At 46.8% G+C, this 144179-nt stretch overlaps 1 long non-coding RNA gene across 1 annotated transcript; it reads left to right on the plus strand.

Moving 5' to 3' along the window:
- Positions 1–11484: 11484 nt before the first annotated feature.
- LOC146866012 (uncharacterized) lies at positions 11485–95506 on the plus strand. Its single transcript, XR_014976749.1, has 4 exons — positions 11485–11702; positions 22951–22981; positions 87938–88066; positions 94394–95506. It is a non-coding gene; the product is annotated as an uncharacterized LOC146866012 (long non-coding RNA).
- The last annotated feature ends 48673 nt before the right edge of the window (positions 95507–144179 follow it).

A 144179-nucleotide genomic window follows, 5' to 3' on the forward strand; every position in this document is an offset into this window, starting at 1 on the left:
TGCTTTACGACTTTTGGTATTCACAAAAAACATTTAGTAGTAGTAAAGTTAGGAGTCCTAACTTTACTACTACTAAATGCCTTCTGTGAATACCAAAATTAGTAAGTTTAGGATTTTATCTCAGATTAGTTCTGTGAATCGGCCCCACAGTTCCCAGTGCTGGTAGCAGATTAACTTGAAGTATTTGCTGTTCCTGAGACTTTTGAACAGGGGGAAATCTCTACCTCAAGCCCTTGGAGAAACTCAGACAAAGAAGTAGCAGAAAGTTCAGTCCAGTCCTTTCTCTGCCCAAGACAGAAGCAGCCACTACTGGCCAACACAGCAAAGCACACAGCAAAGCGGTAGTTCCTCCTTCCCAGCTTCTCCAGCTCTTATTCTTGGCAGGTTCCTTCATACAATAGAGTTCTAATAAGGGCCCCATATTTATACCACATTTCATCTTTGTTCTCTTTGTGGCAAGGGTCTTAGTAGTAGTAAACCAAATAAGCCAAACCTGGAAACACCAATGCATAAACACAATATACAGTAGGAGCACTTGCACTTTAACACTGAACAGCAGTGAGAAAGTGCGCAGAGGCACTAAACCAGCAAAATGAAGTCCAATATACCATTGAAAATAGGAGGCCAGAAAGCAAAAAGACTGGGGAGACACGCCAAAAGATGCCAGGTCTAACACCTCTTTATCTAGGATTTTCCCCATACAAGAAATAATGTTAAGTTTACTATAGACCATTAAAATTGATCATCTGCAATTGATTTGTATACCAGACAAGCATGTATATTGTATGTAGGCGTTCTTACCTGGCGATAGAACCCCCTTTTCCATGAAATAACTGTTTTTTTGTCCATCATTACAGGTTTATCAACCACCTACCAATAAACTGAACCCTCTAAATTTGCATCAATTTACAGTTTCTGCAATAGTTTGGTGATAGTTCAACATGGCTTGTATGTATGGGGGTATTTATTACATAGTTAGGGTAGATACCTGAATAAGTAAATACATTTTGCCTTCTTAACTGCATGATAGCGATGTCTTGATAGAAATTCTCTGTAGCCTATTTCTAGAATAATGATTTAATTCCCCAGTTTAATTTACTTGACGTTGATGTAACAAATAATACATTATCTACCTTATCACTCTTTTGAATCAATTCCTGCTAGAGCTTTTCTTTTGTTTTTTATGCTTTTGGTGTAGCCTGGGCTCTAGAAGGTTATATAGGCTCCTCCCTTCTTTGTATTCTCAGAGGAGAGTCATAGTCAGTCCCCAGATGCCCACTGACTGCATCCTGGTAAATAAATCACCACCAGTGTTAGAAGAGCTATGTGGGGAGGCCACCCAAGGTGCCCTAAAAGCTCAGGTTTCTGAGGTACTACTTCCAAATGGTCAGTAGGGAGGCCGCATGAAGAGCATGGAGTGGGAGGTGGAGGCAGTCCACTATGAGTGGACCAGTGGATCAGGGGTTGCTGGCTCTGACAGAAGAGCACCCCAAGATTGACTCTGCTGAGGCCACTTCTGAGTTGGAGGGACTGCCTGTGTTGTGTCAGAGACAGAAGACAGGAGCCATGCACCAACCTTCCCTGCATGGCATGGACAGGGTGTCATCCTTGAAGGAGGTGATGGTTCCTCCTGGAAGTCCTGGCTTTCCAGGCACCTGTCCTGCATCAGGGTACACTCCCTGGCATGAGCTGCTCAAGTAACTATAACTTGTGCCCTCGCCATGCACTGCTGATACCCTCGCATATTAACTCACTCATGACGTGTTCAGTGACAGCATTAATGACATCACTAATCACATCTGTAATTGCATTATTTATGAAAACACTGTTCATTGCAGTGGCCTAAATTGTAGTTACTTCAGTGTGTGAGCTTTGGTTACTTCGGTTAAGTTGGTGAATTTCATTGGTGTTTTTAGTTTTAAAATCCTAAGTTTTAACTAACATTGTCACTCAACTATAACTTGAAACTTTTTTTTCCAGTGACTTTCTAGGATTTTTTACCAGAAGTAACTATGCCAACCTCCTGAATCCAGGTCCTATGTTTTAACCTTCAGCGGCCAGCCAATGCTCTGCAGCGCACGGCCTTGGCCGTGTGCAGCGGGGGTTGACAGCACGGCCTGGCCTGCACCCAGCCCCTCCAACCTGAACAAACACAAAGCCCCACTTAAAAAAAAAAAAAAGTTTTACCAATCTGCAGGACTCTTGCGAGAGCCGGCATAGCCCTCTAGACTCTGGTGGGATTTCAGGGACCGGCACTGGCTCCTGTGGGACTCCCACAGGATTGCGGTGTCCCCCCAAAATATTTTTACAATACTCAAAGAGGGAGGGGGGGAATGGTCCCTTTGTTCCACTTTTCAGAAGGTCCAGGGTGCCCGAGTATCCCTACTCTGGCCATCTTTATCTTATTTAACTTTCAAGACAGGGGGTACGAGTCCCAGACTTCTTTAATGGCGGCTGTATCGTTTCTCTTCATGTTATGGCTAGCCAATCAGTGCGCGAGCTCCCACAGGATTCACAGGAGCTTTTCGCTCCCATGAAAGGAAGGAGGTGATGGGAAAAAAAGCAGTCTCTGCCAATCAAATCGGTCTATTATTTAAGGTTGCATGCCTGCTGTCAAAACTAATGCACCAACTCAGTAAAGAATCAGGTTAAATGAAAGTGCATGGTGCAAGTACAAAGAAAACAGGCGCTCGGCTCTGCCCTCAGTCAGCGCAGCCCATGATATAGCCCCTGGTGCTTTATAAATGATTAGTGTGTGAACTGTGCAGCCTCAAGTGAAGCACAGGTGCTTTGAGCATGGCCTTTTATGACTGGGCACAAAGTGCAGCCTGGGCTCTGTGTCACTGACAGTCACACTCACCCACATTCACATGGGCTACGGACAGAAGAGAACCAGCACTAAGTCAGATACGTTTTTTTAGTTACTTATGTGCTGAAGACTGAAAACATGAAAAAGACCCCTCCTGGGTCCACACCACGCAAAATATGGGACCATGGCATGGCCCCTGTTGAACCAATACACTCAAGACACACAAAGTGCTTTGTGCTACGTGATATTGTGCTATGTAGTATTAAGTGCAGAACTTCTATACCATGGGCTGTGCATCAATAGCGCTTCAAAAAATGCAATTTGGGGCCACATGATGATCCAATTCTGTAGGCTGTGCTGATGCAGAAGGGGTCTGTTTATTCCTTTAGGCCCATTACTTGTTAAATGACAAGTATAAAATATTTGCAAAGAGCCTGGCATACATGATAGCCCAAAGCACGTCCCTTTCAATTCACCACTATCAATGTAGCTTTATCTGTCGTAGGCAACTTTACATTAACATTTTTTTAATTCAAACTATTGACTTATTTCCTATGAATAGGTATATTTCAGTCACATTATTATTGCTTGACGTGAAGAAAACCTTTGATCTTGTGAATTGGGAAATACTATTCACCACATTGGCAGCATTTAGAGACCCACCCCAATTAACAAAGTCGACTGCAACTTTGTAGAATAAATCTACAGCCGCAATTCTCGTTAACTCTCTGGAGGTAGGCTTTTTGCTTTATTTATTGAACACCTGGCCATAAGGATACACTCTGATTGTAGGATTCAACCCCATCTTCCTAACTTTCCTAATATCAAATTGTATGCAGGCAATATTGTATTGTATCATAGAGTTGACCCAAAGAATATCCAATCCGTATCACACTCAAATGGCTAAATTATTTTAAAATAAGGGTATTAGGTATAGCATTTAAAAATGAAAAGCCTCTTATTTAACTGTCAGTATAGTTTTACCTGATTAATTAATACACAGACATGTGCTCAGACAAAAAGATATGTAGGCATACTCATTTAGAAGATCACTAGTTTCTTAATTATAAGCCACTCCTTGAAAGATTACATTGTTGGTTTTTAGGACATTACACTAGCTATCCATAATAGGATGGATTTAATTATTCTAAATTGCTATCCTTCCACTTTTCAGCTTTTTTAATTCTCTGACCTTCTAATAGGCCTTTATGCCAAATTTTTCATACAGTGGCAGGGTATTTATGGGTTTCCCTAATGTTCTTAATTTTTCAACGCTTAATCGTTTTATTTTTCACAGTATCGACAACTACAGTAAATAGTTATTATATTTAACACCAATTTTCGTAACTTAGTTGAGACAAGCGAAGACAAGAGTGCCTGGTGAATGGTTGCATATGTTCTAACTTGCCCAGTACTGAATAATTACTTGGGTTAGGTTTTTATTTTCACTAGCTGACCACTGAGAATAGTTATTATTCCTGAGCAAATGGCAGCTCTTCCTGGCAGACCCTACTCCGAAGGGCTTGTTACTCTTACCCAGCTTGAGCAAACGTTTTATTGCTAGGATGGTTGCTAGGGTGACCAACTGTCATGGGTGCAAATTCAGGACAGAGAGTGTAAAAATTCAGGACAAAGGGTCAAAATTCAAGACAAAAATTCAGGACAGAAGGTCAGAATTCAGGACAAAAATTCGGGACAAAAGGTACATTTTACAGACACGTCAGAGGAAGTTGCGCAATGTTACATAAGTAAATAGACAACCAACACAAGCACAAGTCAAAATAAGTTTATCTTAGGTTGAGAGAACCTTGCACTCAGCCGCGGTCGGTAGTAGGAGTAACTGCAGGGCGGTGACGTGGGGAGGGGGAGTGGCAGGGTGGGGGGTAGTAAACTATGGATTACGGAGGTTTACAGGTAAGTTAACATATAAATGAAAAAAAAGCAAATTTCGTTGTGTGCACTGCATCCCCAAATGCGATGCTGTGCACGCAACGAAATTCGTTTTATTAATTTATATGTTAACTTACCTGTAAACCTCTGTAATCCATAGTTTACTACCCCCCACCCTGGCCCTCCCCACGTCACCGCCCTGCAGTTACTCCTACTACCGACCGCGACTGCTTGCACTGCATCTGTTTTGTGCCTGAGTGAAACTTAAATACCTGCGTTTGCATATTGGTTGCACCTGGGTAACATGCACCACAATGAAATCTCCACCCACCCAAGAGCTTGTCCCCTGGTGAGGTGACATGAGCCCATAAACAAAAGCAGTTTGCCATGCCCTGGGCTCTGGCAGGAGGAGGCCCAGCAAATGCTGTCACTGGCCCATTATCATTCTGTATGTGATAATTAGGCGAACATACTGAATGATAATGGGCCGATAGCAGCCTGTGCCAGGTCGGGGAGGGGCTGCTGCAGGCCACTGATCATAGCAGGAGCGCAAGCTGACCCCTGCAGTGAGAGTTCCAGGACTCTCAGGCTGCTTGCAGGGGGCAGCTCGCTCTAAAGTCCCAAATTATGGACAAAAGGCGTCTATTAAAGAATTCTCCTTGGACAGCGGACAAGAGGCCCAAATTACAGGCAGTCCATGAAATTTACGGACGGTTGGTCACCCTAATGGTTGCCAGATCTCTGATTATTTAGGAACTTAAATATTTTCACCTATGGTTATATGTTTTCATTATGTCATTCCTCATAAATTCATTTTCTTGTGTTGCATCATGGAATATGTAATTTATTGGTATGCTTCAGCCTAATAAATAAAAAAGAAATTGGATTTAATATGCTAAAGCATGCATAAACATGCATGAACAAAGGCACATGTATCTGTGTTTATATTAAATACAGGGATTGCCAGCGAGCCTGTGTGGGGGCTTGGTAACAAAACACTGCAAATACTAGATTCAGTGACACAAGAAAAAAGTCCAGAGAACTTCCATAAATAGATCAAGAGTGAATGTGATAATAGCACATGATTAGGAACATGTTCTTCAAAATGGATAATAAAGGCCCTGTCCCCTTATTCCACACATGGGTAGCACCTTTGTATCTCAGGTTATGTGCATTTATAACCAAGGCTCTGGTATTTGTAATGTTTTAATGCAGGTCTTTGCTTTTTATCTCTTGGTGAACAGCAGGTAGTTGTGTGCGTGGCACTGCTAGCCCAGATACTAGTTATTAAAGAAAGAGAAAGGTTGACCAGCAAAAGTACCAGTGTGTGAAATAAACATATGAATCGGAACACAGTGACACAAGTCCCACTTTTAAACATATATAGGAACCCCCAAATGTTGTCAAACAACAAAAGAACTTGGATAAGCTACCCCGCAGACAGTGGGGAGTGTAGGTCACTAATCCTTCTGCATCTTATGATCCATATATGGAGATACTATTGTAAGAAAGTATCTCTTTTTGTATGATCAGTCTTCAAATTGCTGTTTTTAGATCGAGCCTGTAGCAGCGCGCATTCGCTGCTCTGGCGAGACTTTTAGTAAGGGGCTTTCAAAACCTCTTGTGCGTGTGTGGCCTATTGCTTGCGGTTACCCACACGGGCGCCATATGTTTTGAATTATCGTGCCCGGACACGGGCGCGATAATTCAAAACATATGGCCTGGTGCTCGCTCTCGCACGCACAGGCTTGTTTTTAAGCCGAACTGAAAAAGTGCTCCTTTTCTCCGTACGAAAAGGTGGACTCCAAAGATGTGCCACCAGATGGCGCTAGAGATCTGTCATTGTAAAAACAGTCTACTTACCTTTTCTTTTTTTTTCTTTCAATTTTTCTTTGTTTTTACAGAGAATACAATCACTACCATTGTTACCGGCTTATCCCAGATTGGATAATAGTTGTTTACGCATTGGTGTATATATAGCTAGCCCCTTTAGAACCAGCTACAAAGGATGGATCAATTGGGTCACGCATCTCAGAGGAGCAGACAATATTGCGCTACAGTTCTCACCCTGGAAAGCGTCCTCGAGAGGGTTGTGGGAAGCTCTTGACACTTACCTTGACTCGTACGAACCCCCATAAACAGCTGTATTCAGAAAACAACAAATCGTCCCCCACCCAATCGTTTGCTCCCTAACATAACTCCGGTGGCCCGGCATTCGGACCTAAAATACCCCGAAAGGGTGTCAGAGTCTCCTTGCTTTTTCAAACAACCCTTACAAAGGGAGGAGAGAGGCTCTGTGATCCTCTGAAATCGATCAGGAAGCTAAGATCATGCGATTGTCAACAAAAACTAGAAAATGGTATACATGAATTGTTTTTATATGAATATGGAAACATGCGATTAATATTGCATATCTTTATTCTTTGAATTAACCACTAATTGCCTGTCATTAATGGATTAAATTGTTTTTGCATCTCTCCTATAATGCAGGTTACAGGGGGCGGTATCGTGGTTCACTGGTTAGATGCAATCTCTGGGAAGTTGCCACCCGGTAACTGGTGTCTGGTGTGTGTTTAGCAGTTAGTGTAAGGTGCTTGTGGGGTGGGGTTAAGGTCGTTGCTTAGGGTCTGGAGGCCTCACTTGCTGGTAGTTTTGAATTCCTAGAGAAGATGTAATATCTACGTCTGGAACCGCAGGTGCCTGTAGGAGCAGCCATTTACAGGATGCTCAGTAACCTTGGGGTTGGTCTTCATTCCCAGTGACTAAAGAGTGATTTGGGCCTGTGTACTCACAGCAGGGTCACACATACTATAATTGTTTGTAATGCGCTGGCAATTCTGAACTAAGCCCTCAGTTTTGAAAGTCGTGCACACTAGTAGGAACATGATTTGGGGAGTCACAGGGAACCACTGAGGTGATGTGATCCGACTTCGAGTAGAAGAAAAGCCTAGTGGCTTGTGCAACAGTCTTTCCTAAGGCACTATGCTGAACACTATAACAAGGCGCTAACGAGCATTGGCATAGCCAATAGGTCTCGCCTTTGGGACCTTATAAGTGTTTAGCCATGCAACACTTGATGTTGTTGCACCAAGGATATTGTGCTGTGGTGAGGGGGCCTAGTAAGTGGTACAAATTGTACCCAGTGCTAGTAATTTTAATGTCACTAATTGACTGCAGCACTTTTTGTGCCACCACTACCGTGACAAAGTGAAAACATGGCTTTAGGTCTGCCACAGCAACCTAGGTGGGCAGCTTTTAAACTGCTAACACAACATGACAAACGAAACCCCTTTTCTGTGTCAAAACCTTCCTTTTTAATATTTATAACTCACCCCTAGGGAAGTCCTTATTAGCCAATAAGACAGGGTTCAACATAGTACAAAAAGCAGGGCATGTTACTTTCATGTTTTACATGTTCTGAAAATTAAAATTCAAAATTGTCATTTTTACAGAAGCCATGCTGGCTGTTCCATTGGCTAACATGGATTCACACCAGCCCCCATGCTAAGAGCTAAATGCCATTTGAGACCACCAAGCTATCAAAGGTATCAAATGAATCATTAGATTAAACCTGAATTAATTCTGAAGCCATATTTAAAATAACTTTTAATGCAAAGGTGACTTTCTTGCCCCAAAGTCCAGAAAGCTGTTTCGGATTAACTTCAACAGTTGTGACCTCAGATAGCCTGCTGTCCTCCTGCCAGGAGGTGTGAAGCGTTCCCAGTAAGCGGAATAAAGGGTCAGCTGGAGGGAGGATGTGTGACCTCCTCGTGACAGGATGGCCCAAGGGTGGTGACCACAGATGGCCCAGCTTCAAAGCGGCTACCACCTCTGAGAAGCAAATGTGAATCATACCTTAGCTTGCCTGCTCCTTCCAAAATGGGAAGAGCCATTACAGAACTGGTTTTCCCAGAGTGGTGGCTAAATATACTGGACGCACCTCTGTGGAGTGCCTGTAGCTCTGAACCAGGAAAAAACGGTTCCAGCATCTTGGATTTGAGCAGAGAGAGACACTGTGGGATTGTTTAGTGTCATCCCCACATGAAATGATGTCAGATGGGCTAGGGTTGCCCGTGTGACTTGTAGCCCCAGCCTAGTAAGTTCTCCTCAACCACAAACTCGAAATTGTCATAAAAATGGCACCCCTGGCTTCCAGCCTCACACCAACTGGACTCTGAAAGGACTGAAGACGGACTGCATCTGCTGAACCTGTGGGGCTGGGATAGGGGGGTACAGAGACTGTAGCAGTCCTCAGAGGGAGGAAAATCGTTCAGTCGGTATCATCTTGGTTTTGTACCAAATAACTCACTGCACTTTTAACATGAGAAACTGGGTTTGGCTTATGTCATGAACCTGATGGGACCGGCTCCCCTTCTTCTTTGTTCCTCCATGTGGAGCAACCCTGAGGCCTCTTTTAACAGAGATGTTATAGACGATTGTCTGGCTTGTGATCACGGTTTAAGCATCCCAAGGCTGAAATATATTCCGAAATCAGTGGAGGCTATGGGAAGACCAGAGTTATTCTTTAACCGCACACTTCAAAAGGGGGAATCTGCTACGATTAAAGATCTGTTTCTGCAAGGGGTAGCCTCCAGAAGGGAAGATTGTGAGGTGATGAGGCCTAACATCAGAGAATTGATGAGCCTACCAATGACCAAAGGGGTTGAGCCATACCTATTGTATGTCACGAACATAAGGGAAAGGGCCTCATTGACGAAGTTTCATTTAGGTACAATCAGATGTCATCTGTGTTTCCCTCTTGGCCAATTTGACCCCAGATCTAATCTGCTTCATCTCTGTGACGAATCATCACCCCAAACACTGGCATGTTTTATTTATTTTTTAAAGTTTTATGAAGTTCCCAGGAAAACTTTTATTTGCTGGTTACTCAAAAGCCAGGGCTTTAATCAATTCAGGCCTGCCCTTTACTACCTGTGGATGCTCCCGAATCATCACGTGTCTCTCTCTGGACAACCATTCTTGAAAAATGCACTTTATTGGTGCAACTCCACAGCCTTTTAAGTATCATGCCCTAAGGATAAGAGCTGACAGTAAATATTTTATGGCCATTTGCAACATGTTTTGAACCCTTTTTAATGTATTTTCCATAAAAAGTTCGCATGAAATTGCTGACGATTGTATTATTGTATTTTAAAAATATTTGTCTGAACTTTTATGTTAATTTAATATCGAAAAAAATGGTCTTGTCAGTTATACAACTCCCAGGCATTTTTACATAGTTGAATGTCTTTAGAAAATTCAGCATATTAGTGCACAATTAATCTATAATGAATCTGTTTCCAATATGATTTTGACAAGACGATGACCTTAAACGCAACTAGTAATATACTTTACAATTTATTTAATTCTATTGCGAGTTTGCACAATTGGTCACTCTGCACAATATGTACTTTATGCACTTTAGATTGCCAAGGAACATACAACTAATTTGACTACAATGAGATGCTGGTTTGATATACAGTGACAAGGATCTGTAACAAATGTACTGTGTTTTAATTTGCTGTTGTTTTTATTCTTTTATGGATTAATCTTAACCCGAATAATGATGTTTTTATTTTTTTATTTGAAACAAAGCTTTTGTTAAACACCAATTTGAAGCATCTTCACATTTTCTCAAATGATTAGATTCGTGCTTGAGCGTGCAGATTCGCTCTATTCAACAGCTTTTGGTGCTTTTCTGCATACCCTTGAAAGAATTACATTATGCCATTTTATGTAAACATGTGAGTGCGCTGTAAGATAAGGAATCCCTTGTAGATGCCTCTGTGTCAGAGGTGATAATGAGCAAAAAGCAGCACCACACAGTCACAGGAAGGCACCCCAAAGGAAACAGGAAGTGCACTAAGTCGCAGGCCAGAACTCATCGGAAGCACCACGCCCACCCAGAGAAGCCACATTTCCAAAAGTACGAGGGTCGACTGAGCAAGCTACCAACATGGTACATAAAGGGTTCGAATTACAGGCCTCCAGAGGCGAGACTCGTAGCTTCATCCTTTCTGTCACCTGAATTAAATGATCACAATTTGAAAATATATATGTGTCTTTCTTTCCTAAGAGTTCGACTCTATTGAAATGTGAGCTTTTTGAAAGCAGTGAGCGCCATTACTGGACTTGAGGAGAGGAGCAGGTCAGGTACGGAGATGTGGATGTGACCAAGTGAGAATGGTTACATTTATACTTCTCTCTGTGTGACAGTTTGTGAGGAGAAGCACTACGCTAAATATGATTTTTTTTTTTAACTGAGAAAAACGTACATTTTAAAATTACTCTGAAAATCTTTTAATATATAAATTGAATGCACTCTGTGCAGACAGTTTGAGAGGAGGAGCGTTATGCTGACCATGTCATTTATTTAAAATCGAGAAAAACGTACATTCTAAAATTAATTTAGTATTATGTCAACTTGTTTTCTTTCTTTATGTATTCGTCATTAAAAAGAAATCAAAACTAAATTACATTTCATTTGAAAGCATCTCTGGCTTCCCGGCACCCATCACCAGAGGCAGAACCGTGAGAATAGAACACATATGACATCACAGGCCCTGCAATGTGATGTCTCGAGCCCAGGACCCGGGTACGCGTTGGCAGGAGGCCTTCACTGCTGCACAGACGGAAACCACAATTATGTCGGTAGCATGAATGCTTCTTTTCAGGTTCACTGCTGGCTCTTTTTTAGCGACAGGAGCTGAATCTCGCCAGGAAATCGAATCGTGAACTTTCCTTGTCCTGGTCCCCCTGTTAACACGAAAAACGTGGTATCGCCCACAGTGTGATGTGTGATGACAGAATAAAAGGTCTCCATTGTGACGTGCGCTCGGTATAAAAGGCTGGTATCCAGGGACATTCAGCACTGCACACAAGGACACCAGAGCGAGAGGACTTCTGCGGTTGACTGGAGCTGGTGACACTGAAAAGCTGGAAGCTACCGGGCCTCAGCTGGCTCCAAAAAGGATGGATGCAGGGGTGGGGCCAAGAGAACAAGGTGAGTAAATGACCCAAATGAAAACGGAACTAAAAACCAAACTGAACTCAAAACTAAACCAAACTCGAAACTAAACCGAAAACTAACTTGAAACTGACTTGAAATTCCCATTTCCCTTAATCCTTAATTTCTTCACCCCATTTCTTTTAACTGGCAGCAATCTCTACCCAATCCTTAATTTCGCTCCAATTAATTTCCTTCTTTTCTCTCCCATCCTCTTTTTTTCCCTTTACATCGCCCGTCTCTGTTTCCCTTCTCTCTCCAGTCCGACCCCATTTCTGGTCTCTTCCACTACACTACACTCCCCTCTCTTCTCTTTCCTCCTAATGCCACACATCCCTTTAATTCCCATCCACAAGTGGCTCCCATTTCTTTCCCTTTCTCTCTCTTTCCTTCATTTCGTGTTCCTTTCCTTCCGTTCACTTTCTACTCCCGTCACTTTCAGTTAGTCATCTCGTTCCTCCCCCTTCATCATTCCCTTCTCATCTTCCCTTTCTTGCTTATTCCCCCTCCCCTTCTTTCACCACATGTACGTTTCCTCTTACTCTCATATTTCTTTCCTTTCACTTCCCTCTTTTCATTCAACATCAATGCCCATTACACGGTACCTCTAAAGCCTTCCCTTTACTCCCTCGCCTTCTATTTCCTTCTTGATCCCTTCAGTACCCAGCATGTCCTCTCCTCTCCTCTCCTCTCCTCTCCTCTCCTCTCCTCTCCTCTCCTCTCCCCTCCTCTCCCCCTTCCCCTTCCCTTCCCCTTCTCCTTTTCCTTCCCTTTCATTACCAAAACCACCAATAGGCCATCACCCCTCTTTGCTTCCACTTCTCTCCTCCCCAATCCCCTTACTTCCACTCCTCTCATCCTCACTCCTCTCCCTTCTCTCCCATCCTCCCACTCCCCTCCTCCCTCCTATATCCCTCCTTTCCTCTCTCTTCTCTCCTGTGCCCACACTCTCCTCTTCCCTTCCACTTCACTTTGCCCTGCCACCCTATTCTGTTCCATCCCCCACTCCCCTGTTACCTTCCACTTCTCTCCTCCCCACTCCCCTCTTCCCTTCCCCCTCTCCACTTTCCTCTCCCCTCTTCTATTGCACATTCCTCCTTCCCCTCTCTTCTCTCCCGTCTCCCACTCCCATCTTCCTTTGAACTTCGCTACTCTCCCATTTCCTCCTCCACTTCTCACCTTCCCTTCTCTCATCACTTGTCTTGGCTCTCCTCTCCTCTCCTCTCCTCTCCTCTCCTCTCCTCTCCTCTCCTCTCCTCTCCTCTCCTCTCCTCTCCTCTCCTCTCCTCTCCTCTCCTCTCCTCTCCTCTCTCCTCTCCTCTCTCCTCGCCTCTCTTCTACTTTCCTCTATCATCTCATTCCCCCTCCCACTTCCATTCCCGCCTCCCCCTTTCCCCTCTTCTCCCCCTCACCCTTTCTTTCCTTTTCCCTTCCCTCCCCTTGTCCCTCCCAGCCCTTCCTGACAACTGCCCTCCCTTTCCATCACCTCTCTTAACTCCCAACTCCTATCCCCTTCTCTCTGCTTTTCTCTTCCACTTTCCTCCCCTTCCCACCACATCCCCGTCTCTCCCCTCCCATTCCCCACATATCCCCTCTTTCCCTTCCAGCTATTCTCCCCTCTTCCATCCCTTCATTCACCCTCTTCCCTACCTCACATCTCTACTTTTCTCCCCTCCTCTTCACTTGCCTACTCCCATCCCACCAGGCTCCATCCATCCTCTCCTCCTCTTCATCCTTCCTCCTTTCACATTCTCCTTTTTTCCTCCTTCCACTTCCTCCCTATCACTTCCATCCTTCACACTCCCCTCTTTCTACTTCCCTCCTCCCCACTCCCCTCTTGCCTTCCACCTCCCTCCTCCCAACCCTCACTTTCTTCTCTCCCATCCCCCACTCCCCTTGTACTTTCTACTTCCCCCTCCTCTCTCCCCTCTCTCTATTCTGTTCTCTCCCACCCCCACTCCACTCTTCCTTCCACTTTTGTCCTCCCCACTCCCTTCCTCCTTTCCACTTCTCTCCTCTACCTTCTATTATATTCCATCCACCCACTTCCCTCATCCCTCTCTCTTTCCTTTTACCCTCCCCACTACTTTTCCCTTCTACTCCCCTCCCCTCCTGTTTTCTCTCCCATCCCCTACCCCCCTGTTCCCCTCCTGTTCCCTTTCCCCATCCCACACATCCCCTCCTCTTACCTTCCATTACCCTTCCCCCATCCCCCTAATCCCTTTCTCCCCGTTTCCTTCCACTTTCTTTCCCTCCTCTCCCTTCCGCTCCCTGCACATCCCACTTTCCATCTGTCTCATCTCCCATCCCCTCCTCTCCACTCCCCTTTTCCTTTCTTCTTCCCCGTCATCTCCTTTACACTCCTGTCTTCCCTTCACTTCAGTCATCTCCACTCCCCTCCCTTCTTCCCTTCCACTCTCCTCCCTTTCCATTCCCTTCCCTTCTCTCCACTCCTTTCTTTTCTTCCACCCCCTCCCTTTTCCAGGTCCCCATTCCCCCTTGCCTACATTCACCTCCCCTTCCTTCTTTCATGTTACCCTCTCCTCCCTCACTTTGCCTTTTCTTCTCCCTTCCTCTGACCCCTTCCCCTCTTCTCTTCTCTTCTCTTCTCTTCTCTTCTCTTCTCTTCTCTTCTCTTCTCTTCTCTTCTCTTCTCTTCTCTTCTCTTCTCTTCTCTTCGCTTCTCTTCGCTTCTCTTCTCCCTTCCCCTCTTCCTATTGCCCCTCCCCTCCCCTCTCTCCTCTGCTCTCGTCCATTCCCCTCCTCCTACTGTCTATCCCCTCCTCTACTCTCCTCTCCTTTCTTATCCTCTGCTTTGCTTTCCTTTCCTTTCTCATCTCATCTCATTGTCCCTCCTCTTCTCTCCTCCCCTCCCATTTTTTCCTCTCCTCTACCCTCCCCTTCTCTCACCTGCCTCCCCTAGTCTCTCCTCTCCTCTTTCCCATCTCTTTCCTTCCCTTCCTCTCCTTTCCCCATATCTCCCTTCTCTCTCCTGCCTCCCCTAGTCTCCCCTCTCCTCTAATTTCTCCCCTCTTCTCCTCTCCCCTCCTCTCCTCTTTTGTCCCCATATCTCCCTTCTTCTCCACTCCACTCCACTCTACTCCTCTCAGCGCATTTCAATTCCCCACCTCTCTACTCATACAATCCCCTCTTCTACACTCCCTTCTGCTCATCTATCCTCTCCTGTCTCCCTACCCCTCGTCTCTCCTCTCTTCTCCCCTCGTCCCAACTCCACACAAATCCCATCCTATCCTGTCCCCTCCCCTCTTCACTTCCCCTCTACTCCTTTCTTCCCCCTTCCATATCCCTCCCCTCATCCATCCCCTCCCTTCTTGTTTTCTCCTGTCTCATTTAGTTTCCACTTATCTTATCTCATTACTCATCTCCCATCCTTCCCTTCCCTCCCCTCCACTCCCCTCCCTTCCCCTCAACTCCCCTCCCTTTTTCTCTTCCCTCCCTTTAATTCTATCTTTTTATCTATCTATCTATCTATCTATCTATCTATCTATCTATCTATCTATCTATCTATCTATCTATCTATCTATCTATCTATCTATCTATCTATCTATCTATCTATCTATCTATCTATCTATCTATCTATCTATCTATCTATCTATCTATCTATCTATTCACTGAAAACAAAGCATACAGGGACACTATAGTTAGGCTGACATTTCACTCTGTACAAAACCAGTTAAATTCAGCAGTTATAGTTAGCTGAGCTAACTATAACTCACGCCCCGGAAATGCATTGCTTATGACCTCACATATTACATCACTCATGACATGGTCAGTGACATCACTGATGATATCTTAAATTACATAATTGATGACATAATCCACAGAATCTGACACACCCACTCACACCCCAATATATCCTTTCATACACCCACTCCAACTTCCACACTAGCATTCTCAAAACCATTGACACAACCATACCCATACTTATACAGCCACTCCCTGAATCATAGGACTACACACACATCCACTCAGTCACCTATACAGCCATACATACACCAACTCACTCACTAATATAACCACTGATATATCCACTCATACACCCATACATCAACTCACAAGGTCAGTCACCCATAGAGCTACTCCCACACTAACTCACTCACCCATAAAGTCAATCACATAGCCACTTACTCACCTACAGAGTTATACACACACCCATTCACTAATTCATACATATACTAACACATACACACCTATACAATCACTGACACAAGCCCACACTCACCAATACAGCCACTCAGAACCAACTTACTAACCAATAAATCCATTAATATATCCACTCATACACCCATACAGCCACTCACACACTGTCACTCACCAATAGAGTCAATTACACAGCCACTTACTCACTTATACAGTTATACTCACACCCATTCACTTATTCATACAGATACTAACACATACTCACCTACACAATCACTGACACAAGCATAGACTCACCCATACGCCACTCTCACAATCACTCAGTCACACATACATTCACTCATATACTCCCAACACTCACCTATACTGTCTTTCGCATATGCAGATACTCTCCCTTATGGCACTGACACACCCATACCACATATCACCAACACAGCCAAACACACACTCAGTCACCCATTCAGCCCCTCACAGTTACACTCACTAACCCATACAGCCACTGAAGCACTCATCAATGCAGTCAGTCACACCTCACCCACCCACACAGACACTCATACAGATACTCAAACACCCAAGCAATCACCCATACACCCACTCATGTACCCACTCACCAACCCATACAGACACTTAGACACCAACTGATAGACTGATGCAGACATTCACATAACCTATCACTCACCCATACATTCACTGAGACACCTAATGACTCACTTATACAGTAAGTCACGCACCCACTGAATCATCCATACAGGCACTCATACACCCACTGATTCATCAATACACCTTGGTATATATATTTAACAGTCATAAACATTTAAAAAACACTCAGTAACTGGATGATGCCATCAGTGATGTCATCAGTGATGTCACTTACCATGTCATGAGTGATGTAATATGTGAAGTCGTAAGCAGTGCATTGTGGGGGCGCGAGTATAGTTAGCTCAGCTAACTATAACTGCTGAATTTCTCTGGTTGTACGGGTGAAATGTCAGCTTAACTATAAGCAGATTAACTATAAGGTCCCTGTAACCTTTGTTTTTTTCACTGAATTTCTAAGGTTTTTAAAAATTGTTTCCTAACTATAACGTCCCTCTAACCCTTGTTATTTTCAGTGAATTTTGAATGTTTTTTAAATGCTAATTCCTAACTATAATGTCCTTGTAACCTTTGTTTTTTTCAGTGAATTTCTATGGTTTTTAAAGTAGTCGTCACATTTGCAGAGTGGTGGAGAAAGGGGACTGGGCTTCTGACCAGCTCTCAGGAATTCCGCTGTGTAGGACTTACAGGAGGTACCCGGAGGGCTTCTTGGCCCCCAAGGTCCCTCAAGAGTAAAGTGGACTTCATCCCCCAACCAGTAGGTTGCCAGGAGCAGTGTTTGAGTGGTGGAGAAAGGGGGCGTGGCCTCTGAAGACCTCTTAGCAATCCCGCTGTATGGGACATATCAGAGATAACAGGAGGGTTAGTTGGCCGCAAGGAAATCCTTGGGTGCCAACTACTACCCTGCCTGTTACCTCCAGTAAGTCTCACAGAGCAGGATTGCTGAGAAGTTGTCAGAGGCCATGCCCCCTTTCTCCACCACTCTGCAAACGCGCCTCTAGACACACTACTAGTTGGGGGAGGAAGGCCCCTTGGCTCCAGAGGGTCCTTGGGGGCCAACAAGTCCTCTTGTTAACTCCAGTAAGTCTCACACAGTGGGTTTGCTGAGAGGTTTTCAGTGGCCACGCCTCCTTTCTCCACCACTCTACAAATGCACTTCCTGGCTCACCTACTAGTTGGGGGATGAAGTCCCCTTGGCTCTTCAGGGTCCTTGGGGCCAACTAGCCCTCCTGTTACCTCCAGTAAGAACCACACAGCTGCATTGCTGAGAGGTCGTCAGAGCCCACGCCCATTTTCTCCACCACTCTGTAGATGCAGCTCCTGGTGCACTGCTGCTTCAGGGATGAAGACCACTTTAGGCCTGAGGCTCTCAGGACGCAAGAGCACCTCATCACAGTGCACCGGGAGGCCCAATTACAGGGTGGTCGAGAAAGGGGACGTGGCCTCCGACCTCCTCTCAGCAATTCCAGTGTGTGGTGCTTACTGGAGGTAACAGAAAGTCTTCTTGGCCCCTAAGGACGCTCAGCAACTAAGGGGACTTCATGCCCCAACCAGGAGCAGGCCAGGAGCTGCGTTTGCAGAGTAGTGAAGAAAGTCGCGGGTCCTATGGCGAGTTGCCGGCTTTTTAAACTTATTTTTTTTATTTTTTCGGAAGGCGGGCCGTGTGGCCCCCTTACCTAGTCCAGTTTGGGCCCCGGGTACCCCGTGATCTGATCTGTATTTAATTTTTTAAATAAAATAAAAAGGGCCATGCGGCCGCTCCTCCCGGGCCATTTTCATCCCGGGGGTCCCCATCCCCGGGGCCTGCCCCTTTTAAAATTTATTTTATCTTTAAAAAAGGGAAGGGGACCACGAGGTCCCTTCCCGAGGCCAATTTTCACACCGGGGACCCCATCCTCCGTGGCTAGGCCTTTAAAAATCTTTTTTTAAAAGGGAGGGGTCCATGCTGATTTTGACTCCAGGGACCCCATTCCCTGGGCCAGGCATTAATATATATATTTTTTTATGGGGAGGGGGTCCCATGAGGGCCACATCCCTGGGCTAGCAATGGCCCCTGGACCCCATCCCATGGGGCATGGCCACCTCGTTGGGGACCGCGTTGGAGCCTCAAGGCTCCCTTGGTCCCGGCCGGCTGTCGCCTCCTGCGGGAGCCGGCGTTGTTTTTTTACACCCAGGGAGCTGCTGACATGCAGCTCCTTGGGTATAAAAAGCAAAGTGTACTCCACTTTGAGCAAGCAAGTGCAAAATGCTCCCGCTTGCTTAAAGCGGAGCACACTGTTTGCTATGGCATGGCAGGAGTCCTTAGCAAACTGCAATGTCCTGCGGTCGGTACCCCGGGACGTTGCTGGAGCTGGCCCTTGGGGGTGTCGGATCCCGGGGCCATCTAGGGTACCTGGAGGGGGGGCCGTGCAGCCACCTCCCATATTCAAATTAGCTCTGGGGAGGTGGTGGTCCCCGGAGCAGCAGGGCAGGCCACAGGGCCTCCCCTCCATTTTTTAATAAAAGAAAGTGCCCTGGGGAGGTCGGGTTCCCCAGGGCAGGGGCCGTCTACGAGGCTCCCCCACCCACATAAGAAGAAATAGCCCCGCAGAGGTGGCGGTCCCCAGGGTTGAGGGCGGGTCTGCATTAATAATGATAAGTGCCAAGGGGAGGTAGCGGTCCCGGGGCTTTGATAAGTCTTAGAAGGAGGGCCCTGTGTTCTCCCCTCCTATATTTATTACGGGGTTATTTAAAAGTAAGCACGGAGCCCCGTGATGCGACTAGAAATTTATTACGATGCGTTTCGACTGTATCCACAGCCTTGCTCACGTGAATGGTGCACTGACTCAAAACTCACATTAAGTAAACACGGAAGACTCGTCATCGTCAATAGACATAAAGGAAGGACATTTCTAGTAAACATAGTAGCAGCCATGTTGAAAGTAGTATCACAGTACATAAAATGGTGGGAGGCCATCTCACTACAAAACTATGTCGATCAAGAGATGGCACCTAGAGGTTTGAGGATTTTCATCACTCCCTCTTATGAGAAACCCAACCCAAAAATGTTAGAAGAATGGTCTCTCAATTCAGCATTGAGCTCCAGACGCATGCTGGAGATACTTATCAAGTATGCCTGGAGCGACCGAGAGAACCTACTACAGGACATCAAAGACTTGCAGGATGACCTTCTGAAAACTATGGGGACTGAGGCATACAATAAGGCTATGGCGGATATCAAGGAACGTCTGATAAAACATGAAGAGGACATAAAGGGACGCAAGCAGAGGAAATTAAACAGAGATTATGCGGATTACGAAAGTGGCCGTATTTTAACATTTAGCTGCAAATACGACCACCTGTATAAAGAAAAAGAAAAAGAAATTGTGATAACCACAAATACCATCACCCCTGAAGGGGACATATCGGAAGTATCTACAGCCAGTGAAACTGAATCGGATGTGTCAAGAGGAGAAACGTCTGGAGAAGAACGCAACACCCGTGCGATTACTTTTTTAGACGAATACAGGACAATGCGCCAAACGCGACAAACAACGAGAGAGACAGAAACAGTGAAAACGAGAGGTCAGAGAGGACGAGGTCGAGGCCGAGGAAACGGAGAAACAGACGCCAACGAATTCGACAACAGTGGCAGAAGAGGCAGAGGAAGGGGCCGCATGGGAAACAGCAAGCTGCGCTCCAAAAGAACATACTAATGGACCTTACCATGGTTAATAAGACTATTATTAATCTTTCGAAAAGACAACCTAGCGATGTAGAAAAGTATACATTATGTCTAGGGCTATCTTTCTGTCCTACCACTAGTTACAACTATGTAGAAACTCGTATAGATCTTTTCAAATATGTGAGAAAGTTGAAACTTAAAAAGTGGCATGCTCTACGCCAATCTAGACCTAGAACAGTCTCCAACACAGAAGCACAAGATGTAGGTAATTATGATCTGAACATTGGAGACATGACCACACTCACCACTATGTTTGAACTCCAGAGCGATACCATCTACAACACAGTAGAGATTGATAATGCAGACACCTCAGCCTCGATAGGTATGACATGTGACTCCGCGGCACCAACAGGTTTCAGACCTCCATCTACCTTCCTACCCACTCTACCCCACGATGGTATTGATACATTTCACGATAATGTCACTAAGGCTCTCATAGATTTGAGACACAGACCACACACTAAAAAGTTTAATAACAACATGACATATGAACAAAGACAGCTGTTAAAATCGCTAGCTGATGATCAAGATATAGTGATACGTCCTGCGGACAAGGGTGGGAACATAGTCATCCAAGATAGGGAGCAGTATATCAAAGAGGCCCTTAGGCAACTGGATGATGGTGCATCTTATATGCAAATCACCAAAGAAACTTACAACGACAGTATCATCACCATATGGGACAAACTTGCTATTTGGAGAGACAAGGGTATTTTGGAGTGGGAGGAGTACTGCTATTTAAAAAGGGATTTCCCGAAAATACCGGTACTATACCTATTACCCAAAGTCCATAAGAATGCAGAGGTACCACCTGGCCGGCCCATTGTGTCCTCTATAGGCAATGTGACCGAACACATCTCCAAATATGTGGATTTCTTTCTCAGCGAATATGTCACCAAACTCCCGAGTTATGTAAGAGATACCAAAGATTTCCTTAGCAAACTAGGTAAGATCAACTGGACAAGTGGCTGTCTCCTTATGACCATGGATGTACAGTCTCTGTACACAATCATTGACCACCAACAAGGTTTGGCTGCCTGCACACACTTTCTGAAACAGAGAAATATCAAATACTGGGAACATAATCTCATGATTATTGAAATGACAGAATTTTGTCTCAAAAATAACATTTTTCTATTTAATGGCATTCTTCACAAACAGCTGGTCGGAACTGCGATGGGTTCATGTCTGGCGCCTAGCTTTGCGAATCTGTTCATGGGCCTCTGGGAAGAAGAATTATTTTCGGGGGTGATTACCATAAAAAACCTTGATAAGATCGTACTCTGGCTCAGATATATAGATGACCTTTTCATCATATGGAAAGGCAGCCACACAGAGGCCCGAGAATTCATACATGAACTCAATGATATTGAACGCAACATACACCTCACAGGGAACATCAGTGAGAGTGTGGTGGAATATCTAGATGTCAAAGTGGAGATCAGACAGAACACCATACACACTTCCCTTTTCCGTAAGGCCACCGCAGGCAATAGCATCCTTCATGCCCTCAGTGGCCACCCAGAAATTTTGAAGTGGAGTATCCCCTATGGGGAGCTCCTGAGGGCAAAAAGGAATTGCAGCAGCAGAGTTGCTTTCGACAAAGAAAGTGCAGAAATGATTGAAAGGTTCAGACTGAGAGGGTATCCCACATGGGTCCTTAAAAAAGCCATTGACAGAGTAGAGGGTATTGAAAGAAAGGATACTCTTCTAGACAAAACATCTGATTCTGCAGACACCATGGATGCTGACACCAGAGTCATCCTCACGTGCAATGCTGAATCGGACAACATCAAACGGATTCTAGCACGTAATTGGAACACACTTAACCCCTTCGATGCTGCGCAGATTCCGCCGCTGTGCTGACGGAATCTTGCGCGGGCGTGGTCATAAGAATGGTTCCGTCATGAGCACAGCTCAACCGTGGGTCATGACGGAACCATTCCGTCATGAGCACCGAAGGGGTTAAAAATGATGGGATTATAGGTCATACCATCAAAGACAGACCCAGTATAACTTACAGAAGGGGGAGAAACCTCAGAGATCTTCTAGTACATAGTGACATCACTCAGATCCAGGCTAACAGCATACAGAATCTTAAAGGTTTCTTCCCATGTGGGCATTGCAAAGCCTGTCCGGCTAGCACCTTCCGTAAGGAGTACACCAGTGGCCAAAGTCAGAGAGAAATCACACAATTTCTAACCTGCAGTACCACATTTGTAATATATGCCATTGAATGTCCTTGTGGGCTATATTACATTGGAAGTACCACTCTAATGGCAAAAAAGAGGATTCTAGAGCATAAACGAGCCATTACCAATAAAGACCCAAAATACCCAGTGGCTCGCCATTTCCAAGAAAGACATTTTTCTAACTCCTCGCTATTGAAATATTTCATTTTTGAGCAGATCCGGATGGATCATAGGGGAGGCAATAGAACATTAAGACTCAGGCAGAAAGAGTCCAGGTATATTTTGGATCTACAGACCAGAGCTCCTGGAGGAATGAATCAGGACGAAGAACTGTCGATACATCTTAGAAAAGAATAAGTTTCTCCTATATAATGTAACTCTGCTTTCTCCCCTTCTATGTTCCTCACTATTCTATTTTTCGGACTTAAGAGACTTTTATTGAGTGTCTTGTGATAGTAGATCAAGTTTTACATTGGATAGCCTCCTATATCCATGAAATGAGTGCATTTGAAACTGTAATTTTGTTTACTTTTTCTGAAGTATAATTTTATTTATTTTGTTTCTTTTGCAGGAGGGAAGGAAAGCACCTAATCACTACACAGGTTGCCCAACCTTTTCTTCGATTTCACCTTTTGTTAACACCATGTGAGACATGCGTTGACTCTGGCACTCATGTTTGCTTCACGGACAATAAGTATTCTTTACTTTGGAGGAAGGCAGCAAGTATTCCACTTATACACTGGTAACAAGGTGGCTCCTCTTGTTGGGTGTCTAGATATGGTTTTGACACGCCTTTGCACTGTGTATTTATAGACCAGTTTAAGCTTCGGAGTAGAGGATCTAGTTGCATTAGGCACAGCAGAGTTTAAGCAATTGCAGTAATCTCAATAAGACATCTCTATTATGTTACATAACTAACAATGATTGTATATGTTTACATTGCTTTTCAATGTCTCCACATTGGGTTGCTCTGCTCTTCTGCTTTCTATTAAGTTATCATTTGCAGTGCTCTGGCATGTGCCCTCAGTTGGTTTACACTACAGAATACAATAAGGGAAACTTTTACCTCCAGCGCACTATGCCGGTATGTTTTTCCCTCCCAACTCCCCCCTTTTTCGTACATAAGAAATGTATTTTGCTTGTTTATTTTGCAGTTCTGCTTATTGTCAACATCTATTTGCAAGTTATATTGTTTGGGCACTTGCCCACGCATTCGCTGACACTGCAGAGTATAATTAACCTCTTTTGTTAATACACTATGATAACATGTTCTCCTTTCCTATCACTTGAGGCATGAGGGTATCGCCATTGAGTTTTACGTAGTATACGGTCATCACGTGTCAGTGCCTCTGGCAGCCACCTGATATATACCAATGCGGAAGAATTCTGATAATTGTATCAGTGTGAGGAATCTGTGAAAATAACAGCAGGAGATTTTGCCCCCTCTTTAGTGTTCCACATGGATCTTGATGTACCTTGTATATTTTATGTACTGTGATACTACTTTCAACATGGCTGCTACTATGTTTACTAGAAATGTCCTTCCTTTATGTCTATTGACGATGACGAGTCTTCCGTGTTTACTTAATGTGAGTTTTGAGTCAGTGCACCATTCACGTGAGCAAGGCTGTGGATACAGTTGAAACGCGTCGTAATAAATTTCTAGTCACATCATTACCGAGAAAGTGTGGTTTGTGGACTGAGAGCGCACGTATTTTGGACTTTTGGATATATATATATATATATATATATATATATATATATATATATATATATATATATATAACCGTCAAATTGCAGAAGCTTTAGGAACGCACACTCGTCGAACTGAACCATCTGGCTTTCTCTTGAGGGCATATCCTTGCACCACTGCTCCGTAGTAGACCTGACGCGTTTCTAGGCTCTTGCCTTTCATCAGAGGTCGTTCAAACACAGGTGAGAGGGGAGTGTCTGGTTTTCTTTATTTATTGAAATACATGCCCCGCCCTCGTGGAATCAGCTAAGTGCTTGCGGTGCATGTTGGGAATCGAAGTCCATCCAGACAATGAAACCTGGGTAGGTCCCTTTCACCATTGCATTTAAAACTAATTATTCACCCATAGTGGGCCCCAGAGTGGAGTACAAGTTACATTAGCCCCAGTTCGTCGAGCCGCAAAACGGGTCCGGACACAGTTCCAACCCACGGCTTCCCTTGAGTAAAGAGGATGGTGCTGCTCCCCGCGGCACGGCGACCGCGAAAAATGTAACCGTCAAATTGCCGAAGCTTTAGGAACGCACACTCGTCGAACTGAACCATCTGGCTTTCTCTTGAGGGCATATCCTTGCACCACTGCTCCGTAGTAGACCTGACGCGTTTCTAGGCTCTTGCCTTTCATCAGAGGTCGTTCAAACACAGGTGAGAGGGGAGTGTCTGGTTTTCTTTATTTATTGAAATACATGCCCCGCCCTCGTGGAATCAGCTAAGTGCTTGCGGTGCATGTTGGGAATCGAAGTCCATCCAGACAATGAAACCTGGGTAGGTCCCTTTCACCATTGCATTTAAAACTAATTATTCACCCATAGTGGGCCCCAGAGTGGAGTACAAGTTACATTAGCCCCAGTTCGTCGAGCCGCAAAACGGGTCCGGACACAGTTCCAACCCACGGCTTCCCTTGAGTAAAGAGGATGGTGCTGCTCCCCGCGGCACGGCGACCGCGAAAAATGTAACCGTCAAATTGCCGAAGCTTTAGGAACGCACACTCGTCGAACTGAACCATCTGGCTTTCTCTTGAGGGCATATCCTTGCACCACTGCTCCGTAGTAGACCTGACGCGTTTCTAGGCTCTTGCCTTTCATCAGAGGTCGTTCAAACACAGGTGAGAGGGGAGTGTCTGGTTTTCTTTATTTATTGAAATACATGCCCCGCCCTCGTGGAATCAGCTAAGTGCTTGCGGTGCATGTTGGGAATCGAAGTCCATCCAGACAATGAAACCTGGGTAGGTCCCTTTCACCATTGCATTTAAAACTAATTATTCACCCATAGTGGGCCCCAGAGTGGAGTACAAGTTACATTAGCCCCAGTTCGTCGAGCCGCAAAACGGGTCCGGACACAGTTCCAACCCACGGCTTCCCTTGAGTAAAGAGGATGGTGCTGCTCCCCGCGGCACGGCGACCGCGAAAAATGTAACCGTCAAATTGCCGAAGCTTTAGGAACGCACACTCGTCGAACTGAACCATCTGGCTTTCTCTTGAGGGCATATCCTTGCACCACTGCTCCGTAGTAGACCTGACGCGTTTCTAGGCTCTTGCCTTTCATCAGAGGTCGTTCAAACACAGGTGAGAGGGGAGTGTCTGGTTTTCTTTATTTATTGAAATACATGCCCCGCCCTCGTGGAATCAGCTAAGTGCTTGCGGTGCATGTTGGGAATCGAAGTCCATCCAGACAATGAAACCTGGGTAGGTCCCTTTCACCATTGCATTTAAAACTAATTATTCACCCATAGTGGGCCCCAGAGTGGAGTACAAGTTACATTAGCCCCAGTTCGTCGAGCCGCAAAACGGGTCCGGACACAGTTCCAACCCACGGCTTCCCTTGAGTAAAGAGGATGGTGCTGCTCCCCGCGGCACGGCGACCGCGAAAAATGTAACCGTCAAATTGCCGAAGCTTTAGGAACGCACACTCGTCGAACTGAACCATCTGGCTTTCTCTTGAGGGCATATCCTTGCACCACTGCTCCGTAGTAGACCTGACGCGTTTCTAGGCTCTTGCCTTTCATCAGAGGTCGTTCAAACACAGGTGAGAGGGGAGTGTCTGGTTTTCTTTATTTATTGAAATACATGCCCCGCCCTCGTGGAATCAGCTAAGTGCTTGCGGTGCATGTTGGGAATCGAAGTCCATCCAGACAATGAAACCTGGGTAGGTCCCTTTCACCATTGCATTTAAAACTAATTATTCACCCATAGTGGGCCCCAGAGTGGAGTACAAGTTACATTAGCCCCAGTTCGTCGAGCCGCAAAACGGGTCCGGACACAGTTCCAACCCACGGCTTCCCTTGAGTAAAGAGGATGGTGCTGCTCCCCGCGGCACGGCGACCGCGAAAAATGTAACCGTCAAATTGCCGAAGCTTTAGGAACGCACACTCGTCGAACTGAACCATCTGGCTTTCTCTTGAAGGCATATCCTTGCACCACTGCTCCGTAGTAGACCTGACGCGTTTCTAGGCTCTTGCCTTTCATCAGAGGTCGTTCAAACACAGGTGAGAGGGGAGTGTCTGGTTTTCTTTATTTATTGAAATACATGCCCCGCCCTCGTGGAATCAGCTAAGTGCTTGCGGTGCATGTTGGGAATCGAAGTCCATCCAGACAATGAAACCTGGGTAGGTCCCTTTCACCATTGCATTTAAAACGAATTATTCACCCATAGTGGGCCCCAGAGTGGAGTACAAGTTACATTAGCCCCAGTTCGTCGAGCCGCAAAACGGGTCCGGACACAGTACCAACCCACGGCTTCCCTTGAGTAAAGAGGATGGTGCTGCTCCCCGCGGCACGGCGACCGCGAAAAATGTAACCGTCAAATTGCCGAAGCTTTAGGAACGCACACTCGTCGAACTGAACCATCTGGCTTTCTCTTGAGGGCATATCCTCAGGTGAGAGGGGAGTGTCTGGTTTTCTTTATTAAGAACTGCACCGCAAGCACTTAGCTGATTCCACGAGGGCGGGGCATGTATTTCAATAAATAAAGAAAACCAGACACTCCCCTCTCACCTGTGTTTGAACGACCTCTGATGAAAGGCAAGAGCCTAGAAACGCGTCAGGTCTACTACGGAGCAGTGGTGCAAGGATATGCCCTCAAGAGAAAGCCAGATGGTTCAGTTCGACGAGTGTGCGTTCCTAAAGCTTCGGCAATTTGACGGTTACATTTTTCGCGGTCGCCGTGCCGCGGGGAGCAGCACCATCCTCTTTACTCAAGGGAAGCCGTGGGTTGGAAATGTGTCCGGACCCGTTTTGCGGCTCGACGAACTGGGGCTAATGTAACTTGTACTCCACTCTGGGGCCCACTATGGGTGAATAATTAGTTTTAAATGCAATGGTGAAAGGGACCTACCCAGGTTTCATTGTCTGGATGGACTTCGATTCCCAACATGCACCGCAAGCACTTAGCTGATTCCACGAGGGCGGGGCATGTATTTCAATAAATAAAGAAAACCAGACACTCCCCTCTCACCTGTGTTTGAACGACCTCTGATGAAAGGCAAGAGCCTAGAAACGCGTCAGGTCTACTACGGAGCAGTGGTGCAAGGATATGCCCTCAAGAGAAAGCCAGATGGTTCAGTTCGACGAGTGTGCGTTCCTAAAGCTTCGGCAATTTGACGGTTACATTTTTCGCGGTCGCCGTGCCGCGGGGAGCAGCACCATCCTCTTTACTCAAGGGAAGCCGTGGGTTGGAAATGTGTCCGGACCCGTTTTGCGGCTCGACGAACTGGGGCTAATGTAACTTGTACTCCACTCTGGGGCCCACTATGGGTGAATAATTAGTTTTAAATGCAATGGTGAAAGGGACCTACCCAGGTTTCATTGTCTGGATGGACTTCGATTCCCAACATGCACCGCAAGCACTTAGCTGATTCCACGAGGGCGGGGCATGTATTTCAATAAATAAAGAAAACCAGACACTCCCCTCTCACCTGTGTTTGAACGACCTCTGATGAAAGGCAAGAGCCTAGAAACGCGTCAGGTCTACTACGGAGCAGTGGTGCAAGGATATGCCCTCAAGAGAAAGCCAGATGGTTCAGTTCGACGAGTGTGCGTTCCTAAAGCTTCGGCAATTTGACGGTTACATTTTTCGCGGTCGCCGTGCCGCGGGGAGCAGCACCATCCTCTTTACTCAAGGGAAGCCGTGGGTTGGAAATGTGTCCGGACCCGTTTTGCGGCTCGACGAACTGGGGCTAATGTAACTTGTACTCCACTCTGGGGCCCACTATGGGTGAATAATTAGTTTTAAATGCAATGGTGAAAGGGACCTACCCAGGTTTCATTGTCTGGATGGACTTCGATTCCCAACATGCACCGCAAGCACTTAGCTGATTCCACGAGGGCGGGGCATGTATTTCAATAAATAAAGAAAACCAGACACTCCCCTCTCACCTGTGTTTGAACGACCTCTGATGAAAGGCAAGAGCCTAGAAACGCGTCAGGTCTACTACGGAGCAGTGGTGCAAGGATATGCCCTCAAGAGAAAGCCAGATGGTTCAGTTCGACGAGTGTGCGTTCCTAAAGCTTCGGCAATTTGACGGTTACATTTTTCGCGGTCGCCGTGCCGCGGGGAGCAGCACCATCCTCTTTACTCAAGGGAAGCCGTGGGTTGGAAATGTGTCCGGACCCGTTTTGCGGCTCGACGAACTGGGGCTAATGTAACTTGTACTCCACTCTGGGGCCCACTATGGGTGAATAATTAGTTTTAAATGCAATGGTGAAAGGGACCTACCCAGGTTTCATTGTCTGGATGGACTTCGATTCCCAACATGCACCGCAAGCACTTAGCTGATTCCACGAGGGCGGGGCATGTATTTCAATAAATAAAGAAAACCAGACACTCCCCTCTCACCTGTGTTTGAACGACCTCTGATGAAAGGCAAGAGCCTAGAAACGCGTCAGGTCTACTACGGAGCAGTGGTGCAAGGATATGCCCTCAAGAGAAAGCCAGATGGTTCAGTTCGACGAGTGTGCGTTCCTAAAGCTTCGGCAATTTGACGGTTATATATATATATATATATTATATATATATATAACAGAAAAAGGAGGTTTTCCAAATCACAAAGTCGCCATGAATTTTCCATAGACTTTTTTGGAGCACAATAGTATGAAAACAGCTGAACAGAATTACACTAATTTGGCAGTACACTAGGTCTTGGTTCAGAAGGTTTGCTTTTTGTAATTTGGGGTAGATCTGTTCAGTAGTTTTGAGCAATTAAGGTACAAAATAATTTGTCCGTCTAGACGGTTTGGTTCGAGGGACTCTTACGCTGCCCCCTTAGCCCTTGTGGGGGGTCCCAGAGAAAACCCCTCTGTTGGCCAACATTTAAAAAAAAAATGTTTTTCCACGATCCTGTGGTACTCCAGTAGGATCTCAGCAAAAAACAAACAACAAAATGGCTGTTTCAATTTAAAACAAAAACTAATATGACCCCCGGGGTGGGCTAGGGCCTGGCAGTTAATATATGGTATTATTTAGGGGAGGGTGGTGTGAATGGAGCCCCCTCCCTGAGCTGATCTTGGCCCTGGGGGCCCCATCTGCATGAGCCTGCCATTCAATACAAATGGTAGGGAGCCACAAGCGCCCCCCCCTTCCCTGAGCTTTTTACAAGCCTTGGGGACCCCATCTCCAAGGAGCCTATAAATAATTAGGGAATGGAGGTGCACGGCCCTCACCCTCGAGCCTTGTTGGGGCCCTGGGGATCCCATATCCTTGGGGCTAATGTGCATTAGAAGGGGAGTATTAGCGCGCCCCCCCTCCCCAAGTCTCCTAATGCCCCAGGGACCCCATCACTGGGCTGAATTAAAGGATAGGGTGAGTGTAGCCCCCGCTCCCTTAGCCTCCTCAGACCCAAGAATCCCATTCCCCAGGGTGGTATTATTTTAAAAGAGGAAGGGCGGCCATACCTGCCCGGTGCTAATATCAGCCCCAGGGACCCTATCTTACAGGGTCCGATACTCGACATTGTCCTGGGGAGCTCACTCTCAGGACACTGTGGTTCCATGACCGGGAGAGAGCAGTTATACTGTGGCAGAGGATGGAACTTTGCTCCTGCCAGGCAGGTGCAGTTAAAAAATTCTGCTCCAGTCTGGGCGGGAGCAAAGGAAAGATGCTGGCTCCCGCCACAACCCACTATGGTGTTGGGTGTAGGGTCGCCCATGGTTGTGGGGCTCCCTCACGACCTTCAAGACTGGCAGCAGTGTGGGTGCCCAAGTGGGCACCTAGACAACCACTGAAATGTAAAAAAAGAAGACCGGTTCCTGTCTGGGGAGCAGGCGGGGGCCTCGGAGGCCCATGGGCTCCCCATGTGGGGCCCAACAGAAATGGAGCTGTGAGTTCCCCAGGTGAACATCAAGGCACCCACATAAGAAAAAATATGCCAACTCCCATCGGCACCGAAGATGTGTCCTGGCTCGGGAGCCGGGTGGGGCTGCAGGGGCCCTGAAGCTCCCCCATGGCTCCCAACCACAATTAAACATGTTGGTGTCTCGGGTGATGCCGTGACACTCATGAAAAAACACTAAAAAAAAGAAAAAGTGAATAATAAATGAGCATCAGCAGCCGCTCATGTCTTATTCACTGCTCCTTGAAGAAGTGCCCTATAGTGCCCTGCAAGGGCTATTTATATTTATTTATTAGCTTGGTGATATCTCTAGAAGGGGCAGGAGCACCACCAAGCAACCTCCCAGAAACATAAACAAGCATTGGCATAGCCAATAGGTCTCGCTTTTGGGACCTTATAAGTATTTAGTTATGCAGCACAATATCCTTGGTGCAACAACATCAACCATTGCATGGCTAAACACTTATAAGTTTCCAAAGGCGCGACCTATTGGCTATGCCAATGCTTGTTTACATTACTTTCAGTCATTTGCACATAACTAAAAATCATTAGCAAAGCCAAAACATGTTACATAGTGAAGACCTAGTGGCTTTGCCAATACTTGTTCTTTGTTCTGTTGGATGGGAAATGGGGGTGGGTCCCCACGCCCTGCTGGTTGTGAACAGTTACACCGGTAGTAGTAGGAATTGTAGGTGACCCTCGTTATTTTCATTAAGCCACTACTATTGGTCTTGTAGGTTGGTGCGCCACCAGTGTGCTTGAATTTCTTACTGAATTTTTTACAAGTGTCAAGTCGTTTCCCGCACAGAGACTAGGGTCTCACTGCTGGTAATTTTAAAATGAGACATTTGACCCAGGCACTGGGAGGATGAGAGACCGGGCATTATCACCAGCCCTGCAATGTCATTCTCTGCAGCCTTCTTCCCGTTTGTACATAATAGTGTGCTGACAGCAATTTACGTTGCTGCAAACAATAGTACCTCATCTGGGGCTTCATTACCCCCCCACTGCAGCCTCTGGATTGAGGGGTGGAGGGGCGGTGTCACTGGGCAATCCCTCTGTAATGTGAAAGGCTTACATTGTGTATGGCTCCTTTGACTGAATGGAGATTTGGCTTCTAAAAAGCTCTTGTAGTATGACCTCTGGCAGTGGAAGGAAAGCAAGGAGGTGGGGGGTGAAGAGAAGGAGGTATGTCCAGAAAGATTGAGATAGGGTGTATGGATGACTGTAGAGCTGATTGGGAGTAAGGATGTAGAGAACATCGACGGATAGCGAGATGGATGCAGAGTTGGATGACTGGAGAGCAGGTTGGAGGGATGGATAACATTAAGGATGGATAGTGGGTGTATAGAAGGGTGACCGGAGAGAAGAATGAATGGATGGCTGGAGGAGAAAATAGAGTGGCAGGATGAAAGAAAGAAGGAAGGTTCAATGGATGGATGGCTGAATAGATGCATGGACGGATGGGTGGATGGAAAAGGTACCAAAATGACCTCAAGAAGGAAGGAAACGAGTTATAAAAAGACAGAAAGGAGGAGGTTAAAAGGAAGGACAAAAGGCCGAAAAAGGATGGAGAAAAGGAAGGAGTGCAATTTCAGAATTCCCTTCCCTCAGTGGACACAATCTCCCGAATGAATGAGGGGTTCATTTACCACACCCACTCACTCATTTTATTTTTCTGGCACTCTCTTGATCACCAGTGCAGCAAAATTACTGATTTCCACCTTGAATATGTTGATCCCTTTTTAAGAAGGTGTCTACAGAATATGATATTGGCAGGGACTATATCATAGGAAGCCATGGTGCAAATACATGCTAACCACAAGAAGATAGCGAGTATTAATCTTGATAACTGGTAGACCCAGAATCTTAGAACCGTAGGCACTAACAGAGGCCCAGCAAAATAAGTCCATAAAATACCAATAGAATAAAAACAGGGGAAATTGTGTGTTCATAAGTACCTCAAGCTTAACCAGTAATCAGTAATGCTCCCTATTAGTCATGATGGGTAATACTCATATGTTGAGGCATTTAGAGAATCAACATGTTCTACATTGACAATCCTACTGCTGACCTGAAAACCATAGCATGGAAAGAGGCAGAGTCCCCATGTTCTCTGACACACATACATACATGACAATAACAAGTATTGAAAATGCAATAGGTCTCGCCTTTGATTAAGTTAAAGCCATTTGCTTTGCTAATGGGATTCTATAGCAAAGCAAATGGCTTTAACTTAATGAAAGGCGAAACCTATTGCATTTTTAATGCTTGTTACTTACAGTTGTTGCTTACGAGAAGCAAGGCTGGCAGTAACTGCGCCTCTTTTACTGCCAGCCTTGCTTCTCGTAAGCAAAGATTATAAGTAGGCAGTGTGTTTTTATGCACCACTTGAAGGCTTTTTAAATACACAAATTAAAAGGCATTATTATCTACAATGCCAATAGCTCAAACTCTCGCAAATGTGAGACCTATTGCATTACCAATACTTATTCTCTCATCTTACCGTGGATAGATAACTGGTAGAAGTGTATCCTTTTTTCCGCTAACAATAGACTGTAATCACTAATTTGCAACAGTATGTGCATTTTGCCTTCTTAGGTGTACACACTTATAAAAGCAGGGGATCCGAACATAAAAATGATTGTATCAGAGGAAGCACAAATTACACAATAAGAGGACGCGTTATTCTCACAACTTGCAATTGATCTTGCCATATTCAGGAACTATTTAGTTGGCCTTTGACCTACATGTGACTGCATATAACATGTAAGGCACTCGTACTGAATAACAAATAAATGTGAGTTATGCTTATGTATGGGAAATAAATGGCTCTGCTAGGAAAACTCAGTTGGTAATGCAATGACAAGATTTTTTGTGTGTATCCGGAGGGTCACTGATTTGAATCATGGTTGGCAGGCTGGGGAATAGTAATATGTATTTATTATAGTGCTATGAGGCTCCAGCTCGCAACTGAAAGCACTGTGAATATATATGTTAGGATTTCAAATAGTATTACACAAAGGCTACCAACGTTTAGAAATGTATTGCACACAGCAGAAGACAAGCTGCATGCAGTATAAGAAATGCTGCCACCAAATGTGAAAAAAGGGTTCAGCATATAAGTGCTTACATAGTCTTCCAAAGTTGGATAAAAAAAATTCAGCGAACATGGCAACGGCAGATAAGTGTGACAACAGGGGAGTGAGAGGATGATGGCAGAGGTGGATGAGAGGGAAGGAAGGCTTCAAAGATGAGGGGGGGGGGTTACATAAAACTGTTGACAAAGAAAGCGAATAACAAAAGAATGGTAGCAGAGGAAGAGAATACCAGCGCAGCAAGTTGACAGAGATGTGATTGCCGAGGATGGTGATGGCTGAAGATGGTGATTGCAGAGGAGGATGGTGGCAGGGTAAGTTAATGGCGGGAGACAGTGAGGCTTTGACAGTGAAAGAACACTGGTAAAATAAAATACTGAAAAGTTACCGCAAAGTAAATCGCCTTTGGGCGTCAAAATCTCCATGCTGGTGCTACAAAATCCGGAAAGGGGGGTCCTATTTAGAAGAGAGAATTATAGAATGAAATCCCAGGAATGAACCAGGCCATTTTATATTGACTGGCTGCATGTAGCATCTTGAGAAGTGATAATACAAAATTCACCAACCTACCCTTTACTTACAAAAAATTAACAACTTTATGTGCTTGGCACAAAAGAAAAATTAATAATAAAACGCTGAACGTAGCGAATCACCAATATACATTTCATAGGAAGCAAAAAAATAACAATAACCATCAGGATTTTAAAAATAGCTTATGAAAGGGATGTGCTGTCTAAGAAACCCCGAGTTGGATAAAGCTAAAAGGATAGCGGTGGCTGCATACTGATCTGCATTGCCACTGCCCTCTGTCTGATTCCAAACCATCGGCATCACCCACATATAGACTGACGCATACTAGGGCTATGCGGAGCACGCTATAACAAACACCTGATAACAAGGGTAAGATGGGAGGGTTCTCAAAATAAGTATGGACATGTGGTAGAGGTCTTAATTCTATAGCTATGCTGGGAGAGCATATTTGCCCTGGGGCTGTGCTTCTAATATGGCAGGAGTCTGTGCAGGCAGAGTCCCCTCGTACGTGAAATTACTTGAATTGTTTGAATGACTGTTTATAGTGTCTATCCCTGCAGAGCTGTGGCACCAGTTGGAGCGTCCACCTCCTCAATACAGGTCAGGTGCGGTGGGCAGCGGACCGCTTGTTTCATGCCAGAGGTAGGGCAAGCCTATAGGTATATTTTGTATATAACACGGCCGCTGTGTTCAGTAGGTCCAAGGTACCGTCACTTCCGGTGTAACCTTCCTGAAACTTGAGAGCTTTCTGGTATAAGGTTTGAGTACAGCCTCTGGTGGCGCGGCTTGTCAAAGTCTATTTTTTTCAATATTGTAAGCTTTTGGTAAGCAGCGCAGCACAGTTCCTTTGCAGCGCTGCTTATTAAAAGCTTAGAATATTGAAAAAATAGAGAAAAGAAAGAGGCGGCTTGCCAAAGTCTATTTTTTCAATATTGTACACCTTTGGTTAAGCAGAGCAGCACATTGCATGTGCCACACTGCTTACTAAAAGCTTTCAATAATGAAAAAATCGACTTTAGCCAGCTGCGCCGAAGGAAAGAAAGGTGCAGCACGCCAATGTCTATTTTTTCAATATTGTAAGCTCTTGGTAAGCAGCGCAGCAGGCCGCCAGTGCCGCGCTGCAAAGGTAAAGGTTGGGCAAGCCACATTCAAGTGCGGCCACCATTAATAATAATAAAAATATATAAATGCGGGTGCCCTGCTGAAACCTACAGCATGGCCCCCGGAGGCAGGAGGCAATTAAAACAAGCATTGAAAGCGTGCGTCATCGCGATCGCTCTGAAAGCGAAAGTGATCAAATTGCTCCTGAAGGCTAGCGGTTCGCGCATGCACGGTCGCGTGAACACAAGCGCTAGGCCAGCCAGCAGCACTTTGAAAACTCACATACAAAATGTCTCTCCAAGCCAGCGCATGCGCTGGGCTCAGCGAGACCTAAAAGACGAAGTTTCCTGGGTCATTAAATCCATGACCCTAGGAGATCTTACCATATTTATCAAAAACACTGAGCTCTTCAGCAGTAGTACAGGCCCTCTTGTTGTTTTTATGATTATGCTCTGTGGGCTGAAAAACATTACAAGAAAGACTCCTAGGCATTTTAACGTTTGTCAGCCCAGAAGATGCAATCATAAAAGCTATGTTAAAAGAAAGACTCAGAGCCATGTTGATTTTTGTTTTTTTAAGTAAAACTTTATTAAACATTGTCATAATAATCAATGTTATTAAACATGGCATTGTGTGAATTACAGAAATATACTTTTGATAAAAAATATTGATAGTTGTTGGATAAAGGTGATAGATCTGCATTAGATATATTGATATGCTCACCCCTTGATAAAGCCAATAGGCCCACTTTTTATATTTCAGTGTTCTGACTATTTGACAAAGTCAGTATGTCTGCCTGAGTGCTGCCAGGATTTTCAAGACCAGTCACATGCTGCGCATGCCAGAAGGCCGTTTGCTGTGGAAGGTAGGCGTGTGTAGGGGGTTGGGTGCAGGGCATTGCACCCAACACCCTACACACGCCTACCTTCCACAGCAAACGGCCTTTTGGCATGCGCAGCAAGTGACTGGTCTTGAAAATTATTATGCTTAGAATTACGTTATGCATGGCAAAGGTAGAGCATAGCGGGGGGTAGGGTGCTTGCATGGGCTTGGGTGGCCTCAGCCCAGGCCCTGCTCCCAGCCCGCTGTGCGCGGTGTGGGGTTGCTTGCCTGTGAGGGGTTGGATGCAGGGCCTGGATACCATGTGCGACAAGGGATTGCCTGCCAGTGAGGGGTTGGACACGGCCGGAGGCAGTGCATGGCATCGGGGTGGTGTAACATATGGTAATAAACTATTATTTTACGATAAAAAAACGTAGAAATTCACTAATAAAAACAAAGGTTAAAGTGACGTTATAGATAGGAATTGTAATTATATCTTATTTTACATTTAAAAAAACGTAGAAATTCACTGAAAAAAACTATGTTTAAAGTAACTTAGTTAGGTGAAAATGTCAGTGACAATAATGTTTTAAACTAAAAAAAAAACTTACATTCACCAGTCATAGTTATCTCAAGTAACTATAACACATGCCCTAAAGTAACTTTAACTCGCGCCCTCGCCATGCAATGCATATAACTGCACATATTACAACACTCATGACATGTTCTATGACATGATTGATAACATCATTGCAACATCTGAAATAACATCATTGATGACAACAGTATATGGCAGGGTCATGAGCCAATAGTTATTGATAGGTCCACTTTTCAATAGGAAAAGCATTTTTGCCCATAACTTTGATAAATCTTCACAAAGCTTTCCCAAACAATTCCCATCCATTTCAGCTTCTTCATGGAAAGTTTTGGGGTTATCCATCAAGCAGGGGCCGAGAAAAAGGGTTCCCGAAACATGTTTTCCCCATGCAATTAAACAACTGAATTGAAACACCAAATTTGTCACAAAGCTAGATCTTCAGAAAGTGTGTTTTTTGTGATTTGTTGCAAATACGTTTAGTAGTTTTTGAGAAATGAAGTTTTTAAATTTGTGTATATATCAGGCCACGAAGGATCCGTGGACCAAACAGATCAAAAGCTAAAATCTGATTGGCTGCCACCACATCAACAAACATTTGGCAGTGTTGGACCTAAAGTCCTAGGGTAGCTTGGCTCAGGTTCCGGAGTAACATGTCGTGCTTGCATCACACTCACCTCAGCACTCCAGCGTATCACCACTAAAAACAACACTACACCAAGGTATTATAAAAGTTAGAAAAGCTTTATCTTTGCTTTTATCAGGTTTCTCTTTTCTTTCAAATGAAACCAATCAGTTTTTATCTACACCACATTAGGGTCAAAACATTTAGTTGTGGTTAAATTGGCAGTACTTAAGTACCTTAGCCCTGATGTGAAATCAAGCGCGCCACCTGGTGGTCAAACACAGCACAGCAAATTCAATAACGCTTTAAATAGAGTCATTAAACATAGCGCTGCACATAGCAATTTCATAGCACCTTAAATAGAGTCATTTACGTAGCACTACACATAGTAATTTCATAGTGCCTTAAATAAAGTCATTAACATAGCACTGCACTTGGTAATTTCATAGCGCCTTAAATAGAGTCATTAACATAGCACTGCACTGGGTAATTTCATAGCGCCTTAAATTAGAGGCATTAACATAGCACTGCACTTGGTAATTTCATAGCGCCTTAAATAGAGTCATTAACATAGCACTGCACTTGGTAATTTCATAGCGCCTTAAAAGTGGCCCTTCCGCTTAGCGGTGTACTCAGTACCTCATTAGTGCTATCCCCGGCAAGTACCTAAGGCCTTAACGGGACTCTCCGTCTGAGGCGAGGTCCTCGGGCCCCAACTTCCTTGTCCTGGAGCCCTACAGAGGCAGGAGATGCTGGTGAGGTGGGTCCCAGGTCAGGGGGAAATGTTGTGGCTCACTGGGCCTCCCCAGGGGAGGGGCGAACTCTGGGCCTCTCTACAGCCTTCCGCCCACCTCCCCCAGGGGTTACCTTTCTCCTCAGCCTTCTCTCGGCCCTTGCGCTGGTTTTCGCCCCTCATGGGCCTCCTCTCAGTCAGCGCTCCACTCGGCGCGGTCCGGCGAGGTGGTGGGGGCTCCGCAGGACTCCAGACAGCTCCGGAGTTTCCCTCAAACTTCCAGGGCCCGCAGCCGCCGATGCAGCGCGACCTGCGGGGCGCGGCCCAGTCAGCAAATCACCCGGCGGCGGGGGCGGCGTCTCGCAGTCCGCCCCGTCACGTGATGGGGGGAATCCGCTTCACGGCCTTGCGCGGCCCTCACAGGATGGCTCCAGGCCTGGTGAGGCCTTCGCAGGGTTCCAGTGGGCTTTCCTGCCTTCCGACTGCAGCGATGGGGCCCTGGGCTTCTCCACGGGCCCGATGACTATGGGGGTGAGCTATTCTCTGGGACAGCCCCGATGGGGGTGGCACAAATTAAGGGGTGGCCGGCAGTTCGGGGGTGGCGAAGTGTTCGGCGCCTAGCGCCCCCTGTCTCCTCACAGCGACGCCCAGGCTCAGGACAGGTTGGTTGGAATGCGGCAGGCCACACAATAGGGGGGATCCAGGCACAGTGAGGAAAATGGTGGATAGGGTCAGAAATGGTCACTCTCTTCCCCAGTTCTCTTCAGGGGTCCTGACTAGGCAGGGAGCACAAAAAGTTGACGTGATCCCAGGGTCAGAGGCTGAAGGCAGGGCTAGGTCATGAGGTAGAGGGTGGTGTCAACCGAGGGGGGAGAAAAAGCAGGCCCTAAGAGCAGTCAGTTCCCCCCCTCTGGCGCTCCTACCTCCCCACTCAGGTGCCTTACTCCTGACTACCTCAGTTCACTCAAAATGGCCGTCGCACCTCACCTCTATATATAGCCTGGGCCCTGACTGGCTAGAGTGGCCCAGAAGGTTCTGGAACTCCTCATGCCAGCCTATGGCCCAGGTTCTAAGGTGACAGTTTAGGCCACCAGTTTGTGGAGGAGCTCTCTCCCTCCCTCCATTTTAGGGAAGCGCCTTGCGCCACACCATCAATTAGTGATGATGGGGCACCCAGAGCCTCTAAGTCAACACCAAAAAAAACTAGTGGACAGAAAAATTAGAGGGCAAAGGAAGAAAAAATGAGGAGGGGACAGCCAAAGGGCTGGCAGGTCTAACACGCGTCCCCCCTAGCTGAAAGTGGGGAGAGCTACCCAATCCCTTGGGAGTTCTCTTCACTAAAGCGGAAATACCTGGAGAGACCGTCAGCTTTGGCGTGGTCCACTCCTGGGCGATGTTCCACCCTAAAGTCCATTCCCTGCAGGGAGATGGACCACCTCAACAACTTAGGATTCTCGACCCTCATTTGCATCAGCCACCTGAGGGGCCGGTGGTCGGTCTGAACCAGGAAGTGCGAGCCAAACAGGTATGGCCGCAACTTCTACAGAGCCCACACCACCGCAAAAGCCTCCCTCTCGATCGCACTCCACCTCTGTTCCCGGGGGAGTAGTCTCCTGGATAGGAAAACCACCGGTTGGTCCAGACCCTCTTCATTGAGCTGCGACAGCACTGCCCCGATGCCATGCTCCGACGCATCCGTTTGGACAACGAACTCTTTGGAGAAGTCAGGGGCCCTGAGGACAGGCGCCGCACACATTGCTTGTTTCAAGGTGTCAAAGGCTCGTTGACACACCTCGGTCCAGATTACCCGTCGAGGGTGCTTCTTGGATGTAAGCTCAGTCAAGGGAGCCACGATAGTTCCATACCCCTTGACGAAGCGTCGGTAGTAACCGGTGAGGCCCAGAAAGGCTCGGACCTCCGTCTGAGTCTTGGGGGGTTCCCAGGCCATGATGGTTTCGATCTTAGCCTGGAAGGGTTGCACCTTGCCCCGACTCACCAAGTGACCGAGGTACACTACCGACCCCTGCCCGATCTGGCATTTGCTAGCCTTAATCGTCAGACCCGCCTGCTGCAGGGCCTGAAGGACAGCCTGAAGGTGACACAAATGGTCCTCCCAGCTGCTGCTGAAGACGGCGATGTCATCCAGGTAAGCAGCCAAGAAAGCCTCCATCCCGGAGAGGACCTGGTTCACCAGCCGCTGAAAAGTGGCAGGGGCGTTCTTGAGCCCAAAGGGCATCACGCAGAACTGGTAGTGACCCTCAGGTGTGGAGAAGGCTGACCTTTCCTTTGCTCCATTTGTCAGGGAGATCTGCCAGTACCCGGATGTAAGGTCAAAGGTACTCAAATATTGGGCAGCTCCCAGCCGATCAATGAGCTTATCCGCCCTCGGGATAGGATGAGCATCGGTCTTCGTCACAGAGTTCAGTCCTCTGTAATCCACACAGAACCTGAGTTCTGGGATAGTGCCCGGCGGGGCAGCTTTAGGTACCAGTACCACTGGAATGGACCAGGGACTGCTTGAAGGTTCAATTACTCCCAGCTCCAGCATCTTAGTGACTTCACCATGGATGCTAGCCTTCACCTTATCGGACAAGCGGTAGGACTTGGACTTCACAGGTGGGCTGTCCCCTGTGTCCACATCATGGGTACACAGATGAGTCCTTCCCGGGATAAGTGAGAACAGTGAAGCGTACTGCTCCAGAACCTGGCGGCAGTCTCTCCGCTGTTCGGGAGTTAGAGATGGTGAGAGGATCACTCCCTCCACCGACCCATCCTTCTCTTGGGACGAGAAAAGATCAGGGAGAGGTTCACTTTCCTCTTCCTCTGACCCATCAGTCACCATCATCAAAGTGACCTCTGATCTCTCTTGGTGGGGCTTGAGGCGGTTGACATGGAGCACCCGATGGGGCTGCCTGGGGGTCTTAAGATCCACCACATAGGTGACCTTGCCCCTCTTCTCAATCACCTCAAAGGGGCCTGACCAGCGATCCTGGAGGGCGCTAAGCTCTCCAGGCTCCATGACCCACACCTTCTGGCCAGGCGCCAGCTCCACCGGGTGAGCATTTTGGTCATACCACTCCTTCATGACCGTCTGGCTGGCTTCTAGGTTTTCGGAAGCTTGCTTCCACAACCTAACCATTTGGCTACGAAAGGCCAGCATGTAGCTCACCACATCCGGGGGAAGTTTTCTGGGAGTCTTTTCCCATCCATCCTTCACCAGGCTGAGGGGTCCTCGTACAGGGTGCCCATACAACAGCTCAAAGGGGCTGAAGTCCACCCCCTTCTGCGGTACCTCCCTGTAGGAGAACAGCAAACAAGGCAAGAGGACGTCCCATTTCCTCCGCAGGCTCTTGGGCAGACTCCTGATCATGCCCTTCAAGGTTTTATTACACCTCTCCACCAGACCATTGGTCTGAGGGTGATAAGGGGTGGAGAACCGGTAGGTGACTCCAAACTCCTTCCACATAGCCCGCATGTATGCTGACATGAAGTTGGCACCTCTGTCAGACACAACTTCCTTGGGGAACCCCATCCGGGTGAAAATCCCCATTAGGGCCCGTGCTACTGCAGGTGCGGTAATGGTCCTCAGAGGAATAGCCTCTGGGTACCGGGTGGCATGATCCACCAGAACCAGGATAAACCTGTGACCGGCAGACGTTGGTGGATCCAATGGCCCAACAATGTCGATGCCCACCCTCTCAAAGGGGATGCCAACGACATTCAGTGGTTCCAGGGGAGCCTTCAGCTTCACCCCTGTTTTCCCACTAGCTTGGCAGGTGACACATGTCCTACAAAAAGTGTCGGACGTAATCCTCATCTGAGGCCAGTAGAAGTGAGGGACAAGCCGAGCAAAGGTCTTGTCCTGTCCCAAGTGTCCTGCCAAGGGTATCTCGTGAGCCAATTCCAAAAGGAAGGCTCGGTAACGCTGGGGAACCACCAAGGCCCGGGATGATCCATGCACCGGAGCCTTGGGTTCGCTATAGAGGAGACCATCTTCCCAATATATGTGGAAGTTTCCCGAATCGTTACCCGCTGCCTGGGCTTCGGCCTGCCGCCCTAAGCCCTCAAGGGTGGGGCACTCCTTCTGGGCCCGACAAAACTCCTCCTTGGTAGGTCCTCCCTCCACCTGCCATTCTGCAGGGGTAGGTAAACCCTCCAGGGAAGTCACATCCCCCTCTGTGGACTCCGGGACCACCTCAGTTGCCCCATCCACCTTACGAGGTGCAGATGCCAGGGCAGGCTTCCCCTGTCCCCGTTTACCCTTTTTGGCAGCTGGTTGGGCCTTTGTCCCAGGCTCCAACCTCTGTGAACTCCTCCTCCGGGCAGTCTCGGACCGCGTGTTGGCACAAGTCCACTCAGGCGATCCCAACATCTCCACATGAGCCTTGAACTCGACCTCCTTCCAGGCCGTATGTTCAAGGTCATTTCCCAACAGACAGTCGACCGGCATGGCAGGGCTTACCGCAACTCCTCCCCACTCAAATGGAATCTGAGCCACCGGATAGTGACCCTCTCGGTTGTCAGCCATCACAACCGGGTGGACTACGTTGGGAACCACCTGCTCTGGGGACGCCAGCTGACTCCTTACCATAGTCATGCTGGCTCCTGTGTCCCTCAAAGCCTCCACCCTCTGGCCATTGATGGTGACCCATTGCCTGTACTTGGTAGTATTCGAGGGCACATGGGTCTTAGGAACCATCTCGCAGTCTCCCAGGGACACTAATGTTAGCCCCACTCACCTCCCTTATCTAGGGGCAATTCCTCCCCGAACACTACACTCGCCACCCCGGGGGTCTTTCCTCCTATGGGAGGGTGTGGTCTCTTGGGACACTTGGTATCCCCCTTGTAGTGCCCAATCTCGCCACACTCATAGCAACGGACAACCCTAGGCTGCTGACCACGGTCAGGATAAGGGGGTTTGTGGGGGCCAACCTTAGGAGGGAATCCTGATCCCTTTCCCTGCGAACTCTTTTGGGGGCCTGTAGGGAACTCCTTCTTTTGTCTCCCCCCTCTTTCTTCTGGGAAGCGCCCTGTCCAGTCCTTTGGGAATCCCCCCCAGTTCCTTTAGAAGACACCCGGGTACTAGCCCAGATGTCCGCCTCCTCTGCAAGCTTCCTAGGATTAGTCAGCTTGCTGTCCACCAGGTGTTGACGCAGCTCCGGAAAACTTTTCTCGAGGAGGTGCTCCCTCAAAAACAGGTTATACAACCCCTCGTAGTCTTTTACCTCACTGCCCTGAACCCAGCCCTCCTAAGCCTTTTTGGCGTAGTCCAGGAAGTCCACCCAATTCTGGATGGCCAGCTTTTGGCTACCCCGGAATCTCTGCCTGTACTTCTCAGGGGTCAGCCCAAACTTCCTAATCAAGGCGACCCTCATGGTGGGGTAATTGGTCTGCTCCCGTTGTTCTAGGGCTAAAAGGGCATCCCTCCCCACCGGAGGCATGTACCTATACAGACCACCCCCCCACTGAGCTTCCGGGATCCCATGGGCTCGTAAGGAGACCTCATAGGCAGCCAACCACTTGGCGATGTCGTCCCCAACATCGTAGCTGGCAACTACGTCCTTTGGTAAGTGGGGTCTGGGCTCCCTGGTGACTTCTTTCTGTACGCTGCCACCAACAGGACTACTGGGGGCCCCGAACTGAAGGGCCTTGAGATCCAATTTTTTCAAATGGAGCTCATGAAGGAACCTCCGCTCTTCCCTCTCCTTCTCCAAGCGGGCTAATTCCATCCTGAATTGCCTCTCCTCCCTCCTGTCGGCTAAATCAGCTGAAGACAGGCTTCCCCCTGAAGCGCTACTACCGGTGCTTGAAGGCGCCCTGGGTCCTGCAACCATATTGCTGCTCTCAGGGGGAAGAAGTGACTCTGCCCCTTCTGTGGTGTCCGGTCCCGGTCCCTCCTCCTCCCGTCCCCCGCTAGGGTGGGCCATTACCCGGGCTCTCAAGCTAGTCTGGAGCTCCTCTCTCTTTGCCCCCCGCTTGAAAAATACCCCCCTCTCCTGGCAGAATTCCTTTAGCTGGGTTACAGTGTACTCTTCTAGACTATCCAGCTCAAACTCCATCCTGCCAGGTGGGGCCCTAAACAATGCGGAAAAGAACTCTCAAGGTAAGAAGAACCTTCTTTCAAAAGAAAGCCACACCACAGGACAGGGATAATTGCGGAAAATCCAAAAAGAATCCAATCAGGGAGACAACCTGGAGAAAACTCCAATAAAAACAAAAATCAGGTGTAGGGTGCGTGGCACACACTGAATTGCTGATGAATGGACGCAAGCACAAGCTCAGAATCCCACCGCTGCCACCAACTTGTTGGACCTAAAGTCCTAGGGTAGCTTGGGTCAGGTGGAAAGGCCTCGTTCCGGAGTAACATGTCGTGCTTGCATCACACTCATCTCAGCACTCCAGCGTATCACCACTAAAAACAACACTACACCAAGGTATTATAAAAGTTAGAAAAGCTTTATCTTTCCTTTTATTAGGTTTCTCTTTTCTTTCAAATGAAATCAATCAGTTTTTATCTACACCACATTAGGGTCAAAACATTTTGTTGTGGTTAAATTGGCAGTACTTAAGTACCTTACCCCTGATGTGAAATCAAGCGTGCCACCTGGTGGTCAAACACAGCACAGCAAATTCAATAACGCTTTAAATAGAGACATTAAACATAGCGCTGCACATAGCAATTTCATAGCGCCTTAAATAGAGTCATTAACATTGCGCTGCACATAGCAATTTCATAGCGCCTTAAATAGAGTCATTTACGTAGCACTACACATAGTAATTTCATAGTGCCTTAAATAAAGTCATTAACATAGCACTGCACTTGGTAATTTCATAGCGCCTTAAATAGAGTCATTAACATAGCACTGCACTTGGTAATTTCATAGCGCCTTAAATAGAGTCATTAACATAGCACTGCACTTTGTAATTTCATAGCGCCTTAAAAGTGGCCCTTCCGCTTAGCGGTGTACTCAGTACCTCATTAGTGCCATCCCCGGCAAGTACCTAAGGCCTTAACGGGACTCTCCGTCTGAGGCGAGGTCCTCGGGCCCCAACTTCCTTGTCCTGGAGCCCTACAGAGGCAGGAGATGCTGGTGAGGTGGGTCCCAGGTCAGGGGGAAATGTTGTGGCTCACTGGGCCTCCCCAGGGGAGGGGCGAACTCTGGGCCTCTCTACGGCCTTCTGCCCCCCTCCCCCAGGGATTACCTTTCTCCTCAGCCTTCTCTCGGCCCTTGCGCTGTTTTTCGCCCCTCACGGGCCTCCTCTCAGTCAGTGCTCCACTCGGCGCGGTCCGGCGAGGTGGTGGGGGCTCCGCAGGACTCCAGACAGCTCTGGAGTTTCCCTCAGACTTCCAGGGCCCGTGCCCGCAGCCGCCGATGCAGCGCGACCTGCGGGGCGCGGCCCAGTCGGCAAATCACCCGGCGGCGGGGGCGGCGTCTCGCAGTCCACCCCCGTCACGTGATGGGGTAATCAGCTTTGCGGCCTTGCACGGCCCTCACAGGATGGCTCCAGGCCTGGTGAGGTCTTCGTAGGGTTCCAGTGGGCTTTCCTGCCTTCCGACTGCAGCGATGGGGCTCTGGGCTTCTCCACGTGCCCCGATGACTATGGGGGCGATCTTTCCGGCCCTGGGCCGCAGCGGTGAGCTATTCTCTGGGACAGCCCCGACGGGGGTGGCACAAATTAAGGTGTGGCCGGCAGTTCGGGGGTGGCGAAGTGTTCGGCGCCTAGCGCCCCCTGTCTCCTCACAGCGACGCCCAGGCTCAGGACAGGTTGGTTGGAATGCGGCAGGCCACACGCCAGTGGCGGAACAAGATAGGGGGAACCCAGGCACAGTCAGGAAAATGGTGGATAAGGTCAGAAATGGTCACTCTCTTCCCCAGTTCTCTTCAGGGGTCCTGACAAGGCGGGGAGCACAAAACGTTGACGTGATCCCAGGGTCAGAGGCTGAAGGCAGGGCTAGGTCACGAGGTAGGGGGTGGTGTCAACCGAGGGGGGAGAAAAAGCAGGCCCTAAGAACAGTCAGTTCCCCCCTCTGGCGCTTCTACCTCCCCACTCAGGTGCCTTACTCCTGACTACCTCAGTTCACTCAAAATGGCCGTCGCACCTCACCTCTATATATAGCCTGGGCCCTGACTGGCTAGAGTGGCCCAGAAGGTTCTGGAACTCCTCATGCCAGCCTATGGCCCAGGTTCTAAGGTGACAGTTTAGGCCACCATTTTGTGGAGGAGCACTCTCCCTCCATTTTAGGGAAGCGCCTTGCGCCACACCATCAATTAGTGATGAAAGGGCACCCAGAGCCTCTAAGTCAACTCCAAAAAAAACTAGTGGACAGAAAAATTAGAGGGTAAAGGAAGAAAAAATGAGGAGGGGACAGCCAAAGGACTGGCAGGTCTAACAGGCAGCAGCTATTTTAGGTTGCGAGGACTCCGGCCCCTGTACTACAACATATAGAGGATACCCTGCCCCCCCAAGGCCTGGTTGGGATTCCCCCTCATGCCCTGATATTGCAGCGGGGAGTTCTTACGGGCCAATCGGAGGATAGTGTCTCGGTCCCTATGATGCAATAAGCAGACTACAATGGGACGGGGTGGGAATCCGGGGGGCGGGCGTGTGCCCAAGGGTCTATGTACCCTCTCAACTATAAACGTCGTGGAAAAATGTTGTGTTCCAAACAGGTCAGAGAGGAGAGTCTCTACGAACAGTTCAGGGCACCCCATGTTTGTCGACTCCGCCAGACCGAGAATCTGCATGTTGTTTCTCCAAGATCTTCCTTCTAAACCTTCATTTTTAACTGCAACTGACTTCAGGAGCCATTCTGTTTCTTCCAGCCAACCTGCCATTGCATTGGTCTGATCCTTGTGCGTGGAGATTTGATCCTCCACCGCGTCTAATCGGGTGCCATGCCTGTCTAGCCATTCTCCCATTCGGTCCAACTGGGTAGCTAAGATAGCTACGATGTCAAATCTAGCATAAATGGCGCGGAATCCCGTTCTGAGTTCAGCCATGATAGCTGTTGCACCCTTAAGGGGGGGAGGGGCAGCTATCAACCAGTGTGGTCTGTGCACTTAATGATCAGGCAGTATGTTTACTCAGGTCAAGTCTCTCATGTTCCGGGAGCCCGATGCGGTGGGTTTATTTAAAACCTGGGCGGCAACTGGTCATCGGTGATGGTGGGGGAGGTCAGGTGGATACCCACGCCACCTCAATTTAGAGCCTCTGCACAGCCCCCGCTGCCGCAGAGCCGAAGGTTCAGGTTAGGCCGTCGCCTCACACCACTCCGAACCTGTGCCGGTCCACGCCGGTCACTGCAGGCGGTCGGAGCCCACAGGTGGAGCTCCTATAGGGAGGAAGATCAGCAGGGCAGTGCAGCCCTGGCCTCAGGCTCACCCATAGCCCCTGACACAGTGGGGCCTCTGAGGCGGGCCAGACCACTTTCCTCCCCGATGGGGCTGGGCTGCTCAGGGCTTCGTCAGCCGCACCTGAGGCGCAACACCACAGCAATACAGGACCGGTCGAAGATCGGTCTCCGGTGATGAGTAGGGTGATCACACTAGGGGGGGCGGGGGGGGGGGGTCAAGCAGGTTCAGTAATAGGAGGGATGGCTCCGGTCCAGGTTTCGCCGCCACAGACCAGCCCCCCTCCCCTAGAGTGTCCGGAGCAGCGTGGCTGGGCAGGCTGCAGGCCCCTCACCTCATGTCATCTCGTCGGGCTGTCTCTGTGCTGATGTCACCGCTCAGCTAGCAGCAATGTTGCAGAACAAATCAAAACATTGACCCCCAGTCAAGAGATCTGGGTAAAATCCATCATTCTTTTGCTCACCATGCCACCCCAGTTTAGACCTGGCCATATGCAAATCAGTCTTGACCCTGTGCCTCATGGGAACATTGCAGCCGGAACTGCCAAGCCAGGTCCTCCCTGGACTGGAAAAAAGCATCCTAGGACCGGTTTCGGGGTTTCACCCCTCTTCAGCCAGGATAGCTTGATTCCAGTGGCACAGCGAGCCCAGGACCCATGTCTGGGCATACCTGACGCACTTAGGGCGAGAAAGCAAAAGACATACAATTGATGGACGGAATGCAGAACAAATCAAAACATTCACCCCCAGTCAAGAGATCTGGGTAAAATCCATCATTCTTTTGCACACCATGCCACCCCAGTTTAGACCTGGCCATATGAAAATCAGTCTTGACCTTGTGCCTCATGGGAACAGTACAGCCCGAACTGCCAAGCCAGGTCCTCCCTGGACTGGAAACAAGCAACCTAGGACCGGTTTCGGGGGTTCACCCCTCTTCAGCCAGGATAGCTTGATTCCAGTGGCACAGTGAGCCCAAGACCCACGTCTGGGCATACCTGGCGCACATAGGGCGAATGATGGATTTAACCCAGATCTCTAGACTGGGGGTGAATGTTTTGATTTGTTTTGCATTCCGTCCATCAATTGTGTGTCTTTTGCTTTCTCGCCCTTAGTGTGCCGGGTATGCCCAGATGTGTGCCCCGGGCTCACTGTGCCACTGGAGTCAAGCTATCCTGGCTGAAGAGGGGTGAAACTCCGAAACCGGTCCTAGAATGCTTGTTTCTGGTCCAGGAAGGACCTGGCTTGGCAGTCCGGGCTGGACTGTTCCCATGAGGCACAGGGTCAAGACTGATTTGCAGATGGCCAGGTCTAAACTGGGTTGGCATGGTGAGCAAAAGAATGATGGATTTAACCCAGATATCTAGACTGGAGGTGAATGTTTTGATTTGTTCTGCATTCCGTCCAATTGTGTGTCTTTTACCTTAAGGATTAGAGCAGCAGGCTTCAGAGCTTCAGTGCCGTGCGGCCATTTTGGTCGATGGCCAGGCCATGCCCCCCACTCATTTCACACTCACTGCTTTATATATATTTTTTTATTTGGGGCGTGGCGTGCAGCTCGCCTTACTGTGTCTTTAGTGGCCCGAGGTCTCCATCTCTGGTGCTGATCACATTTTTATTGGGAAGGGGTATGTTGCTCCGCTCTCCAAGCCTTTTAAGGCCTCAGAGACCCCATCCTCTGGGGTGATAACTTTTTAAGGTTGTGGGTTCTCAGCTCCCTTCCCAAATCTTCACAACGCCACAGGGATCCCCCTCCTCGAGCCATTTAAGCGCCCGAGACCTCATCCCCCAGGGCCCGATGGCAGCAGTGTTACATGGCCCCATCCCCCAGTACACTGAGTTGTTCCCTGCCTGAGAGAGCATGAGTAGGGAGCAGGTAGGAGCAAACAAATGCATCAAGCTCTCACTGCACCTTGGCTGGGTGCATGCAGGGTAGCTTGTGGGGCCATGGGGGCAGTGGGGCTTCTCCTGCTGTCCCAAGGCCTGTTATTGCTGTGGGGCACCCATGGCGCTTTTTATATGTTGGCCCCTGGGCCCATGTAGTGGCTCAGGTGTGGGGACCCCACAACCTCCTCCCCTACAATACAAAATTAACAACCCCCTGGCAAACGTGGGATGGATTACAATTGAAAGGGGCAGAAGTGCTCCCCCTTTTTTTTTACGGGTCTGCGGGATCATACAAAAAGCTATTTTGATCCTAGGAGGGGTCCCTTTGGCTACCGTAACATCGTTTCAAGCTTGTGAGTCCTTGTCAGACAGACACACTTGCATGCAAGAGGAGCGACTTTTTTCCTTCTCCTAATCTGACCTTAACCTAGGTCTGACTGTTTGCAAATAAAACATAGCTTAATACCTGTTAATTTGTGATTTCTAGTGCACTCACTTTGCATTATTTTGTCATTAAAAAAACCTACAATTTTTGTGGGTGTAAAATCCCCTTCCTTTCTCTCCTTGCAGCCTCTGTTTTCCTCTCTTTATTCTCCGCTCTGCAGCCATTTTACCTCTCTGATCTTGGTCTGCCCCCCGATTCCTGCCTTCAAATATAGGGGTTCTGCTCCCTTTTGTTTGCTCTGCTTTTCCTTTTTGTAGCTTGTGTCTTCCTCTCTATCCTGTGCTCTGCACCTCTTTTTCCTCTTATCCCACTTTGCCCTGATCCCCTTCCATTTTAGGGGTACTGCTTCCCTTTGTTTGGTCTGCTTTCCCTTTTTGCAGCCTCTGCCTTCCTCTCTTTCTTCCGCCTGCTCTCTGACCCCTTGACTCTCCACACAAGCAACGGCTGGCTCCTGAGTCTGCCTATCAGCCCAATGGCGGTGTACTCCTTGGCTATAATCAAAGTGCTTATTCAGAGCTATAGGATAACATGTTTGGTGTTAAACAGTGCTTCTGTTTAATTCTAAATGTGACATTGTAAAGGTTTGTGTTTTTTGTGCAATTCTGCCTGCAATTAACAAAACCTTACTGCTGGAAAAACCCAGTTTCTTGCCTTCCTCTTCATTTTCCTCTTCCTACCTGCTCCCCAGTCACAGCTCGTGCATTAGAAAGCTAAACACACCCCTTTCTCCAGGTACACTCATTTGGTTGTTGCTGAGCAACAACTTGGCTGGGCCTGCAGATGAACCTAAGAGACTGAGAGAGTCAGCTGAGTTCACCACCATCCATTACAAGCCCTTGCCCAGGGAAGACATTCACAACAAACTTAAGCCACACTTCACTCATTCACCAAACACTACACAACTACACAAGCCAATTCTATATAGCCTGCTACGCCTACTTCCATACATGGGTACCTTCATACCTTCACTCCTACACAGGCCCCAATTCTGCACTAAACTATCACACCCACACAGCACCAATACACTACTAACCCACATTGCACATGTCCTTAAGTCCCACAAACACCCTCTCCCTTTTCATACAAAAAGCAAATCTAGCTACTCGTTACACAGCCCATTCTTCTCCATCACCCCTTAACTCAACCTTCTCTGATACCATCCAACCACAGGATCCATCTCTTTTTACCAAAAACACACAAACAAACACTCCCTACTCTAAACTCCACCAGAAAGACTACCTCTTCCATCTACCAAGTCTTCTCCCAACCCACATAACCCGTTATTCCCCTTCTCACGCTCCCCTTGCACTCTCCTTTAACATACATCCCACCTCCTTTCCCCTTCAAAATCCACTTCTTACCAGTTCTTTCCATTTGAATCATGCACACACACTCACTACACCATTATCACATATCACTACTCCACAAAAATAAAGTATAACATGCACAAGCACATCAAAATATCATTCACACAAAATTAACTACTACAGTCTGTCACAAAATACAAACACACACCCATTCTTATATTCATTCCAACACAAATAATACACAAGTTTACACCACAATTGTAAAATAACAAAAACACCAAACACAAACTACTGTAATACACTAAAACACTCACTCACCCTTCTTTCATCCATTGCACAATTTAGAGCCTGAAAACATGACCCTCATGTGGCACACCCAACCCAAACATCCTCTACCCTTAACATACCCAAAAGACATAAACAATGCACCACCCTTCATAACCTTGGATCTCCTTGTCTATTACACAAGACTACACTACAAAAACAACTCAGCCTACCACTTCTCTCTCAACCAGTATCCCCACTACCCACCACCCACACACACAAACCCAACAAAATGCCTACTCGCCTGTTGGACAAGGATAATGATTTAGACAAGCAACACTATTGCTGTCCTATACAGTAAGTATTGTAGTTTCTTGCAAATAAAAGAATGCTGGAACTCGTTTGGCTCCTATTTTACACAGTAGGCCTGTTACTTAAGCTTTGGAGCAATTAGTTGAAGGCAGGCTTAGAATGTGGAGTTCTGACTTACACGCAGCAGAATAAAGAGGTGTACAAACTGCTCTCTGTGTGTGGCATGGTTATTGGTGAGTACTTGGGCTGGCAGGATGTTACAACTGGCAACGAGATCGGGGATAAGAATACTGTACACTGAAAACATTTTTCCAGAGAGATTGTTGTGGTCCAGCAAACTGCTTGTCTGTGCAATGTGTGTCACAGTTGAAGTGCAGAATCAATGCTGGCACCAGTGAAATCTCAGCGCAATGCAAGCATGTATAAAATGCTTAAAGGAAAAGAAAGCAACATTGAAAGTCTACGTGCCAGTGGGCAGGAACTGAATGAAACAGCCGCGAAAAATGGTACTGCGCCATTACGGAAAGTAATACCATACACTATAAGGTGTAAGAACGCTATTTGCAACCAGGTTACTAAAGCAGCACAGAGCCATAGTTCAGTAGAAGTCAAACTGCAATTCATGTGCTATGAAACAGAGATTAACCTGGTGTTTGTGATGAAACATTTAAGCACAAAACTCACCAATTATAATGTTATCTGCTTTCATTGACTAGTAGTGTATAAGACTAATCTACTTACCGAAACCACTAACAACACTGTTACTGCTGCCGCCTGTAGGGGACTCCATGCCCCAGGGCACTTTGCGCCAGGAGGCGCCATCAGCTGCTTTGGGGGCAGGACTCATCTGCGCTACAAAGCGCTGCCCTGACTCCCACTGTGTGGGACACATGAGCTGCTTTGGGGGCAGGACAGGGCCACCCCCTTAGGTCTTGTATTAACGCTCAAAGTGTTAAATGCCAGCTGGGTAAGAACCCATTTCCTTTTTTATATTTATCTTTCAGCCGTTCCTTATATGCTTGTATTAGTGCTAATGGTGGACCAAAGGAACTCGGTTTGAACTGTTTTTCTTTGCCTCATGTGACTCTTTTTTTCCTATATCCCCCTGGTCCCTCGTTACTAATGTTGTTTAAAGAAATGGGAAAAGTGAGGCTACAGCAGCCCCTTCAGGCTTGGATAACTTCTTGCAACATGCAGAAGCAGTGATTTCAAAAGAAATTGAGCTGGCAGAACCCACCTGTCACTCCCTTCACCAATGGGAGTTCCTTTAACCCCAGCTCCGAGCCATTACGCCTGTTCAAACTAGTGTTGGGAACAATAAATCTACTGTACAGCAGAGCTACTAAGCCTGGTAATAGTTGTGGATGTTCCTCCTGTTGAAGAAACAACGACAGAAGTCGGAAGTGACGCAACTGGGGGTCAAGCAAGCAAAAGGAAAAGAATGACAGCAGTCAAGAAATGGCCTTGTATTATATCTTCACCCTCTATGCCTGGGAAAGTTATGGTAGACTCAGATGGAAACTTTAGGACATAGGAGGTTCTTGTGAGTGATTTTAAAGTATCTTTATTGGATCAGATTTCAAGTAGATTTGACTCCCTTTTTTCACGATTGAAAGCCATTGAGTTTAAGCTAAATGAACTGATCCCTTCTTGCCCTTCTTCACAATTTATAGGGGCGTCTCAACCTTCCTCATGCTTGGAGGTGAGATCAGCGACGCCCTTACCTGTAACCGTCAAGAGTCAAGCTACAAGTTCTGGCCCTTCCTCTTTGACATCAAACACTCTTTGCTTGCCTAGGTGGTTAAGGAGAGAAGCGGAAAGAAAAACGTTTTTTATCAAAACTGGGTCGAATTGACTGTTAGAAATGGTTCATCTAGTATAGTCCGAATACTTACAGGAAGTAGTTACATTTTTCCACAACTCTCTCTTGACTGTCCCCCTTATAGTTTACTGTTAAAAATGTCCCTACTCTTTCGACACAAGCACATGAAGATTTTTTGGGACTAAAGAATAAAGGGGCATAACATCACGGGCAATATCGCTGCTTTAGCGGCTCTTTTTGCCACTAAAGCGGCGATGTTTTTAGCACCCTATCAGCAAGCTGTCGCTAAAAGCTGTTAGTGACAGTTTACTGGCAATAGCGCCCCTTGTCAGCACGCCTCCCATCGCATCACTAATGAGATGCAAAGGAGGCCTGCCTGACAAGACTCCCTTGGGAAAATATCGCTAACCCAGCTTCGTAATATTGACAAGGAGGGTTAGCGATATTTAAAATCACGTTAAGTATGCCTTAACGCAGGAATTTAACGTTTGTTTAATTCCTGACTAAGGCATACCTAACATGGGGGGTGGATTGTGTGGCTAAGACCACAGGCCCTATCATCTAGGATATCGCCGTTTTCCACTATGGAAAACGGCATTATCCCCACTATCTCTGGAATTTTTATCGCCTCGGCGATGCGCGTTGTTGATAACGCGCTAACCGGGCGATAAATTCCAGAGATAGCCGGCGATAAATATGCAAGCGCTAAGCGCGCTTTGCGATATTTATTGCCGGACCTTGATAATATGCCCCAAAATTGTTAATTGGTTTGAAAATAAGGAGGGGTTGGATGGAGGATCTATCCTTAGAAATATTGATGGCCCAAAGAACCCCGTGGTTAGGCCCACGCAGAAAGGAATCACCAGGAGACTGTGTGATCGTTAACTTTCAGAACTCCGTAGGTGGTAATGGATCTTTTAGCCTTGCAGGGACATCAGGGACATCAACTCCAACCTTTAAGCAACAACCAGGTGTTACCTTTAGGTTATTTTTACAGAGCATCTATCTTCCCCACAATAAATTCTGCTGCTGTAAAAGATCGTTCAACATTAACCAGCTTGCAGGTACAATAACCCTATTGGAAATATATTTGAACCCTTGGCCGCTTAGACGAAATAGGAAATAGAATGACGCTATAAGGATTTATCCCCTCCAATAAGAAATGCTTCTTTTTCGTCTGTGCTGCCTGAATCCTTTTATGATCAAGTTAAAGTGGCCGTTTATATTTCCCAGAACCAACTTAGTAACATTGGCACTCAGAATCAACTTGTTGCCCTTGGCCCCTGGAAATAGGTTCAGGCTCAGCCTGAGGAAACTATTGTGGAAAATTTCGATGGAAACTCAGAGAAGAAGGTTTTAAGCTTAGGTTCATGGAACATTGCTGGAGCCCGCACAAAATTCTTGAATCCGGATTGTGTAAATGTTATGAACACTCATGATAGTATAGATTGCCAAGAGACGTAGTTGCAGACAGATTTGAATATAAACGGGTATCAGGGTCTTTTTCAACCTGCTTTGCCTTCTAAGGCAGGTAGAGCAAGTGGAGGGCTGGGGATGCAGACAGATGTTAATATAAACAGGTATCAGGGTCTTTTTCAACCTGCATTGCCTTCTAAGGCAAGTAGAGGAAGTGGGAGCTGGCCACTTTTCTTTCTGCCAAAATCATTTATATTAATATTACAAAATGTTGGCCTTCTCATTTTCTTGTTTCCCTTTTATTATTTTCGGGTGATTTTGATATCTTGTTAATTTTTAAAATAACATCTTTAATCAGTCAACCCGGGACATTATTGATCATCTAATGATTTCTTAGTGGACTTCTTCCAAAATGCCAAATATATTGTTTACATCATTTGGGTTGGTGATTTTATTATCACCTTATGTGGGCTTTCAGATATCAGGGTTTATGGCCTTAGTGATGGCTAATCTGGTAACCCTATTAACTTTTCTCATTCTGTTTATGGCAAGGCGTTAAACAACCTGGGGCCATATGTAGGAAGCCAAATTGCGATCGCAAATGCCGAAATTCGCCGAATTTCGGCGTTTGCGATCGCAATTTGGGCAGTGTGCTATGTAGCACACAAAAACCCACACGCAAAATAAGGAATCACAAAATTTGCGATTCCTTATTTTGCTAATGCATTTAAGGAATCCCAAATTGCGATTCCTTAAATGCAATGTAGGAAGCACCCAAGTTGTGCAATTTTGGCTTAAGGAATCGCATATTACCACCAACCTCAGGTTGCGATTTCCTTGAAAAATGCACTTTTTTGCATTTTTCAAAGTGCCATGTGGCGCACATACATGCCCTTAGCGCATGTATGTGTGCCACATGTGCACACATGTTTATTTCAGTGGTGCAAAAGGGTGTCCTATTGACACCCTTGCAACCTTGAAATTGAGAATCGCAAATTGAGAATGTCTTCCTATTCATTCCTATGGGCCTTCTAGCCCATAGGAATTAATGGCAAGGTATTCCTTATTTGCGAATCTCAATTTGGGATTCGCAAATAAGGAATAGGTGGGAATCGCAAGAGATTTTGCTAATCCTACCTACATTCCGTTTTGCAATTCTCTAATTGCGATTCCCTAAAAATTGCAATTAGAGAATCGCCAAACACGTTTTACCTACATATGGCCCCTGGTTTTCAAATATAATTTAGTCTTTCCCAGCGATGTTTGTGGTTCTAAAAATGCTTGTGTACCAACTGTTACAAGGAACCAAATGGGTAGCACTATAGATTACATTATTTTGTCCAATGCATAATCCCCTTATTTATCTGATTTTTTGATAGCCAGTAATTGTGTGAGCGGTCACAATTCTCTTTACATCTAACTGAACTCCTATATTAAATTCCCTAAAGTGAATCGATCTGATAATTTGGAGATAAATAGGAATACAGTTTTAAAACTAAAATGGTAGAAGATTGACCCAGTAGCTTTTAATCATCTTATTGTTGAAGAAGCAAGGGCTCCCATTGTGACCTGTTTGTCTGACAAGTTGGGTCTGGCTGCGATTTATTTTGAATTTGCCAAAATTTGTAACATAATTTCTATGAAGCTCATATCTGCCACTCCTGCCCGGGAGAATTTACCTTCTCACTGGTTTACCTTAGCATTTTCAACCGCACATAGAAACCTGATGGTCGCATTAAAAACATCCTTGGGTAGCATATGAAGTTAAGCAAGCTAGGGGTTTTTATAAACAAGCCTTGGAAGACAGAAAATCTGAGATCAAAAGTAAAGCCAGCGATGACCTCCAGGAGGCTGGCAAATCAAGAGGCAGTTCAAAGTTTTGGGATGTGATTAATAGACCCTTTTCCAAGATGCATGATGTCGTTATGCCCATGGAGACATGGATCTCGCATTTTACAAGAATCTTTGGTCCAGAAGATGTGTCTTCTTCACGAGGCTCTGATAGTAAATAATTTTTTGATTTACCACATGGAATGGAATGGAATGGAATAAGTTTTTGTATAGCGCGATAGCTACCCGCAGGCGTCCTAGCGCTTTAACAGAATACAAGTGGGTGGCGTGGGTCAAAGTTATTTCCTGAAGAAAAAGGTTTTTAATTTTCTGCGGAAAAGCAGGATGTTGGGTTCAGATCGGATAGAAAGTGGAAGGGAGTTCCAGAGTCTGGCCGCGTTTGTTGAGAACATTCTTCCACCACTTCTTTCCTTTTTGAACCTGGGAATGATGACTTGAAAGGCGAGGGTCGACCTCAACTGCCTGTTGGGGTGATAGGGGGTGATTAAGGTGTGATTCAGGGTTGCTCCTTTCCTCCAGTAAGCACGGTGGGCAATGCACATACTTTTAAAGTTGACTCTGTCCTTTACTGGCAGCCAGTGAAGGGCTCTTACTTCAGATTTCACTGATTGCCGTCTGGGGATGCATAGGAGAGTACGAGCCGCGCAGTTTTGGATAACCTGTAGTTTTTTTAGGGTGGATTCGGGGGCTCCTAGGTTAAGGGCGTTTCCGAAGTCTATCCGGGAGAGGATTAGACCCTGGACCAAAATCTGTCTAGCCTTGAAAGGGAGAAGCGGTAGAATCTTTCGTATGAGTCTTAAAATGCCTATGCAAGTGGCTGCTAGTTTGGTTGCTTGATGGCCAAAGGTTAATGCGTTGTCCAGCCAGATGCCCAGGCTCTTGATGGAATTCACGGCTGGGGGTGCGGGGCCTAATACTGGCGGCCACAGAGAGTCGATGGATTTTTGGGGGAGTTACCCAACACCATTAGCTCTGTTTTGTCGCCGTTCATCTTCAGGTAGGACTGACTCATCCAGATGCATACTGCTTCCATGCAGCCTTTGAGATCGCTGGAATAAGAGGAGGGATGAGTCAGGGTAACCACCAATTGCGTGTCGTCGGCGTAAGACACGACTTGAAAGCCGAGAGGGCGTATTATATCTGCGAGGGGAAGCATGTAAATGTTAAATAGTGTGGGGCTCAAGGACGAGCCCTGAGGGACCCCACAACTAAGAGGTTTGCTGGGCGAGGTGGTATTGCCCTCACAGACACGGAAGGAGCGGGTAGAAAGAAAGGAGTGTAGCCAGGACGCAGAGGTTATCCCTAGCTCTGCCATTCTGTGGCATAAGATGTCATGATTTACAGTGTCGAAGGCGGCACTGAGGTCCAGTAAAATGATGGCCGCCGTGCCGCCCTGATCCACGATTTTTCTAGCTCCTTCTGTTACTGCTAATAAAGCAGTTTCCATTCCATGCATGGGGCGGAATCCAGTCTGAGAGATGTCCAGAGAGTTGTTAGTTTCCAAGAATTCTGTCAGGCATTGGTTTACGTACTTTTCAGCGATTTTAGTTATCCAAGGTAACAGTGAGATCGGGCGGTAGTTCCCTGGATTCGTCGGGTCTAGATTGGATTTCTTCAGGAGAGCCTTCACTATAGCTTGTTTCCATTTTGGGGGGACGAGGCCGACTGAGAGAGAGTTATTGATTAAATTGAGAATAGTGGGGAGGATAGTGGGGGTGATAGTTTTAAGGAAACGAGCTGGTGCTGGGTCACTAGGGGAGCCAGATTTGACTTGTAGTATTAAGGATTCTAGATTGGTGGACTGCAAAGGAGGAAAGGTTTCCAGAGAAGTGGGAGGGGAGGATCTGGAGTGCTGTTGAATCGATTGGAGGTGGGGGGATGGGGGGAAGGAGGAGTAGATCGTGGCTATTTTGTTGTAGAAATAGTCGGCCTGTTCATTGCAGCGAATTTGTGCGGTCAGAGGATCTGGAAGCTTGTCTGGGAGTTTTAGCAGATTTTTTGCGATCTGGTAAATCTCCTTAGGTTTAGAAGCTGCTTCATGATTTCCAATATCCTTTTGAACTACAAGAGGTTATTACTGCTATAAATAAGTGTATTTCAGGTAAAGCCCAGGACCAGTCGGGTAAATTCGGATATTTTTAAATCAAACCTCACTTTATGGGCCACACTACTCACAAATGTGTTTCGGTCTTCAGTGTTGGGGCCCAGTCCAGAGTCCTGGAAGACCGCTATTGTGGTTCTTTTTTCAAAAAAGGGGACCATCTCAGACAACCTATTATTGGCCGATCTCCTTGGTCGACTATAGCTCCAAATACTTGTCCGAATATTTTTGGCCCATCTTGCAGTCTAGGCTCTTGCAAATAACATCGTGTCAGAAGTTCAATTCGGATTTAGACTATTAACCCTGGGTGTAGTGGGCAGAGTGGGGCTACGCAGAGCGCCACGGAGTTGAAAACTAACTCTGTGAAACTCCGCGTAGCTCTGCTACGCCACCCGCCTCCCACCCGCCCTATTAACAATTAGTAAAAACTTTTAAAAAAGATTTAAAAGTAAATATAAACGCATGCGCGGTAGCCCACGCATGTTCGGATGACCGCACATGCGCAGTTTTGACCAAGAACACGATGAAGAGGAAGAGGGCAGCTCGGGGACGCCGCAGCTAAAGTAAGGCGTTTACATTTACTTTTAAATAGTTTTTTAAAGTTTTTACTAATTGTTAATAGGGCGGGTGGGTGGCGGGGGCTGGCCAAATCCGCTCCGCTGCGCAGTGTGCGAAGTTTTGCCTACTCCGCGTTCTCCACGGAACGCGGAGTAGGCAAAACTCCTCTCCGCCCACGGTAACTGAGTATAGGGACAATTGAGCAATATCTGAATCTTTATCTAATCTGGGGGAAGCGCGTGAAAGCTAAAAAAGGCTCTTTGTACCTTACTTTTATAGATTTGTCAAGTGCCTTCGACCTCATGAGCCACACTAAGCTGTGGGAACAAATGAGTAGAATGGGAATGGAATCTGATCTTTTGTCCCTCATCATGCGTTTGCATCAGGACCTCACAGTCACGTTTCGCTATGGCCCCCTAGGCAAATGCTCCCCTCATATTAGGTCGACCAGGGGTGTCAGGCAGGGGTGCATCCTGGCCCCTTTCCTTTTCTTGCTTTATATAAAAGGCCTTAGTAACCATTTGGTAGAAAAAAGCAAAGATGTACCTCGCATGGGATAAAAATACATTCCCATTCTACTATATGCAGATGACACAATTCTGATTGCGCACACTGCAGACAGCCTTCAGTCCCTCTTAGATTTATTTTTAGTGTACATGGAGGGTTTGGGTCCTAAAGTAAATTTTTCAAAGTCATACATTATGACGTGCTCGCCCCAGTACTAAGTCAAATATGGGGGATTCTATTTTAGCAAAGGTGAAAAATGTTAATTACCTTGGGTTCCTTTTTAATCAGTCACTAAGTTGGACACCGCTTTTAACGCTTAGATGTCAAAAGCTACAAAATAAACAAGTCCAGAAATGCTGTATATTTTTAAGAGTAAGTGTATTTCAATGGGCGTGTATGGTGCTGGTCTCTGGAGGTACAATAAAGTGGAAATCCTACACCATGTAGAAAATCAATTTATGCACAGTTTATTGTCAGTTCCAGGAGGCACATCTACTTTTATTTGCCACGAGCGACTCAGGATGCCATATTTGGAAAACTTGATTGGGTTAGCCAGCCTATTATTGTTGGTAAAAATATGGTCATCTCTAGAGGCAGGCCTGACAAGAACTTGTATTTATGATTGCCTGTCATTTGATGGGGTGGATCAAATTCAATGGTTTAAGTATTTGAAGGAAACCTTTGATAGTTTGGGCCTGCTAGATTCGTATAAGTCCCCTCATACAAAAGGATTTAATCATGAGCCACATGTTAAAGAATTGTATATGGAGCAGTGCGTGAATAAACGCTTAGAGTCCCGGCAAAGCAAACAATAGTTAATTACGCCCATCTTTCAACAACTCATGGCATTGAGCCCTATTTGGGTTGGATTGCAAACCCTACATATTGCCACTGGCTTACTTTTTTTAGACTGCGCACTTTGCACTTTAAACTTGCCTTTCCCCTATTGGGGGCCGGGAATCAGGACTTACCTTTTTGTGATTGTGATAATATCTCGATTCAAAGCACCAGCCATTTAATTTAATTTTGTTCTGCCATTTGTACCAAGAGCCAAGCCGCTGCTTTTGGTGCCGCTGTTGCATATGGCTGATGTGAGACAGCATAAAGAAGGGTTCATTTTTTTACAGTTCCTAGGATCATCTGAAATTTGCTTTGCGGTGCTTAGTTTTATAAAATCAGCTTTTCATATCAGGAGGACATATGAAGTTTAGTGGATATAATTGTGTGTATTTTGAATTTTAAAATTAATTGTAAATTACTTATTCTTTTTTGTAATTAAACTCAATCAGCTGAGCTCCTTTGTTATAAATTAGTTCACTTGTTATGGAATACAAATTGGAATCTTGTCTTATAATAGCAATATGAAAAATGGTTATTGTTTTTTTTTTTTTTTTTTTTTTTTTGAAACCGTTTATTACATTTTAAAAAGGTTACAAGTATGGGCCTACAACCATCCGGCCGGCCGCTAGAGTGGCAGAAGCATATGACATACATACAGTAAGAGTCTTTTGGCGGTGCAGATCGGTAAATCAGGAGACATCAATAGCGCAGGCCACATAACTCCAAGCCCACAATACGGTTTCCTTTCTTCAAAACAAAACAACACAAAAAACCACACCCGCAAGGCAACCCGCCATCCAAAGTGACGGCACGTGCTCCTTAAGTGGGGGATCCCAGCCAGCAGCTAAACTCTGAAGAGGGGAATGGGAATAGATCAGGGACTGGGGAACCACATGCCCGTGGCTGAGGGAGGGGGTCGGCTAGGGGGACGGAGCTGGTGAGGCGGCCGGCAGCAGTGGCGGCTCACAAATACCCCCGCGATAGGCGTTCCAGGGGCCCCAGATTTTCACCCACGCCCCAGGCTTACCCCTCGCCACATACACTACCTTTTCACGAAACATACACCAATCCATATGTTCTTTCCAGGCCAACACCGCTGGGGGCCTCTGGGATCCCCACAATTGAGCAATGTCACGCTTAGCTATCATATATCCCAGAGTCACCCACCGCGTCTGCGGGACCGAATAGTCATTTGGTTCCCACACATTCAGCAAGCATCTCCTCGCTTCAGGCAACAGCGCAACACGCGTCACCACACGCAGGACCTCATGCACACCACGCCAGAATCGCTCCACCCGTGGGCATTCCCACAGAATATGCATGAAAGTTGCCAAGGCACCACAGCCACGCTTACACAATCCGTCACCAGCAAAGCCCATACGTAGAAGCCTTGGCCCCGTCACGTAAACCCGGTGGAGGATCTTAAGCTGGACGAAGCGAAGGCGAGCCGGGATGGCCACCTCCTTCGGAGAGGCCACCGCGGAAATCCAGTCCTCGTCGTCCAGTTCCAGCCCGTCGGCAACCCAGGCCTCGCGGAGACTAGTCAGCAGGCACGATCTGTCGTTGATCAGTTTTTTATATATAAGGGAGATCGTGCTGTCTGGGACATGGCCATCCAGCACTCTGTCCTCCAGGGGGGAAGACTCTGGAATGGATGCGACCTCCGGGAAGACGGAGCCCAGCGCGTGGCGGACTTGTAAGTACCGAAAGTACTCACTGCCTTGCAGCTGAAACTCCGTCTGCAGCGTCTCAAAAGTTTTGAATCCCCCCCTCGTCCAGAGATCTCCCACTGTGCTGATTCCGATCGTGTCCCACTTCTCGAAGCCCTTCGATGTCCACAGGGAGCCCAACCTCTCAGACGCATATAGCGGTGTCGCCCGGGTCAAACGGTCCTTCCATCCCATAGCTGCATTAGCCGCGTGCCAGACACGCACCATGACACGCGTCGGTCCCGTCAGACGGGAGTCGGGCGCGCCAGAGTAGAGCGCTCGATTGTAATCGCCACCGGGCAGGAGCATCTTGTCCATTTCAAATGCCGGGTTCAGGGCGGGCCCGTAAAGGCCATGATTAATCGCAGCTAGCTGGGAGGCCCAGTAATACCGTTTAATGTCCGGGAGGGCAACTCCCCCATCGTACCACGGGAGCGTCAATTTAGCCAGAGCAATACGCGGCCACCCGTCCCAGAACAGGCGCAGCTGCAGGCTCTCCACCTCACGGAAGTAGCGCGCCGGAACCAAGTCCATAGTGTTCTGAAGCGCATACAGAAAGCGCGGCAAGGACATCATCTTAAACAAGGCCGCTCGGCCCAGCGGCGAAAGCGGAAGACGCCGCCAACGCGCAACGTCCTCCCGCAAGCGCTGGAGGGGGGGTAGCAAGTTCCGCTCGTAGCGGGCCTCCGGGTCTAGAGTAATATATATACCCAGGTACCGGAACCCCTGGGAAGCAATCTGGATCGGGCAGTCCCGTGGTAGGGCCGGGGCCTCCCCGGAAAGCACATACACGCAGGATTTCGCCCAGTTGATGACAAGGCCTGAGTTACGACCGAAGGAGCGCAGAACATCAACCAGGACAATCAGCGAGTTGCGCGGGGAGGCGAGATACAAAAGGATATCATCGGCGTAGAGGGACACGCGGTCCTCATGCTCGGGGGTCCAGCGGAGACCACGGATAGAGGGGTGCCACCGCAGCCACTCCGCCAAGGGCTCCAAGGCCAATGCAAACAAGAGCGGTGACAAGGGGCAACCCTGACGCGTGCCCCGCCCCAGCGCGAAGGGGGCCGAGACTCGCCCATTCACCACCACCTGCGCCAATGGGCCCGAATACAACAATTTGACCCAGCTAATGAATCCCGGTCCAAATCCAAATTTCGCCAGCATCGCCCAGATGTATGGCCATTCAAGCGTGTCAAACGCCATAGTGGCGTCTAAGGACGCCAAGATGGCCGGCTCCCGCACAAACGGGACACGCGCGAGCACCCCGTGCAAGCGCCGCAGATTAAGAGCCGTGTTACGATGGGGTATAAAGCCAGATTGGTCTTGGTGGACCAAATCGCCCACCACGCCAACCAGCCGGTTGGCCAGTACCTTGGCGAGGATTTTGGGCTCCGCGTTCAAGAGCGAGATAGGCCTATAGGATGTAACCCGCTCACGGGGTCTCCCCTCCTTGTGGATCACCACGATTGTGGCCAGACGCTGGTCCGGCGGGAGGGAACCCTGCGAGTGGGCCGCCAGGAACATCGCGCGCAAGTGGGGCGCCAGTACATCCGGTCGCAGCTTGTAAAGCTCGATGGGGATACCATTGGGGCCCATGGCCTTGCCGGATGCGACCGAACGGATAGCCAGGGCGATTTCGTCCGAGGTGGGAGGAGCGTCCAGCAAGTCCCTGTCCTCCACCGTAAGGGAGGGCAGCGCGATATCCCGAAGCAGGGCATGGGAATCTTCCTCCGAGCAGGGAGAGACCGGGGAGTACACCTCGCGGAAGTAATCCGCGAAGCAGGAGACAATGGCTTCCGGCTCGGTGACAGGCACACCATCCATCCCCTCAATCAAGGGAACCACACGACTCGCTCTCTCCCTCTTGTCCAACCACGCAATCAATTTACCAGCCTTATCACCCACATCATACAGTCGCCCCTGTTGCTCTCTACCGAGGCCCCTGGCCGCCTCCGTGACGAGGGCCCTATAGGCCGCCTGCTTGAGGTGAAGAACATGCAACTTGGCGTCTGTGACCCCGCTCCCCAGGTCCCCCTCCAGTTCCACAATTTCGGCCTCCACCCGGGTCACCTCCTCCCGCTCGCGCCTCCGGGCATGGGAGATAAAGGAGAGGGCCTCCCCTCTGAGAACTACCTTAAAAGCCTCCCACAGGGAGATGGCCGAAGGGACAGACCCCACATTCTCATCAAAGTATCGCTGTAGGGATTTGATCAAGTCGGCACGAATAGTGGGGTCACGCAAGTACCAAGCATTGATTGGAGCCACCCTGCCCTCCCCCCTAGGGAAGACATCGAAATGGAACAGCAATGGGGAGTGATCTGAAATGCCCCGCGCCAGATGGCACACCTCTCCCACCCTCCCAGCATAGGCCGCCGGGACAAGGATGTAATCAAGCCGCGAGAGGCTACCATGGGCACCCGAGTGGAAGGTGTATTGCCGCTGTGCGGGATGCTTTAGTCGCCAGCAATCCACCAGGCCCAGTGTGTCTAAAAGGCCGGACAGCCAAGCCTGTGCCCGGGGGAGGTCCCTAGGGGGATGGCGATCCATAGACCCAGAAGCTACCGCATTAAAGTCCCCCCCAACCACCAGCAGGCCACCCGGGAGGTCCAGGAGGAGGCGCCCCAAGTCCGCAAATGTAGTAGATTGTAACCCAGGCGGGACGTACACTGATATAAAAACAAACACTCTACCCTCCATTCTACCCACCAGAACAGTGTAGCGGCCCCTCTCATCATGGCGCACCTCATCAATCTCCAACGGGAGCGAGTTCCTAATCATGATACCCACCCCCCGCGAGCCCGAGGTGAAGCCCGAGTGGGCCACCAATCGATAGCCTCGCCGATTCATGGCATGAAAGGAGTTACCTATAAGGTGTGTCTCCTGCAGGAAGATAACATCTGGTGAGATACGTTTCAGGTACTGCAGGACCACACCACGCTTAATCCTGTCCCCCAGGCCGTTAACATTCCATGACAACACAGTCAAATCCCTACCCCCCATCATACGTAGAAGCAATCAGTCGTCCCCCACAGAGCATCTCGAGAGCAACAATACAGTAAAGGGCTTGCCTTGCGGTGCAAACAAACAACACCTCCCCCCCACCCACCCATCCCAACAGAACTCCCCCCTCCCTGCACCCCTGCATGAGCCCAGACAGCCCCCCCAAAGTGCAGTGTGCCTGTCGCCCCATAGATGAAAAACTAACTAGTCCCCCAGAGGAGGAGGGAATCCCCCAGCAGACCCCACACGACCTCCATAGGAGGGGAACATAAACGATCCGTACATGGTAAAGGAATGTTGTCCAGAGCCAGGCCTATTCGTAACCCCTCAGTTCCGATCCGGCGGGCCCTCCCCGCCAACCGCACCCCCCCCACCCCCTCGGCCCCGATCTCCAGGCAGAGTGTCCAACCAGTCCCCAGCCGCCTCGGGTCGGTCAAAAAAGTGCGTGTGCCCATCCACCTCCACCCTTAGCTTAGCTGGAAAAAGCATTGAGTACTTAAGGTTCAGGTCCCGTAGGCGACGTTTAACTCCGAGAAAACTCAATCTCTGTTTTTGGACCGCCGGAGTAAAGTCTGGGTAGAAATGCACATCCATGTTATCAAGCTTGACCGGTCCCTGTTGCCTGGAGGTCTGCAGGATAGCGTCTCTGTCCCGAAAATTAAAAATCCGGGCAATAAGAGGCCGCGGCGGGGCACCGGCCTTAGGTCTGCCCCCAGGGACCCGGTGAGCACGTTCCACCGCAAAAAGCTTACTCAGCCCCCGGGGCTGGAGATGGGTAAGGATCAATTCTTCCACAAAAAGATCTGCCGCCTCCGCCTCTCGTCCCTCCGGCACCCCCACAATGCGAACGTTATTCCTCCGGGCCCGACCCTCGGAATCCTCCAGTCGCCGGTCCATCAGGGCGCTCGCCTGGCCAAGCCGGCGCACCTCCTTTTGGAGGGCCACCACGTCCGTCGTGAGGCTCGTTGTGGTGTGGGCCAGGGAATCGACCCGGTCGTTGGTTTTGGACAAGTCAGCCCTCACAAGGCTAACATCCACCAGGACCGAGTCTATCTTTTGCGCTAGGGTGTCAAAGCGCTGGTCCACCGAGGCCTTCATCTCTGCGATGGCGCCCATGACGTCCCGGAGGGTCAGATCCACCGGTTGAGCAGATGCCTCCGTTGGGCCCGCCGGGGATGTGCGCGATGTCTCCGGAGATCCCTTCTGGAGGGTGTAGCGGTCCATACTATTGGATTGAGGCGCCGGGCCGCGGCGGTTCGTCTTCACCTTCGCCCGGTCGCCATCTTGTTTGGTGGACATGCCTGCTCTCCCACCGTCGTGCCAATCACCTCGAAAGGGCCGATAAACCAGTTCACGGGTTCCGGGGGGGGGAGGGCGACCACTGGGCCGCAGGACGACTCACGGCCGGCGGGTCAGCCGGGCACCTGGACAAGGCCACACCACCGCACCCCGCTCCGCAACCCTACCTCGCTTGAGGGCAAGGAGAGCGCAAAAGCGAAAGTGAAAGCACGGGGTACGCGAGTCGCCCAGCCCTGCCCGCCGCTGTTGTTCGCTTTGTCCCCGGATCGCCCCACTACTCCAATCCGGGGGGCCAGCGCGGAGAAGGCCGCAACCTTCAATCGGTGCTCCCACCGGTGTCCGGGGTCCGATTCGAAAACGAAAAACGGATGGCGCCTCAGCTCGGGTTCACCGATGCAGTCCCCTCAACAAGGACAGGATCTAGGCAGGATTAATTCAGGAGGTCGTGGTGGTCCTCGGGAGCCTCGCACCTACGCGGCCATCTTGGTTGCGCGCTCATGGTTATTGTTTTTGATTTTTAGATAAGATGTATATTTTGAATTTGTATAATATTTATCTAAACTTGTAAAAAAAAAATGTAATCACTTTTTGAGCTTTTTTGGCCTTTGGCTGAATAAAGTTAATTTTGACTGACTAACACTAACGACTCATAGTACAACAACGTGCTGTGAAGAGGCCCCAGAAGGTTGGGGGTTTTACTTTAGAGCTGTTCCCCCGAAGAAGTCACTCCACTACCAAGCTACCACATAGGGTCCCAGAATAACTCAACAGACCGCCATCAGTAAAGAGCTCCAATGGAGAGCCAGGGTGAGATCCAAGCTCCAAAAGTCATTAAGGCTGGCCCCAAGCCAGCACGTCACAAGGCGCTAGAGGAAATCAAGTCAAGTCAAAATAACTTTATTCGGTTCCAAGGACCATAAAAGTTCGACAAACAGACATTACAATTTAAAAAATATACATATTTTTTTCATGACATGTTTGTACAACAACATAGATAAAACTAGTAAAAGGAAGAATTCATGGGGTTCAAACAGTTAAAAAAGGGTTTAATCCATAATACAAAATACCTACAGCAATGAGATATATCACCAACCATAACATTTCATGGGGATAAAGCATTCCTGTTTGTCTACTATAGCTCATAACACTTTCTAATAGCCATTGCAACTTTAATATAATTAGAGACCGCAGTGCAAATAGCAGAGGTAGCCAAAGAGTGCAGATATTTAAAACCATCAATATATGTACAAGACCGGATTTCCCTTAGAAGTGGAGCTAAAAAATATCCCCATGGCTCTTTATAAAGGGGGCAAAATAACATACAGTGCAAGGTGCTCTGAGCTGCCAAGTTATCGCACGGACAGGGCATGAGTTTATCAACCAATCCTGATTGTCTCGTGAATGCCATTACAAAATGTGCAAAGTGCATAAGCGAAGTCTAGTTAAAAGAAATCATGTCTGTACGTTAGTGGTAAAAGTTAGATAAAACTGCTGTTGGGCAGGGAGCAAGCATGGGGGACCTGTCGCCTCAGGTTGTGAGTGGCGCATGTTTGCCCCACAATAGTGCGCCTCTTTTATGATGGCTTTCGCGTTTGTATGTATACTAGCAGGATTGTCATTGTAATGCCCCAGACCTATCTCATTGAATTTATCTCTCACGAAACAGAGCCAAGGGATCAACAGTGCACTATCTAGATTAATGTAATCTTTAATGACATCCCTTGAGAACACCAATTTCTCAGACAGCCACATTTTTGCCCATAGGAGCAAAGGGGCAATATCTATGCGATCCTGTAAAAATTTCAACTCCAGCTCTCGATGACAAAAGAGTGTGGGGGCGCTATTTGGAGTCATCAATAGCCTTTTTATGAACTTGTTTTCCAGAACCTGTATGGGGTGGCTTTTGTGGTAGCCCCAAACCCCTGCCCCATAGGATGCAACAGACAAGCATTTGGCTTTGTAAAGGATAACCAGCTCTGTCACCGGCTTATGACCTAGCTTACAGACAAAGCGGAATAGCCCCTCCACAACCCTGCTTGTGTACTGCACCCTTGCAGTGACAAGTGGCTTCCAGTCCATCATATTAAAAATATTCCCTAAATATGTAAAATTATTTAGCTTGTCAATGCTCTTATCCCTTACAACAAAATGTCTAGTTTTAGGCAATTTGGGGCCACCCACCAAACTGTACGATTTATTAAAATTTACTTTCAAATCAAGCGCCACCATAAACTCTGTAAAAGCATTGAGCAATTTCTGGAGGCTGTTTGCTGTCAGAGCCATTAACACTGTGTCATCCGCATATGATAGTAGCGGGACCACGTTGCCCCCAATTCGGGGAAAATCAATTTCCTTATCTAATAAAAATGCCTCTAGGCCATTGATGTAGATTTAGAAGAGAAAAGGAGCTAAAATGCACCCTTCCCAAACACTTTCCGTGGAGACAATAGGCTTGGTCTTTTCGCCTTGAGGGCTATATCTTATGGCAACAGTGGTGTTAGAATGTAGCCTACACAAAAGAGAGATCTGTGCTTCCTCAGCATCCATTTTCCCCATTAGCGCCCACAATTTCTCCCGCTAGAGGAAATCTGTCTGATCAAATTCCACTAGAAACGCCTGAGAGATCGCTACTATCCACCAATGTATATACAGCTGCTTCATTCTTAAAACCGCCATCCGCCTTTGATACAGCTAAGAAACAGAATATTGGCAATAGATGGACTACATGGATAGAGACTTTTGAAGATTTCATAGATGCAATAGATAAAAAAGAAGATAAAAGGATTATAAAGTATCTAAAGAACATGGCTGGTGGAGGGGTGAAAGAAGCCGTGAAAAAGATACCACAAGAAGGTGAAGTGACGCACCATCAAATCAAAACAGCCTTGAATGTCAAATGTAATCCAGAGCCAAATGTGGATTATGAAAGATACATTTTCAGTCAAGATACCAGGTAAAACCATTGATGAGTTTGTTGAGATACTGGATAATCTGGTTAAACACTGTAAACTCAGTGAATTTAATGATGAGGAAGTTACCTGCCTGAGAGTAATTGCTGGATGCCTGTCAGATTCCTTTCCATGATGAATGCTGAAGGAAACTCTGAGTTTAGAACAAATCCTCAAGGCTGTCTGTGCTGAAGAGCGTGCTGATTGTCAAGCGAATGACATGGAGGCCAGAGGCACCCAAAGTGCGTCAGTCTTAAGCATGAAAAGTAAGGCAAAGTACAAGACAGAGGAACACAAGGCAATGTCTCCACAGAAAAAGAAAATATGTTACAAATGTGGACTGTTGTTTTCACACAAAGATAAATGTCCCGCAATTGGGAAGATATGCATTGGCTGTGGTAAAACGTGATGACATGCAAGGCAAAGAGAAAACTAAGTGCATCACAGCTTGCAGACAATATGGCCAACCAAACGCTGCCTCAGCGACGTTCTACGCTCTCCCACAAGGCTAAGCGGTCACATCAATTGAGGCAAATAGCCACCAAATGTAGTTGATCATCGTCTAAATCATCAACAAAGAGTTCCTCAGTATCATTTTCTAGCGGAAGTGACAATGACAACTGTGCAATGTTGATGTTTACTTCAAAAAGGCATGCATTTGGGACTAGTCGAATGTGAGGAAAAATCCAAAGTGAAGAAAAATAGACAAGAAAAAGCACCACAAACATTCAAACACAAGCGAAAATCACTCTAAAGATAAACAGGTGTTCAATACCATTCATACTTGATAGCAGTGTTTCAATAAGTATCATGCCTGACGAAAAGTATAAAGAATTATCTCTGTTACAACAATTTATGTAGTCAAAGACTAAAGTTTACACATGAGCTGCCTCAGCACCCTTAAAGAGTCAAGGTTCGTTTGTAGCCACAATGAAACATAAGAAAACTGTTGTACAAGCGCCTATTCATGTATTTCAAGGAACAGCTTCAAGTGACTGTTTGCCGAGTTTCAACACTGCTGCTGATATGGGACTGATCATACGGGCCTGATTCACAAAGTTAACTTAGACCAAAAGTCTAAGTTTAGACCTGAAGTCTAAGTTTAGAACTAAAGTCTAACTTTACTACTAAGTAAACTTAGACTTTTGGACTGAGTTAGACTTTTGGTCTAAACTTAGACCAAAAGTCTAACTTTAATAGTAGTAAAGTTAGGATTTAGGTCTAAACTTAAACTTCAGGTCTAAACTTAGTATTTTGGTCTAAGTTTACCTTGTGAATCAGGCCCAAGGTTTTTCAAAAGTTAGATGGCATCTTTGCTACATGGGGTGTACATACAGTCTTAAAATCTGACAATGGCCCACCTTTTAATAGTCGAGAATTCAAAGACGTTCTGAATTACCTCAATATAAAGCATCAAAAAGCAGTCCTCTTTGGCCCCAGGCCAATGGTCTGGTAGAACGGTTCATGAGCACTCTTAAGAAAGCTGTTCTGCCTGCTGCAGTGGAGAAGCTCGACCTCAAAATAGTTTTGAACACTACTCTTCAGCTTACCGTTCGACCCCTGACTCACCGACACGGGAAAACCCTGCAACTGTTATGTTTGGAAGAGCCATGACGACCAAGCTGCCCCAATGGAGCAACCACAGATCTTAGAATGAGGAAGATATCCAGTCTACGGACTTTGGTCGCACACAGAAGGTGAAACTATATGCTGACAGACGACTTCGTGGGAAAAGATGTCACCTTCACAAGAGGAGATCGAGTGCTTGTCAGACAACACAGAAAAATAAAGGCTGAACCCTTTACCATCACTAACACCAAAGGACACATGGTGAAGGCCCAGTGTCCTGGGAAGTCCCTTACGAGAGATTCCTCTCACTTTTGACATGTGACCCATCCCTCACCAAACATCGATGTCAGTGCAGAGACTGGGTCCCGACAGATGGTTGAGGACTGTCTGCTGATAATTCCACCTCATCTACGCAGATCACTGACACTTCGACTGCCAGTTTCTGGTTTCCAGGGACCCAATCAGGGCATGTGATTCAGGTGCCACGACTCTCAATTGAAAATTGTTACTGCATATCTTTCTATGATTATCTTTGTATTTATTCATGTATTTATTGTGTATTTATTTATTCACGTAATTATCTATTTAGATTAATTTAACAAAGCAGGAGATATAGTGTCTTGTAAATAAAAGAACGCTGGAACTCTTTTGGCTCCCACCGTACACTATAGGCCTGTGATGTAAGCGTTGGAGAGATGAGTTGAAGGCAGGCTTAGATTGTGGAGTTCTCACTTACATGCAGTGGAATAAAGACATGTACAAACTACTCTACATATGTGATGTGGTTATTGGTGAGTACCTGGGCTGGAAGGACACTACAAATGTCATCACCAATAGTATACCTAATACTAGTTCAAAGGACACCACTCACTGTTCCGGAAAACAAATTCACACATCCTCCGAAACACCCTCTTTACACTGTCTATTAACAAATGATTGATTCCTTTCTGAAAACAAGTACCACATTTTCAACCTGCTCACAGACACACAACCTGATCCACTCTTCATAACTCAATCATGGTTGTGGGATCACATGGCTTAAGTATTGTGTGAAACTTTTCCTCCAGACTATCATACTGTTACACAAAATCACATAGGCAAAAGAGGAGGTGGCCTAGCTGTTATAGTTAAAGAAATAACAAATCTATCCAAAGGTTGTGAGGTCCTCCTTGTCAGATGCAAGCCTATGCCAACTTTCTCCTTTACGGACTACCACCTAGCAACGGAAAATTTCCAGACACATTTGTGCACACAGTTTCAAACCTTCTTACACTACATTCAAAGCTGTAGCAGCCTTGGTGACCTAAACATATGGGTTAACAATCCTAATATGCCCCACCCCAGAACTATCATCACTGGCCTAGACACACGCAGCCTACCCCAGATCCTCCCCAAACCCACACACTTCACCGGGCACATCTTCGATGTCATTTCTGCCACACCAGATTTGCCTTCTAAAGGAGTAACCCAGTCACATGGATAGATCACCACCTGGTAGCATTCCAACACAAGACACCACTGCCCACCACACCTAAAACCATCTTATTTGCAACTACATATCAACCTTAGAAGAAACTGTATTTTGGGGACCTAGAAACACAACTAGCATCAAACCAAATCTCAACACAATATATTCGGTTCAAAAACTCTACGAGTGGCTGGAAAACAAGCCCTTTGGGTGGATGCAGAACTAAAAAAGATAAAACAACAAATCACAAAGCTTAAACGGCCCTGGCTCAAAACAAAGAACACTCCTGACAAACTATGCTTACACAAACATAACAGAATGTACAAGTCAGTAATCAGAAAAGCTAGAAAATCTACTAATAAAAACGAATTCACAATGCAAAATGTGCAAATAAAAAATGTTATAATCCAATTTTCATAGAATTTCATAAACCTAAATGAACAGAAGGATCCTATCCAATTTCTCAACAATTTTCTGCAAAAACTGGAAAGTCATTACACAACCTAAGCAGACATGTTGGATTCCAATTTAACCCTTTGGCTGCCAGACCCCGCCCCCCATTACGCCCTTTTTTTAATATTTGGGGTAGTTTGCTCTTAGGCCCCCATACCGTTTTGTCCACATAAGGTATCCACACAAATCTTACGTCCTTTTCTTCCAACATCCTGTGTATTCTAAAGGTACCAGGGGTTTGTGAATTCCACTGGAGGGAACTGAGAAATTAGTCATAATACAGTTACATTTGGGTTTTTGGGGGAAAAGTGCTGCAGAAGAAAGCGTCATTTTTTTTCCCTGCAAATGGTACTAAAATCACCATCTTCCGAGCTTTTAGGAACAGGCAGACATTTGTCAGAAAACCAACATTTTCCTCACAGTTTTGCCATTTTACTGGGACATAGCCTATTTTTCCTATTTTTTGTGCTTTCAACCTCCTTCCAGTTAGTGGTAGTAATGGGTGTGAAACCAATAATGGATCCCGGAAAGCCATACATTTCTGAAAAGTAGACAAAATTCTAAATTCAGCAAGGAGAAATTTGTGAAGATTCTTGAAGGTTGTCCTATAGAAAGTAACAATTGAAATAAAAGAATATTGAAATTTAGTTGAAAAAAACAGCCATTTGTGCCTACATTTTCACTTTTAACTTCTTTTTTTAAAGCTATATACCGCTACGTCTCTGTGTCCCTACTGGTTGCTTGGTTATATGAGGCTTGTAGGTTCACCAAGAACCTGAGGTACCCAGAGCCAATAACTGCGTTTCACCTTGCAATGGTTTTTCATTGTGTACCGGGTATACAGTAATTCCTTTACTAAAATGTAAAGAGTACAACATTGGTATCAAGAAAACCTTTGTATTTCTGAAATGGGAAGAAGATATGGAGTTTAGGAGAAATGGTTATTTGTGAATCCCTGAATTTGTGGGTACCCATATTAGCATGTGAATTAAAGGGTAATGTTCAAAATGACTTCTTTTTTACACACTGTCTTAAATTTAGAAGGTATAAAAGCATAGAAACACAAATGGTAATAATACTTGTTCTACTATTCTGATTTCCCCTAAGTCTCCTGATAAAAATGGTACCTCACTTGTGTGTGTAGGCTTAGTGCCCGTGACAGGAAATGGCCCAAAACACAACGCAGTCTATTCACATTTTTCAAGTGAAAACGGACCCTTTTTTTTGCAATGTGCCTAGCTGTGGATTTAGGCCTGTAGCTCGGCCGGCACCTAGGGAAACTTAGCAAATCTATACATTCTGAAAAACTAGACACACAGCGGAATCCAGGATGGGGTGACCTGTGTGGCTTTCACCAGAATCCCTTGCAAAACTCAAACTTTGTGGGAAAAAAACATTTTCCTCAAATTTCTGTGATGGCAAGTTCAGGAATCTGCGGGGAGCCACACACTTCCACCCACCCAGCATTCTCCCAAGTCTGCTGATATAAATGGTACCTCACTTGTGTGTGTAGGCTTAGTGCCCACGACAGGAAACGGCCCAAAATGCAACTGGTACACATAACATTTTTCCTGTGAAAGCTGACACTTTCTTTGCAATGTGCCTAACTTTGGATTTTGGGCCCTAGCTCAGCCGGCATCTAGGGAAACCTAGCAAACCTGTAAATTTTTTAAAACTAGACACCTGGGGAAATCCATGATGGGGGGACTTGTGTGGCTCTCATCAGGTTCTGTTACCCAGAACCCCTTGCAAACCTCAAACTTTGTTAAAAAAAAACAAATTTTCCTCACATTTCTGTGATGGCAACTTCTGGAATTTGCTGGTAGCCACAAACTTCCACCCACCCAGCATTTCTCCAAGTCTCCCAATAAAAATGGTACCTCACTTTGTGTGTAGGCTTAGTGCCCGGGACAGGAAATGGCCTAAACCGCAATGTGCACAAATTACATTTTTCCAGTGAAAACTGACCCATTTATTTGCAGTGTGCCTAGCTGTGGAGTTTGGGCCCTAGCTCAACCGGCACCTAGGGAAGCCTGGCAAACCTGTACATTTTTTTAAACTAGACACCCAGGGTAATGGTACCTCACTTGTGTGTGTAGGCCTAGTGCCCGTGACAGGAAATGGCCCAAAACACAACGTGGTCTATTCACATTTTTCAAGTGAAAACTGACCCTTTTTTTTGCAATGTGCCTAGCTGTGGATTTTGGCCCGTAGCTCGGCCGGCACCCAGGGACACTAATCAAACCTATACATTTTGAAAAACTAGACACACAGCGGAATCCAGGATGGGGTGACTTGTGTGGCTTTCACCAGGTTCTATTACCCAGAATCCCTTGCAAATCTCAAACTTTGTAAAAAAAAAAAAACATTTTACTCACATTTCTGTGATGGAGAGTTCTGGAATCTGCAGGGAGCCATAAACTTCCTCCCACCCAGCATTCTCCCAAGTCTGCCGATAAAACTGATACCTCAATTGTGTGGGTAGGCCTAGTGCCTACAACAGGAAATGGCCCAAAACCTATTGTGGAGACATCAAAATTATTTATCACAAAACAACCTGGTTTTGCAAGGGAGTCACTCACGTTTTTGGTCCCCGGCTCACCGGCCATCTAGGGAAACCTACCAAACCCAGACATTTCTGAAAACTAGACATGTGGGGGAGTTCAGGAAGGTGTAGCTTGTGTGGATCCCCTAATGTTTTCTTACCCAGAATCCCCTGCAAACCTCAAATGTGGCTTGAAATTATGTATCACAAAACCACTTGGTTTTTTCAAGGGGGCACCTGAGTTTTTGTTCCAGGGCTAGGCGGTCATCTAGGGAAAACCCAGACATTTCTGAAAAGTAGACACCCGGGGGAGGTCATGGAGGTGTGGCTTGCATGCATCCCTCATCGTTTTCTCACCCGGAATCCCCTGTAAACGTAGCTAAAAAAATCACATCCCTCACATTTCTGTATGGAATCACAGCACCAGCACAAATTTCTTACCAACCAGTTTTCCCCTTGGTCTCTTGAGTGAAATGATACCTCACTTGTGTGAGTGGGCCAAGGGCCTGTGACTGGGAAAGGCCAAAAAAGGCCAAAAACATAGAGATTGAGGAGATAGCACAGCGAGCTTTAAGCGCTATATTTTTTTTATATACATTTTTAGGCGATTCTGCATCGGTCACCCAAACAAGTGACGTATCATTTTAATTTGTGCTGGCGCGGTGATCCCAGACAGAAATGTAAGGAAAATATGATGTTTTTTAGATAAATTTGAAATTTCCAGAGGATTCTGGTTAGGAAAATGTTGGGGGATCCATATAGTTCAGAGTAACCCATGGCTGCACATGATATCTGCCTCAGTGGCATTGCTCATCTGACCTGGGTCCCACCAATATGTTGCTGAATTTGCTTCCATGCATTGCCTGTCACATCATCAACACCTTTGCACACAAGGAGGCTGAAAGAAGAGAGGAGTGTGAAGAGGAAATGAATGAAAAATATATTAAAGGGGATGGAGACTGGGAATAAGAGAAGTGAAAGACTGATAAGGGATCACATCAGCAAAAAAATAGAAAAGAGAAGAAAATGAGATTCAAAACAGTATATGCAACTTGCTAGAAAAGGAGGACAGAAAAGAAAAAAGTGTAAAAACACAAAGAGAGAGACACTACACAAAACACACAGAGGTTGAAAGTTGAAATGGGATACAGCATGAAGAAAAAGGGGAGAGAGTTAGATATGTGCCCAAAAAATACTTGAGCTAAAGAAAATAATTAAACTAGAGATATTAGCAAAAATAAAATAACAAAGGGAATACATAAAGAGAAAAGGGGAAAAGACAATGGAAATGAAATAGCAGAATAATAAAAAGCTCTGTGTGGTATAGCCTTGTGTGTAACCTGCATGCCTCTGGTTCCAATCCTTTTGAGAAAGTTTATTCGGTTGTTATGTATGGCTCTCACTGAGAGTCATTAGTGTGAATGTCAGATTCTAAATCTGATCATTCACTTCGGTGAAGTAGTAACGGGTGTGTTAAAAATCTCATAATTCACTGTTGCTGCATAATAAGGTAATTCCAGGCTGATGTGGCTGGGTTCTGTGAGAGTCTGTCAGAGAAACGCTGGAATGCAGGGAGCACAGCTTCTGAAGGAGAGGGAAGGAAATTCACACAGAGTAGTGGGGTGGGTGACATGAGGTTAGGTATTTTGCTATGTATGGCTCCCCCATCATCCTCTGCCTTTGCATAGCAGCTGAAAGCTGAGGCAGATGATTTTGGGGTTCATACATAACATAAAATTATAGATGGGTAAAAAGTGAATTATGGGGATATTTGCAACCTGAGGGTGCTGAATGACTTCATAGACAGTTCGAGCTTCATTCTCACTGTCTATTTCATGTCACTCAGAACCTGTCAGTGAAAAACATCCCTGTAATTTACTGTTCCCCTTCTATAATTCTATATGACTGAAGAGATCTATATGCAGCCTCCAGGTTATAATCTAATTTAAGAAAACACAGGCGATAAATGCCCATTTTTTGAGATAGTTGCCATTCAATGATTATACTAGATTTTTATGCATAATTTCCCTTTACTTACCTTTCCCTCTCACTCAGTGTTGGACTTATTCCAGAGGCTCTGGCAATGGTTGCATCTTTATGCTTTTCCACCTCTTTTTTTCTTTTGTTTTTTTCCCTATTGCTAGAAGAATACATTTTGTTTAGTACATATCAAATGTCCTTATTTTCTTAATGCTCTCAAACTGAGCTTTGTCTGATGATTAAAACAAGTTATATGGAAAGAGAACACATTCTATAAGAGTGATCTTCTTGCCTATTTTCTCATTTCATTCCACAAGCTTCATGGACCCCTTTCTCCACTGGCTCTGATTTATGGGATTAAATGGGTCCTGACATCCGCAGAAGTGCACACCATGGAATTTGTGTCTCTTTCATCTCAGGAGCATTGGCTTTTAGAGGTTTCTGACTTGTCACCGTACTAATGGATAGCCCAAGGTTGTCTGAGTGGTCAAGAAAGTATACTCTCAGACCATATATAATTGCTCATGTTTCTTTGATGGACTGCAATATGCTTTAAACAAAGTTTGATAGGAGTCTCGGTTTTGCACAAAAAGTTAACTTTCCTTAATATAGTAGTGCAGGAACATGTTGATTTTGCTAAAGACATAAAGGCAAGTGTTAGCTCCTCTCTGTCTCTTTGTTAAGACTTCTCAAACCCAAATAAAAATCTTCACAACATATATTTGCATGAATATTTTCTTCTAGGTTTGAAGCTATACCAGCGGTGTATTGGGATTGAATATACTTTTTCAGTATTTGTGCACAATGCACACGCTTTGCATTCATCTGCACGAGGCATTCACATATATAAAGTGTGATTTTTCACATTAAAGTTGACAATAGTTACAGTAGGCCTCGATTTAAATAGCTTGAGTTAAGTGGAAATGTTTTCTGTCTGCTGCATGTTTTCCTTCCTCTTGTTTCAGGAGTCAAGCTACACCAGTCCACATTAATAACTTTATCATACTATTTAAGTTTCTGTGTGAATATTTTTCTGGGTATGTTGCATGAAGAGCTGAATAATAAACCTCCCACCTGTGAGAGAGAACATGCTGACCAAATTGTATTATCCCACTACAAGATATCCCTTGAAGATCATGCAGCAGAGACATGATTGTTTGGTGGCAGGGAAGAAGGCTGAAACTGAGTTGTGAATTCTTCGATCCTGATTGGTTCTCTTCATGGGAACCCTGGGGCGTGAAGTATAGTGGAAAGATAAAAATTAATATTTCATCGGTGAGTTAGTCAGATCTGATACCCTTTCCACTCTCCTCCTTTATCTGCTCCTGCCTGAGAAACTAAGACACCTTGGCAAATCCATTCTCCCTTACCTGACTGAATCTTTATTTGATTCTGCCTTTAGAGGTTCTACTTGCTGACACCTTCTGCCGACTTCTTCTCAATTTTCCCTGTTCCTCTAACTTAGGGGCATATCAACAAGGACTTCATCTCTGCTTTTTTGGCTTTAAAAGCCCAAAAAGCAGAGATAAAACTAGCGCCCTATCAACAACAGGGTGCTAACATGCAAATTTGCATGTTAGCACCCTTTTACTCTACGCTTCCCCTTGCATCTCTAATGAGATGCAAAGGGGGCGTTCCAGAGTAAAATAATTGGAGAAATGTCACTAAGCGACATTTCTCCTATTATCAAGAATGTCGCTAACCCTGTTAGAGACAAAAAAAGCAGCGCTAACCGCGGTTAACGCTGCTTTTTTACGTCTGGTATTTTTCTGACTTAGCCATGATATCCTATGGAAGGAGGATATCATGGCTAAGTTTGTCTGTCCCTATCAACAAGGTAACGTGAGATTATCGCTGGGTTTCCAGCGATAATCTCACGTTAGCCTGTTAGAGTGTAGATTTTTATCGCTATTGAGATAAGCGTTGCTAATAGCACGCTATCTCAGCGATAAAAATTCACGCGAGCCGGCGATAATTATCCTCACGCTAAGAGCGCTGAGCGATAATTATCGCCGGTTGTTGTTGATATGCCCCTTAGTGTATTAGGGAACTTACCTTCATGGGAAACTGAGCCTGCTTTGATTTACATTATGACATCTTTAAACAGTGTGTCTTTGTATCTGCAATATGAATTGCTTTGAATTATACAGACTAATACATTCATGTATTGATTAGTGATTTATGACTAATTTGAATGATCTGATAATTGTAATAATTTGTTAATAAACCTTCATGGTTTGCAAATCGACTACTCCCTGTCATGATTGTGGGGCCTAGCATGCTTCTCTGTATTGAATGTATTTGATTTGTTGAGTCCCGTCTCAGTCCAGGACTAAAGGTCCATCCACTTGAGTGCAGCTTGTACTTGAGTTTTCACCAGAAATCTACCTGATGCAAATCCGCCACATCACAGTACAGACATCAGCTTGCAAGAACTAAGCTGTGTCACTCCTTCGGGGAATGTTCTTCTTATGCTTTATTTCATCTACTGCACTTATGTTGACTTCCCTGCTCTCACTGGGATGTTTTTTCCTTCTTTGTCATTTACACCCCACTTTGCTACTTGTGTTTCCAAGGAATCCTGTGAAGTGTAATGTGTTGCTTATCTTGGCTGCTATTTACATAAAATTAAGATAACAGCACACTACTTCTTACAGTGTCTTTAATTTAAAAAAACAATAGACCTTTATTTTGCCATTCTCAGATTTTCTTTGGGTAAGCCATTGCAAGGAAGTTTTATAATCATGCAATCCTCCTCCACACTGGTTCTTCTAACGTGACGTTTTTTTCTTTGCTCGCCAACTTGTTTCTGTTTGTCTTTCTCCCCTTCTTCCATCTTATGGCTTCCTTTTCCACTGCACCCTTCTATCTACTCCTCGCTTCATTTATCATCTTCACCCTTCCCTGTTCCCTTTCTTCCAAGGCCTCTCCGCCTCACTGCTCTTTTCATACTGCCTTCTTCGTCCTCTCTCCACCGCTCCCCCCCCCTCCCTCCTACTAGGCTGTGTCTGTCCTTTCATTCCCTCCCTCCTCCTGCCACTAATTGGTCTTACTCGTGTCTCTTGCCTGCTCCCTCCTTTTTTATCACTCCTCTTTCTTCTCATGCTTCTTTCTCGGTGCTTTTTTCTCGGCCCCTCAATAGTCTCAGGATCTCCTTTCACTTCCTACTCTCTTTCCTTTTCTGTTCTTGCGCCCTACTTTTCGTCTTTTCCATTTTTAATTGTTGCTTTCTTTCTCCTTTCGTTTTTTTGTTCTCATACTTCATTTCTTCTTGTTTGCTATCACTCCTTTCAATTTCTGCCTCTCCCTACTGTTGAACCGTGTAAGATTTACAATAACTAGCCACAAGATGCCACTGTTGCCCAGACAATTGCAAGTGCAAGTTACACCCCATGCTTATTTTTTCCCATTACTTATTGCCAACAGGAAACCTTGTTTTCTGTTTCAAGACATTTTCAAACACGCAGCATATATATCACTTCTTTATTTTATAAGGACGACGTTTTTTTTGTTCTATGGCTCAGCGATATTGCTTTACAGCTATTTGTAATATTGAATATGCTTATGTGCTACATTCCGCTTCAGGTCGAGCCATGTTTGCATCTTCTTACACATCAAGGCTTAAGAAGGGAAGGTGCTGATATAAATGCTGGCTTAGTGCAGCTGTCTGGCAATAGAAGTTGCCACTGCTTGCCGTAAACGCAAACCATCTAGTCACTTCTTTTTCACAGTGAAGGGTGTAGTATGTTCGTACCTTATTGGTGTAATTGGGCACTAATGTTGTCTTTGCTATTTTTTGTTCTTCATGCAAGCCCTTGCATAGTCACACCTGTGCACATTATTCTGTTTCAAATGTTGCAATACATTTTGATAATACTTGTTTACTAGTCGAGAGAATCCATTACTAAACGTGTGTGGGCCTAAATGCCTGATCCTGTCTCTCAGTATCCGGATTTGTGGCCATCTGGACATGGAAAGTAAAACTGGGGCTATCTGCAAGTATGGTGGCTCTTTCCCAGCCATAAGATCAGGGACAGAGCGTGGGTAGTAGGCAAGGTGGTGGACAGCCACAATGTAGTTAATTTGTAGGTATTTACAAAGTACCGCAAAAGTAGCCAAAAAACACCCAACCCTCAAAACAGGATATCCGCCAAACTCTAAATCATGGCCTGAGAGTTTGGCTAATCAGACGCTATGAGTGGCAGGATCATCACCATTTACTGTTTGAGTTTGCGTAGGAAAGGAATTAGCTATGTTTTCATTGTTGACCAGGGTACACCATAAGGAGGATGGGTGAAGTGATGATCAAGGGGTCATCTATTGAAGTGCCTAGATGTGGTAGCCATATTAGAAAGAGGTCTTTCCTCATGAAGCACTATATAAGCAGAGTCATAACTAAAAACGTACTTGAAGTGTTATCTAAATTAATATATAAGTTGACATTTATAGTTGTTATGTCTTAAGTTTTTTAAATATTTTATTTTAAAAAGGTACTGTGAAAAACCTATAAATAAAAAATACAAAAAGTATTTTTTTTTACAAATAAGTCCTGATAAATTTAATAATGAATTTACATTGCCTCCCTCTTAGTTCATGTAAGATTTTGTTTCTCCCAAGACGTGTGCTGTTTTCATGGTTAAAGCTTTCTTTCCATGGTTTGTTGTGTTTAAGCACATCTGTATAGGTGACAGTAATGCAAGTTCCCCTCGCATCCAGTGGAGATACACAAACACACACACACACACACACACACACACACACACACACACACACACACACACACACACACACACACATGCACACAGCATTGCATATCGATCATTATGTGGACTGCCATTGACTGTAAATGTGGTGTGTATTTACTATGCTAACTCCACTCACGCTTTGATACTGGGTTGAGTCCTTTGAGTAGGGCTCTTCTCAAGTCTCAGACACCAGGGTCAGTCCTCTTCTGATCTGATCTAAACAAACAACTGGCTGCATATCTGGAAGAGTACAAGATCCTAGATCCCTTGCAATTGGGTTTCATAGCTCTGCACAGAATGGAAACTGCACTAGTCACAGTCAAGACATCATTAGACTCTCATTGAATGCAGGTATTCTGGCAATGCTGGTTCTGCTGGACCTGTCGGCAGCGTTTGACACAGTCTCACATTCTATTCTAATCCACAGGCTGCACAATGCGGGTATACATGGCAGAGCACTACGCTGACTCAGGGACTTCCTTAGCAATCGTACCCAAACCATCACTTTAAACTTCTTCAGTTCCTGCTCTATGCAGGTTAACAGAGGAGTCCTGCAGGGTTCCTCAATGCGCCAAACAACATTTTATGTCTACATGGCCCTGCTCACACAGATTGTCAGATCCTGCGGGTTCAACATTGTGTCCTATGCTAATGACACCCAGCTAGTCATCTCTTTTGGGCATGCTCCTGATATGGTGAAAACACGGCTTGCGGTCTGCATGAGGAACATTGCAGACAACTGTCTCCAGTTAAATGGTGAAAAAACGGACATAATGCTGTTTGGAAAAGCTTGGTGTCTTGGTCAGTGAATTGGTGGTGCGTCAAATTAGGACCCACCCCTTGCCCTAAACTGGTAGTAAAAAACCCTTGGTGTCAAGCTAGTTCAGGCACTTTTTATGAAGATCCAAATCAGCACCATATGTGGCACCTGTGTTTCCAGTCTGCGACTGCTCAGGAAAACCTTCCCATAGCTCCCTGTGTCATCAACAAAAACCCTAGTCCAGGCACTGATTACCAGCCACCTGGACTATGGGAATGCACTGCTAGCAGCAGCAAACAAGCCATTGATGGCCAAACTCCAGGTGGTGCAGAATACCGCAGCCTGCCTAATCTGCAACCTCCACTCCCGCTCATCCTCTGCTCCCATTTTGAAAGCCCTTCACTGGCTCCTTATCAGGAAACAAGCTATATTTAAACGGTGCTGTTTAGCGCACAAAGCATTAACTACACAACTTTCCTCATGCTTGTATAACATACTCAGTCTATACCAGCCAACTTGGCTGCTCAGATCATCGAACCAAGCTCTTCTAAAAACTCATCGCATTTGCACTGCTAGATTTGGTGACAGATCCTTCTCCCACCTTGCCCCGTCCCACTGGAACAAGCTTCCTTTGCAAATTCGAATGTGCCAGGATCATTCTGCATTCCAAAAGCTTCTAACATTTTTTTTATTTTAATGGATTTCATGCACTTGCTGCCATTGGTTGCTAACGCCCAGATACACCTCTGGGTGTGAGTCGTTTAGTGCTATATCAAATGCCTCTAACATAACATAACATCTTCCACAGGTCCAGTGGCTCTATTTTTCATTCAATAATCAAGAAAGGCAACAGGCAAAATCCAGCTCGTTAACAAAGCCTATGACAAAATTCTCTTGGAGGAGTTGGAAGGATGGCCCTGCGACAAACAAATTCCATTATTTCAGACTGGTTTCAGGCCTAACTGTAGCACAATCGACAACAACTAAGCACTAACCTACATTGAGCATAACTCTATCAATAAATCTGGTCCTCCGCTTTTTTGCTTGTTTCATAGACTACTCAACGGCCTCCGAAAAAGTAGACCACAACATATTGTGTTCCACGTTGAAAAAATGGAATATCCCAAAATCTCTGTTGAAAGCTATTATCTCACTGTACACAGAACCTGGGTGCGAATGAAAATGGAACCAGGCAATCAGGTCACTCAACTAATGAAAACAGTCACTGCTCTTAAATAAGGCTGCGTTTTGGTTTTACTTCTATTTAGCCTTTTTATTGGCGACATCGCAACATCCTTAGCCAAAGCATGATCTTTTCTCCCCAAGATCAGATCGTAAATAAATCCAGCTACTTCAATATGCAGATGATTTAGTAATATTTGACTAAACGAGTGTGGGCCTTTAGCGAGCACTGAGTGAGCTCCACATTTACAAGCAGCAAAATAAGCTCATAGCCAAGGAAGCTAAAACAAAAATAATGATCATTGGGAAAAGGAAATATAAAGCAAAACAACACTGGACTACTGAACAAAGTCACTTTATTGCACACTGATTTACGCAACTATTTGGGCATATGACTCTCTGATAACTGTCCCATGATATCAACTGGCAGATATCAAGAGCAAAGCATCCACCTCAATGTTTGCCATCTGTAGATTAAACGCTACTGCCCATATATATGAAGTCTTTGTGTTGTTCTTGCGTTAGGCAAGGCGAAGCAAGGACATAGCAAAAGGCTACAGTAATTGTTAGACCTCTCAGCCAGTGGTATTCCTTCAAACCTTTCACCTTCACCACCCTATTTTGCTGAATTTATTTTTGTTGGCTTTAGTACTGCTAACCAGTGCTAAGGTGCTTGTGCTCACTCCCTAAAACATGGTAACATTGGCTTACTCCTGATTGGCATATTCAATTTACTTATAAGTGCCTAGTAAAGTGGTATGCCATATACCGAGGACCTGTAAATTAAATACTACTAATGGACCTGCAGCACTTATTGTGCCACCCACTTACGTAGCCTCTTAAAACATGTCCCAGGACTGCCATTGCAGCCTGAATGCAGTTTTAAACTGCTAATTTGACTTGGCAATATAAACCCCTTGCCAAGCCTTAAACTCCCCTTTTATTGCATATACGCCACTCCTAAGTAAGGCCCTAGGAAGCCCATAGGGCAGGGTGCATTGTAATTAAAGGTTGGACTTTTATGTTTTTCATGTCCTGGTAGTGAAAACTCCTAAATTCATTTTCCACTACTGTGAGGCCTACCTCTCCCATAGGATAACATTGGGCCCCTTATTACATTTAATAAGTGCAAACTTTTGATTGGGAACGGTAAACATTTTACGTTTGGTGTCTGCAATTTAAAACCCTCTTTAATGGTAAAGTCGGATTTTAAGTTCCAATTTTGAAAAAGCCACTTTTAGAAAGTTGGCATTTTCTGCCGTAACTATTTGATATGCTTGCAGCCTGTCACTGGAACAAATATCTGGGTGCAGCTGGCAATTGGACTGGGTTCATTTCTCTCAGACACCCACACAATAGAGGGATTAGGTGTGCCTGGATGGGCCAGCACTGCCTGGATAAGGGGTGGAGATGGGCACAGCTCCACTTGTTACTGAATAGTCTGTGCTCTGCTTTCACACAAAGATTGACGGCTAGGAGCCAGGGCAGGGGAGTCAGAACAATTCAAGCATTTCCAAAGGAATTCTCCAGAAACATCTCCTGCTTCAAAGAAGGCACCAGGTATGATAATAGGACCCTCAGATCCACCCTTTAGTTGACTCTCTGGACCTGTGTAAGGATTCTCAGAGGACTGCCTGCTGTACCTAAAAGGACTAATTTGCTATCGGAAGCCTGCCTTCAACCCTCAGTGGACTGCCCTGCTTCTTGAACCCTGTTCCACTCCTTGAACTAAGGACTACCAGAGTGACTCCAAGAGCTAATTGACTAACCTCTTGATCAGAGCCCCAAGGTCTAAAAAAGCTCCGACGATGCCTCCTCCTCAGATACCACCTACAGCCTTGCCCAGCTGAGCTTCTACCTCCTCAGTGACTTTTTCTTCAAATTTCTTCTAAGTCAGAAGGTAAGCATCAACTGGGCCCAATCCGCATCTTGTATCCAACTCGTGCTTCATCCCAGTTGGTCATATTTTTTTGCTTTAACCCTCTCTTCTCGACTAAATGTCCATGGTTGGCTCTTTGATCTTTTAAGCACTAGTTTTTACCTTAACTTTAAAAATGTATAACTCTGGTTCTACTGTTTGGAGTTTTGTCATATTGGTGTCCAAAAATTATTAAAATGTATTCTATTTTTCTAGATTGGTGTGGGATTTTTCTTTTCTTTTGTTTTCACTTTATTACAGTTTGTGTGCTGCAAATACTTACATATTTCCTCTAAGTTAAACCTGACTGCTTTTGTGCCAAGCTACCAGAGGGCTAAGCACATGTTAATTTGGTGACTTTTGTGGTTCACCCTGGCAGGAATTGTGGCTGTTGCTTGAGCAGGGTTAACACCCCACTCAAAAAACAACCCAATTTCTCACAGTAATGTTGACACAGCAACGCGAGACCTGATTTGCGTGGCCTTGTGTGGCTCTGTGAAGAAATGTAATACAAGGCAGCTGCGTGCCTACTGCTGGACATACTACAATGCAAAATTCACAGAAAAGTCTTCTTACTTCTAAATGATACAAAAAAATCACAGATGCGTTTGGAATTTGCTTTAACAAACCAGGAGCCTTCATGCAACGTTGCATTAACAACACTCATCTGCAGTATCTCGAAAGCTAAAGCTGACACCTTCACCTATCATCTGCAAAAACTGTTTAAAGTTAAGGATGGCCCTACAAATTCTGGGCCCTCCAATTACGCAAAGCCATTGCAGATCTAGAGCTCACTCCTGAATGGATGAACATAGGCTACAACAGATCTCTCAAAACGATCTTAGGCAACTTCAGCTTATTTCACGTGTCACTGACTACACCTCCTTCATTCAATTAAAAAATCCGATTTTAATAGTGACTCGTTGAACTTTTTAACCAAGCAACGCTACCTGAGGAAACAAACGAGCAAAATAGACTGAGCATCATAACAATGCTCTTTCTGCTGTTTCCATCAAAAGACTTCAGAGTGGGTTGGGCTAAATTTGCACAGGAACCATGGCATTGCAGACTATGCAAGTATCAGAATAAAACCTTATTAAATCGTTTTTGCTACTTTCCTTGAACTAAAAAACAGAAAGAGGTAAACTTTAATACCAATTTATATAAAACGGGGCAGCTTTAGTAGTAAGAATTCCTTCAGCACTGCTTGAATACTGAGGATGACACTGAACTCTGACGGACAGCAAAATTCTTAACGATCATTACTGGAGTATCTTGAAACTTTCATCAATAGAATTGTTTTTTTACTGCATTGCATGTAATTGATCAATCTTATACTTGAAATTGGTATGAGTTTAAATAATCGAACAATACATTTTTTATTACTACTACCACTACTACTACTACTACTACTACTACTACTACTGCTGCTGCCATCTCTCACTGGCAAATCTCATGTTCTGATCATCTGAGCAATTGCTGGTTCGCATCTCGACTACTGTAATGCCCTTTATCTCACTATTTCTAAGTGTCAGTTTCACAATATTTCTCATCTGGCTACTTGGTTTAGCTTGTGTGGGAATTACCCATTCTAAACATCTTTTTGGGGAATCACTAACAAGACTCTACTTTTATTTTGAATTTGGTCTCAAACGCTGTAAGGTTCATTCACTGTGTTACCTTGGCCCTGCAGGTCCTTCTTCTTCTAACCTCCTGTACATTTCCTCTCTTCTTTCTCAGTATGTCATGTACGGGGACTTTCTGAATCTAGTGTGACTATCTCCAAGGCCAGTTTTTGTCTTTCCGACCGTCAGAGATGCCCAGTGCTCCACCCCTAAGCTGTTCCCCAGCCCCGAAGATCGTGGGGGGGTAAGTCCATTTTGAGATTCTTCTATTATGCGGTAAAATGCTGGCTCAAATTCTCCTTAGTGTTACCAACAGACTACATTAGCTCCCAGCTTTAGAGGCTCGCATTTACCATCCCCTGCTTCTTCTTCTTCCGACTACTTTCCAGAGATGGAAGCGAGCGATCAAACAATAGTTTTAACTCACAGCCAACATTCTTTCTCCTAGTCCTACAATGACACTTTGGAGCACATTTACAAGGAGTTAACCCCACCAGAGCGTTACTTTTTCTGACGTTCTGGTGGCTTTAACTCCTTCCCCTTATTTACAAGGCGACGTTAAGCCAATTAACGTGGATTAACGCAGCCTTGTAAATAATACCCCTATTCACGCAGCACTCAGCTTGATAGGGGCATGCAATGGGTGTTGCAGTGGGCATTCTGCCGCAACACCCATTGCTTTTCGATGCTGCCCGATATTTCCGAGGTATGGGGCAGTGCCAAAAATGCTGCCAATATATACCTGGTCTTAAGCAGGTGATTTTGCTCTTCCCACGTGTGCTGCATTTTGGGGCACACATAGAAAGAGCAAATCGCTTGTCAAGATTGTTTATGTGCAGTAAGATGGTCCTTCCTGCACATAAACGAATGCCCCTGCAGCGCAGGCACCCTTGCAACACGGTGCTAGGGTGCCTGCGCTGGAGCTAGACAACTTTTTTAGTGTCAGCGCTAGGGATAATGCAGGGGTGCACCACATTCTTGTAAATACAGTGCATCCATGCGTTTCGAAACTGTCTGACCACCGCGCTCGGCCAGTTTCATGTAAATATGCCCATATGTATTCTCAGCCTGGTTACGTTCTGGGTGCTCGGGTATTCACTAGGCTGGTGGCAGCTAACCTTCAACCACACCAGTCTTCTGCGGTGGCCCAAGCCCCAAGCAATCCTCCTGCTAGCTCAGGTACCACTGGCCGTCAGCTTCACTGATCTATTAACATGGATGCTGTGGTGTTGGGCCTCAGGCCCACATCACGGAAATGAGGGACACAGACACTAGGAGATACACAGCAGTAACTGGGCCTCGAGCACGTGCACCCAGGCATTTTTATTAGCGGGGCCACGTCACTCGTGACACCCGTGATGGATGGGTGTGGGGTGCAGTGTGACCAGCCCTCAAGGGAGTGGCTGGAAGTACAGCTTCCTGCGGGACACTAGAATGTGTCTCGCAGGACACCACATTCCTCCCCAACTTTATTGAAGAACAAACAAAGTGTCAGTCCAACCTGTGGGGAAGAAACAAACGGTTAACTAAATACCACAGGGTCCATCAGTCTCTCGAGTCAGGTGGCAGGACGACATCAGACATGGGCTGGTGAACTTGGCTAGCAGCAGGACCTTCTCGGCGGACGCCCGTAATTTAACCTGAGGGACTCAGGACACGACTGCTGGCTTGGAGACGTCCGCTGCATACCGTCAGTTCGCTGACAACGCCATGTCTTGCTGTCTTGCATGGCTTCCTCTTGACTGATGTCGGTGATGGTCTGTGGTGAGTTCTAACAGTTCTTTTTAGCGTGCTGCGTCGTGACCATGGATGGAGTCTCAAGTGAGAATTTACAGAGGTGTTGCTAGACCGACTATCCCTGTTGAACCGCTTGGCTGCGACCGGTACCATGTCGGTGTGGCAATGTCTCTCCTCGCTCTCCCGCCTGGGGAGGCCCGTCGTCGGGGTTGCTGCAGGACTGTAGGAAGGCTGCGCTGGGGCTGCTGCTTGTGTGCCGTCTGGGGGCAGCTGCAGGACCGCCGAGGAGCCGTTGCTTGGTCGCACGCACAACCCTCACGGGTGGATGAGTCTTGGTCAAGACTTGCACTCACTGCTGCGGTTCCGGTGTAGGCCAGGTTCACAGGTGGTTTCTGGTTCCATTTAGTCAGCTTGTGTGTCAACGGTTCCGGACTCCAGTCCATCGGTACTCGGGGAGTGGTGTTTGACGCATGTGCTGATGACTAGCGTGGTGATGGTTGCCAGCCATGTGGTGAGTCGGAATGACAGGTGGTGGTGACTTGCTGGGAGAGTTCGGATGTCAGGATGGACCTGGGCAGCTACGTGCCTCCGCCTTGCTGATGTTGAGTGTCTGTGGCGGCTTAACCCGTAGAGTGTGTTGATCCTCTCTTGCCTGGCTTGGGGCAACTGCCGACTCCGTCTCAAGGCGGTGTGAGGATGGACACTCAGTGCTGATCTTCACCCGTGGCATCTGCGGACAGGAGCAGGGATGCCACTTGGCATAGACTGCCAACGCTTGGGGATGGACGGGCGCCTGGGGAAGCGTAGGGATGAGACGCGGTTTGCGCTTGCTGCGGCTTATGTTCGGTTCACCTGTGGAGCTGTATCCAGGGACGTCGGTCCGCCTTGGTGGCTGCCTGGTATGTCAGGGTGTGCTCTTGGCTTGCTGTGAAGCCTCGGTCTTCTCCCTTTTCTGGTCTGTTCAGCCCACCTGTGTTTATCCGGTTTTCAGGGTGACAGGGCTGTCACTCTTCTTTCATCGAGGGCGTTGTGCTTAGACCTCGAGGCGGCGCTGTCATGGTGCCGGCTTCTGCCTTCGCTCCGGCGCGCTCCTTGCTTGCTGGGTGACGTGACTTCCAGTCGCGTGTCGCTGGTGTTGGAGTGCCTGTTGCTATGGCGGCCGGCCACGTGGTGTGTGCGACTCCTCTCTTGCTTGTCGTGGGTCACCACCGACTCCATCTTGAGGCAGTGTTGAGGAGGACATTGTGTCACTTTCGGGCCGCTACGGGTGCGACTCCTCTCTTGCCTGTCGTGGGTCACCGCCGATTCCATCTTGAGGCAGTGTTGAGGAAGACCTCGTTGCTTTCGGCCCACTGCGGGGCTTCGCTGTGGCGGTGGAGATGTGGGTGCTCTCCGACCTGCGGTCAGCAGTGCTTCTTTGCAGGGATGTCTCTATCTCCCGGGCGCCTGCCCGTGCTGTCGGATTCACTGGTGCAGCCTTCTGCGCGCCTCTGACTTTGGTTGCGCTTTCTTCTTCCTGGACGCTCTCTTCTGGCACCTGGGGTGTCTGTGGTGTGGCTTGCGGTGGTGCCTGTTCACCAGTAGGAGCGGGTGATGCAACCTCTTCACCAGCGGTGGCGTTGGTCAGCCACGTGTGGTGCATGCTCTGCACCAGTCTTTCTCGCGCTGTTGCTGGGGGCAGTTCCCTGGAGACGTCGCTGTCCCAGCTGGTCGTCCATTCTTGCTAGTGGTGGCTGCGGTCCACTTGTGGTGTGCGACTCTCCTCTCGTCAGCCTTGGGTCACTGACGGCTCCGGCATGAGGCAGTGTGAGGGAGGACACTGTGCTGCGTTTGGCCCCTTCCGGGCACTGTTGCTCCTGTGGAGATGTATGGAATCTCCCTGCTGGTTCCAGCAGTGCTTCTTTCTTCAGAGAGGTTTCTCCTCCTCCTGGAAGAGAGGTTTCTTCTCCTCCTGGGTGTTCACCTCTAATGACAATCTTCTGGTCGCGTGTGTTACACACTTTGGGCTGTGCAGGCATGTCGGCTCTTTTTCCTTGCAGTGGTGGTGGTAGTTCACCGCTAGGGGCTTGTGGCGCGCTCTTCTCAAGCCTTCCTTGTGCTGTTGGTGGGGTCAGTTCCTTTGAGACGTTGCTGTCTGGCTGGCCGTCCACTCTTGCTAGTGGAGCTGTCTTTGGTGTTGCTACTTGTGTCGTGCTTTGCATTTCTAGGGCCTCCCTGTGGGGTTTGTAAGTCTCTTTCTGAACTTTGCAAAAGTGGCAGTCAGTGCTCTTTCGCCCTCACTGCAATAATTGACAGCCACCAGTGAGGTAACACTTTCATGTTGCATCGTGAACTTCTCCTTGCTGTAGGGCCTCTTCCTTCAGGGCAATACACTTTGTCCCTGGTTTGGGGTAGTAGTTCTCTGGCTGCATGCTGTGGTAAAGGCTGGCCAATGAGCAGGGTCTCGTGGGGGTTAAAAACCTGTGTTTGTGTCTTTGCTCCCTGCATGAGCTGGGGGCAGCCTTGCTGGCGCTGTTTGCTGTGCTCCTCCTCACAGGTGCTGCGGTCTGTGATTCCATGGCAGGGGTTGTTTTACACCTTTTCTTCACCATCTTAGGTGCTGTGCTTTTCTTTATGCTGTGCTGCCTCAAGCTGGGATGCCTTTGTGTGGAGATCTGAGTTGGGAGTCTCCTGTCTGGGCTTCTCTTGTCACTGCGATCCTGTATCTGCCTTATGTCAAAGGTCTTGGCCATGTCAGGCTGGCGTAGTGCATTTGTGGCAGAGTGCGGTGCATCAGGCCACCACTAGGTGGCAGTGCGCTCCCGGTCTTTGCCGGCTGTCTCTCTGATGCGGCAGCCTTTCTTCCTGCTGAAAGCGAGGCAGATGGCCCCGGAGTTGCACCGTTCATCTGAGGCAGGTGAGAGCAACCGCCAGGGGCTCCTGCAGGTAGGTGAGGGGCTATTCGCATCACAAATCCCAGTAGCTTTTCACGCTGCGGGCCTCGTTCCATGGGGCTGATGGTGCTTGAAACTTGCTTCTATGCACTCAGCGGCTGCCATGACGTCTCTGTCCAAGACGGGTGCAGTGCAGGCGGCCTCCCCGGAGGTCCGTAGGGCTGCTTGACGATGGGCACACTCTTCCTTATCCCTTGGGTGCTGCTAGAGGCAGAGGCGACCTTGCAGGGTTCGGGGTCACACAGTGGCACTACCTCCTTTTCGCTGCGACTCGAGACAGGGTGCAGGGTGAGTGTCTCCTGCGCTTTTCCTTTTCTGCAAAGATGAGACTGGGAGGCCTGCTGAAGCGCTGCTATTCGGGACGTGCTGGGAGGCTGCGCGCAGCGGGTGCCGCCTGTGCTTTCCTGCATACGCGGGCGCAGGGGGTAATCACCCAGCAGCACGGAGTTCACTGTGCCGGTGTAGGCTTCAGATCCACTGCGGTAGGCTCAGTCTCCCCTGGAGTGCGCCTCGTCGGGCGGCCTCTTCACATGCAGGCCATGGGAACCTCCCTGGCGCTGCGGGCTGTGCTTGACTTTGCAGGCGCTATGGACATGGCTGGAGGGCTGATTCATCTACGGCTCGCAGCCGTGCTGGCGTACGCTCTGCTTACCTACCGGTGCGACCGTTGAACTCCTGGTGTAGGTTCTGCACATGTGTGGGCACCGGAGGAGCTCAGGGAGTAGGATCCGTATCCGTTGCAGAGAGGATTGGCGGCGGGGGCTCCTCGAACGCTATGTGTGCTGCAACACTTTTCCTCCTTTTCCCCGCACTCAGGAAGCGTTGCGCTGACAACAGGGGGTGCCCTAGACATGGGCTAGACTGTCCCCTATGCAGGCAAGTGATGGAGTGGCCAGCGCACGCACGGGTGTCGGCCCGCTCGTTGCCAATGTGGTGTTGGGCCTCAGGCCCACATCACGGAAATGAGGGACACAGACACTAGGAGATGCATAGCAGTAACTGGGCCTCGAGCACGTGCACCCGGGCCTTTTTATTAGCGGAGCCACGTCACTCATGACACCAGTGATGGATGGGTGTGGGGTGCAGTGTGACCAGCCCTCAAGGGAGTGGCTGGAAGTACAGCTTCCTGCGGGACACTAGAACGTGTCTCGCAGGACACTACTGCTGGCATCTGTGGTTCTGCTCCTTCCAGTCTCAGCAGTCCAGGCTTGGGCAAGTCTTTTTTAATGTGAACTTTACCTATGCACCTGTCTTTTTGCTTAATCAAATTATACTTTTGATGATTTCAAAGGTCCCCACACCCTCTTTGCCATTAATTTTCCATATTTAACAATGTTAAAAGCAGCTTGTAATTCTGCCTCTTCCCCTCCAATCAAATAGTCCCAAAGCTGTGGATCCTGCACATTTCTAGCAAAGATCACCCTGAAAAGGGGTGTGTTGATTTCTGGTCATGTCAATATATGAAAATATTGGGAAGCCTTAACACCAGGTTGGAGAGAGATATTCGGTATTTTATAAATCAAATAGCTGAATGCCTAAATTAAGGGACGTGATTGAAAAATTATGATGCTTTTTACACGAAATACGAATACCCTGCTGCATTGGTAATCGCATGATTTTTTTAAATTGTTTTCTTTCTCTGAAAATAGTTTTTTTTCAAAGAAAGATTATTAGCTGTTTTTCCCACTGATACAACTTGTCTTCTTTTTCTGCTTTTTGAGTTGAAAGTTATGCATGAGCCAGTTTCATATTCAGATGTTGTAGATATCAACACTTTTTGTGTTCTATACAATATTCGGTTATGTTTACAGCAAACACTGTTTCCTTATTTTTCTTACATTTAGTACTAGCATTCACACCAGCAGAAACGTGCATAAAACTTCTTTTTTTCTTTTCTATAGGTTAAGCACGAGGAACGCATGCACCATTTATTGTCCCTTTAACGTGCACCGTAAAGAATTTGCTAAGATGGTGTGAGCTGAAACTCGCAGCTGCTCATGAGAGTTGTTCTCAGATTCCCTCTAGAAAGTTGCATATGGAGGTCGTATTTTCTCACCAAGGGACGAGCTCCGATTATGTTTGCAAGGAAGCACGCTGAAACACCTTGTACTAATAAAAATATATTTCACAGAAACAGCCCACCCTTTTTGCTGCCAGAACATGTTGATCGCCACAAGATGATTCTCAGAAAATGATGATTGGAAACTGGGAGTTCCTCCTTCAACCAGCGTGAGTGACCGGCCCAGTAAACTCGCAAGCCAAACTCGTGTGTGCTCTATTGGGGATGAAGCAAAGAGGCCCAGAGCCACGATTTGTTTTTGGTGAGGGGGCAAAGCCCCCAGTGATGACATGAAGGGAATGGCATGGACTGTGGGCATAGGGCAGTGAGGCCATGGCACTAGAATATCATAGACGAAGTATAATTTGTTAGAAATATATTGTTCTAATTATTGTTTACGAAAAGATTGCACCATTGGCGTTAACAAGCTTTGGCAAAGTCAACAGGCCTAGTGTTGGATCCCAGCCTTTTGGCTTTGTCAATGCATGTTTTGCAATAGTTTTTGTAAAATATTAATGCTGAGGAAGCTGCCAGGCCCTTGCCAATATATACATTAAAAATGGGTACAAGCAAATCAAAGTTTTGGTCTCAAAAAGCACATATTGTCATTGTAGTCCCTGCGGTGAAGAGAACTGCTTTGTGTGTGTAAGTGGTCCTTGTGGAAGAGGAGAATGCAGTCACTCACAGTGAACTCAACCAATGCGGAACTAGGCTGTCGCCTTACTGCAGGCCCGATGCTCTGTGCTGTAGTGAATGGGAGAAAATACGAATGAAGCAAGCAATGGGCTAACCCCAGTGCTAATAATAGAACATCTACATGCAACAGAGCATCATTTTGTAAAATACATTTTGGCCACTATATTTATGTCAGAACTTTTTTTGATATTGATATTCTGACATGCAATTGTAGTGAGATCCATGCCCTAACAATTTTAGAATAAAATTCTATAATATCAGTGAGAGTTCTATGCGCTCAATTCATTTCCCTTTGCGTTGTTGGAGCATGGTATTATCCTCCTTCCCTACATTTTTTTGAGTAAAATGCTTATCAAATGATGTATTTAGAGCCAGTCGCGTAGCTGGGGTCAGGGGGACGGGGCGGGGCAGGGGGGGACCCCAATGGCACTGTTTGTGGGGAGGCGAGAGGTGTGTCTGTCGACTACCACCATCCCCCCGGCCCCGAGAACAAGTCGTCCGTCGGCCTCAAACCCCCCCTCCCCCACCCCCCCTGAGCAAGTCGTACATCGGTTGACCCCCCCCCTCTTACCTGCACCCAGGTGGCAAACATAGGGGCCGCCCCGAGTACATCTAGCTAAGCCACTGTCAGGAGCTTTACCCCCAATTCATAGTTGTGGAAACTATTTGCACTAGTGAAAATGAATGGGATTGATATAGTTTTATACATGGGGTTGGAGCTCTCCTGGGGAAACTCTTCGAGCTTCAAAATAGATTCTGTAAAAACATTTATTACACATAATATGTTAAATGGTACACAAAAGTGTAAGTTTCCTGCTGGGTCCCTGAACATCATTAGTACTCTGCACAACTCCACATAGACCAACCACTTATAGTCATCACCCAGCCCACAGCATCAGTTGCGATAACCTTTAGAAGACAACAGAAACATTCTAAGGAAAGGTGTCCAATGACACAGCACATCACAGCATCCCCAAATATGTTCCCTTCAGCACATTACAGCCCAAATGTTTCCACAAATATATGTGATGCCTTGATCATAATGGGTATAAGTAACAGGCTATGTATCCTAATGCAGTTAAGGAACTTTCCCACTTACTTCAAAAATATGTATTGTGTATCTTTCCTCAATTGCTCTAGGAAATCATATGCACTTTTGCTGTTCAAAAAAGCTGAGTCTGCACTTGTAAACTAATGTAATAGGTGTCGAGCAGGCATTCTGGAGTGGCAACACCCAGGAAAGATTTAGTACACCCACAAATATTTGTGCAATCCATTCTCAACCTATAAGCGCATGGAGGGGTTATCCTGTCAAGTAATGTATTGAATCTGTTTCCATGGTCGAAATGAAAATGATAGAGAATGTAAGGAAATACATTCCTCAGTTTGGGAAAATGTTGTTCCTGTACAGGCAGGAACGTGAAACCCAACTAATTCAGATCCCTTTTTCTCATTCACTTTTGTACAGTACGTACAATCATATAGGTGGGAATGCAGAAAAGGTTTCCTATAGTATTCTTAGACACCTATGGGAATCCCAGAAATATGAAAATCTTCAATCAAACTGGTTTTAACCTGCCACCATATTTTTGAAACTTTGAGAACCAAGCCATCAGTGATGGGTGGATAGGAAGTTCGGGCAAATATTGTGTGTCATATGTAATTATAACACTTAAGTAATTGAATTGCCATACTACATATGTAAGATCATACTGAAGAGGTCAAGTGTGTAAAGGGACAGTGTAGTTCCAGTTCACCCTCCAGAAACTCGTTTCAAGGGCTCCCAGAGCTTGTGTATTCATGCTACCACTGCAACTACTGTAAAGACTTGGGGGGGCGGGGGCTACAGTTGTCCTGTTATCCAGTGAGCAACCCTTGCCCTAGAAAGCTGAATCATCTTTAAGACCCAGTGCATCATCCATAAGTCCACCAGAAACAAAACGCGTAGTGTACCTATCAGGGAAGCTAGCCAACATGAGGGACAATGCCATACCAAGAGCAAATACATTGCAAATCTTGAAATGAGGAAATGCATGAAAAAGAAATCAGAAAAGAAGAGAAGGCAAGCTTTATTGATCTATGCACCCATTTGCAATAGACTACCCATTAGCATCCTGACTACATACCTGTTCCCAGAATGTCCATTCGTCCTCGCCCTTGAAATTCAGGAAGAAAGTGACGACTCAGCTCTTCATCGATCACTATCTACTCACTATTATTTATCCACCTTCTTTGTGCATCACTGTCCCTCTTTTCAACAATGTATCCTGGTTCTTGCCCTTCTGTTTAGCGCTGTTCCGTTGATTCCCAGCTGTTTGCACTGTCTAAATGCACACATATACATACAATGTTATACCAGGTGATCATTTCAAAGAGGGAAATATTTAATGGGCATGGAGATTAACATAATCCATTAGCCAATCAGCCAGTAGAAAAAATGTCTCTAAGAAGAGGCCAATGATTGATTTGGCATTTATATAAATCATTTATTTAGCTCAAAACTTGATGTTAGCAATGAGTCTAAGGTTTAAGTGGACCTAAACCTGCATCCAGGCATCTTACCATCCTTTTAGGTTGAGCTTATAGCGGCAGCGCGCATGCGCTGCTCGCTCTGCGAGGCATGCAGTAATGGAGTATGGAGTGGAATCTCCCCCCACTCTCCGACCATGTTTTTAATTGGCTCGTGTCATAGTCTTTCGTAAATGCTGCCTTCTGATTGATTATGAGGCTTGTTAGTCCCTCCTTATTATGGCCATGTCGTCAATTGTACCCTCCCATGGCTACTGGCCCCTTTACTTCGAGTGTTACACGGTAAGGTACGTGTTATTTAGACTGTGAGCAATACTTTGTGCCTTCTAACCCCCTTCTCCCCCGCCCGCAATCCCGTTGTCCGTGCTTCCCCCCATTGTCCGTAATGTAATGCAATAGGTCTTGCATAAATTCGAGTCCTATTCCATTGCAAATGCTTGTTTCTTCTGGCGTTTAATGAACACTTTGCAGAGGCAGGCTTGGATTTCCAATTAAGCCTCGTTCACCCTGATGTCAGAGTGTTGTGACTCCGGACACAGCCTGTGCCGCCGCGCCCAGAGTGCACTCTCGAGCTTCCATTTGAAAGTGTCTGGAGGACAGACAACGTGTCACTGGGGGTGGCTGGATGAGTTTGTGTTTACATCTGCAAATGTGTGACAGACAACTCTATCACAGTATGCTGGGATGCCCATATGCGCCAGAAGGCAAGACACTGCAATGGCTAATAGAATAGGCTACTCAGCGCAGGCAGCAAGAGGTAACTGGTTTAAAGTCGATTTGAGATAGCAGGTAGGTCACGATCAGTCAGTGCGCAGCCATGGCTTGCTGTCACTCACTGGGGTAGAAGTGCTGTCACTCGCTAGGGGAGAAGCTTTGTAATAAATTGGATTTGTGTGTCCCTTTCTCCCAGCATTGTCACGATTCGTGAGGAACAGGTGGGACATGATGCTGCAGAGTGGGGCAAGATCTCTTTGTGTAGGAGCGTCGGCTTCTCTGCATCATCCGCAACTCACAGACCCCCCTCTCCCTGAGGCTGAACCTTTCCTCGTGCGCACGGTGCCTGCTGGGCGTCTGCCCCTGATTGGCTGCCTCCTGCTCTCCGGTGTGTGGGACTGCGCAAGGACTCCCTTCTGCCCACACATCTGACATCAGGAGGGCCAGGCGAGCTGCAGTGCAGGGGAGCCTTTGCTTCAACTTCAACTCGGCTGCCAGTGCGCTGCCTGCGCTAACTCTCTACCCTGCCAACTCAGCCTGCTGCTTGTGCCTGCGGACTCTGCTGCCCGTGCCTTCTCAGTGCCTGCTTACTCTGCCACCAGTGCCTGCTCTCCGTACTGCCTGTGCCTGTCGGGCGTGCTAACTGGGCCCTGCCTGTATCTTCTAACCCTACTACCTGTGTGTGCTGCCTCTGTCCTGCCTGTGCCTGCTGATTGTGGCTGCTGACCCTGTCGCTTCTGCCCTGCCCTTGCCTGCAAAACGTGCTGCCTTGTTCACCTTGCCCGCTTACTCTGCTGTCTGTCCTCTCTGCCTGTGGCAGTTCATACTACCACCGCTGCCTTTGACACCTGACCTAGGGACTCTCACTGTGCAGCCAGTGAATGTTACCCAAGTGGCTTCTAAAAGCCCTCCAGCACCTGCTGATCACGTGCATTGTTCCCTGGAAGGTGTGCGCGTGGCCGCCCGCGCACCTATTACATTCCGAGCACGCAGTGTCTTCAATGGAGCGCGCACCCACATAGCACATCCCCTGAGAGACAGGTGTTCATGCTAATCGCTACGCCCTGTAGAAGCATGAAGGGCGCTGCGATCAACAAGAATACTTAAAAATAAAACAGAAATCTACCCCAGCCGATCTCTATCAAGAAAGGGCATGCAGTAAGACTATAGTCACGATGCGTGCTGTCACAATCACTAACATATATTAGTGATTGTGAAAGCACACGTTGTGCTTTTAGGCTTGCTGCATGCCTTTTGTTAATAGAGCGCGGTTGCAGGCAGATTGTGTGCCTTTTTGAAAGTTTTAATCTTAAATGCAGCCCGTGTATTAGTATGCCAGGTGCTGCAATTAACATGAACACTTTAAAAAAGACAGGCAACCTGCCGCGCTCTATTAACAAAAGGCATGCAGCAAGCCTTAAAGCACGACATGTGCTTTTACAATCACTAATATATGTTAGTGATAGTGAAAGCGCACATCGTGCTTCTGGACTTGCTGATTGCCCTTTCTTAATAGAGCGTAGTTACGGACAGATTGTGTGCATTTATTTTAAAGTATTCATGTTAATTGCAGCGCCTGTCACGGCTATACACTGCGCTGTAATTAACATGTGTACTTTCAAAAATGCACACAATCTGCCAGCAGCCACGCTCTATTTACAAAAGGCATGCAGCAAACCCAGGGCTTTAAGTGATCCGGATCCTGCCAGTGCTCAGCATCTGCAGTTCTTAAAAGCAGGTGCTGAGACTGGTCCCTATCGGGCTCTTCATTTTTGCCCTCACTCTCAGGGTAAATCTTAACCCCTTCGATGCTCATGACGGAACCTTTCCGTCATGAGCATCGGTGCCCCTGTGCTCATGACGGAACCATTCCCTCATGAGGCCAGGGGCACGAAATCTCTCTGCTGCAGACAGCAGAGGGATTTCTATTTAATCCCTTTGACCTTGGGAGCTGGGGAAGAGCTTCCCCAGCTCAGCTCCCGAGGCCCCCTCCCTAGTTTCTGTGGAATGAAGATCAGTGCGCACGTCGAGCTGTCTTCATTGCACAGAAACCGAAACTGATATGAGCCTTTAGGCTCATTTCAGTTTCACTTTCTATGTGCTCATGGGGCTATCTCAGCACCCCGGGCATGTAGAAAGACGGGAGAGGTATCATTGGAAAGGGGAGAATCTCCCCTTTCCAATGGTACCCCTCCCCAGTGGATCCCTGTTTAGGGATCACCCCAGGAGGGCGATCCCCAAGCAGGGATCCACCCACTAGACACCAGGGAGGGGGAAGCGGCCCCTTGGGCAAGGGCTTTTGCTCCCCCAAATATTTTGCATGTCATTTAGTCTTTTTGCCCCCCCCTGGGGGGCAGATGGGGCAGTAGCCCCCAATCTGCCCCCCCGGCGGGGCGGGGGGCAAAAAGCCCACTAGACACCAGGGATATTTATTTTTGCCCGCATAATTTATTAGGCTGGGGGCTGCCCATAAAGGGCATGTCCATGCCCCCACCCTGCAAAATGCACAGCCTTTCTGCCCCCCCGGGGGGCAGTTGGGGGCAGTAGCCCCCGGGGGGGGACAGAAAGCCCACTATATGCCAGGGATATTTTCCTTATAAGTTGTGGTGGGGGCTGCCCAATATGGGCATGCCCATGCCCCCACCCACCCCCCGCAAAAATGACAGGCTTTCTGCCCCCCCCCCCCCACGGGGCAAAAAGCCCAGTAGACACCAGGGATTTTTTAGGCAAATTTTAATTAGGGTGGGGGATGCCCATTGTGGGCAGCCCCCACCCTAATTAAAATTTGCCCAAAAAGCTCCCTGGATTCTTGTGGACTTTCTGCAACCCCTGGCGGGCAGATGGAGGCATTAGCCCCCAATTTGCCCCGCCGGAGTGGGCAAAAAGCCCACAAGACACCAGGGATTTTTGGGGGGCAAATTTGAATTAAGGTGGGGGCTCCCAAAACAGGCATGCCCATGCCCCCACCCCCTCCACCTCAAAAATAACAGCCTTCCTGCCCCCCTGGGGGGCAGATGGGGCAGTAGCCCCCAATCTGCCCCCCCAGGGAGGCAAAAAGCCCACTAGATGGCAGGGATTTTTTGGGCAAATTTTAATTAGGGTGGGGGCATTGGCATGCCCATTTTGGGCAGCCCCTACCCTAATTAAAATTTGCCCTAAAACTCCTTGGCATCTAGTGGACTTTCTGCCCCCCCTGTGGGGCAGATGAGGGTATTAGCCCCCAATCTGCCCTGCCGGGGGTAAAAAGCCCACTAGACGCCAGGGATTTTTTTGGGGGCAAATTTGAATTAGGGTGGGGGCTTCCAAAACGGGCATGCCCATGCCCCCACCCCCGCCCGCAAAAATAACAGCCTTTCTGCCCCCCCAGGAGCAAAAAGCCCACTAGACGCCAGGGATTGTTTTGGCAACATTTAATTAGGGTGGGGGCATTGGCATGCCCGTTTTGGGCAGCCCCCACCCTAAGTAAAATTTGCCCAAAAAACTCCCTGGCGTCTAGTGGATTTTCTGTCCCCCTGGGGGGCAGATGGGGGCATTAGCCCCCAATATGCCCCGCCGGGGGGGGGGGGGGCAAAAAGCCCAATAGATGCCAGGGAGTTTTTTGGGGGAAATTTGTATTAGGGTGGGGGGTACCTAAACGGGCATGCCCATGCCCCCACCCCCACAAAAATTACAGCCTTCCTGCCCCCCTGGGGGGCAGATGGGGCAGTAGCCCCCAATCTGCCCCCCCGGGTGGCAAACGCCCACTAGACGCCAGGGATTTTTTGGGGCAAATTTTAATTAGGGTGGGGGCATAGGCATGCCCGTTTTGGGCAGCCCCTACCCTAATTAAAATTTGCCCCTAAAACTCCCTGGCGTCTAGTGGACTTTCTGCCTCCCCTGGGGGGCAGATGGGGGCATCAGCCCCCAATCTGCCCTGCTGGGGGGGCAAAAAGCCAACTAGACGCCAGGGATTACTTTGGAGCAAATTTGAATTAGGGTGGGGGTGGGAAATTTGTGTGAGCCCGGTGATGCCACAACTTTCCCACACAAAAATGTGTGAAAAAAGTTATTTGTTTCAGCTAAAATTGAGGTTTGCAGGGGATTCTGGGTAAGGAAACATTGGGGGATCCACGCAAGCCATACCTCCCCGGAAGCCCAGTCTAGTTTTCAGAAATGTGTGGGTTTGGTAGGTTTCCCTAGATGGCCGCCGAGCACGGGGCCAAAAACCCAGGTGACCCCCCTTGCAAAACTAGGTGGTTTTGAGATAGGCAATTTTGATGTCGCCTCACTACGTTTTGGGCCCTTGCCTGTCGCGGGTACTTGGGCCTCCCACACAAGTGAAGCACCATTTTTATCGGGAGACCTGGGTGAACGCTGGGTGGTGTGGAATTTTTGTGAGCCCGGTGATGCCACAACTTTCCCACACAATAATGTGTGAAAAAAGTGATTTTTTCAGCTAAAATTGAGGTTTGCAGGGGATTCTGGGTAAGGAAACATTGAAGGATCCACGCAAGCCATACCTCCCTGGAAAACTACAGCTAGGCACTTTGCCAAAAAAGGGTCATTTTTCACGACGAAATTGAGGTGTGACCATGTTGCGTTTTGCGCCGTTTCCTGTCGCGGGCACTAGGCCGACCCACACAAGTGAGGTACCATTTTTCTCGGAAGACTTTGGGGGACGTGGGGTGGGTGGAAAATTGTGGATCCACGCAGATTCCAGAACTTTCCACCACAGAAATGTGGGGAAAATGTGGGTTTTTGACAATTTTTTAGGTTTACAAGGGATTCTGGGTAACAAAACCTGGTGGGAGGCAGTCAAGTCTCCCCGTCCTGGATTCCCCTGGGTGTCTAGTTTTCAAAAATGTATAGGTTTGCTAGGTTTCCCAAGGTGCCGTCAGAGCTAAGGTTCAATAACTACAGCTAGGCACTTTGCCAAAAAAGGGTCATGTTTCCCTGCGAAATTGAGGTGTGACCACGTTGCGTTTTGCACCGTTTCCGGTCGCGGGCACTAGGCCGACCCACACAAGTGAGGTACCATTTTTCTAGGAAGACTTTGAGGAACGCAGGATGGGTCGAAATTAGTGGATCCACACAGATTCCAGAACTTTCCACCACAGAAATGTGGGGAAAATGTGTTTTTTTCCACAATATTTTAGGTTTGCAAGGGATTCTGGGTAACAGAACCAGGTGGGAGGCAGTCAAGTCACCACATCCTGGATTCCCCTGGGTGTCTAGTTTTCAAAAATGTATAGGTTTGGTAGGTTTCCCTAGGTGCCGGCAGAGCTAAGGTTAAAAAACGACAGCTAGGCACTTTGCCAAAAAAGGGTCATTTTTCACTGCGAAATTGAGGTGTGACCACGTTGCGTTTTGTGCCGTTTCCTGTCGCGGACAATAGGCCGACCCACACAAGTGAGGTAACATTTTTCTCTTAAAACTTTGGGGAATGCGGGGTGGGTGGAAATCTGTGGATCCACGCAGATTCCAGAACGTTCCACCACAGAAATATGGGGAAAATTTTGTTTTTTTTGGACAATTGTTTAGGTTTGCAAGGGATTCTGGGTAACAGAACCTTTTGGGAGGCAGTCAAGTCACCCCATCCTGGGTTCCCCTGGGTGTCTAGTTTTCATAAAGGTATAGGTTTGCTAGGTTTCCCTAGGTGCCGGCAGAGCTAGTGTTAAAAAACTACAGCTAGACACTTCGCAAAAAAAGGGTACATTTTCATTGTGAAAATGTGGTGTGTTCACGTTGGGTTTTGAGCCATTTCCTGTCGTGGGCACTATGCCTACCCACACAAGTGAGGAACCATTTTTATTGGGAGACTTAGGGTAATTCAGATTTGTAAAGCAACTGTTATTACCTATTGATTTTTGATGCATTTCTGCCTTCCAAATGAAAGACATTGTGTAAAAAAAAAGTCATTTTGAAAAATGACCGATAATTCTCATGCTAGTATGAGTATTCCCAATTTCGAAAATGTGTAAATATGTACTGTTTCTAAACTCTATAATTTGTTCCCATTTCAGAAATACATAGGTGTCTTTCATACCGATTTTTCCATGTATACATTTTCCCACAATAATTGCTATATACCCGGAACATAATAAAAAACCATTGCAAATTGCTGCTCAGTTTTTGACTCTGGGTTCTTTGGGTTCTTGGTGAACCTACAGGTCCTATATATCCCCACAACCAGGAAGGTCCAGCAAATGTAACGGTACATTGCTTTCAAAGAGATGTCAAAATTAGAAGAAGTTACAGGTGAAAACGTTGACACAAATGGCAGTTTTTCTCAACCAATTTTCAATTTTCCTATGTTTAACTGTTCGTTTCTATAAAGAAACCTTGATGAATCTACACAAATGACCCCTTGCTGAATTCAGAATTATGTCTACTTTTACAAAATGTATAGCTTTCCAGGATCCATTATTGCTTTCACACCCATTTCTACTATTAACTGGAAGGAGGTTGAAAGCACAAAAAATAGCAAAAATAGGCTATGTCCCAGAAAAAAACGAAACTGTGTAAAAAATGTTGGTTTTCTGACAAAAGTCTGTCATTCCCTAAATGCTGGGAAAATGGTGATTTCAGCCCCACAAACCCTTTTTTGATACCATTTGCAGAGAAAAACCCAGACGCTTTCATCTGCAGACCGTTTTTCCCATTTTTCACAAAAAAAACAAAATGTTGCTGTATTTTGGCTAATTTCTGGGACCCTTCCAGGGGAATCCACACACTCTGGGTACCTTTAGAATCCCCATGATGTTGGAAGAAAAGGACACAAATTTAGCATGGATACCTTATGTGGTCAAAAAGTTACAATGGCCTAAGCGCGCACTACCCCAAATAGCCCAAATAGCCCAAAAAAGGCTTAGCACAGGGGGGTAAAAGGCCTAGCAGCAAAGGTGCTAAATCTGCAGCAGTGCAACTGCTCAAAGCCTTTGGTGTAACTTCAAAGAGACTTGCTATAGTTCTTTCGCAGTCTCATAATTTCAGAACTGAAGCATCTTCAATATTAGATTCAACAAAGCTGTAGTTGTTGCTCATTTATCTTATGTAACTGACAACCATTGACACAGCCGGATGTATGACGTTACAACGCACACTTTTACAACGCATGCACTTACAACGCATTTTTTACAACGCATAATCCATTACAACGCATGACATTACAACGCATGACACTACAACGCATTTTTAAAAAAGACCTTTACAACGCATTTCCATTACAACGCATACTACCTTTACAACGCATACCATTACAACGCATAATATTAAATTACATTTAAGGTAAGTATTAGATAGTATAGGGGTAAAAGTTACTTTTCTAACTCCAGGGGGTGCAACAGTAGGGTAAGTGTTGGATAGTATAGGGGTAAAAATTACTATTCTAACTCCAGGGGGTGCAACAGTGGGGTAAGTGTTGGATAGTGTAGGGGTAAAAATTACTATTCTAACTCCAGGGGGTGCAACAGTAGGGTAAGTGTTGGATAGTGTAGGGGTAAAAATTACTATTCTAACTCCAGGGGGTGCAACAGTAGGGTAAGTGTTGGATAGTGTAGGGGTAAAAATTACTATTCTAACTCCAGGGGGTGCAACAGTAGGGTAAGTGTTGGATAGTATAGGGGTAAAAATTACTATTTTAACTCCAGGGGGTGCAACAGTAGGGTAAGTGTTGGATAGTATAGGGGTAGAAATTACTATTCTAACTCTAGGGGGTGCAACAGTAGGGTAAGTGTTGGATAGTATAGGGGTAAAAATTACTATTCTAACTCCAGGGGGTGCAACAGTAGGGTAAGTGTTGGATAGTATAGGGGTAAAAATTACTATTCTAACTCCAGGGGGTGCAACAGTAGGGTAAGTGTTGGATAGTATAGGGGTAAAAATTACTATTCTAACTCCAGGGGGTGCAACAGTAGGGTAAGTGTTGGATAGTATAGGGGTAAAAATTACTATTCTAACTCCAGGGGGTGCATCAGTAGGGTAAGTGTTGGATAGTATAGGGGTAAAAATTACTATTCTAACTCCAGGGGGTGCAACAGTAGGGTAAGTGTTGGATAGTGTAGTGTAATATTATGCGTTGTAATGGTATGCGTTGTAATGGTAGTATGCGTTGTAATGGAATGCGTTGTAAAGGTAGTTTTTAAAAATGCGTTGTAGTGTCATGCGTTGTAATGTCATGCGTTGTAATGGATTATGCGTTGTAAAAAATGCGTTGTAAAGGTAGTGCGTTGTAAAAGTTGCGTTGTAAAGGTTGTTCCCCACACAGCCAATAGTCCTGGCTTGTTGTAGGTATAATGTTACTTGTTGTATTATATATTGCAAAAAAGATTGCACAATAACAAAACTAAGTATATCTGAGCTTCAACAGCCTTGTATTGAACCTTCAGGAGGACAGTTTCGCTAGAGCAAGGTAAGTCTGCAGTTTTTGTTACACTCACAGATTCTTCTGATGACTGTCTCTGTATTGGACTTTAATCTTTACATGTCCACCTGAGATTCCTGTTCTGTACGCCTGTGGGGGAAGGGGGTGCCTCTGGGAACCTCATGCCAACTGTTGCCAAAAGCACTGGAGGTCTCACCCGTAGTAGCATGCTTAGTTTACAGCTGTTGCACCAAGTGTTTCCTAGAAAGTTATGGGGCTATTTCCTGAAGTAATTCTCCAGAAGAGTAAAGATATTGGAAGCAGTTGAAACCGACAACAATCCCACAAAAAAGGGACAGGAAATATTAGTATTGGATTTTTTTTTCAGCTCAAGTAAAGGTAATTTTTTTTCATCTCCAAGTCATGCTTTACATAGACTAAGGAATCGTGCGTTAAAAGAGTTGTTGGTACAAAAATCAGTAACGTATTTTGTAGTGCAGTTCCTATATCCCTGATAGGCTCTGCGCATTGGAATAACATACACTATAGATTTGACAGAGGACTAAGGTCAGTATGTCTCTATCGAGTATATTAAAATTAATTACTTGTGTGTGCCAGCTAACTCAGAGGTCACTAGAAACTATACAAGGAGGGATTAGTCTCTGACAACCGCATAAACATGACAACTTTGTTTCCCTTTAGAATCGTAACAGTCTCAGAATCGTGGAAACAATAGATAACAGTTTCACTCAGTCAATCGTGCATGCTTCGTTTCTACAGAGTTGCACAGAAATAGAGAGACGGGCGTTTCAATAAAAGGGTTTATTGAACAGTCTTATTTCTCATGCAAGAGATATGAATTGCTACAATCATAAGACAGACTGTGAAGTACAATATGTACGAGGTTAGCAGTAAGATAAAATAATACTGCAATAGCATGGTTTATAGCTATGACATATATTAATCAAAATACATACATAAATAACATAAGCTAAAATGTGATACTCATCTGATGCTTCTAAATTGTTCTACCCCAGTGTACCTAACCTAAGTGCAGTACGAGGGTTGAAGTAGGTGCCATTTCTAAAGTATAGCTAGCTATATTTTTAGTTTAGCCAAGAGTTGCCAAAAGTTTCTCCAAGTTCTAGTCAGCTCCATACCTTAGAATGAGAGAGGTTGAAATCTCTTTTCTGGACTCGATAGTCTAACCCCCCGTACGGGAAGTCAGAGAGCACTGGGAGCTGGATTCTCTGCAAGGAAGATGGCAGCGTCAGGTCAGTGCATCAGGCTGGAACTCAATCTCCTTCCGAACTTGCCGTGGCAAACCGCGTAGTCTGGGTTGGATCGAATCCTCCGGAAGCCGCAATTTGCCAGGGCAAGTGCTGGTATATTTATACCTTGAAGGTGTCTAGGAATGCCAGTATTGACGTAAAAGTCGGGCAGAGGAACGTCATGAATGAACCCCTAAGGAATAGATGTTCATGCATACTTAATGAGTTCTTGGAGAAATTAATATTCAAGCTGAGGGAAATTCCCAAAGGCTTAAGGGTCTGGTTTTCCAAGAATTCGTTGTGACGTGGATGGACGGATGTAGGTGGCCATGCCTGTATTTGGTTTGTACGGACAATGGCTAAATAAGGGCCGGATTTCTATGTCCAAATAAGGGCAATGTGAATTGTACCTATATAAGGGCATAAATCGGGAAACCTATATAGGGAATCTAAATCTGCACACAACAATTTGAGAAGGGACGGGTTGAGATTTAAAGTAAAAAAAAGAATGCAAATAAACAAAAGCAGTCAAGCATTAGGACATTGATCTCCATTCTGGGTGTTGTTATGTCTGTCTCTCCCACAGCAACAAATACACACAAATCTACCAGGAGGGACTGCCTCCTTATGTTAAGATTTCTGCACCATCGCACTCCTTGCCTCAGGTCCCCTTTGCATGTTTGTATCCTTTAGAGCATGGGTACTCACAACCATTTCCATGGTGGCCACAAAGTGCTGTCTGTGGCTTCTTTAGGGCCGTACAGATGCCAGCAGGGGAAGGTCGGGGTGTTGAAAGGTGCGCATAGGAGGACGCAAAGCAGATACATGCCAAAGATAAGTTGTCTAAAAAACATTTTTTGCTACTTTACCTTTAGTTTAGTTAACCTGCAAAAAAAGTATGCCTCTTTCACAGCTTTCTGAATGTTCCTGCTCTGTCAAGTGGGCAACAGCCCAGTGCTACAGTTCACCAGGGGGCTGCAATTAAAGGACAGGAGGGCTGCATGTGGCCCTCGGGCCCTACTTTGAGTGTCTCTGCCTTAGAGAGTACCTGTTCTTTCTGCATTCCGTTATAAGGGATAGGAGTCAATGGGAGGTGGTGACTAAGCTGATGGTGGGTGAATTGTCTATAAAAGCTTACTGTCTCGGTGCCCAGTGTAGCTGTCATTCGGGCAACTGGTGGAATGACACCAGCATAGAGGGGTAACAGTGGCTCTTTGTACACAAGTTATGCTGTTTAATCAGGTTAGAAGTGCTTGCAGTGGAGCACATGTCTAAATGTAGGATTAATATGCAAAAACCCACATTACTGGGGACTTTAACATAAGTGTTTTCAAATAAATGCCGAATTTCACGATGGAGATACAAGTCCAAAAATTGTCAGGTTCATAATTTGGCATGTTAAGATCCCCAAGGAAATTCTTGCAGATGCTACCTTTCCATACTGGAAGGATAGTTGTGCAGAGTTTTATACAAAAATATATATATATTTCTAAATCCTTCCCTCTTCTATCTCTCTACTATCCTGTTCAATCCAAATAACAGACTAACATATCCACCACTCAAACTACTTTCATATTTCACTATACTAATTCAACACTAATCTTTTATGGGTTTTGAAGTAGCATACTAATCAACAAAAAAATGCTTCAACACCCTATCATGTGTAGCAAGCGCTATAGAAATGCCAACCTTTTATCCCTCTTCTATCGTTCTCAATCCAAATAACTGACTAACATATCCACCACTCAAATTACTTTCAGATTTCACTATACTATTTCACCACTATTCCTTTATGGGTTCCAGAGTAGCGTGCTACTCACCGAAAATCTGCTTCAACATCCCATCAGGGGTAGCAAGCGCTATATAAATGCATTTACAATTCAATACAATATATCTGGATGCAATGACAGAGGCAGCACAATAACAATCGCGTGGCACACTATTCTAAGCACAGATTTTTAGCTCAGATGCTTTTAAGCCCCACCCTTAATTACATCAGTCATGCCCCTTTGAGAGACCCCCCAGTTTTTTCATCTCACTTAAAGCACTGAACAAGCCAAAAAGCACCATGTGTGCTTTCAGAATAACTAACATATATTAGTGATTCTAAAAGCACACATGGTGGACTTCTATGCACATTCCTCCCCCTGCGTATCCAGGAAACCATCTTCAGAACTTATAAATGAATTAATGATTATCAGTTCTGAAGAGTGGAGTGACCCCCCCCCTCCCACCGTAGAGCCAGCTCTGTTCTGCAGAGAGTCTTGCCCTGCTTACCTTGAATAATTCTTAAACAGATTGTTGCAAATAGTATTTTGTTTACATTTATTTTAAATCTGGGTAATGTGTGAGAGTCTGTTACAGACATTTTATGACAAATGTGTTTTTGTTTCATGCAACATACATAACAAATGTTTCTTTTAGATCCAAACAGGATCTCTGATATGAGAAATGGGAGGATGTCACAGTGATTATTTGCAGTAGTATTAGTGAGCTTCTGCTATATTACAATATTGGAAAAATACATCACTATCCCTGAATATTAACTATAAACTCATATAGAATTTGAACCCTTGTGTCTGTGCACCATTTGTGTTCTGGCCAAAGAGGACACGAGAGAGCTGAAACTGAATCATACATTCAAAGGTGAGCCGCACAGGGGCCCCCTAAATACGTTTGGCCTAAAGCCCTTAAAATCCTTAAGATGTCCCTCAGCCGCTGCAGTGTTGTTAGTTAGGAGAGCAGAGGTTCACTGGTGCTGTGGAATGAGGCAGGTTGCCTGGTTTCCTAATCTATATTAGTGTAGCTTTGTCGTGGTTGCAGATGCTCTGCACTGCACCTGTTCATTTCCAACATGACGCAACCAGTGTATGCCAGTCACCAACACGAAGGCCTTCCCCAGGGCCGGACTGGCCGTAGGAGGCATTGGACGTTTGCCCTGGAGACTGGAAGGGTGGGGGCCAGTTTAGGAGCAGAGGGGGCCGGTTTTGTTACTGGAGGCAGTTTTGCACTGATGCTCCAATATCGGCCCCAGTAACAAAAGCTGCAGGGCTAGGGACCGATTTTGTTTAGCAGTAGTGCTTGACACTTGCCCCCCTGTTCCGAAAAAATTGCCAGGGCTGCTCTGGGTTCCCAGTCCGGCCCTGCCTGCCCCATCAAGCAGGTCTCCTGCATTCCAGTATCTAGGTCAGTTATCTGCACAATCAAGCAGGAACCCCTCTCGCTGCACCCACATGCCCAATCGCGTTCTTGGCGCACAGAGATGTGGTTGCAGTGCACAGAGACCTTACACTGCCCACACAGAGAAAACAAATTAGAGGGAACAGTGATTGCGTGCCTCCTGCTTGTGCCGCCTGTGCCTTTTGCCTGCTTATCTCGATGTCTGGAACTCTATGTCTGACAATCTGATCGGAAATGGCAGTGAGTTGGATTTTGCTACAGATGTGCCTCTGCCTGAGCGTGACTTCATGCCTCTGTTTCTCTGTGCACTACAGAGAGCCTGGAGGCAGCCACTGGAGAGATAAGGAGCTATGTGTGGCAGGGGCGAGCTGTGTCTGGATCACAGGCTCACGTGGAGTCTGCACGCCTTTCATGTGTGTTTAGCTGAAGAGAGCAGGCAGTGTTAGTGGTAGAGCCTGCTTCTAGAGTCCTAAAAATAACCAATATACACGAGTATCTGAATCTCAGATTCCAGCTAACCTCCAAATTCTGCATTTTGACTATTAGATAGGCTTTAAACCTGTTTAGTGACTGATGCCATTAATAATTACTTGACTGCTTTTACTTATACTCCTGTGACTAAAATAAAATACATATATAATAATCACCGGAAGTCGTTGGGTCTTCCCTGAGTTGTGGTGATTACCATCACCTGGGGATGTCATTGTGCTAAAAATACATGTGAGTGAAGCTATGTTACAGTAATGTGCGATAATGTGCTGCATCGCTAAATACTTAGGGGCATATCAGCAAGGGTCGCCGATAATTATCGCTAAGCGCACTTAGCGCTAGGATAATTATCTCCGGCTATCGTGGAATTTTATCGCTGAGATAGCGTGCTATCAGCAACGCTTATCTCAAAAGCGATAAAATTCCTCGCGCTAACATCCAAAAGTGAGATTATCGCTGGAAATCCAGCGATAATCTCACACATTTTGGCGTTAGCTTGCTGATAAGGCAGGGCATACTTAGCCATTATATCCACCTTACATTGGATATAATGGCTAAGTCAGGGTGAAAGCAGGCGTAAGGAAAGTAGCGTTAACTGTGGTTAGCGCTACTTTTCTTATCGCTATGCCTGTTAGCAATTCCCTTAATAATTGTAGAAATGTCAGTTAGCGACATTTCTCCAGTTATTTTGGGACGGAATGCCCACTTTGCATCTCATTAGAGATGCAAAGGTGGGCGTTATGGGAAAGGGAGCTATAGCAAGGAATCACACGTTAGCGTGACCTTGCTGATTAAGCGATAAAATTATTGCCACTTTTGGTCCGAAAACGGACGCTAAAGCGGCGATAATTTTTCATCGCCAACTTGCTGATATGCCCCATATAAGGTCCCAAAGGCGAGACCGATTGCATTGCAAGTGCTTGTTCTATCTGTTTATGCCCTTGACACTCTTTAAATGCATACTTATGTACTGACTGACTTAATCTATGTTGTGTGGGACAGTCTGTGTGTGTCTGAATATTTGTCTTAGCTTCAGTGCGTATATGGGTACTATAGCATCTTTCTAGAAATATACCCTTCCTAAACATCTATTTGGCCCTAAGTTATAACTCCAACCCCCTCTTTCTCTAGTTTCCTCCTCCTGAAGCCTGTTTTCTTTTCATTAGCCCTTCCTCTGGGACAAGCACACACAACTGCTTGCTCCCATATTGTCAAAGATCATGCCATACGTTAACCAACTTCCTCACTCTCTCACTATTCTTCCCTTCTTTCCACTCTCCTGTCACATCTAGCACTTGTAAATGGTCTTCCCACAGAATAAATCAAACAATCATGTGGCTGCTATGCGGTTTATGTGTTTGGGTGTCTGTAGGTCTGTATGCATGTGTACATGTGTATCTACTGACCTATGGCCAGGGTTGTCTGTGGGTGTTCTTTTATGACTCTTTATTTGCATATATGTATTATCTATGCAAATGAATGTAAGGATTTTTTCTTTAGCATAGCCTGCATAAAGTCAAATGTATTGCCTTTGTCAGTGCTTTTTTAAATTGCACTCAATTCTGAAATTCCAAATTCAAAAAGCCGTAAATATATAATGTTACTGTTACCCCAGTTTAATGATACTCTTATGCCTCTAGATTTGCATGCATGTATTACCTATGCAAATGAATGCAAGGATTTTTTTTAGGATAGCCTACATTAAGTCAAACATATTGGCTTAGTCAGTGCTTTTTTAAACTACACTCAGTACTGAAATTCCAAATTCAAAATGATGTAAATATATAATGTTACTGTCACTCCTGTTTAATGATACTTAGAATATTATTCCAGCAGGACGAATGGCTGAGTTTGCCCAGTTAGAGATTCAAGAGAGAGGACAATTCAGTAATGAGACTAAGACATTAGGGGGTGGTCTGCTGAAATATAGCACATATGATTAAATCTCCTGGCGTAGAGTGTCTCCCATTATTTAGGTTTTTAGTTATGAATTGTAACTTTTGAATCACAACACTGCACCTCCCCCGTTTCTAAAGGGAGATGGGTGTAAAACAGATGCATTTTTGTGCCTTTTAGATGCTCTAGTTCAGCCGTTGAAAGACGCCAGAGTTGTCTACTGAAAGGATATTGTGGATGGCAGCAAATGCTTCCCCTGGGATTTATGGAGGAATCTTACCAGTGGTGCACTCTCTAGGTTTAAGTATTACAAAATCTCGTCATGGTGCAAGAGTCAACACTAGGGTCCCCATTAGAGGACAATCCCATGGAAGACGAGTTACAAGATACGAACCAGAAAAAGAAGGAAGTAGCACAGTGGTACAATCATCTCCTTACAGCAGCCGACAGGAAACTGGAATATCCGTATCAAGTCTGGGAGAAGTGCTTGCCGAGTGAGGAGCTGAAAAATCTATGGCAAGTATCTTTAGACACACTTTACCCGCTGGTTAAATCTGCTGCACTAAGGAGAAACCACTTTTTTACGCTCCACAGGTTATACTGGTCCCCGCTCAAACTTTCCAAAATTAAGAGCAATGGAGGATCAAAATGCACGAGATGTGGTGTCCAGAAGGCGGATGATATCCATGTGTTCACATCCTGCCTTTTGATTCAACCATGCACTATAAAGGATGCCGAGCAACCTAATGCAAAACAGGGCGCTTGATGACCTTGCTACGGGAATGAGGCGCTAAATAAATAATGAACTGAACTATCTAGGAAAGTGCTTTATGCCTCATGAGAGGTATGGTAAGCGATATGTAAATACCCAATACAGTTCTTCTGTTTCAAAGAAATGTAAGTAAACAACTAACCATAAGCATATTTGCGCACCCTATGGTTATGATGCTAAAAGTAAAAATTGTATTGCCTTATGGCATATATTGTTATTGGAAGGCTGGATGGAGTCAGAAATAGAAGTAAGAGTAAACACAACTACAGCTGAGCCAGAGCCAAACCAAGGGTCTGTTTTTTTCTCTCTAAGTGCTAAATCATTAGCTGAGCTTTCAAAATATTTGATATGTAAATTGCACAACAAACGAAAAAATATGATGAAGACTTCTAAAACGTTTGTTTCTTCAATATTTAGAAGGGAATTAATACAGCAACTAGATGAAATCACTGCATTTAGTGAATTATTTTTAAAGAGAAAGTTTCTACTTATTAACTTAGAGGCATTCATGAAGCCTTTCCTCTGCCCGCCACTCCCTAAACACTGTAAGATGATGCCACGAGGAAGCTAAGAGACAAATCAGTTGTTATGTGCGCCCCTATGTGGTGCCTATATTGTTATAATAGATGAGCAATATTATAGCGATTAAACTATATATGAGAGAATTCTGTATAAGTAACATCCCGAACTGAATAACTGAGGATCATGGAAAGTGAGAAACAGTGAAGTAAATTGATCACACAACTTGGTCAAAGTGAAAAGCAAGGAATCAGACCCCAGGTTCCTTGGTTGCACAGTGTGTCATTTCGTTTCTGGATTGATATCTTCTTCTCTAGTTTATCGCCAAAGGACTGAGGTTTTGTTTACTACTGATCCCATGGTAAATTAATCAGGTGCAAGACGTGCTTCTTTAAAAAAGAGGAACAAGTTAAGAGAAGACAGGACTCAATATCATCGAATGCGCCAGGTGATATTATCAGTCTCAGCAGTACACTGGGGCTTGTGATGGGGGCGGATGTAAGGCATAGGCACATTCTGCTGGTACAAGCAACGGAGGCATGCGGTGGCGAATGCTGCAAATGCACCTTGACATCTAGATTTACTAACCTTTGACACAAGTCAACACTGCGCCAAAGATGCTGTGCTGCCTTGTGCACAAGGGAGAGAGTAAATATGTGACATATCTACTAAGATATGGTATCATTGTGTTCTCCCCCAGCACTGGTGCACTTTTGGCAGTCATGCGCCGACACACACATCTTTGCCCCATAGTGCAAGGGTGTGTGTGTTCTCTAAAGCAAAGGTTTTGTACAGTATAAAATGTTTTCTTTAAGGCATTTTCCTCTTTGTATGTGTGCTGTACAATGTAGCACATTTGCAAAGTTGGAAAATTAGGAGAAATTAGTACATTTCTCCTTGTTACGCCTTTCTGAAAGAGGCATAAGATTTTGGCACAAATCCCTGCCCAGCAATGCTTGTAGATAGGAATTCAAAATCCATGGGTGATTGCATGGGAACACCCATGCACCACCCATAGAAGCCCCCTTGACTCAAAATAACGGAAGGCAATGCATAGCACAGCTTTGTGTTCCTTTTGGATACTATCCAATGCAAATTCTGATTTACGTTGGATAATACATCTCCCACTAATACTTTGTGCCTGGTTTCTGTCATACTAACCTGGTGGGAAGTATTGGTAAATCTGGGCCCCAGTGCATTGGAAGCAGCACCACCAGCATGACCATCCTGCATGGTGACACTGCCAGTGCTGGTCAGTCATCTGTAATTTAATTAAGATCACACTTTTTGGTCAGGGCTGGAAGCCTGGATATGAACCACAGCTTTACTTGTTATATATTGTGTAAATTAGCCACTGGGCCATGGGAAGGAGGGAGGAGTGCTTGTGCACTTTTGGGTGCGCCTGTGTGTTTGGCAGGCTATCTCAGGCCGGCCAAACACACATGCGCACTTAGGTTTCTCTAACCTGGCTGTATTGAACAGCTGGGCTGAAGAAACAGCACAGACCCCCTGTCCTGAGTGGAATGTTTTTTCAGCCCGCTCAGGCCAATCCCTGCTGCTCTTGCTGGATTGCACAGGGAGACTGTGACGTAGTGCGACATGAGAGGCAGCCGGCAGCTGCAGATAAGTGTAACCTTTTTTTTCATTTGTATTATTCAACTCTCTCCTCCATCACCCCCTCTCGTGCTCCCCTTGCGCCTCTTCCCCCCACCCCACCTCTTCTCGATTGTGGTGGCCGTCACTGCCCTACGCCGGTTATATTGGCAGCCTGGCACAGGTAGAAGGAAGCTTGAAGGCAGGTGACTGCAGCTCTCAAACCAGCATGTGGGGCTCAGCTGATTTCAAGCAGGGCGGGCTTTAGCGCTGGTGGCGCCCGGTGCGGCATCACTTTTGGCGCCCCCTTGTCCTTCGAGACAGCAACCTTCCCGGAGAGCTGGAAGCACGCCGAGATCAACGCCTTACTCAGAGACCCAAGGAGGACTCCAAGGACCTCAAGAACTTCCGACCCATCTCCCTGCTCCCGTTCCCGGCGAAGGTCATCGAGAAGGCCGTCAACAAACAACCGACCAGATTCCTCGAGGAGAACAGCATCCTGGACCCGTCCCAGTCCGGGTTCCGCAGCAACCACAGCACCGAAACTGCCCTCATCGCCACCACTGACTACATCGGGACCCTGCTAGACAATGGAGAAACGGCAGCCCTCATCCTTCTGGACCTGTCAGCCGCTTTCGACACAGTCTGCCATCGCACACTACGAACACGCCTCCACGATGCCGGGATCCAAGAGAAGGCCCTGGACTGGACCACCTCCTTCCTCTCCAGCAGAACACAGAGCGTCCGCCTCCCCCCCTTCCGCTCCGAAGCCACTGAGATCATCTGCGGCGTACCCCAGGGCTCATCCCTCAGCCCAACGCTGTTCAACATCTACATGGCACCGCTCACCCACGTCGCCCACTGCACGACCTCAACATCATCTGGAGATCGGGAGATCGAGGCTGACCGCGTGTGCTTTAGTCGGGGGCTTTTAAAATAAGTAACTTTTATTGTGTTTTTTAATCTGAAACTTTCATTTAACTGTGGCACAATCAAACATATCCTTTGGAAAATAACGGCGAAGTACCTGATTTTTGTCCGCCCGCCATCTTGGGAGTAGCGTGGGGAGCAGTCTAGCGTCTGCTTCCCACACGCTATAAACCAGGCAATGGCGCAAGCGCGCAGCGGGCTCGCCGGCGGTGCGCCGAAGGCGTGCCAAAGGCAAGACCGTCTGCGCCCGTCAACGGCCGACCGGGGCTAGGGGCCATGAGCCCTGCTCTGTCTTTAAGGAGGTACAGCTCCACGGTGCTACATCAACTTAGAATAAAGGCCTCTCCCCTATACAATCCAGTAGATCGCAGATCAGCCTGCCCACATTGTGGCTTCCAACCTCTCTGCAATCTCACGGAAAAAAGTACCCAACTTAGCATGTATCTACTGAACTGTAGATCGCTCCCTAAACATGGCACAGAGATTTCTTTGTTGTTAGAGGAAATAAAACCAGATGCTCTTTTTTTAACAGAAACCTGGCTTCACTCTGAATCCGAACCTGATATTATTCAGGCACTGCCAAAAGATCATCAGATCTTACGGGCAGACCGCCCCACTGGGAGAGGGGGTGGACTAGCAATTATTTATAAGGACTGTTATAGCTGCCGCAGCCTGTCTAACTCTCCACCCAATTGCGAAAGCTTAGCTTTCTCTCTCGACTTTTCTGCCACCAGTACCTTTTCAGGGACACTTATATACCGCCCACCGGGGCCTATGGGGCAATTCCTCAATGACCTATCCTCTTCACTAGCCAGTTTTGTATGTAGCTCAGCTAATTACACACTTTTAGGAGATTTTAACATTCACTTTGATTACATCACCGACCGCAATGCCTTAGACCTGTCCGCGAACCTTGCTGCCTTACAACTTCAGCAATTAGTAATGAAACCCACCCATTGTAAGGGTCACCTCTTGGATCCCATCTTTAGTAACTGCATAGATCTCCTGGTGGATAACCCCTCTCCGCTGCCCTGGACAGATCACTTTTTGATCCCCTTCCGCCTGACTACCTCGCACAGTCCCTCTCCTTCCTCTATAGTCATTCGGAAAGATCGAAACTGGTCGAAACTCCCACGGGCTGACTGGGCTTTGGCCCTCGATTCATCTAGGCCTCCTTCTAATTCTGACCCCACCCTAGCCAATCTGAACTATAATAAATGGATTTTAGATTCTTTAGACTCTGTACTCCCCATAGATTACACTAAACCCAAGCGCGGAACCAAAACTGCCCCTTGGTACCCCCAAGACTCGCGAGAAAGCAAGCGCCAATGCAAAAAACTGGAGAGGAAATGGCGTTTGGATTATTCACTCTCCAGGAAAATTGCATACAGAGCTGCGATAAAATCTTATAAGAACGAAATTACAATCGCGCAAGCTGCTTTTTTTGAAACTAAGATCAACGCAGCAGCCACTAAGCCCAGGGAAATTTACCACATTGCTAAAACCCTTCTTAAACTCCTCTTAATGCCCAACTTCTTTGCAATGATTTTTATAACAAAATTCAAGCTATATACACCTCTTTTCCTCTCATCCAGACCTCCTCAATGGCCGTCGAAGCGATTGAGACAAAGCATTCCCCCCTGGCAACAGTCAAAATACTCCCCCCTCTCGACCGCCCCATGTTACAGTCCATTATGCTTCAGATCAAGTCTGGTTCCCCCAACGATCCTGCGACCCCGCGATCTCTGATGCTAGTCAGTTCACATATTCTGCCCACCATCCTGGACCTGTTCAATGCTTCCCTAGCTACCTGCATAATCCCACTACCCTGGAAACGGGCCATGGTTAAAGCCCTTTTAAAAAAACAAAATCTAGACAGCAACAACCCTGCGAACTATCGTCCAATTTCTCTATTACTCTGGCTTAGTAAGATTTTAGAGAAACACGTCAACGAGATACTGACGGAGTTTCTCGAGACCAACCATCTGCTGGACCCCTCCCAGACAGGGTTCCGGCCCTTGCATGGGATTGAGACCGCTCTTGTTACAGTGACGGAAGAGGCCAGGAGGATTATTGATCAAGGAGGCACTGTAGCCATCTTCCTCCTGGACCTGAGTGCCGCTTTTGACACTGTAAACCATAGCATCTTACTCCAGAGGCTAACCAATTTAGGAATTTCAACTCATGTCCTTAGATGGTTTAAATCATTCTTGTCTGATCGCTCCTTTCAGGTCTTTGAGAGCAATGCCTCCTCTCCCAGTAAACCTCTGGGATGTGGGGTGCCGCAAGGCTCCACGTTGAGTCCCACGCTCTTTAACATTTATATGACCCCCTGGCTGCTATCGTCCGCCCTTTTGGGATAAAAATTGTGACTTATGCGGACGATACCCAGCTAGTGGTAGCCTTAAATCAAACTCACTCTCAGACAAATAATAACATGAGGGATTGTTTAGAAGCAGTTGCTTCTTGGATGACCTCATCTAGTCTCAAATTAAATGGGGACAAGACAGAGCTGATGCTCTTGGGCAACTCTCCTAATACCATCGGTAACTCCTTCTGGCCAGCATGCCTCGGGCCGACTCCCACTCCCAAGGACTCAATTAAGAGTCTGGGTATCTGGCTGGATAAGTCTCTGAATTTTACCCACCAGGCAACTAAATTCTCAGCTACCTGTGTTGGCATACTTAGGCTCATCCGAAAGATCCTTCCCCTACTTCCCTTTAAAGCCAGACAAATCATGACCCAAGGCCTTATACTATCTCGTCTAGATTTTGAGAATGCCCTCTATCTGAGGGCTCCCCAGGCTACTCTTAATAAGCTACAGGTCATTCAGAACTGCGCAGCACGAATTCTTTTGCAGATTCCTCGCCATCTGTCAGTAAAATCCGAACTAAGGAAACTTCACTGGCTTCCAATAAGGGAAAGAATATCCTTTAAGAGCCTATGTATTGCCCATCGCGCCTTCTGGAAAACAGGCGCCACCATCAACTACGTCTTGATCTCTCCTTACTTTCCCACTAGACAACTTAGATCAGCTTCCATGTTTCTGACCACGGTGCCAAAAATTAAGAGAGCCAGATCCGGAGGCCAGTTGTTTTCTTACAACTCGTCCAAACTCTGGAACTCTCTTCCTTTCCACCTACGCTCAGAATCTAACCACCTATCTTTTCGGAAGGGGCTAAAAATGCTGCTGTTTAATATCTCAGATTAGATCTCCTTTTTGTTTTACGCACACGCAGATCTATATAGCGCTGGGACGCCTTAGGGTAGCCATCGCGCTTTATAAATGCTCTTTTCATTCATTCATTCATCTCTTATGCCGATGACACCCAGCTGATCCTCTCCCTCACCAAAGACCCCCATACTGCCAAAACCAACCTCCACGAGGGAATGAAGGCCGTCGCCGTCTGGATGAGAAACAGCCGACTGAAGCTGATCTTGGACAAGACGGAGGTCCTCATCCTCGGATCCACCCCCTCGGCCTGTGACGACTCCTGGTGGCTGACCGCACTAGGAATAGCTCCAACGCCCACTGACCATGCACGCAACCTAGGGGTCATCCTCGACTCCACCCACTCCATGACGAAGCAGGTCAACGCCATCTCTTCCTCCTGCTTCAACACCCTCCGTATGCTCCGCAGGATCTACAAGTGGATCCCCACCGAAACGAGAAGGACGGTCACCCAGGCCCTCATCAGCAGCAGACTAGACTACGGAAACGCCCTCTACGTAGGAGCCTCGGCCAAACTCCTGAAACGGCTCCAACGCATACAGAACGCCTCCGCACGCCTGATCCTCAACATCCCTCGCCGTAGCCACATCACACCCCACCTGAGAGACCTGCACTGGCTCCCCATCAACAAGAGGATAGCCTTCAAGCTCCTCACCCACGCACACAAAGCACTCCACAACACCGGACCAGCGTACCTCAACAGCCGACTCACTACACTGATGTCCTGCACATCTAACCTGGGCTTCTATTGGAATTCTATAACGCATATTAGCAAGCCCATTATTGCCGTTTTAGCGGCTGTTTCCTGCCTCTAAAATGGAAATAATTTTAACGAGGTTCTTGCTAATATGCTCCATTGTTTTTAACATTTTTGGTGTGTGGGTGGCAAAGATGGCAACGGAGTGAGATGTGTTTCTCTGTCGCTCCGTCTCCCCCACGCTGTAACCTCCTTGCCACCCCTGGGATTGCTAAGCTTAGGCCAGGCGGTGAACATAACTCAGAGGGGGCGGACTCCTGAGAGAGTGACCCCCTCAGTGCCTAGAGTTCCGGAGCAGGCAAGACGGGTCCCAGCCTGAGCCTTGTGCTGCCCGGAGGCACTGGCCACACCTGCAGGCCCCGGAGGGTAGAGAGATTGGCGATCAAAATGCGCTCGGCACAGCCCTCTCTGAAGGAGAAACTACAGTGGTGAAGGTACGGATCAGCAGTGTGCCCTTCCCGAGAGAAACAGCATTCTGTGGGAGGCGGGGCCTCCTGGGCCTCGTCGAGCAGAAGCACTGGGGCACGACCGGAGGAGCCCCTCAGAGCTCATGGGTACGTCTAGGAACTAAAGTGGCGTTCCTGAAGAAGGCGTCTTGCACGCCAAAACGCGCGTAGAGGAAATCAAGAACTTTTTATTTCTACAGCCACTCTTTTAGATTCACAATATCATTTTTAATTTCATGTTTTTTGTGTCATATAAAAATATTGATATTTGTTGTTTGGTAAATGTTAATTTTAGTCATGTATTAATGTTCGTAATTATCAAGTGTCTATCATGAGGCATCATGGTTGTTTTAGTGATTTGTGTTTATGTCAAAAAATATTTTTTAACCGTTATAGGAAAATATATTAATAAAATTAAAGTTTTAATCTGTTTGTGCTGTACGCTGGTTCTCAATATATATCAAATGTTTATACATATATAGGGCTTGAGATGTTAATATAGCCTCTTAGTGGCCTAGGATTGTTATTGTTCACATTTGTATTTTCCCTGTCCTGGGTACTTTTAGTATTTTCAGGGGGTCCCTCTTTTTGACTATAGATTTACCCACTTTACTATCTACATAAAATAAAAATCTTTCATCTGTGTGTTAGATGATGTGCTTTGCAGGAGACACATTTACCCTCTCTACTACTTTGATTCAAATCTGGGACTTCACAAACCCAGATCTCTGCAGCAAGTGTATTAACTACCAGAGTTATCTCACCATTATTACTATTCCCTGAGATCTACTGGGAACCTTCACAGCAGATGCCTAAACCAAATTAAATATTTTAAAATGTAAACTTTGCAACCAATGAAGCATAACAGATCTAATGCCATGCTTCTCCTTGTTGCCAATTTCTTTGTGGCAGGGTTAAAAAAAATATATGTATTAGTTGAGGTCCAGATTTTGCATCAGGATTGCATCACTTTTTTGGCACAACCCCAACACTAAATCTCATTTGTTAAATCTCATAAAGCACTTAAATGTACTCATGATATACCTGATAAACATATGTGTGAGGTCTTAATATCTGATGTCACTTGTTGTGATGTCACTTCCACTGAGGTCGCTTCCTGCAATGTTATGTGCAATGTCACGCGTTGTGACATCATGCGCTGTGGTGGCATGTCATGATTTCACTTGCATACTGCCTAACCTGGTTAGTCCCCCCACTTCGTTTTTTAGGACTTGTGCCTTGTTCCTCCTAGCTGTCTGTCTCTCAGTTGCATTCGAAAAGCGTCTTGGGCCCTGATGCAAGATGGGATTTGAGCCCTGCTATGCCCTTGTTGGATAGTTGCATGCAACCACAATTATTCTGGAAAGGGTTCATCACCCCACCTCCCCCCACCCCCCAGCCCAAGTGTCACTGCATCTACTGGACAGGTGTCATTGGCTCTAATGGAGGCAAGGAGACTCAGTCCTGCCCCTTTGTTCATATGAAAAGAAAGGCATTTTTAATGTGCAGTGGGTCCCTCAGACCCATGGGATCCAGGTCCATGTGGGTGGGGTCGGGGGGTAGGGGGTCTGTACCTGTTTCAGTATTGACAGCTATGTACCCGGAGGCAAGTAATGAAGGTGTGCGGTTGCGCCTTCACAACTGTGCACATCTGTTTTGATGTAGTCACACTTTCTCAAGCACATGCGTTTAATTTGGAATTCTGTGTTAAAGCATTCACTGCAAACAGCACAGCTCAGAAACAGAGAGACACTTCTGAGCTTGCTGTCAGCAGCGCATGCACTTCTTTTGAGAAAATCTCAGATAAATTATGTGATTTAGAATGTGCAGTAACCTTAAAAAGACACACCGCTATGCCCGCGTGACAGCACACATTAATGATCTGGCCCCTACTATCTCTCTTGGCTCTCACCTGCCTCTCCCTCCTGTGTATGAAGTGAACACTAGTGGCTAGACACCTGTTGCCATTAACTCCAATACCAGAACTCAGGAAGACACTGTAGGAAGCCAACAACTTCATTTGTGTGGGATCCTTGCTGTTCCAGTGGTGAACCTTTGAGACTAACCATATGCTAAAAGATTTACTTTTGGTGTGCTGGCTCAACACTATTGACCCTTGCATAGGCCTGAACCTCTTATGGAAAAAATATCCAGGTAAGAAACAGTGACCTGATGAGTACTGAGGATCAATGATTCAACCCAAGTGTTGCCCCATAGCTTAACATTGGCCATAGATCCAATGTTAGTGAAAATGTAGCACCTGGAGTTTAGGATCTATAAAACCTTTGCATATTATGTCTTAACCGTAGAAAACTCCCCAATTTTAGGACTGTATCTTTACTACATACACTTACGCAGGGCACAGTTCTGCATCTATATTTATGCGATTCCCGTGTCTGAAGTGCCGTCATTGAAATCAGAATTTTCCCAAGTTACTTCACTGAGCAGTGGCTGCCCCAACTATATCTGAGCTGTGCTGTCTGCAGCTCATGCACTAAACTCAGAGAAATTTCAAGGTAAATGTATGCATCTGGACAGCGCAATCGCATAACGATATGCACAAAGCAGTGCCCTGCATGAGAACAAATGTCCACTGGAGTCAGCCCAGGAGGAAGCATTGTCTACAAATGGTACTGCAACACCCTCCCATAGAAAATAGGGGAGGCAAAAAGTTAAAATAAAACTCCACGAAAAATAATGTTAAAATAAAATTCTTTATTTTGAGTTTTTAATTTTTTTTATACATTTATTTGAATGTTAAAAAAATAAATATAAATTAAAAGTAAATATTATTTATTAGAAATAGTTTAATAACGGTTATTTAAAAATAGATGTAAATGTAATGGGTATAAACAATAGATAAATTCGCTCTTAAAATTTAAATTCTTTAGTTTTGTAATACATAAGAAATAAATATAAAAAGTTTACTTTGGAAGGGGTATTCTATTTTAATGAATCTTAAAAAAAATATTTAATTTATTTACATGAATTAAATATTTAATTCAAAATTAATTTAATATTGCTGCAGCATTTGTTTTATTTTGTTCTACATTTAAAACAAAAATATACAATACCTTTCCATTAACATTAAACATAAGCGTCTAGAGGCGTGCCCGTGAAGTGCACAGATGTCCTGTCTTCCTGGCCCTGTCTCCAGATTCACTACAGTGAGGGTATGCAGCACTTTGTGTGGGGACAGGACACAGCTATTCAGGTGTAAGTGAGGCTGGGGTCAGATCTTCCCTCCCATCCTACCAGTGATGTCCCATCCAGTCGCACCGAAGCCCCCATTGCTTGTGGCTGTCTAGGAGGGGGCGGTACGGATCTGGAGGTGAAGGACGTTCAAGGTCTTGGCAGCAATGTAGGAGAAGGAGCGGACAACACTGCTGCTGTGATGGATGAGGGGGGTGTGTGCAAGGGTGAGTAAGGAGGAGCGCAGGTGTCTAGAGGGTTGGTGGAAGTTCAGTTGACGGTTGATGTAGGCAGGTCCTAGGCCGTAGAAGGCTACGTAGACTTGTAAGAGGATTTTGAACAAGCATCTCTTCTGCACGGGGAGCCAGCGGAGGTCTCTCAAGTTGGGACGATGTTGGTTTGTTTGGGGACGTCCAGGATGAGTCTGGCTGTGGCGTTCTATATGGTCTGTAGTCTTCAAAGGAGCTGGGTGGAGATGCCAGTATCGAGCATGTTGCAGTAGTCGAGGCAGCTGGTAAAGAGGGCCTGAGTGACGGTCTTTCTGGTGGTGAATGGGATCCATCTAAAGATCCTACAGAGCATGCGCAGTGTGTGGAACCAGGAGGAGGTGACTGCATTGACCTGTCACTTCACAGTCAGTTGGCTGTCGAGGATGATGCGAGGTTGCGCTCATGGTCCCATGCGAAGGTGTTCTTCCTGAAGATCAGAACTTCAGTTTTGTTGGAGTTGAGTTGGAGGCAGCTATCTCTCATCCATTTGGCTACGGTAGATGTGGCATTGCAAAAGTTGGTTTGGGTGTTGGAGGGATCCTCGGTGAGCAAGAGAATCAGTTGAGTGTCGTTGTGTAGGAGATAATGTTGAGTCCATGGGATCTGACGATGTTTGCAAGAGGGGTCATGTAGATGTTGAACAGGGTGGTGCTGAGGGATGATCGTTGTGGTATGCCGCATAGGATGTCTTTGAGGACGGAGGTGAAAGGAGGCAGTCAGATGCACTGTGCGCATCCTGTAAGGAAGGAGGCGATCCACTGAGGGCGTCTTGCTGTATGCCTATGTTGTAGATTCTGTTGATGGGGGTGTTGTGGGAAACAATGTTGAATGTCGTGGAGAGGTCGACAAGGATCAGGGTCACAGTTCCTCCACCTTTAAGGAGTGTTCTGATGTCCTCTGTGGTGGCAATCTGTATGGTCTCAGTGTTGTGGTTGACACGGAATCCTGATTGTGACGCGTCCAGTAGGTGGTTTTGTTCCAGGAATTCGGTGAGCTGCTGGTTAATGGCTTTCTCAAGTACTTTGGCCAGGTAGGGGAGCAGGGAGATTGGACGATCATTTTTGAGATCGCTTGGGTCGGCGGAGTCTTTCTTTAGGAGGGGTCTGACATCTGCGTGTTTCCATATGTCCGGGTAGGTTGCTGTGGAGATGGAGGTGTTGAGGATGCTGGTGAGTTGCGTACTGATTGGGTTCGTTGCGAGGTTGTAGAGGTGGTGGAGCAGGGGCCGGTGGATGCCTGAGAATGGATGGAAGACATGATGACTTAGGTGGGCAGGGCGGCGAGTGTAGACCAGGTGGCAATGGTTTGGCTGTTGTTTGCCAGTTGGTTGAGGTCATTGGGATTGAGGGTGGCGGGTTGAAGGGTTAAATTGTTGTAGATGTTGGTAATCTTGCCGTGGAAGTAGTATGAGAGGGTGTCGCAGAGTTCTTGGGATGGTTGAATGGTACTCTCTATGGCTGTTGGGTTACAGAATTCCTTGACTATTTTGAAGAGTTCCTTGTGTTGTTGGACGTGGAGTTGATGCGGGTGGTGATGGCTGTTTTTTTGGCTTCCTTGATGTGTCGGTGATATTTGCTGAGGGCAGTTTTGTGGCCTGCTCTGTCATCTGGGTTCTTAGTGGTGCGCCATTGTTTCTCCAGTTGATGGCAGTTACGCTTGGTGGTCCTGAGTTCTGGGGTGTGCCAGCTGGCATGGTTGGAGGTCTTGTTGGATTTTGTAGGTTTCAGTGGGACGACTGTTGACACTGTCAGTGATCCTAGCAGCAAAGTTAAGACGGCCTCGTCTAGGTCTGTTGACGCCTCAGATTGGGAGGTGTGAGGGACTGCAACCCCTGAGTTTCGGTGACCTTGCTCCCGCTGCGGTGGGGGAGATCTGATGCCTGGTGATGGTTTGCTAGGCATTGGTGATGGTGAAGTGTACAATGGTGTGATCAGTCCAGGTGAGTTCTGTGGTGTGGCTGAATTTGATCCCGTCGCTGGAGGTGAAAATGGGGTCAAGAGTGCGTCAGGCTTTGTATGTGGATTTGGTGACCAATTGGGTGAGACGATGTTGTTCAGGTTTTCAAGGAGGACCATGGAGTTGGCGTCATTGGGGTCATCAATGTGGAAGTTGAGGTCACCAAGTAGGACGTAGTGGTGAGAGTCTGTTATTAGGGGGGCGATGAGGTTGGGCATGGCATGACAGAATGTTGCTTGGGGTCCCAGGGTCTATAGGTGAGGGTGCCTCTTATTGTAGTCTTTGTGTCAGTTTGTAGTAGGAAGTTGAAGTGTTCCATGGGAGGCTTGGGGTAATCGTTGGTGATGGTGCATCTGATGGTTTCCTTGAGGATGATAGCGATGCCTCCACCTCGTTTGTTGGCGCAGTCTTAGTGTGTCATCTTGTAGCCTTCGGGAGTGGAGGTGGTGATGTTGGGGTTCTAGGAGGGGTTGAGCCACGTTTCTGTGATAAAGGCAACATTCGTGGTGATAGTGTCCCAGATTTCTGTGGCGTGTTTGGAAAGGGAGCGGGTGTTGAGCAGGATACAGTGAAGCTGTTGCGGGGTGTTCTTGGTCATGTGGGCAGGAGTGGTGTGGGATCTTTCGTAGGTTGTGTCGCAGGAGAAGTGACAGTGTTGGCTGGCAGGTGAAGGGTCCTTTGGTGGATCGTGGGAAGAAGTCAACGCAGCTGTTGTTTTGGCATCTGGGGTCCAGGTTCAGGAGTTTTTTGTCGGTGTACCGTTGGGTGACGGGAGGTCCGGGGGTCCTGGCCGTTGTCCAACTTGCGAAGCGTTGTCAGTGCACCCGCTGTGTACGTCTACTGTGTGGCTGTGCGGTGGCCTCAATTAGTGGTCATGGTGGGTGGTCATAGTGATCCTGGGACAGGCAGTGCAGAGCCAGCAGGCATTGCAGGGACAGTCCAGGAGGGTGGCAATGCAGAGGCAGGGACAGCAGGCAGCACATGGACTGCAGGCAGCAGGCAGCGCAGGGACAGGGACTGCAGGCAGCATAGGGACAGTGCAGGGACAGCAGGCACCAGCAGGGACAGCAGGCGGTGCAGGGAAAGCAGGCAGTGCAGGCTCAAGGACTGGAGACAACGCAGGGACAGCAGGCAGTGCAGAGACAGCAGGCAGCACAGGGACAGCAGATAGCGCAGGGACAGCAGGTAGTGCAGGGACAGTAGGCAGTGCCTTGGACAGGGACAGCAGGCAACACAAGGATAGTGGCAGCAGACAGCGCCAAGACAGGGGGTGGGCACAGTACTTTAAGCTTGGGTCAGGCAAAAGAATGGTGGTCTATCCCAGCGTCATCCGTTCTCTGATGGGCACAGATGGTTCCACCCTTGGCCTGGGCTTCGCAGGGGCCCTTTATTGGTGATAAACCAGGTTGCTCCGCCTCCGGGGCTGCTCAGAAGTGTAGTCCGGTGGTGGGAGGGGGTCGCAGGTGCTGTGGAGTGCAGCAGTAGCTGGAGGGGAGACACCCTCTGGGGGTGAAGGACGGTCAGTCGGCTTTCCGCAATGCGGGAGCTGCAGAGGCCCTTTATTGGCAAAGGGAGGCGTGAAAAATAGATGAACCAGCTGTCCCCACCTCTGGGACTGCTGGGAAGGGTCATCCAGTAACGGGAGGGGGTCGGAGATGCTCTGAAGTGCAGCAATGGAAGGGACACACCATCTGGAGAGGAAGGACATTCAGGTGGGCTCCCACGATGCAGGAGCCATAGGGGCCAGTTATTGGTGCCAGGAGGCATGAAAAATGATGAACCAGCTGGCCCTACCTCCAGAGCTGCTGGGAAGTGTGGTCCGGTGGTGGGAGGGGTTCAGAGGCACTGAGGAGCGTGGCAGTAGCTGGAGGAGAGACACCTTCTGGAGGGGAAGGGTGGTCAGTCCAGCCCAAACTGCCAGACCAGGTCCTCCCTGGACCAGAAACAAGTATCCTGGGACCAGGTTTGGGGTATCAACTCTCATCAGTCAGACTTGCTTGAATCCGATGACATAGTGAGCACGGGACCCACGTCTGGGCATACCCTTCCCACTTAGGGCGACAAATGGAAAAAGAACCGATGATGGACGGAATGCTGAACAAATCAATCATTCACCTCCAATCACAGATCTGGGTTAAATCCATAGTTTTTTTGCTCACCATGCCATTCCAGTTTGGTCCCAGCCATATGCAAATCTGTCATGACCCTGCTCCCCATGGGAACAGTCCATCCCAAACTGCCTGGCCAGGTCCTCTCTGGACCAGAAACAAGCATCCTGGGACTGGTTTCGGGGATGAAATTAAATATGCCAATTGGGTATAGCAAGTGATGCCATGTTTTAAAGGAAGAACACAAGCACTTTAGCACCGGGTGGCAGCAAAAACAGGAGGGCTGAAGGCAAAAATTCAGGGGGAAATCATGCCAAGGATGCCAGGTCTAACAGCAACAAAATTACAATCTTACTGGAAAAAGCATAGGTATCAGTAAAAACATGTTATTGTTCCTAGTCATTCATGAACGAGTTTGTGAAATCGGGAGCAAAATCTGCGTCCATAGCCACACTCTTCCTTTTTAAAATAAAATCCATTCTGAAACTGTAAATATTTACAGGTCAGTGCTATTTCAGTGAGTCTGACCACACAGGCAGTGGGGACTGGGACAGGATGTTCTCTAGTCTTTCAAGTATACGAGATTACCAATAAAGCGTCATGTTGTGGGATATTTGTATATAGGGCCTGAATGTCTATGGTCTCTAAAAGTTGTGTATCAGTGTCAAACAGAAAATTCTCTATGCTTTGTATGATATCCATACTATAACTGACATAGGCACATGTCTTAGGAAGAAATGTTTCCTGGTGCTCTTGGCTCTGGTTATTCTATACCTTGCTGCCTTTCCCTGGTTTGGCATTCCTCAACAGGTCCTCCAGGTCTGGTACTGCACATGTTTCTCTTCTTGGGCCCCACCCTTCTGCTCACATTATCCTACTTATCCTGGTTCGTCATGATACCATGTGATAATGATTCAAATTATTCTAGATAAAAGCAGTGTTAGAAACTTTGCATTTGCGATTTAGAGTCAACTATATTCCAGTGCAAAGCAGACACATAATACACGGTTTTGCAAAATGGCCGGCTCACTCAATAAGTCTAAAAACAGCTGCATATACAGATATTTCTCATGCAAGCTTGATCACAGATGCCTTTGACCCCACGTTCTCTGTGGGGCAAGAGAGTTGAAGTTTTCTGGAGGCAAGGAAGGAGTAGCTTTGTTTCTTCTGATTTTCATTTTGTATAGTATTACACCAAAACATGCACAGATGAAGGAAATATAGCAGAAAACATAATTTACTGTGATATATATATATATAAATGTCTTAAATTAACTGTAAATTGTCCATGCTCTCCTCCCCTGTTTAATTTTATTTGGCACCTGGGGTGGGGTTCAGGGACTTTTAAGTCTTGGAGACGGAGGCCTTGTGGCCCCCCTCCACTTTATATTGGACCTGGTCCCAGGACCAATTAAAGGTCAAGGAGGGGGCTGCATGCCCCGCTCCTCTTAACATATATGTGTTGGCTCCAGGGGATGGGGTTCCCTGGGCCTGAAGGCCAACTTTGCGCTGTGCATGCCAAAGGCTGTGCGTGATGTGGAGTTGGCAGCTTGCTGAGGGTTTAGCCACAGAGCTTGGCCATAGATCAAGCACTGTGGCCAACCCTCAGCTATTCGTGGCCAAAGGCTGTGCACTGCATGGGGTTGGTTGCCTGCGGGGAGTTGGAAGCAGGGCCTGGCTGCAAGTCAGGCCCTGTGACAAACCCCTTGCCACACATGACCAAAAGTCATGCTTGGCATGGGGTTGGCTGTCTCCAGGAAGGTGGATGCAGGGCCTGACTGTAAGACAAGCCTTGTATCTATCTCACGCCACGCATGATGAAAGGCCATGCACAGCGTAGGGTTGACTACCTGCGAGGACTATGGCTCTAGCTGGGTGCTCAGCCTTCTATGTATGGTAATAAAATGTTACTTAAAAAACCCTAGAAATTCACCCAAAACAAACAAAGGTTGCAGTAACGTTATAGTTCAGTGACTATGTCAATGACAACATTAATATTTTGAACTAAAAAAAACACAGAAATTCACCAGTTAATATTAGCAAAGCTAACTATAACTTGTGCCCCAGCCTCACATATTACATCACTCATGACATGTTCTGTGACATCGTTTATTACATCGCTGATGACATTACTGATAACATAATCTAATGAGTGTGTTCATTTGTTTTACAGTTTACATAGTGGTGAGTAACTACCATATCATTTTTCTACCTAATTTTGTACAGCCTGTGTCCAGCTAATGGGTGTAAGTGTTTACAAAACGCATGTTTCCTTAATGCATCATGGTGCGTAGAGGTATTGAAAATGTAATAAATCTTTGTATTGAAAAGTAACTCTGTGTGCAGGTGACAGTTGACAACTTGTATTCAGCAAGTTCCACACACGTTTTTTTGGTTCTGCAGAAATAGTTTCAGACAAGGGAAAGATTCTACATAGTAGATACTAAGTATTGTAAGCAGCGGTTATTAGACAGAATCGTCTCAGCATGACAATTTCTACATAACATAGAAGACTGTGTGACCCAGGTACTAACCTATGTACATGTGCTTCATTTGCTTCAAAAGATGGGCTATCAGTAAAGTATCCACCACGGTATGAAGGCAGCAGGTAGTATAAACTTTAGCACATTCAGACCTTGGTTATTTTACGCAAATAGTGGGGCATATTAGCAAGGGCTGGCGATATAATTATCGCCGCTTTAGCATCTGTTTTTGGGTGAAAAGCAGCGATAATTATATCGCAATATCATCAAGGACACGCTAGCGCGTGTTTCCTTGATGTAGAGCCCGTTTTTTCACAGCCTCGCCTTGCATCGCTAATGAGATGCAAAGAAGGCGTGGCTGTGAAAACAACACATGTTAATATCGTGAAGGCAGCTTCGCGATATTAACAAGGAGGTGCAGCGATAAAAAAAATCGCGCTACCTCAGCCTTAACTCAGGAATTTAACGTCTGTTAAATTCCTGACTAAGGCATACTTTTAATGGGAGATGGATTATGCTGATAGGACCACAGGGTCCTATCAGCAATGTTATCGCTGTTTTCAATGGAACATCGGTGGAAAACCAGCGATGTTCCATTGAAAACACCGCTATCGCTGAAATATTATCGCCATAGCACTATGCGTTGTAAATATAGCGTTATCATGGTGATAATATTCAGCGATAGCCGGCGATAATATTTCTATCGCTATGTACGGCCAGCGATAATTATCGCTAGCCATTGATAATATGCCCCAGTGGCTTTTTAACAAGTGTTGCATAGAGTCTACACTGTTCTTAGTAGAAATCTTTTATCACCCTGTGGTGTATTTCTCATGAGAGTCACACCATTTGCAAACAATGTGGTACAGAGTAAACTCTCTCTAAAGAGTAAACACTGTTTACAGTGCCCACTTTCATTTCTCAATGTAGGTTTGGTACTGTGAGTGATTTGATATAGATAAAAGCTGTCTGTAGTAGGGTATTCATTTTGGAACATACGCTGAGTATCTTGAGGATTTTGGCTTTCTCTGAACATTTGTATTTATATTGAACACTGTGTGCAATGAGGGTTTCCCTATATATCTGTGGTTGATTATTAATGTGAACTGGGCTGCACGTGGCATAGGGTCAATGTTGCACATAACACATACTCGCTACACCGAAGGGAGATGTATCTGTGATGGCATTAATGATGTTTTAGATTATTATGAGCTAATTTGTACTTACTTTCAGACCTTTTATGGCATACTAGTTTATAGAGTGATGTGTACAAAAGAAACTTGGATGATGTCATTAGTGATGTCATCAATTATGTAATTTGAGACATCATCAGTGATGCCATAAATGATGTCATGGAATATGTCATGAGTGATGTAATATGTGAGGTCATAAGCAGTGCATGAGGGGTTGCAAGTTATAGTTAGGTCTGTTAACAATGACTGGTGAATGTCTGTGGTTGTTTGAGTTCAAAACCTTAATGTTGTGTACTGACATATTCACCTAACTATAACCTAACTTTAATATTTGTTTTTTTCAGTTAATTTTTCAGTTGTTCTTAAAACAAAAACAGATCTTTTTATAACACCTAACTATAATGTTACTGTAACTTTTGGTTTTTCAGTGAATATATATATATATCACAAAGAAATCCCAATGCCACGACACGGCCCTCCTGCGTAACACACGGGCACAGACTCTGAAAGCTGGTGTGAAAAAGGATGGTAGTTTATTCACACATCAGAAAAGGTCCAACATAACATATATATATATATATGACTCGGATGGTTTTTTACTAAGTCAAAGCTGTAATACTGTGCCTGGAGCGGTAAAAGGCTTTTGTCATTTTACAGCTCGGTGTTTATGGCTTTGATTTAATCCTATGCTTAAAGACTTTGCTTTAGAAATGGCAAACAACTTTATCCCTTTCTAGCTCAGTGTGGATGGCACTGTGCTAATATTATGCGTAAATACATTGCTAGAAAAACAGACATTTGAGGTGAGCAGATTCACAGTGTCGCTGGTGTTGTAGGGTGCTCTATACAGGAGTTTCTCTCCACCTAAACTAGGAAACTACCCAGAGTTCACTGCTTCTTTATATATGTCTCCATATGTGTACTTAATTTACAATTTTAAAGATAAATATGTTACAATTGTGTTAATAAAAATTGAAAGGTCTTGTTTATTAAAAAGGTTTACAGTAAAAAGAAAGAAATACTAATTACTTGTTTCATTATTAATAAAGTTTTTGAAATTAAAAGTATTAAAATAAAATCAAAGATTACACATAGTGATATAAATATGGCTGATAGTAGGGGTTTAGGCATGGAACCAGTCCACATGCACAGATATCCCGCATTCCCCCCCCTTGTGCACATCCTAAGGCCATGCACATTGTGTGCTAATAATTAAGAATGTCAAAAAAACACAATGAAATTTGCTGAAAACAAATGAGTGAAATCACAATTCATAATTTTTGGTTACCATCGAACACTTATGCTGACCACCATGCTCAAAATGTCAATTTTCCAACAGTATAGAAACAAAAAAATAGAATTATAAAGAGAACAAAATGGTGGATGGTGCACATTATGGTGATTTTTGTATGCATTGAAAACAATAACTGGTGAGTTACAGTTGTATCTGCGGTTGTGCTAGAACTCAATTATTAGCCTGTTTTTTCTGTGAATTCCATTGTTTGAACTCCTGAGGCGGAAGCCGGGAGCCACGAGCATGTATTTTTAAAAACTGTATATTTGTGTGTATTGCTACTCCTACCTTGCCGCTGCATCCTGCCACTAGTTCTGCCTCTAATCCTCCCGCGCAGTCCTCCTGGGGAAGCCCTCCTGTTCAGGCCACGCCCCTCGGTGCTAGGCCACGCCCCCCCCTTTATAACGGCGCGTCATTCCCCGCGCGGCCGGACTGATTGAACTCCTGAGGCAGAAGCCGGGAGCCACGAGAATGTATTTTTAAAAACTGTATATTTGTGTGTATTGCTACTCCTACCTTGCCGCTGCATCCTGCCACTAGTTCTGCCTCTAATCCTCCCGCGCAGTCATCCCGGGGAAGCCCTCCTGTTCAGGCCACGCCCCTCGGCGCTATGCCACACCCCCTTCACGCTATATCATGTGTCTCTCCCGGACGCGCAGCGGACGAGCGCAGCGGGCGCACCGACAGCGCGCCGAAGGCGCGCTTAAGTCAAGCCCGTCTGCGCCCATCCGCGATCGGAAGCGGTCCAGGGCCATACCTTCTGTTCCACGGGAGAGGCATATACGGTGGAGCAGGCAAGAGCTGCTGACACTTTGTAAGTATACCCCATGTTTACATAAACTGAGAGTGGAAGACAATATAGGTTGTGAACATTGCCACTTTTCATTTGATCCTGGCAGGGATGTGGCTCCCAAAGACTATGTTCTGGATTGTGGCCTGCTCAACGTTCGTTCTCTGCGGAAGCACAAATTAGACCTATACTGTTGGAAAAACACTCCCACTCTGAAAGGGTGGTGGTGGTCTTCCGGACACACTGTGGTAGCTTGGCTCGAGTGGTCAGGAATCAGGCTCCGTGCTAAGCATACGACATACCCAAACAATAACCATGCGTGCATCCGTTCCAAAAACGACTCTACACCGTAAAAATTGTGAAAATATCTTTCTTTATCTTCTTTTTCTCTTAGTTGCTGATTGGATAAAATAAATAACAATCACAATATACAAACTTTAAATAGTGCAGGTCAAATAAATACTGGCTTAATGATTCAATAAATAGGGGTGATCATAAATAATGAAGACATAAATATAAATGCAATACATACAGGCAATTAAATATTCTGAGGCAATAAATACTGTAAACCAATCAATATTGTGCATCAATAAATACTGTGGACCAATAAATACAGTGAAGCAATAAATAGGTTAAATACAATAAATACAGTGCCCCTAATAAATACTTAAAAGCTGACAGTGACACTCATAGAATCAGATCACATTTGAATTCCTAAGGGCTGATTTGGCCCAGGCACAGCTTGTGGGGATGTGGAAGGCTTGGGGGTGTCTACTCCCTGGCTTGGACAAGGCTGAGGCCTAACTGAGGTAGATCAAGGGGGGAATACCAGAGACCTGGCTCTCTCCCTCCACACAACTTCTCTAGATTAGTCCCAGCTCACCCCTGGCACAGTCAGGTTGGTTCCAGCACCTCCCTAGCCCCTTAGAGCAGTCTCTCAGGTCTCCACAGGGCCTTAGGCGCCCTCTACTCCACTTACTGCCCTTTTTCTGATGCTCCGACGCCGCTGGAGTCGTGTCGACGCCGTGAGGCGGTTCCGGTTCGATGTCGGCGGCCTCGGCACAATGTCAGTTCTTGACGACGCCGGTAGGCGGCTCCGGTCTCGATGTCGGCGGCCTCGGCTCGATCTCGACCTCCGATTCGATGGCGTCGGGCAGTCTTTACTCGATGTCGACTTCGGGCGGCTCCGGTCCGATGGCGATCTTGGCTTCGATGACGTCGGCCGGCCTTGACTCGATGTCGACTTCCGGCGGCTCCGGAGTGCGATCCTCACTCCCGACCTCCGGTGCTCCTCTCCTTAGGTTTCCGGCGACTCCGGAGTGCGACCTCCACTCCCGACCTCCGGCACGATTCTCACAGGTTCCGGCGACTCCGGAGTGCGATCCTCACTCCCGACCTCCGTTACACTTCACCTCGGTCTCCGACGACTCCGGAGGGCGGACTTCACTCCTCCGATGACGCCGCTCACTCGACCTCGGGTGACTTCCCCCTCGACCTCTGGTACTCCTCACGACCTCTGACGGCGCCCCCTCTCGACCTCCGGCGGCTCCGGGTACGACGTCTGCTTTTCCAGTCAGCGCCGCTTCTCCACCTCGGGCTCCAGGTCTCAGGCTACTCGACGTCGGACTCCAGGGAAACCAGTTTCCAGGTCAGGATCTTGCTGTTCTCTGTTTCTAAGGCCTGTTCCTGCTGTCCAGGTCCTTAGGATGGTTTTTCTGGCTTCTTCCCACACAGGGCTCCAGGCTGGGCTCAGTCAGTAGGGACTAGTATCAAGGGTGGGTTTATGGACCCCACTCCAGGCACAAGTTTCCACCCCTGCTGCTTCACTCCTTCCTCCTTCAAGTTTCTGCTGCTCACTCTTCACCAGTCAGGTGCCAACTGCCAGCTCCAACTGCCAACTCTCTGTCTTAGCTTCCCAACATTCTAAACCGCCTCCAACTGTCACAGGGTTCTGGAATGTTCTGGAAGGTGCTAGCAGGTTCCAGTGGATGCTGGTGATGTCACAGGTGGCCACCATTTTGTGCTCCAGGCCCTCAGACAGAAGTTTCAGGGGTAGCTAAAATGGCTCCCTGAATCTGCATCAATACTACAAAAACGAAAACAAATGAGGGAAAAAGGGCCAAGTCCTACATAACCCCCTTCCAGCCAAAAGCCAGGGTAGACCGATCAATGCCTTGATGGTCTTCCCTGCTTGGGGCGAGAAAAGGTGGACGCAGGCCCGCAACGGCAGGAGCACCCGCAAGTTCTCCTCCGCTCTGGAACCCAATGGTTCCCTAACAAGCCTCCCTGGACCAACAAAACCACCCCACTGGGGCTCCCTAGCTAGTTGTGGCCAGGACCGGCCCCTGGGCCGTCCAGATGTCTCTGGCCCGGATGATCTCGCGGAGTGGGGGGCAGTAGCCCCAGGCCTGTAGTGCCCGTTGACCACCCCGGTCCTCCTCCTTGCAGTCCTAAACTGCCTCTGGTCCTTCCTCCTAGGGTTCACACCCTTAGGCTGACCAGCCTTCAGGGGCGAGGCTCTCCTCCCCCTAACTCTCCTTCTGGGGTTCCTCACCCTACCCTGCGAGGCACCCTCAGACCACCACTTCCTCCTCAGTCTAGGGCCTTGACCCCTCAGGGTCTAAACCCTTAGGCTGAGTCGGTGCCCGAGGCGAGACCTTCCTCCCTCTGCACCCCCTTCCAGATTTCAGCACCCTCCTAACGGGAAAAGTACCCCTGGAAGTCAATTTCGGGGGGACCCGGTTAACAGAGGCCCCACCCGCCAGGTCAGGCAACCCCTGAGCCTGGCATCCCAGCCCAGGACCTAAACCCTGAAACTGGGCCAACCCCAGAACCTCAGGCGCGCTAGTTACAGTTGCCCTGGGTCCTCCTGACACTAGGGGCTCCCCTGCACTGGAGGGCACATCGGGACAGCCTAGGCTCCCAACCTGGGGCTCCCTTGCGGAACTCTCCAGGCCCTGAGACTTCGGTTGGGGCACCTCGGGACACCTCCCCGTCTCACGCCTTCCTACAGATAGGTCGTGAGGCCCTACAACCCTCTCTCCCTGGGACTTAGCTGGGCTATCTGCCACTTCTCTCACCTCGCTGGGTTGGGAGATCCCTGCACTACCCCCTTCAGGTTCCCACCCCAATGCCTCCTCAGACACCCTGGTGATGTCATCCTGGGGTAAATAAACTTCTAGCTCCTGTGGAGCTTCTGGTATGCTGCCACCAGTGTCCTCGCTGGACACACTCATCTGGAGGGCACGCAGCTCCAACTCCCTCATCCGAAGCTCGTGCGCCATCCTTCTCTCCTCCATCTCTTTCTCCAGCCTTGCTAAGTCCCATGTGAGCTGTCTTTTCTCCCTCCGGTCTGTTAACTCCACTTTAGACAAGCCCCCGCTAGAGGCACTGCTGCCCTTCCTAGAAATGGTTCTGGGCCCCGCTGACAGGTTCCCCACCTCAGGTTGGTACATCTCAGCCCCCTCGGTGTCAGGCTCTCTATCCCTGTCCTCCTCCTCAGCCTTGCTTTCCCGTCGTGCCTCCCCCCAAGCCCTTAAGCTGGTTTGGAGTGCACCCTTCTTTGCTCCTGGGGGACAGTACACCCCCCCCGCTGGCAAAACTCCCTGAGTTGGGCCGGAGTGTACGTTTCTAGATTTTCTAGTACAAACTCCATCTCGCCCACTCAGGTTAGAGGACAGGTTTTGTGCAGTAACTATGCAGGGGGGTACCTTTAATAATACCTCCTCCCACCACCAGAGTAAATTTGGAAAAAACAAAAACCCACAATTAGGAAGGCCGCTTTGAGAAAACTCCCGGTGTAGGCCTATGGACTACCCACAGTTATTGTTGAGTATACGTAGGCACAGCTCTATCCCACCACTGAACACCAATTATGTTGGAAAAACACTCCCACTCTGAAAGGGTGGTGGTGGTCTTCCGGACACACTGTGGTAGCTTGGCTCGAGTGGTCAGGAATCAGGCTCCGTGCTAAGCATACGACATACCCAAACAATAACCATGCGTGCATCCGTTCCAAAAACGACTCTACACCGTAAAAATTGTGAAAATATCTTTCTTTATCTTCTTTTTCTCTTAGTTGCTGATTGGATAAAATAAATAACAATCACAATATACAAACTTTAAATAGTGCAGGTCAAATAAATACTGGCTTAATGATTCAATAAATAGGGGTGATCATAAATAATGAAGACATAAATATAAATGCAATACATACAGGCAATTAAATATTCTGAGGCAATAAATACTGTAAACCAATCAATATTGTGCATCAATAAATACTGTGGACCAATAAATACAGTGAAGCAATAAATAGGTTAAATACAATAAATACAGTGCCCCTAATAAATACTTAAAAGCTGACAGTGACACTCATAGAATCAGATCACATTTGAATTCCTAAGGGCTGATTTGGCCCAGGCACAGCTTGTGGGGATGTGGAAGGCTTGGGGGTGTCTACTCCCTGGCTTGGACAAGGCTGAGGCCTAACTGAGGTAGATCAAGGGGGGAATACCAGAGACCTGGCTCTCTCCCTCCACACAACTTCTCTAGATTAGTCCCAGCTCACCCCTGGCACAGTCAGGTTGGTTCCAGCACCTCCCTAGCCCCTTAGAGCAGTCTCTCAGGTCTCCACAGGGCCTTAGGCGCCCTCTACTCCACTTACTGCCCTTTTTCTGATGCTCCGACGCCGCTGGAGTCGTGTCGATGCCGTGAGGCGGTTCCGGTTCGATGTCGGCGGCCTCGGCACAATGTCAGTTCTTGACGACGCCGGTAGACGGCTCCGGTCTCGATGTCGGCGGCCTCGGCTCGATCTCGACCTCCGATTCGATGGCGTCGGGCAGTCTTTACTCGATGTCGACTTCGGGCGGCTCCGGTCCGATGGCGATCTTGGCTTCGATGACGTCGGCCGGCCTTGACTCGATGTCGACTTCCGGCGGCTCCGGAGTGCGATCCTCACTCCCGACCTCCGGTGCTCCTCTCCTTAGGTTTCCGGCGACTCCGGAGTGCGACCTCCACTCCCGACCTCCGGCACGATTCTCACAGGTTCCGGCGACTCCGGAGTGCGATCCTCACTCCCGACCTCCGTTACACTTCACCTCGGTCTCCGACGACTCCGGAGGGCGGACTTCACTCCTCCGATGACGCCGCTCACTCGACCTCGGGTGACTTCCTCCTCGACCTCTGGTACTCCTCACGACCTCTGACGGCGCCCCCTCTCGACCTCCGGCGGCTCCGGGTACGACGTCTGCTTTTCCAGTCAGCGCCGCTTCTCCACCTCGGGCTCCAGGTCTCAGGCTACTCGACGTCGGACTCCAGGGAAACCAGTTTCCAGGTCAGGATCTTGCTGTTCTCTGTTTCTAAGGCCTGTTCCTGCTGTCCAGGTCCTTAGGATGGTTTTTCTGGCTTCTTCCCACACAGGGCTCCAGGCTGGGCTCAGTCAGTAAGGACTAGTATCAAGGGTGGGTTTATGGACCCCACTCCAGGCACAAGTTTCCACCCCTGCTGCTTCACTCCTTCCTCCTTCAAGTTTCTGCTGCTCACTCTTCACCAGTCAGGTGCCAACTGCCAGCTCCAACTGCCAACTCTCTGTCTTAGCTTCCCAACATTCTAAACCGCCTCCAACTGTCACAGGGTTCTGGAATGTTCTGGAAGGTGCTAGCAGGTTCCAGTGGATGCTGGTGATGTCACAGGTGGCCACCATTTTGTGCTCCAGGCCCTCAGACAGAAGTTTCAGGGGTAGCTAAAATGGCTCCCTGAATCTGCATCAATACTACAAAAACGAAAACAAATGAGGGAAAAAGGGCCAAGTCCTACATATACGATCTACTCACTGAGAAACAGTGGGATCTTGTGTTTCTTACCGAGACTTGGCTAGACGAGGGCTCTACCCCTGATGCCTTAGAGGCACTTCCAGAGGGCTATACTATGCTTAGGCAAGACAGACTCACTGGTAGAGGAGGGGGCATTGCTATTATAGCACAGAAACATCTGCGTTGTCAACTAGACCATTCCCCCATCCTGGACAGTGAAGCAGGGAGCTTCACTGTCAAAGTGAATGAGAACTGTACGCTGAAGGGCATGTTAATCTATAGCCCCCCAGGCCCTATAGCTAGGTTTGGGGAGAGTCTGGTGGAAGGCATAACGGAGGCAGTGTTATGCAAAGGCAAATTTCTGGTACTAGGGGATCTTAATCTTCATCTAAATTGCCCCACAGATAAGGTTAGCAGAGACTTCTGCCAGGCATTGGGAGCCCTCCAACTGAATCAAATAGTCAACGGTCCAACTCACCAGCTGGGACACTTACTGGACCCCATATTCGTTAATTGGGGAGAAGTAGAAGCCAGGACCCCCATTCCCATCCCTTGGTCGGATCCTCATCTGGTACCATTGTTCATACGAATATCCGGGGTTAAATCCCCGGAGCCAGTTACACTATACCATCCCAGGCGGAGATGGGCTACCTTTTCTCAGCCTAAATTTAGTGCGGCACTGACCAAAGGGGGAAACCCTGGGGGAGATGATGCGGATAAGGCCAATACCAATTTATGCAAGCGTATCAACGAGGCGCTTGACTGCACAGCCCCACTTTCGCATACCAGATTGGGTGGCCGCCTTCAAAAAACTGCCCCGTGGTTCAGTGATGAACTACGGGTCACGAAAACAGCATTAAAGCGAGCCGAAAGACAGTGGCGGAGGGCCCCGTCAATGGAAACCAGGGAGGCTTATCTAACGCAGAGGAGAATTCACCACGGGCTAATTAGGAAGTCTAAAACAGCATATTATAGCATGAGAGTTAGCGAAGCTGGCAACTCGATGAAGGAGCTTTTTTTGCTCTATAAAACCCTCTCGAGTGGGAAACCGGCCATGGTTCCAGATGACTGCTCGGTAGAATCCTGTGATAGGATTGCGGAATTTTTTTCCAGAAAGATTGCAAAAATCTATTCGGCATTTCCCAATCATCCCATTGCTGGAACCGATTTCGCGGAAAGCCCGAGGGAATGGAGGGACAGTCACATATTGACCAACTTTGTCACCCCGCCCCCAGAGGACTTATTAAAAATCTGCTTATCCGTCAAATCGGGCTCCCCGCGGGATCCTACTATGCCTAGCGGATAGCTTACTGGTGCTAGAACCATATATAAGACACCTTCTGGATGTGTCTTTTAGCACCAAGACCGTGCCCAAAGCCTGGAAACAGGCGGTGGTTCTACCTCTCAGAAAGAAAGCTAACATCAGCTTTGATAAACTAGAGAACCTCCGGCCGATCTTCCTTTTGCCCTATCTGGCTAAAGTAGCTGAAAAAACGGCAAACATACAACTGATGGATTTCGTGGATGAGGCTGCCCTACTTCACGATACCCAGTTCGGCTTCTGTCCCCGTCATTCGACGGAATCAGCGCTTTTAATGGCTGTGGAGACCCTGCGCCAGGGGGTGGATGAGGGTCATACTATGGCCCTCATCCTATTGGACCTGAGTGCAGCCTTCGACACCGTAGCTCACTCCACCTTGCTATGGTGTCTGTATAATGGCGGAATAACTGGAGCTGCCCTTGCATGGATCCAGTCCTTCCTGACGGGGAGAAGCTTTCAGGTCCGCCAGGATGAATGTTACTCCAGGGATATTGGATTGGATCAGGGCGTACCCCAGGGATCGTCCCTAAGCCCCATCCTATTTAATCTTTATGTCTCCCCAGTGGCCCTCATTGCGGGGGGCCATGGTGTACACATCGTGTCCTACGCCGACGACACGCAGCTGGTTATCTCCCTCTCGCGAGCGCCCGATCTTGCGGCGGACAGTTTCAGAGTCTGCATGCAAGATCTTGCAGCCTGGATGTCTGCCAACTGCCTTAAATTAAATGGCAGCAAGACCGAGGTGCTCATAGTGGGGGGGAATCCATCTGTTTGGTCGTCGGCGTGGTGGCCTCCATGTCTGGGTGAGGCTCCAATACCCTGCCAAGAAGTTCGGAACCTTGGAGTCTGGTTGGATGCTGACCTGTCTTTTGAACCACAGATAGGACGTGTGGCGGGCGTCTGTTTCAGTGTCCTGAAAAGCCTTCGGAAGGTTTTAGATCTCCTCCCTACGTCAGCTCGCAGAACGTTGGTGCATGCCCTGGTTACGTCACGCCTGGATTATGGCAATCTGCTGTACCTGGGAGCAACCAACAAGGCCTTAAATTGCCTTCAGGTATTACAGAACGCAGCAGCCCGCCTTATTTTAAAATTTCCCAAAAGAGTGGCTTCTAATACTGCCCTTCGGGCTCTTCACTGGTTGCCTGTGAGGAGCAGGGTTGAGTTTAAGGCCCTCTGTACATGTCATTGTATCCTTGTTGGGAAAGCGCCAAGACCGCTCCAGCATTTGATCACTAGGTACGTACCTACACGCTCCCTTCGCTCCTCCCACGGAGGCCTTTTAAAAGTTCCGAAGATAAGGCGGGCTCATATGGGAGGTAGATCTTTCCGCTACCTGGCGGCTAAGAGCTGGAATGCCCAACCTTTGGACCTTCGTCTTGAGACATCTGAACCTGGCTTCAGGAAGAAGTTAAAAACATACTTATATACACGCTAGTTTGCACAGTCCCAATGGCTGAGTCTGGTGGGAGTCTTTCTTGTCTTAGCGCGGGGACACGCTTTGAGCGTAACCATGCGCTTTATAAAATTCCCTTATTATTATTATTCATATGATTTACATAATTTCCAACCCTTACAGCACAAAACATTCAGCTGTGGGCAGCGGGTTTAGGCAGAGGACGTGGCCTGTGACCCACCTACTCCAAGAAACAATATTTCTACATATAATATATATATGTAATCTTTAATTATATTTAGAATACTTTAAAAAAAAACTAATGATAATACAAATGCTGATAAATATTCCTTCATTTTAATACATGCATGTTTATTGGGTTTTTATGCTTCATGACTTGGAATGGGTTTATAGCTAAAGGTGAAATTTAGGGTTTTGAGGACAAGTCCACATG

The sequence above is a fragment of the Triturus cristatus genome, chromosome 2_1 (genome assembly GCF_964204655.1).
Source record: "Triturus cristatus chromosome 2_1, aTriCri1.1, whole genome shotgun sequence".
In the NCBI taxonomy this organism is placed as follows: Eukaryota; Metazoa; Chordata; class Amphibia; order Caudata; family Salamandridae; genus Triturus; species Triturus cristatus.